Below are 141,579 nucleotides of genomic sequence, written 5' to 3'. Positions count from 1 at the left end.
AACCTCTTGTATATAAAAAAAAAAAGACGCGCCAGGCAGATTGTGCTTGTGCGATCCTTGATGTAGAGCAGTGGGCAGAGGTGGCTAATGTGCAAGCGTTTCTGTGCGCATGGGAACAGATAATGACTGGACGCTGTCTTCCCAATCCACCGGCTGTTCTGACGCCTGTAAGCCGGTCGATGGATGTCTTTTTTAGAGTTATGACAGCAGATAAAAAAAATTACACCATCTTCCCGAGGGGACCCATGGGGTGATGCGGAGCATCGCGGATCGTTATTAACGGTGTTATTAACGGTTCTCTGGGTCTGTTCCTTCTACTGAAAGTTCTTCCGATTTCTTCCGCCGCAGTCTCAGGTGTAATACCACATGATTAGCTACCACCAGCTCGCCTGCACACTCACCGTCTTTTCGTTATTAACGGTGTTGGTAACGCCGTTGAACTTCACGGTCTCGAACCTCAGCTTCTGCTGCTCGACGTTCACGAACCAACGCGGCTTCCCGTTCTCGAAGGTCGGGTTCCGCCGCTCGCTTCGTACGTTTCCGTTGAACTTCACGGTCCCGAACCTCAGGTTCCGCTGCTCGACGTTCTCGAACCGCCGCTGCTTCACGTTGTCGTAGTTCAGCATCCGCCGCTCGTCGTTGACGAATGGACGCCGCTTCTCGTTGTCGTAGTTTAGGGTCTGCCGCTCGCTTCAAGCGTTTGCGCTCAGCGTCGCGTGCCCTTCGCTGCGCAGCTTTGTCTTCAGTGGACGTAGCGTCGCTGTTAGTTTGTGGGGTGGTGCTGACGCTTGCTTCGCCAACCCACTAACTGACGGGACTGTTGCTTCCATCACACTTCATCGAAAGAATGGAGTGAAGTGGAGTCAACAGCGGGTAAACTGAACGAGCGCAGCTCCCCCCCCCCCCCCCCCCCCCCCGCGCGCGCGCGCGTGGCTTAACGGTTAACGTACTTGGCTCCCACGCGAAAACGCGCGCAGCGCGCTAACGCTGCTTATATTCACACTTGAAGGAAAGGAGACTAGAGGAGGAGAGTTGCGCATGCGCGTGCAGTGTGAGGAGAAGCGAACGCACGCGAAGTGCACGCAGCTGGTAGAGAGAGAGAGCGGAGAGAGTAACGCGCAGCTGTTGGAGAGAGGGAAGGAGGAGAGTTGCGCATGCATAGCGTGAGTGTGGACTACGACGCCGCGGGACAAAGACCCGAGCAAGAGATGCTCTGGATCTAAAACAAAACCTTTTGTATCTAAAGTCTGCACCCGGACTGGATGAATTCACGGCAATGCAACTCAAGGCCTTGCCGATAATACAGTTGATGGTTCTTCTGAAACTGTTGATGTACCTGAGGAAAGCCCCAAAAATTGGGCGAGGACAGTGTTCACCCCCCAAAAAGACGGGAACTACAGTTCCACCTGACTTTCGTCTTATCACAGTAGCCCCCGTTCTATTGAGACTATTTAATAAAATCCTGGCGCAATGTGCTCCGAGGTGGTCACTCTGGATTTCCGCCAAAGAGCTTTCCAGCTTGTTGATATGGCTGCGCAGAATATGTGCTCCTGTTATCAGCAACAGTTCAGGAGGCACGCAAGAGTCAGTGTCCGCTATATATGGCGAGCGTCGACCTAAGTAAGGTGTTTGACAACGCCAATTTTGGGAAGAGCTCGATGCGCCGGGCTGGGCGACTCGTTCGTTCAGTACATTAAAAATCTTTATGAAAATGCGAATACAAATTTGTCCCTTGAAAACCAGTCAAGGGTAGTTAAGCACACGGGAGGAGTGTCTCCTTTTCTTGTTAATTTATTTATGAGCGGTTTCTTTAAGTCCATGCAGCCTGGACTGGAGTTTTCGGGTGGCAACTTCAACGTGGATGCCATGGCCTTCGCCGATGATTTGGTGATTTTTACATCAACCGTTATGGCGTTACAAGAAAGGCTTTCCGAGCTCGAAGGTGATTTTAGCCCGAGAGGCCTGGAAGTGAATGAAGCCAAGTCGTCCACAGTGGCGTTGTTGCCCTCTGGAAGGGACAAAAAAATGAAGGTGGATACCACCTGCATCTTCCGTGTGGCTGGCAGGGATCTGCCAAAACAGGACGTGATATCCACATGGAAGTACCTGGGGATAATGTTCGACCCCAAGGGGCGAGGAGGATTGCCAATCCAGCAGGATGTGGTCGAACTATTGGCTAGGATTAAGAAGGCCCCATTAAAACCACAACAGCGATGGTAGCATTGAGATTCTATCTCCTAACAAGGCTTTACCATCGGCTGGTTTTCGGACCTTGGACGCTGGGTACCCCCGTGAAAATCAATATCCTGATTAGAGCTTCCTTTAAAAAATGGCTGGCGTTGCCACATAATACGCCACTGGGATAATTCTACGGTCCTGTGGTTGAGGTGAGGGGGGGGGGGGGGGTTGGAAGTGACATGTTTGAGGACGGCCATACCAGGCATGGCGCTCAGAAGGCTGGAGGGTCCTAAGTGCCTCTTCGCACCCCAACTGCCTGGCTGCCTTAGGTTTGCCACATTTAATTGATCTGAAGGACCGGTTGAACAGGTCCTGGAATTTCAAAGGCGAGTTTTTGGTGTCCAGACGGGCCGTTCAAAAGTTTTGGACACGGTCTCTTCACGGAAGTGTTGACGGTGCAGCACTGAAAGAATGTGAAAGGGTTCCAGCTGTCACTAGTTGGGTTGGTGAGGGAACCACTCTGGTGTCTGGCAGACAGTTTATTGGCATGATAAAATTCTGCGTTAACGGGTTTCCGAAACTAACGCGAGCCAAACGTGGGAGGAATGTTCCTACCCAGAGTCAGGCCGGTTGTCACTCATCGGAGTCACTTTGGCATATCTCGCAAAACTGTTTTAGAACATACAGTGCAAGGATTAAAAGACAGAATCATATTGTGTCCTATGTAGCCAAACAACCCAGAGAAAGAGCTGGGAGGTGCTTTGGAGCCTGAATACCGCTCGCCTCAGATCAAGTACGTGCCGGATTTGGTAATAAGGCGAGGCTCGCACTGTGTGGTTGAGGATGCCTAGGGTCGTGGGAACCTACTCCACGCCCGATGACGCGCACGAGAGAAAAGTGGCCAAGAATTCCGTGCCCGGTTTCCTAACAATGTTACAAGGCGAAGGCACATCGCCTCGGTGGTTACTAGTATTACGATGAAATATCGGGGCGTGTGGTCCCTGAAAAGTGCCAGGGCGCCTGTGGATCTGGGTTTAGGAAGAGCCGACATCAAGATCTTAACGGTTAGGTGTTTTACAGGGGGCATTCAGTGTTTCAGACACCACCAGCAGATGACCACCGCGATTGGCGGGCGATGAGGCGCGTTGTTGGGGCCGCCGATGCGTGCGTTAACCCGAAAGAGATTCATTTGGTCCCTCTCCCATAAGATCCGAGAGGATAAGGATTTCCGAGCCATTTGGTGCCAAAGGTCAGCCCAGGGCCTCTGCAAAAGGGTGGGCTTCGAACAACTTTTGTGTACCAAATCCCAGATAAAAAAAAATGTCATAGTTACTCTAACTATGACACTATGACATAGTTACTTGGAAGGGGAAAATCCAACCGCAGACCACCTAGTGGTCCATTCTGGGCGTCGGAGTTGCGTCTTCGATGGCAGACGTGCGTCAATGGTGTACACGACCTCCGGTCGTGTGCGTGCGATCACGTAATGTGATCGTGCACAATTGCGGTAGATCGCAACCTGAGCAGTCCTCAGCAATTCAGAGTCGTTCGGGTTGCCAGCCCGTTAGACTTAACTGACTTGGCCAGGATAATAAAATAAATACACGTGCCTGTCAATCGGCAGGTGCACCAAGTGTACCTCAGGCGGGCGTCTCCGATGAGGGCGGCGCTGGGCCAAGTGTGCCCATTTCGCATCTGTCGTACAGATGCACAGTATGTGATAGGACCTTCTCGACCCTCAAGGGTCTCAGGATACACGCTTCCCTGAAGAAGCATGGGAAACAGGATGATATGCGTGTTCGCAGTGACATTTACGGTGCGGACTCTGTGATGGCTGGTGTTGGAGGTGACTCTGAAGATGCTGTGTGTGTGGTTGTTGACAAAGACACTTAAAATGCAGTGCGAGCAATGCTGTCAGTGTTGGACAATGAGACTCTTTAAAGGGACCATGGAATGACCTTTTTACTTTGCCAGATAACTTTTACATTAAACCGTCGATGTTCACTGAATGCCGAACAGGCATCCGTTTTCGTCTCGGTTTATTAACTTCTACACACAAAATTAATGAAATGTAGACTTTTTCTTTCTCTCCAACTGACCGCAAAACAAGCTGCGGTGTAATTTTGACGGTCGTGACGTACCCTCTTTCCGGAACCGGAAGTTCCCTCGGCAGTAGGAGATTGGGAGCGTTAGCGGCAGTTAGCGGCGGCGAGTTGGCGGTGTGCCGGTAGGTTTTACTGCGCTGATGTCACCGATGTATTTTCTGAATCGGCGCCTCTCATAGCCGCGATAGCCAAGGACACATCGCAGTTGAGCTGGTTCAGCGAGATTCAATGAGATATGTTGCGCTACAGCGACAGCATGGAACTAGTCCCATACGCCGGTATGCCTGTTGGGAAGTGGGGCGAGTCTTCCGGTGAAGACTCCAGAAGTCAACCCAACTGTCATTGTTGGCGAAAGGCGGCCCGTGTCAGTCGTTTGCAAAGCGATGTAGATAGAGACAAACGGCCGCGGCGTTTTTCGCGGCCTCGGAAATGCAGGAGCGAGCCGACGTTAAAAAGAGATACGTTTGAACTACGAGAGTGTCAGCAAGAGCCACGTAAATACCTGTTCATACTCGGAGCGGACGCGCGCGTTTGATGGAAGTGCTGTATTCGCGCAGTTGGTAAGCGCTTCGGGACCAATCTTTTACGATTGCAACTCGATACTGACGCGACACTCGGCAAAGGAAGGTTGGACCGGCATTGCACGTAGCTCCCACGAACTGTTATAGCTCGACGGTGACGTGCAGTCTGTCAGAATGAAAATGGCATACTAGTAACAAAGTGTACATACCGTGTTACGAAGGTAATCCATACGGCGTTTATTTGAGCTCTATATCACACAAAACAAGAAGATAGAATCGATGAGAGTCCCTTTTCGACAACAGTGTTCGTTAACACTGCCTCGGAAAACAAGGGGAATAGATTGACCTCACCCCTTAATCTTAAATTGAGATCAGCGATCAAAATACGGGAAGGGTCCAGAAGGGTCGCGCGGGCGTATTCCATTCAGCACGCCAGCTTGGCCAAGTACCGTCGAAGCAACGCTGCGCCGGATTCGAAGTACCTGCTTCGGAGTGCCTGCTAGGCCTATCTGCCGAGCTCGCTTGGTCGCGGGTCGGTGAATTCGTGGCCGTTCTGGCTTTTCTCGGGTGTTTGTGGATCCAGCGCTCTTGTTCGTCGTGGTCTGTTTCAAGCACTTTTTTCTTGCCGTTTGAAGTCGGGACGCGCGAGAAGAACACGTAGAAAAATAAGCGTTCCCTGATCATCGCGGCCAAGTAACTGATCCCAACGCCACTAACGCTGTCGGCCCGTCCGCCCTACCGCCTCTGCTTCGTTTACCACGCGATAGATGGCGCTTGGCTCTCAGCATTATCAAATTTGGCAATTCTCGTCACATCTCTAATTATGCTACAAAATATGGATCTAAATATTATTTAACAACACTTTTAGGAAACATTCGCCGGCTATTTATTAGTTACGATCGCGGTGCTGGTGAGTTAGGCTCTTACCCAATAGGCGACGTGGATTCGGCTGACGTGCAGCGATTCAGAGGATGCTTCGCAGTGAAAAGGCAGAGAGCTTTCGAAGGAAAGAAGGCGCCAAAGAGTCCAGTTTTCTTTTAAAAGTTCTATCGCAAATAATTTTTTTTGGCTCCCTATTTTTGTGTTTCTTTTCACACCTTTTACTACGTACGGTGTATGAAATTCGATTTCAGAATCGTTTTATGGTCCCTTGAACTGCTTTCCCGCATGTAGATAGATAGCTCACTGTCCTCGTTAAGTGCGACCGGTTTACAGGAGCCGGTCGCCTCTTTTGCAGCTCCCTTGGGGGAAAGTGCGGTTCACCCTGGGGCACTTAGCAAGATCTTGGGGGAATTTGAAATTGCCCTTCCGGCACTTCGGGATTCCAGTGACTATGGATCTATATTGACGCGAGCGCAGCTGACCAAGAAGGCAGCGCGTCGTGGTCTAACGGTTATCGCGCGTGCTTTCCACGCTGAAAGCCAGGGTTGGATTCCTGGCCGCGGAGGCGCATTTTTGTTTACTCTGTATAGTAATGTTCTGGTAAATTCGAGAACCATGTTGGGGGGCCTGTTCGAGGTCAGAATGTTCTACGCGCCGAACGATCCAGAAACCCACAAGGCTACATAAGGGATTCCGCAAGGCGAGCGGAGTCAGTCTTTCGCCCCAGCGTTCGACTGTGCTACTACGCCGACTTCGACGCCCGCGACGTTCTGTTATTATCTTTGTACTCTTTTATTTTTGGCACAAGTTCGCCACATTAAACGTTTATTTCTTCCTCTTTATTTCTTCTTTATTTTGGTCACCACCCGTGACATTTTTGGTGGAGGTGCGGGGTACCGCATGCCCGTGCAGCGTTCCCCTCCCAGGGCCCGCAGTGCTAGCCCGATTCCAAGCCCTGTGAGAAGACCACTCAACGCGGAACCTGAAACACGGACCAGTCGCCGCACCCACGGTCTACACCCGGAGTACGGACTCCTGCCACCCAGGACCAGGCAGCCAACGAGGCCGACGATGGACGACCAGCAATCGCAGTCCCCGACCGCCCTCGCCGTCATCTACCTGCCAGTTGCCCAGCGAACCCCGACGACTTTCCATGGCGGGACCCACGAAGACGTAGAAAACTGGCTTCTGCACTGCGAACGTGTAGCACGCCATAATGGATGGATCACTGAGCAGCGCCGCCAAAACCTCTACTTCTCCTTGGAGGGTACCGCGAGGCAGTGGTTCGAGAAGCACGAGGCGTCGCTTACGTCGTGGGACACCTGTATCGCTGGCCTGAAGGAGACATTCACAAACCAGACACGACGACAGCGAGCGGAAGACCTCCTTCAAGTACGAACTCAAGGGCCCAACGAAACGGTCACCAGCTTCGTTGAAGACGTCCTCCGTCTGAGCAGCCGCGCCGACCCTCAGTTCACCGAGGAAAAGAAGCTGCGTATCCTGATGCGCGGCGTGAAGGACGACATTTTCGGTGGGCTCGTACGCAACCCACCGACGACGATTCAAGGATTTGTAACCGAGGCGACGAACATCGAGCGTGCACTGCAAGCCCGAGCCAGTCACTACCAGAGGCTACCCGGCGTCAGCGCAGTTCCGCCGTCCGCTTGCGACCTTGGCTCCAGCATCCCAAGCATTCGCGAGATCATTCGCGACGTCGTCCGGGAGGAATGGCGAAAGCCACTACCCGCCGCTGACCGACCAGCTTCGCTCTCCATCGCTGAGGTCGTGCAGGAAGAGGTGCAGAGAGCCATTCAACCAGAGGCTCCCATCAGCGCAGCAGTGCCCGAAGAACCCGCGCTAACTTACGCCGCAGTGGCCCGACGGCCACCGCCTCCTCCTCGCGCCTATGTCGCGCCGCCCCGACGCCAGTCTCCTGCGCCGCAGCACAACCGACGCCGCGACGACCAGCCCCAGTACGCCAGCCAGGAGCCCCATGCACCCCGGAAGACCGATGTGTGGCGAACGGCCGACCGACGCCCTCTGTGCTTCCACTCCGGGGAAGCAGATCACACCTACCGCCGATGCCCATACCGTCGACTCGGGCTGCGCGGGTTCCACCCGAACGACCCGCGACCCCGTTATGGTGAACGCCCTCGGGAAATCGACGAGTACCTGCGACGACCTCAGTCCCCCGAGCCTGCGTCCCGCCGAGAGTTCCGGTCGCCTTCGCCAGGACGTCCAGCTTCGCCGATGCACCGACCCCGACGTGAAAGCCTGTCGCCCCTCGCTCCACGCCGGGGAAACTATGCGCGGCAACCCCTGGAGGTGGAGTAGCCGAAGACGACCGACGCCAAGATCCTCCACGAACGTCGGAGGGCCCCCACTCGAACGCTACCACAGACCGAAACGACGCCCCTGCAGCAATGTCCAACAACCTAAACGTTGTTATCGACGGCCTCGACGCATCGGCACTCGTGGACACCGGAGCGGACTACCCAGTCTTGAGTGGGAGGCTCTCCCGCCGCCTTTGAAAAGTCACCACGCCATGGGACGGACCACAAATACGAACCGCCGGAGGGCACTTCATCACACCAGTCGGGAGATGCACTGCTCGCGTCGAGATACACGGTGAGACGTGCACTGTGAAGTTCGTCGTTCTGCAAGACTGTTTGAGGGACGTTATCCTCGGAATGGACTTTCTCTGCGAGTATGGCGCCGTCATCGACCTCAGGGCAAACCAGTTGACGCTGCGAAAGCCTGTTCTGCCGCCGGTGGAGACCAACACGACGTCATGCGCGATCCGAGTTATAGCCGACCATATGAATCTGCCGCCGCGGTCGAGTGTTTTCGTCACCGTCATAACCGACGCAGCCATGCATGGTGAAGCTCTTCTGGAAGGCAGCGTCCAACTACTCCTTGAAAAAGGAATCGGCGTCGCACGAAGCGTAACGGATCTTCAAGAAGGACGAACAACTGCTCTCGTGACAAATTTTCGAGAGGAACCGCAGCACCTACCGAAGGGTACCACCATAGGCTACGTCGAGGAGCTTCAGGCGCCAGCCGTGGTCACCGCAATCTCCGAGGAAACCTCGTCGCCACAGCAGAAGAGCACGACGCCGCCGCCGCTCCACATCGACCCCGAGCTCCCAGCTTCGAAGCGCCGGCAACTGGTTGATCTCCTCGCCGAATACCGTGACTGTTTTGCCACGACATCGAGAGTTCGCCAAACACCAATGGCGAAACATCGCATTATTACCGACGACGACGCACTCCCTGTCCACCAGTCGCCGTATCGAGTCTCCTTAAAGGAAAGAGTAGTAGTAAAAGTGCACCAGCTCACACAGCTGTCACTCAAAGCCCAGGTGGGCGGAGCCAAACCCGATCTGACCAATCACATCGCAGCAGGGCGGGGCCAAACCGAATCCGTCCAATCACAGAGCAGTAGGGCGGGGCCCCTTCCCCCTCTCCCGTCCGAGTGACCAATGACAGGTCGTGGGCATAGATGGCCCCGCCCACAGGGCAATAGCCAGTGACCAATGGGGGCTCATCGAGGTCCCGCCCTCGAGTAGCGTACGTGGTACAGGTGTGAGGTCACGTAGCCAATGTTAACACATGCTTAGCAAGGTGTTAAGGCTGCGGTACCACGGCGGCCATCTTGAACAAAACATTAGTTGAACCACCAGGGCGGCGTTGGCTGTCCGTATGAGCAAATGCTGCAAAACCTGCGCGCCAATTTCGAAACCCTTTTTCCCGTCGCTTGCGACCTTGAGTTTCCTTCTCCACTTTTACGCCCCTCCTTTCACGTGTTCACCCTCTGGCGCGTCGCGCCCACGTTCATTGTTGGGAGGACAATGTACCGGATAATCCCCAACTTGAGGCCCCCTGCCAAAATTGTCCGGCTGCCAGTGATTTGAGCGAGATGGGGTTTTGAACCGTCAATTTTGAACTATGCCTTTTCGATACTGCATAAGTTGTGTACGGGGCTGGCCAAGGCACGGGCGCGAGGACGTAACTGTATACAATGCTTGGGTTGCAGGAGCCATAGCCTCCTCTATACGGAGAAAGCCTGGCACGTCGACGACGGAGCCATAGAGCGCGCGGCCGCAGGAAAAAGGAGAGGAGGAGCGCGCCGAACGGTGACCAATATGGTAGCGCAGAGCAGAAAGGGCAGACCTAGACAGCGAGCGCTTGGGTCCTGAGCGGCCGCTCCCCGAACCACGCTTGTTTTCGTGTTTTCGTCACCGTCGTTTTTGTACTGCGGGAGAAACGGGCGCGGCGATTCGAAAGGGCGCAGGGAGAAACGGGAAAGGGTGGACGTTGAGTTTCTCCTCTCCACGATAGCAACAAGAAAAGGGAGAAAAAAAAAAGATTGTTTCTGCGTTTGGCCGCTCGCTCTTTTGTGGCGCTAGCCGTGAAGGTTCTCTCCGCTCCCGTTTCTCCGCCCCTCCTTTCCCATTTACGGCGGCCGTCTTTTCACGCGACGCGCCAGGCTTTCTCCGTATAGAGGAGGCTATGCAGGAGCACTCGCGCGTAGAAATGGTAGGACGCGCTTTCTGAAATCACACGCCTACATTCCGCAGCGTTGCAATCCTACGAGTAAAACAGAGTACATCTTCGGACAGTGCGTGAGCTGATGCCGGCCGTACGAAAGACACACCTCGCGCTTCCTGTCACTACTGCCTCTGCTTGCACGCGCTGCCGATTGGCGGTCCTTTCTTTATTTTGTTTCGTCGCTCTTTTGAAAATACTGAAACTAATATTTTCTCAGACCCTGCTCATCGTACCTCTGCACTACAGTTGTGTAAACACGTTGTGATGTAATTTGAGATATGGGACGGAGTGTCTACATTCTTATTTCGTGTGTAATGCCGGCATAATATTCCTTTGCTGCCAGAGGGTCAAAATAATGGTAGGGTAGGCAGCAAAAACTATTTCAATGACCGAATTATGATCAAACACCAGTAAGAACATAAAAAAGAAATCACACGGGGACAATAAAAATATTGCTACAAGAGGATGGTGCGTGGGGCACAAACAATATTCGGAGTGACGTTGAGGGAACGCGACAAGCCAGATCTTTCCTGATGGCAGCCGTAAAAGTTTATCTGGTGCCTCGTTTTGATCGGCTTTGCACGGAAACTCGTAAACTACCGACTATCTTGTCAGTGGTGAACATAGTGAGCATGAACTGGATGATTTTTTTGTTGTTGTTTTTGTTTCTGTAGGTAAATGAGAGTATGGAAATATGAGACGTCCGCTGACGCTTGCGTCGGCTAACGGAACCTCAATCGCCGATCGCGGCCGATGTCATGGGCGTATACAAATACATCAAGTCGTCTGGGCGGGAGCAGTTGAAGCGCCGCACTTTTTTGGCCGGTCAGTAGAGACATCGCGAATTCTGACTCGAGGCTACTCTGTGCGGAGCTACTGAGCGCGACCAATCGGAAACCAAGGATGGCTGAAATTTCCTAATTGCCATGAGATTTGCAAATTCGTTCTTCCCGCCGTAGTAAATTCGTCCGAATCGCTATTCGATTTACTAATCGATTATTTGTATGAAAAGATATATTTCAAAATTCGTACGTGGCTCACCAAATGGCAATAAAATTGGTATAGGATTTCAAACCTATATAGTGTCGCCCTAATTTACAAACTTGTTTCACTTGAAATTAGAGTTCACGCGCAAGCGAGCTGGTGGAAGCCTATACTAAAAAGGCCAGAAACAAGAGAAAAATAAATAAATAAGAGCGGGATAAGCGCAACACAGTCTCAAATCACAGCTGAAAATGGTTACTTGGTAAGTGTAAATGTCCAGACATTGTATTAGTAAAATGTATATATATATATATATATATATAAAGTCAAAAATGCGTACTGTCGGAGTTATTAATTCGAAGTTTATTCCGACGTTTCGAGCGGGGACCGTTCTTCATTAGGTGATAAAGAGTGGTCCCCGCTCGAAACGTCGTAGTAAACTTCGAATTAGTAACTCTGACAGTACGCATTTTTGCCTTTGTATATATATATATATATATATATATATATAGGGTAGCGGACATTTCATCGAACGCCGTTTCATTGAACGCCATTTCATCGAATGAATGGACATTTCATCGAACGCCATTTCATCGAACGCCGTTTCATCGAATCGCTAAGGGCCGTTTCATCGAATTTCTCTGTATCGAGTTTTGGGGCATAACAGTGCTTTATAGATGTTTTACCTTACATTTGTTAGACTAAGGTAGTCACTTGTGAAACTGTCTTTAGGGTGGAGCCAAATTACAATTGGTATAAAAACAAATGGGTATGCGAATTACTGAAAAGGTTTACTCATGTACCTGAGAAAAAACATGACACTGGTGGTAAAGGACCGACACTTAAAACACTTTTGAATGTCTGTGTCGTGTTTTTTTTTTGTTTTTTTTTTTTACCGGCTGTCCGGGGGTTTCGGTAATGTGCCATTCACACCAGCTCGTTTGCACACTTACGCTTAGTTGAAGGTTTATTCACGAAAAGCATTTAACTGCCAGGGCAGCACGCTTATAATAAAACGATACTCTGCCAGGAGAGCACACGAAATGAAATATAATGATACTCTGATTATCAGCTTTATGCTCAAATTAAACGTTTCTGCTTTTTTTTTTAATTTTCAAACTTTACAGAGTCAAAAGCTGCACAAAGTGTCAGCCAACATGGTTTCGGGCTACACCTGGACTGGAACCACCTCCCCTTAACTGTCAACTTTATTACCGACCCTTTTGCCTATGAATCATCTTCAGGACGCTTTCTTAGGAAGGCCAACCCGCACCAGACAATATTAAAGCGCTGGGTGTACTCTGTCACCCAAGAAGACAAAACCCTTTCGGATCCTCACATAACCCAAGGTTACAGGTACACGCTGTCAAACAATAAAACACTACCCGCTTCCCAGAAAGCACATCGTGCTTTCTGTTTTTATTTGTCTTATTTTTAATTGTTTCATGTGACATGGAGAGGGGTCATTGTTTCATGAAGGCTTCTCGAAGCAGGACATGTTCACAATGGAACTTATCTCGTCACTGCATACTGTGATTTAAAAAAAGGGAGAATTAGATGGCGTTGTGTATAAAAATCAAAATAAATTGCAAAAATATTGCAGGCTGTAACAGCGTTCGATGAAAAGGCGTTCGATGAAACGGCTTCGATGAAACGGCGTTCGATGAAACGGCGTTCGATGAAACGGTGTTCGATGAAACGGCTTCGATGAAACGGCGTTCGATGAAACGGCGTTCGACGAAATGTCCGGACCCAATATATATATATATATATATATATATAGAGAGAGAGAGAGAGAGAGAGAGAGAGAGAAATAGGTAGATAGATATTTTTCACTATTTGCTGACGGCCGAAACTAACTATGCAACACAACAAGTAAAACCACAGAGCTGCCCCGCCGCATATCACCCTCAGTTGGAGCTCGACTGACACATTGCGCCGATCAAGCGTCACCAACAGCTCAACACCTAAACGCCACGGCGTTCACTATCTTTGTTTGGGTGATTCCACCCACTAATATAACAACTCATACAATGCGCCGTGATAAAGTGCTTTTTGTCTTTGTGTATGTGTTTTCGTGACATCTAACCTCTGTTTGCGCTCTGACTAAGAATGAAACCATGTATACTAAAACATCGATAGTGGTCTCTATTTTTAGCGACGCTCGCACACGTCTTGCCTCTGACGCAGTGGCATTCTCATCTTCCATACACGGACATTTGGACAAAATAGGTTGGTCGGCCTTCACTCATTAGCTGCGGAACGTTTTGACCGTGACGTATGTATAATTCAAAGAAGCACCGACAGGGGGGTGCCCCTTTGAAAACAAATCATGTTCGCGTAGAGATATTTAGCGGCTTTAGTATAGTCCGTGGGTATTTATTTCTAGGCCAACTCGTCGGCGTCAGTCGGTACAGGCGCTGGAGGCGTGATGAAAATGCTGGCAGATGTCGGCTTGACGAGCCCCACACTCTCCCCTTACAGCAGATGGCAAATAAACCAACAACAATATTTGTCGACGGGCAATTGATTGAAGAGGCCAATCGGTAGTAGGATGACTCGACAAAGGGTAATTCATCAAAAATTCCAACTCGTTGACAATTGTTTGTGAGGCCATTCAGTTTCCACATTGCACTCATCTTCTGTATTAGAACACATACACATGTTAGACATTTTAATATAAGCAAGTTTCGGGCACCGGATATTTTTTTGAAAAGCTGTTTCACCGAATTTCGCATCTCCCGGTTCGTCGAATTTTGATATGAAATCATAATATAATTATTATACTTGTCACTTCTTCAATTAGAAATGGTTACAGATAATTATAAAATAAAAGTAGGCTTTCGCAAAAATTATGTCGATTATAGGCTATGCCAACGTAGCCGAACAGTAAAAAAAAATGTTATGAGGGTGTTTTTGTTAGGGTTCAGGAAAGACAAAGGCGATTCTTCAAATGAGCACTGGTCACACAGGCCGACTGGTAACATAATTAAAATAAAAGCACCAACTTCACAGAACAGGAAAAAACAATTTCACTAGACGTTTCGCCTCCATGAATAAACGCCTCCATGAATCATGAATAACCAACTCGCCCAAGCTGAAGTTCTGACCAGTTTCGCCTTCCTTGCGGGAGGCATCTTCAGTAGTCACACAACAATGCCTGTGTAAGCTTCGTGGAGAGGGCCGCGTTTTTTGTTACACACGGATGTGTGTGTCCCTGCGAACAAACCACGATTCTAGGATTTTCGGGACCCCCATCTGTCCTCCCTCGCCAAGGTCGTCGCGGCCGGGAAGTCAAAATAATGCCCTATTGTCCACACATAGTACACCAGTTCAGACTTCAGTCGGGTCGCGTGGGATGCGCACGTGACGTCACGCTTGTGTTTACAAAGCAAATGAAAAGTTCAACCTCAAGTCAACGCTATTTATCAAATATGTCCGTACTTCGTGGAGAGGGCCGCGGTTTTTCTTACACACGGATGTGTCTCTGAGAACAAACACGATTTTAGGAGATTTTCGGGGCCCCCATCTTTGTCATAGGGTGACTCGTTTATCGGATTGTTCGTCGCAGCGAGAGTACAGGGAAGGATAATAATTCCAACCCTATATCGTGCAGAAGAGAAGAATATAAAAAAAAAAAGAAAACGAAGCGAAAATTTCGATTTCCTTTCTTGTGGACAGGGCATTGTAGGTGAACGTGGTTTCCTTGTTTGATTCGCCAAAGTAGCAACAAAGCGACATTTTACGATCGAGCGAGCACCGTCGGAAACACTGCCCAAAATAATTTTATAGGGAGTTTCACGGCAAATATTGACAACAATAATTGTCGAATATTTTTGGCACGTTCACACCTGGTTTTTCTTCATAATTTGATCACTCATATGTTGATTTTGTTTGCGGAACCGTACTTCTGACCGGCAATTTTATTGCGTACGCGAAGCTTTTGCGTGCGATCCACTACAGTTAATTATTTTGGGGTGTCCAAGTTGAAGCGGTGCGTGTTATTTTTCGATCTCTGTCCGAATGATACAAAGTTTCACGTTTTCACCCTGTGAGTGAAGTGAGTTGGTCAGTGCTAGCATCGAAGGCTAACTTCGAACTCTAATTTGGAAATAATGTCTCTGTTGCCGCATCGCGGACAAAGATATATATGCTCTTATCACTGTAGCAAAATAACGTGGCAGGATTTGTGCTCTTGTTATGATCGTGTACCATTGTAGTCGACGTCATCCCAGCACGGCGTATCGTTTTTGTATTCGGTTCAGCCCTGCAAACCACACTTAGGAAAAAAATGAAAGTTTGCACCTTGTTTGTTCAATTTTCTGTTATACTGCAGAAACATATTGCGCCCCGTGTTTTTGAAGGCACGGTAGACGGTGGTGACGGTGAGGTGACCGACCCCCATGTCAGCCGGCGTCTCGCTCGACCTCCTCGGAGGACAGGTCGTTTTTACTGGTGACTGGTGCATACGTGGAGCAACTCCGCGCACATCGCGTTCTTCATCTCAGAGAACGCAATACATGACTCAGCTCTATCTCGTCATCGCTCCAAAATGACAAGTGGAATTCGCAACTGTAGTCGGTGACAGGTCAAGAACGAAGTGGGAGCTCCTCCCACCCTGTTCCACTTCAGCGGAGCGAACGGGGGAGAGGAGGTCGCCTCCTCTCCAGCGTTCGCAAATGGCAAATTTTAGTTTATTAGGCCACTAACTGTCAATTTACGCTCGTTCCTTTACGTCCGCCGCAGCCGATAATGTTATCCCCGGGAATACCAAAAGTATAATTTCTTTCAGCAAAAAAAAAACAAAACAAAACAGAATAATAAAACGCCCGGTATATCACAGCTTTGACAACGCTTCACGTGTGTGAGGTTCGATGACCGACAGAGAACCACCGCTGGCCGTGCTCCCGAAGCGGGGAAGTGCAATTTATGGAGACCGATCATATTATCAGAAAGGCGCAGACTAGGGAGCCTTCATGTGCGCGAAGCGCACATGGAGGCACTCTAATGCAGACAATCCAGGAAAAGTATTCTTGCAACTATGAGGTTCCAGTTGTACTTACACATGCATTATCGTCAAATTTGACGGAGTTCCTTCCAACACTAAAGAGTTGTCAAGAGTGAAGATTATAAAGGAGAATATCAGCAGGAATCTATTGTCTGTTTACTGAAAACAAAACAAGTATCAGAAAAACGCATTTGGGCGGCCGGGGAGGCCAGAAGCACGGACTGCGCGCACCCAGCGTGGAACCAGCGAATGAGAGGGCACTCCTAGCAATCTGTTTTCAGAGCCACGGTATGCCGGCTGCCGGCCAAATGTCCACTTTAATTCTATTATGGCTTTCGAAACGTAAATACACGCTCGAGAATTTTCAACAATATCACGCGAGCGCCGACCGGCCTGTAGATCAGCGCATCGTCACGGCGCGAAGTAGCGATATCAATGACAGTACGCGCGTGCGCAGAAGAAACGCGCCGAAGTCGGCGTCGGCTGCTAAGCTGTTTCCCCAATCACGACCCACCCCTGGCGCGACGCCCACCGCTTGCTCCACCCCATAAGCAGGGGACCTAGTAATCAAAGCGACACACACGGTACGCAAACACGAACAGCAGCCAGTAGGAAGGACACCGACACGAGCTTAGTCAGCGAACGAAAAGACAGACACAAACTTCACTCTAGGCAAACAGAGCAGGGGTAGTTACAAGGATGAGATGCGTGCGCAGACGGAGGTAAGCAGTGCACAATAAATACGCGAAAACTCGCAGCAACCGAAGAACTACGCAGCAAACACGTACGTGCACACGCACCAGAAGCACGTGCGTCACGCTGCGTATCTCCGCAGAACTGGCGATTTTGGCATTTCGGTAATTTGAAACTTCGATATCGATTCCGTGAACAATTTATTCAGCAAACTGAACCGGTGGAGCCTCGCATAAAAAAAAATCGTTTAACAATATGAAAGCGACTGAAATTCTTCCTAAAAGCTATATTAGCAGAAAGTACCGTGTTATAAAAGACCTCACGAGTTTCGACCAAGTTTTCCAGCACGTTATTTTGCAAGAAACGGAAGAAGCCAAGTGTACAACCAGTTTCCGAAGCTGGCAACCACAGCTGGAATCAGCGCCATCCTCGGCAGTTTCCTGAACCTCGCGTAGTCACATTTCAGCCACCGCCACATAGAGGGCGCAACCAGACATCCAATTTGTGTTTTCTGTGAGTTTTATGATTCTTTTTAATAAATAGGCTCGATTAGTGAGAATGTGGGCTAGTAATTAGGACCTGGAACAGTAATCTCCATTTAATACTAAAAATATCGGCCTAAATGTCTGCCAAAAGGGGTCAAAATACTCGTTTTTGACTATCAACAAATACGTGATTTCACCTACATTCAAACTTTTTTTATGGAAAATCAAAAGTGAAATTTAGAAAAAGGGCCTCGCTTTGCAAAGCAGAATATGTTTTTCTTTGCGGGCCTACAATTTTATTCATGTGTGCCAATCCCTAAGCGCTGTACCACTGTACTACCAAATGAAGTTTGCCAAAATTAACGGTTTTTGTCACTTTTCACGTGAGCATTCCGAAAAAAGTTTAAGCCATATTACAATGAAATTTAGCGTAACTCTTTCGACCATAATTACAAACTGATGTAAAAAGTTTCAAATAAAATGACCGAGTAGGCGCCCAAAACTTCGCGACTGAAGTGCTTCCGCAAAGTCAATTTTTCTAAAGTAAATATCTGTCAAAATAAAATAAAAAACGAAAAAAGGGCCTCCGTTGACAATGAACGCACTCTTCTTCTATAACATTCTAAAATTAGAAAGAAATTTCTCCAATAGTGCACCCTGTACCACTGTACTACGAAACCATGTTTTGCCGAAAAGGTCAATGTTCGCGGGTGCCCTCTGAATTAGCTTTTTGCACTAGGAAAACAAATCCTACATCAGATAAAAGATAATGCTGTACACTACAAAATGATATATAACACATAATTTTAGCAAGCTTGAACACGCCACGATCGCATTTCGAAAACGTGCTGAAAGCGTCATATGTCATGGCCGCCGTGGGACCGCAGCCTTAACAGCCGATGTTATCAGTCACGTACGCGGCGCGTGTCAAAAGCGCGGGAAAGACACATACAGAGATGTCGTCACCACCGCTCTCATGACAACCACATGATTTTCCCCGGGTTCGAGTTGCGTCCGACAGAGGGCGCTCACGTGATGTCACACAGGGTTCGAGTTGCGTCCGACAGAGGGCGCTCACGTAATGTCACACAGGGTTCGAGTTGCGTCCGACAGAGGGCGCTCACGTGATGTCACATGACGTGACATCACGTGAGATCACGTATATAATACTTTTCATGCATGAAAAATAGGTAAGGGCAACAGAAATGCAGCTGTAATGAAAAATAGAGCACTTTGGAATTACAACAGGTATGAGGTGGTGCGATGCAAATGTCGGCGATCCTTGCGGTCGCCTTCGGTGAGCATACCTGCCCTTGAGGGATGCTTCTATCGTATTTTTCACCCTCTGACCTTGTACAACAATTGACGGCCCTTTTCCGGACTCTACAGTTTTGGGCTGGGTTGGGTGGATCCCGAGGGGCGGTAGAGGCGGCCGAGTCGACGCAGCAGGTGCGAGAATTTGTGCGGGATAATCTAAAAGCGGCTGAGCACCTGCTGCCAGTGCGGACTGGTGAGTCACGTATGTGCAGCTTGATAGCTTCATCCCCGTGTCACTTTTTTTTTCCTTTTTTCAGATGACGATAGTGGTGTGGAAGATGACTATGTGGACAGTGAATAACAGCTGATGCTTCGTGTCATCTCATCGGTGAAAAATCGGCGTAGAACGTCATGCGGTTGTACCTAAAGGATGACTTGGCAGAAACGCGTTCGCCGACATTGGTTCGAAAAAGGACTAAATATGTCAACCCGTTCGGTGGGTAAAAAAACTAAAAACAAAAAAGCCGATCAACTTGCACGTCCTAAAGGATTTTCTTTACAGCTTTCGGTATACCATCTGTCGGTCCAAGCTGGAGACGACCCCCCCCCCCCCCACAAAGCTGCGCCTGCCAAAAGAGCGTTTCTGGAACCAAGCGATCTTCATAACCTCATCGCACGCCCTGACTTTCTAAATACTTTTTGGAAGTGCTTCCTCCGACGGGCGTCGGAGGAGTGAGACCTGTGTGCAAATCACTCCTCCGACGCCGGAAGTGACGTAGTCGCGTCGGAGGAGAGACGGCCGTGTGGAAATCACTCCTTCGACGCCGGAAGTAACGTATCATCCCCGGCCCCGGATGTTGCCTTTGTTATGACATGTGCCGGACCATGTGCGTCTGCCGCTTCTCTGGTCGGGTCCTGCCCCGTGCTGCACGTACCATTCCTTCCTGCCCGCGCTGCTGTCGGCTCCGGTCACGCAAGCTATTTGGGCTGATTTTTTGCACTCTTTGAAGCGTTTTGTTTAGCATTGTCTTGTTCTTTTTAGCAATACATTTTTCCGTATCTAGTGCTACTCTTTGTATTTTAGCTTTGATCGCACTCCCAACATGCCTCGAGTTTTGGTAGCCGGCGATTCGATGGTGAAGTACTTGCCCCAGTACTTCCCATTGAATAGTCGGTTGGCTGTTGAGGTTGCGGCGTTTAGTGGTATTAGAATCGAGCACTTGTTTTCACAGGTGTCTGAGAGGCTACCCGATTTTGATGTTGTCATCCTACACGTTGGCACTAATAATTCCCATATTAGTGCCAGCGTGTACATCGACATATATCGTCGTCTAGCTGCCCAGATCTGTGAACGCAATCCAATGATGCAGATCGCCTTTTCTGCCGTTCTTCCGAGACGGGAGAATAGGTTCTGTTCATTGGAATGGCAGCGTAGTCACGCTGCAGAGATCGAGGCTTTGAATGACCGTTACCGAGAGGTGAACTCGCTGCTGCGAGAGTTGTGTCGCAGGGAAGGGTTCACGTTCCTTGACGAGTGGCACCAGTGGATCGGCCGCGACGGCGTCCACCCAAGCCGGATCGGCAACAAGGTATGTACACGTGCGTTATGTCGCTGCACTAACGAGCGCGAATATAGGGCGGCAACGATTGCAAGGCTCGCCGTAAAGAGGGGAACTGAAAATTGACCCGCGCACGTGGCGAGCTAAATTACTAATTGGATTCAACTGTTTGACAGAACGGTGCCAACTCCAGCAACGAAACACGGCACAACTTGGAAGGTTGACCAGTCTTTATTGTCAAAAACAGAGAATGAAAATAAATAGGTTCGGTGACGTCCATGTTTCCGGGTTCAAGGAAGCACAGCGTAGCTCTAAGGACCGTTCAGTTGCCTCGTTAGCTAATTGCGACGATTGAATCGCCCAGAGCTAGTATTCGTGCGAGGTGAAAGATTAGCCGCTGGCGTCTGTCAGCATCCGTGACGACGTCCCTAGCTTCTCTCCATCGCGTGAAGAAAGGTGCTCACCCGTGTTTCCGCGTTGCGCAGGTGAAGTCCCGATAGGATGCGGTTGCAATCCCACCTTACAATCAAACATTTCCAATTGCTTGCGTCACAACAGCTGCCAGTTCGGGTAGAATTTCCGCCATTTTTACCATTGTGCCCTCCGCGGCCGTTTTCTCTTCCGTCTGGTTTTTCCCTGGGTGCCCTCCGGTCGCTGAACTGCATCTTTCTGCCCTCGAAGTTCACCGTGACCACCATGGCGTATTTAGTTGGATCGCAAGAAGCGCAGATATGGTTTTGACATTTTCATAACGACACGTTTATCAATACACCAACTTCGGCGATGGTTTCCCTTCTCTACCGACCACTGGATGGATGGATGGATGGATGAATGAATCCGGCTGAGCCCTTTGGATCGGGCGGTAGCTTACGCCACCTAGCCATTTTGTTTTACCATCTAAGCTTAGAATATTCAAATTTGAAAGCTATATTCACTCCGCACTGCACAGAAAGTGAGGCTATAAAACACCCCTGCCATCAGTTAATAAGAAAATACCTAGTTTTCTCTCGCTTTCTGCCACCATTCACTTAATCTTTGCTTGGTAATCTCTACAGTCTTGAAATCCACTGTTCCTTCGCTGTTTCTCAAACCCAATGACTTATTAAATCTATGTTGTCTTCGGTCGGCGTAGGGTGAAGCCCTTTACAGCAGAGTATCAAGTGCTCAGCCGTCTCGTCCTCCTCTCCACAAGCAGTGGGCACTGTATCCATTTCCTGGTACTTCGCTCTGTATGTTCTGGTTCGCAGAACGCCCTTACCTCAAACAACAATGAGCTTCCCCTAGAATTGTCATAAATGCTTTCTTTGGCAATAACTGTTTTGTTTAATCTATAGCTTTCCAGAGCCGTCTTTGTCTGCATTCTCTCTAGTCACCGATCTCTTTCTGTGGCCTTAACTTTCTTCTTAACTGAGACTTGCTCTTCCGTATCTCCACTAGAGCCTAAAAACTTTTCTCTTAATTTTCTAGTGTGCTGTCTCCACTTTGTGTCTATACTCCTCATGTATAAATAGCTGAAAACCTTTCGTGCCCATTGCTCCCCATCCATTTGCCTCAACCGATCCTCAATTTCTATCTTGCTCAGCGCTTCACTGCTCTCAAATGACGCCCACCCCATGTCTCCTTGTACTCCCGGGTTTGGCGTTTTGCGATGCGCCCCCAAAGCCAGCCTGACTACTCCGCACGGTTTTATTTCTAGTCTTGTATGCACTTCGGATTTCATGCATAGCACTGCGTTTCCAAAAGTCAAGCCAGGCACCATGACCCCGTTCCAAATCTCTCTCACCACCTCATACCTGTTGTAATTCCAAAGTGCTCTATTTTTCATTACAGCTGCATTTCTGTTGCCCTTACCTATTATATACTTTTCATGCTCACTGAGATATTCTGCACCATCACATATCCATACTCCTAGATACTTGTATTTACTAGCTCTCTCAACTGTAACATTCTTTACCTTCAGCCTCTTAACTTCATCATCGTTAAAAATCATGATTGGTGATTTTTCACTGCGTCACATGTGCCATCTGTCGACATTGCGTAAAACTAATCTGCGTGCGCGTCACTGCAACCTGCTGGGTGCGATTAAAAAAAAAGAGTAGGTCTTTGCTTCAATGTTTAATACATTTTTATACGTGTACATAAATGTTGATTTAAGTAAACATTTTTTATGCCACTAACTATATCGCAATTAATAAAAGAATATGTACATTGAAATTTGAAATATTCTTTAAATACATAAATGTATACCTAGTAATTAAAGGTTTATCTCTTTCTGTAAATCTATAAATTTAAATTTTTTTTCCTTCACTAGCAAAGATCAATACACCCCCATCTTGTCGAAATCGACACAGCATGTGAACCCCAACAGGGAATGGGAAAACAATTGAAACTCGCCCTTGGGAATCCCTCCAACCAGTTAACTCCTTAACTGGTCCCAGTTACCCCTACCCGTTCGCCATCTAGGCATAGTCAAGCCAGTTGACCCCTCAGCTAGTCCCAGTTGGACTGCTATTGGTAACAGCCAATTCCCACTTGGGACCAGTTAGTCCCAACTGTAACCAGTCGAGATGCCAACCGGTCCCAGTTAGACGTTTTGGCATAGGTGCCTTGTATATCAAGCTAAAGGCGCAGCACCTTTTCTGTGAAATCTTCAAGGCAACATCTTTAACAATTTGAACAAGTGAGGTGACTGCAGCTGACAATCAGCTTTGGTGCTAATGTCAAGTACCGTGTGCAGGTCCTCGCTGGGTTCATGGGCCAGCAAGTGCGGAGCATCCTGGAGAAGATGGCCAGGGCCAAGATGCAGCAGGACCACATGGAGGCAATGCCAGGGACCCGCTCGTGGGACGGCTGGACCATCGAGGGTGCCCCATTGACCGCGCCATGTGAGCTCGAGTTCCCAGCGCTTGGCTCTCCTGCAGCTCCTGCGGCTCCTTCGGCATGCGACGATGAGCCAACTCCGCTTTGCTCTGTGGAGCTTCCTTCTCTCACTTCTGCTGCGGCTTCGCTTTGCTCTGTGCAGCCTCCTCTTTCTTCTGCTGCTCCTTCTGCATGCGAGGATGAGCCACCACCGCTTTGCTCTGTGCAGCCTCCTCCTCTTGCTTCTGTGCAACCCCTTCCTGTTGCTTCTGCTGCTCCTTCCGTGAAGAGCCCGCCACTAACCATGGCATGTGAGGTCGACTTTCCGCTGCTTGGCTCTCCTGTGCAACCCCTCCTTGCTTCTCCTGCTCTTTCCCTTGAGACCACCCTTGCGCCTTGTGAGGCAGCTGCTGATCGGAGGGCCACCTGAGCAGAGATGTCAAAATCTGCAGGCCCTCCTGTCCCAACTGCCAGCATGGCAGCCGAACTCGGATCGGACACAAGCCAACCAGTTGCCACATGTGTAAATGCCGAACGGAGGCACAAACGAGGCAAGCACTCTGATGAGCCCAGGATGGGAAGCTGTGGTGCTGGATTCAGGCTGGTTGGTGGCGTTCGAGTCCGCAGCAAGGGCAGCCGGGTATGGCAGACCTGGGAGAGTGCATCCACGGCCACTTGTGCTCCCTCTAGTACATGCGTACCTGTTTGGGGAAAGGTTCAGCCGAGGCCGGAAGGACAGCAACCTTCTGAGAAGCCTACGAAGCTGGACCGAGGTGGAGTCACCGATGTTGCTATGAGTACAGAAGTTAGTGCAGAGGGGCGCCCCAGGGCTTCCTCGAGGAGCACAGCTTTTGTAGGGGCCGGTGAGCAGGCTGCCTTGGCAGCAGCTGAACCCAGGGTAGTCTACCCTATTCAAAGTATAGTGGGCGGAGAGCGCTGGCAGAGGGTGAAGTCCAAGCGCAAGGGACGAAAGTCTCCGGGACTGTGCAAGGTACCAAACCGTGCTGCCACTATTGCGTCCCCCACTATTACTTGGGATGGAGAAGACTTTGCAGTAGGGTGCCTCTCAACCCTTTCTCCTTTGCCTGTTTGTGACAATCCCTTCTCTGACTTAGGTGAGTGCAGCCCAGCATGTGTGACAGAGAGCAGGGTCGTTGGAGGGAAACGTCCTTCCAAGGCCCTGTTGCGGAGTCGAAGGGCACTCACGCATGCAAAGAATGTGTCTGCAGTGCATGACGGAGAGCAGGGCTTCAGCATGGGATTAGTGAATGCGGGCATAGAGCATGATGCAAGGGTCTCAGGGGAAGGCGAGCATGCAGTGCATGTTACAGGGGGGACTTCTGGCTGTGGGCATGGTGGGGAGGGTGGAGAAGGAAGGCATGCGTTGCATGCCACAGGGCGGATTTCTGGCTGTGTGGTAGCATGCTGTGGGTGTGATGGGGTGGGTGGAGAAGGCAGGAATGTGCTGCATGCCACAGGGCAGACTACTGGCAGTGGGGTTGCATGCTGTGGGCCTGATGGGGAGGGTGGAGAAGGCAGGAATGTGCTGCATGCCACAGGGCAGACTACTGGCTGTGGGGTTGCATGCTGTGGGCCTGATGGGGAGAGTGGGGCAGGCAAGCATGTGCTGCATGCCGCAGGGCAGACTTCTGGCTGTGGGGCTGCATGCTCTGTGCTTGATGGGGAGGGTGGACAAGGCAAGCATGCGCTGCATGATACAGGGGGTACTTCTGGCTGTGGGTTTATGCCCTGTGGTCATGATGGGGGTGGTGCTGACTATGTGACTGCATGCAAAAGGCATGACGCGGGGACAGAGTTTTTCTCAGAAATGGCATGTCTCAAGCATGATGGTTGTGGGGAGGGCTCTAGCTTAGAGATAGCTGTCGGAGGGCATCATGTAGGCGAAGGCATTGCTGCAGATGATAAGTGCGTTGCCCAGGGAGTCAAGTACCCTTCCGAGGTTCCAGAGAAAAGCCCTGGATCTGCCGTTAGTAACATGCAGAATGCCCCCAGTCTTTCAAAATCCTGTACTTTGTATGGAGGTGGCGGTGTCATTTTTGCGCAGGCCAAGTTTTCTAACTACTCTACCTTTCTAGCTGCATTTGAGGATTGGTGCAAACAAGGGTTGCATGTGTTTACAAAATGGAGGTCTAGAACATGTCCATTAGCTCAGTGTGAGGAATTTAAATACTCCTCAGTTGAATTCATCTGTGTCCATGGACGCCCTCTATCAGCCATGGGCAGCGGAAAGCGCCCACAACAGTCTTATTATTTTTCAGGTTGCCAGGCACGCCTCTTGTTAGTTTTGAAGACAAAGCCAGATATGTGCTATGTAATCTCAAAACTTGTTGTTGAGCATAACCATAGTCTGGAATTATGCAGCACATACCCCCAAAACAGGTTTCTGACTACATCTGAGAAGGAGACATTTGCAGATGTAGCAAAATGCAATATTAAACCTAAGAATTTCAAAAATTATGTCTATGAAAAAAACTGGCAAGACTCTAACAACACAGGACATTAACAATTACAAAAACCGTAGTGTGAATTCTGTGACTGCAGTTAAAACTAGTGAGGCTCATTAGGCCCTGTTGTTAGAGCAATTGCACAGTCTTGCCTCCAAGAACCCTAATTGGATTATACATTATGAAAAAGATAAAAACAATGAGCTGTTATTTGTGTTGTTCCAGACGTCCGTTATGCGAGAAACTTTGGAAAAGTATCCCGAAATTCTGTTCATCGATGGGACATATAAGGTTCACGTAGAAGGTTACATTCTCTATTCAATTCTTTGTGAAGACGCTCGTGGTAGGGGTCGATGCATTTGCTATGCATTTTTGCAAAGGGAAACCTCCCTAATTGTTCGCTCTGTTTTTCAGAAGTTTATAGATTGCAATCCCTTTGTACTTTCAGCATGCAAAGTTGTTATGGTAGATAAGGATTTTGAAAGAGCTTCTGCCAAAAAGCACCATTCTCCTATGCACTTGGCACGTTCTCCATTACTTGCACTTACAGATTATGAAATACCCAGTTCATCAGAGGGAATTATTGCGTCGCCTAATTAAAGAAGTTGTCTATGCCAATCGCCTGTCTGTTTACGACAAAAAAGTTGCGCTGTTGAGGTAACACTCTCCTGACGATTTTTTGCTCTACTTCATGAACAATTGGGATTCCTGCAAAGAAATGTGGGCGCATGCGTACCGCCGAGACTTGCTAACAATGGGGAATAATACCAACAACCGAATTGAGAGCCATAATCAAAAACTAAAAAGCTTCCTGCGTCCAGGAATGCACCTGGCTGCTGCGATGACTGCTTTGCTAGAGTATATTGACCATGATATTATATCACTAAGGTTTGCAAAACTTAGAGAGCTTAAGCTCAATTTAAATACAAGTAGCTTTGACATGTTCCAGCTAACATTAGCTCAAACGTGCACTCTGGTAGCTAGGAATATAGTATTACATGAATATGAGAAGTTTAAGAGTATTCGCCACATTGTTAGCTTTCAAAATGACGCATACACTGTTAAGTTGGAAGGGACAGAGTATGTGATAGCAAAAAGCCTAGATAACAGAAGCACATGCTTCTGTTATTCCCAATATGGAATTCCATGTGCCCACACTTTGACAGCACGGTCTTTTGCAAATCTAGAACTATTTGACCACTCTGTTATTCTGCATCGATGGCGTAGGAGCCACTTCCTAGCATCTGAAGCTACCGACCCTCTAAGCATGCCTGGTCCATGCACAGCTGGTTTGAGCCCACTAAGCTTGCATAGCCCAACTCCGCTTAGCTCAAACCCACCTAGCCCGAGCCCACGTAGCCCAACTCCCCTTAGCTCAAACCCACCTAGCCCGAGCCCGCGTAGCCCAACTCCCCTTAGCTCAAACCCGCCTAGCCCAAGTCCTCATAGCCCGACCCCCCTTAGCTCAAACCCACCTAGCCCAAGTCAGCCTAGCACAAGCCAGCCTACCCAAACCACAGTTACATCAGCCATACTGAAGCCCCCACCTGTAAAATTGGATACCATTGAGGCCAGATATAATTATGCTTACAAGTTTTTAACAGATATAGTGAAACCAACAGCTAACATCTTGGCCCCGTGTGGCGGACGGGAGCTAAATGAAAAGTTGACAGATATTCAGACATTCCTTAGCCATCTTACAACGTTTTCTAGCAACCAGGTGCAGCTTTTGTCACAGTCTGTAGCACCCCGTGCAGCTCACAAGGATGTGCCTGATCAACAGCCAACAGACACAGCAAGTGACAGGAAACCTTCCGAAGAGCTGCGTATTAGTTTAATTAAAAGTAAACGAGGGAGACCGCGAACTGTAAAAGTCACAAAAAAGCGTAAATTGTCAGAAATCTGCAACAAAAAACTTTGTCTTAGCATGATTCGTGCAGAGTTGATTCCTCTTTATAGCGCTTATTCACTAACAGATGAACACTTGGACGATGTATTATGCAACCATTCGCTGCCAGACAGTGTCATGAATATTGCAATGCAGTTAACACGTCAAAAAGTTCCGCATCGGGAAGGTTTCCAAGACGCTTTGCTGAGCCAGGCACTACTATTCAAGCAGATAAAGGGTCCATTCATTCAAATCTTACACACAACAAACCCGGATCATTGGGTCACAGTAACAACTATTGATGCACCCCCTGATTCTGTCTTTGTTTATGATTCTCTTGATCAAACTGTTCCCCCTGATGCTGTAAAACGATGTGCAGCATACTTAAGTTACCATCTGCAAATATAACTATTTTTGTAAGACCTGCACAGGGCCAAGGTTGCACAGTAGATTGTGGCTTATTTGCTATTGCTAACATGTACTGCATAGCATCTGGCAAAGACCCTACCACTGTAAACTTTAGACAGTAATTAATGAGGGGCCATCTACTAAAGTGCATTCGTAATGGGATGATGGAAGACTTCCCTGTAACTCTTTCCCTTGTTTCTCGTGTGAGACCAAAAGATTCTGTTTTCACCGTGCATTGTTTGTGCAGGCAGCCTCTGCTTGCTGATGCTCCTGGGGTAATTCAATGCAAAGGATGCCAATCTCTCTTTCACGAAGCCTGTCTAGAAAAAAAACCCAACCATGGCATGACATTTGTTTGCAGCCGAAGTTGTATTGCAGCTAAAATGCCGAATAAGCTGAGGTTATTTTAATTAACAACGGTTTCTTCCAGAACCTTCCGCTTTATGTGTTATCTTTGCGCTTATCCCTGCTATTGCCTACCTTGTTTTGTCAAGTAACCTTGTACAGTGTTTTTCTTTTAGCTGCACCAAATTTTCAGAGAGAGAGAACGTGATAGGGTAATTTTAGCCTTGGGGCAGTGTTAATAGTCATGACGTCCACTAGGGACAGGGTGAAATTAGGTAATTAGTTAGCTAATGAACTAAAATGTATGGTCTAGCAGTGCAGTCAAATTTTGATTGAAAAATCTGTGGTAGGTGCTACGGGGGTCGAGAAGTGTCACCCTGGTACATGGCATCACACTAAACCTATAACTGAAATGGCGGACAAGAGTGCCAGTGACATCATCTTTGTGTTACGGCGCGGAAACGTGGGTCGGAGCTACCGCAGCTGGCTCCACTCGCTCAAGCGGAGCCGGCTGCGATGATGCCAATCCACGTGCCGGGCCGCAGGTATGCAAATGACTTCACCGGCACTCTTGCACAACGTTTCAGATTCAGTTTGATGCTATGTATCGGGGTGCGGTTTCTCGACCCCGTAGTGCCTACTAGGAATTTTTTAAATCAAAATTTGACTGCACTGTTAGATCATATTGAGGTTGAGCTTCAGTTCTCTAAAAGCAATATGTGCCCTGAAGGGCACATATTGCTTTTGGCCTCGTGATGTTGGCTCCACATGTCTGGGAATTTCTGCTCCTTAGCTATCCGCAACATGTTTTAATTTTTTTTTAATTGAGATGACCTTCCTACTGATACTGTAATTAAAATAAGTACACCGACTTCACATAACAGAAAAAACAACTTCATTAGACGTTTCGCCTCCCATGCGGGAGGCATCATCAGTAGTTACACAGCAAATGCAGGGTTCAACCTAAACACAACGCTATTTATCACGAATGTCCGTGTAAGCTTCGTGGAGAGGGCCGCGGTTTTTGTTGCACACGGATGTGTCCCTGCGAAGAAACCACGATTCTAGAAGCTTTCGGGGCCCCCATCTGTCCTCTCTCGCCAAGGTCGTCGCGGCCGGAAAGTCGAAAGAATGCCCCATTGTCCACGCATGGTCCACCAGTTCAGTCTTCAGTCGCGTCGCGTGGGATGCGTACGTGACGTCACGCTTGTGTTCTTTGAGTCTGGTATCTCTCCTCCGTCCGGTTTCACCAATGTAGGACGCTGGGCAGTCACTGCAGGGGATCTTGTAGATAACGCCTCTTTGGACGTTCGCCGGGGTTGGGTCCTTTGGTTTGGAAACGGAATTTCCAATAGTTCTGTATGGCTTGAAAACAGTTCGGATGCCAAGGGGCCTCAAAGCGCGACTAAGAGGTTCGGAGACTCCTTTGACATAGGGGATGCACACTACATTCTTATCTCTTTCCCTCTCGCACGGTTCCACATTTTGTTTCATTTTGTTTTTGACCTCGTCAACAAAACGCCTCGGGTAGTGACGTTTCACCAAAGCTTCCTGTAAATGAGTCATCTCATTTGCGCCATGGAGCTCATTAGATGACACGGTATTTGATCTCTGTACAAACGATCGCACTACTGATTTCTTGTGTTGCACTGGGTGATGGGACAAAAAATCCAAAAAATTATCTGTTCCACATGGTTTGCGGTACACCCCCGTTTCAATCCTGTGGTTCGGCTCGCCTGTCCTTATTACAGATACATCTAGGAAGGGCAATTTGCCCTGCTGTTCTGCCTCGCAAGAAAACTGTATCGCGGGGTGAACACTGTTTAGCTCCCGGTGGAAATCATTAGCATGACTTTTGTCTAAAATGACGAAAGTGTCATCCACATATCGGCGGTAAAATTTGACCGGGAACAGAACTTTTTTCAGCACTTTCTCCTCAATATGCTCCATAACGAGATTGGCAACACTGACGGATACCGGGCTCCCCATCGGGCACCCGTTCACCTGATGGTACGTCTCCCCACGGAAGGCGAAAAAACATTGGTTTAAGCAAAAACGCAAAAGTAAAATTATATCATCAACGTGAAGTGACGTGCGTGCTTTTAGGCTTTGATCATCAAGTAGACGCTCGCGTGCGACATCAATGGCAACATCGTTAGGAACATTAGTGAAAAGGGAAACTACATCAAAAGAAAACATGCCTTCATTCGGAAGGAGGGTCTGGGCGCGGACTAACTGAACGAATTCTTGGGAATTCTGCACACAAAGACCATTTTTCCCTGTCACCGGCGCCAGTAGCTCTACCAAATATTTTGACAGGTCGTACGTGGGGCTACCGATAAAGGATACAATCGGGCGGAGAGGACATTCTGGTTTGTGCACTTTAGGTAGGCCGTACATTTTAGGTGTGCATCCGTCGGAGGAAAAAAGGCGGCGGTACAGAGAATCATTTATCCTACCCTTCTTTCGAAGTTCCCGGAGATGATCAACTAACGAACGTTCGGTTTTCCCAGTTGGGTCGCGAGCTAGTTTGACAAAGTGTGCGGGATTACTGAGAACGTTATACATTTTCTGGTCGTAGTCGGTCTTGTCGAGAATCACCGTTCCCCCACCCTTATCAGCACGTACAATGACGATCGACTCATCAGCTCTCAACTCCTGCAACGCCTTGCGTTCATGCTGGTCCCCAGAACCAACTTCCCAGAACGAGAAAAGGACTGTGTTCAACTACTCTTCCAAGGAATTGACGGACCACCACGTGAGTCTTCTTTAAAAAGGTCTCAACTTCGCAATGGCACCTCGATACGTCCCCAAGCGTGACTTCATTGTCGAAATCGAGGAGAAACTCCGCCACATATCTAGCGAGACTGGCGTCAACCTTGCCCGAAGTCGAGTGTTGTCCATTTTGAACAATGCCAAGCCGCCGCAGTCAAACCTGGACCAGCATGAACGCAAGGCGTTGCAGGAGTTGAGAGCTGATGAGTCGATCGTCATTGTACGTGCTGATAAGGGTGGGGGAACGGTGATTCTCGACAAGACCGACTACGACCAGAAAATGTATAACGTTCTCAGTAATCCCGCACACTTTGTCAAACTAGCTCGCGACCCAACTGGGAAAACCGAACGTTCGTTAGTTGATCATCTCCGGGAACTTCGAAAGAAGGGTAGGATAAATGATTCTCTGTACCGCCGCCTTTTTTCCTCCGACGGATGCACACCTAAAATGTACGGCCTACCTAAAGTGCACAAACCAGAATGTCCTCTCCGCCCGATTGTATCCTTTATCGGTAGCCCCACGTACGACCTGTCAAAATATTTGGTAGAGCTACTGGCGCCGGTGACAGGGAAAAATGGTCTTTGTGTGCAGAATTCCCAAGAATTCGTTCAGTTAGTCCGCGCCCAGACCCTCCTTCCGAATGAAGGCATGTTTTCTTTTGATGTAGTTTCCCTTTTCACTAATGTTCCTAACGATGTTGCCATTGATGTCGCACGCGAGCGTCTACTTGATGATCAAAGCCTAAAAGCACGCACGTCACTTCACGTTGATGATATAATTTTACTTTTGCGTTTTTGCTTAAACCAATGTTTTTTCGCCTTCCGTGGGGAGACGTACCATCAGGTGAACGGGTGCTCGATGGGGAGCCCGGTATCCGTCAGTGTTGCCAATCTCGTTATGGAGCATATTGAGGAGAAAGTGCTGAAAAAAGTTCTGTTCCCGGTCAAATTTTACCGCCGATATGTGGGTGACACTTTCGTCATTTTAGACAAAAGTCATGCTAATGATTTCCACCGGGAGCTAAACAGTGTTCACCCCGCGATACAGTTTTCTTGCGAGGTAGAACAGCAGGGCAAATTGCCCTTCCTAGATGTATCTGTAATAAGGACAGGCGAGCCGAACCACAGGATTGAAACGGGGGTGTACCGCAAACCATGTGAAACAGATAATTTTTTGGATTTTTTGTCCCATCACCCAGTGCAACACAAGAAATCAGTAGTGCGATCGTTTGTACAGAGATCAAATACCGTGTCATCTAATGAGCTCCATGGCGCAAATGAGATGACTCATTTACAGGAAGCTTTGGTGAAACGTCACTACCCGAGGCGTTTTGTTGACGAGGTCAAAAACAAAATGAAACAAAATGTGGAACCGTGCGAGAAGGAAAGAGATAAGAATGTAGTGTGCATCCCCTATGTCAAAGGAGTCTCCGAACCTCTTAGTCGCGCTTTGAGGCCCCTTGGCATCCGAACTGTTTTCAAGCCATACAGAACTATTGGAAATTCCGTTTCCAAACCAAAGGACCCAACCCCGGCGAACGTCCAAAGAGGCGTTATCTACAAGATCCCCTGCAGTGACTGCCCAGCGTCCTACATTGGTGAAACCGGACGGAGGAGAGATACCAGACTCAAAGAACACAAGCGTGACGTCACGTACGCATCCCACGCGACGCGACTGAAGACTGAACTGGTGGACCATGCGTGGACAATGGGGCATTCTTTCGACTTTCCGGCCGCGACGACCTTGGCGAGAGAGGACAGATGGGGGCCCCGAAAGCTTCTAGAATCGTGGTTTCTTCGCAGGGACACATCCGTGTGCAACAAAAACCGCGGCCCTCTCCACGAAGCTTACACGGACATTCGTGATAAATAGCGTTGTGTTTAGGTTGAACCCTGCATTTGCTGTGTAACTACTGATGATGCCTCCCGCATGGGAGGCGAAACGTCTAATGAAGTTGTTTTTTCTGTTATGTCAAGTCGGTGTACTTATTTTAATTATGACGTCTCCCGGCTTTTGGAGTATTTTTGTACTGATACTGTGTTAATTCATTCATTTATTGAGCTTGGCAGAAATTGGATGGTGAAATATAATCCCAATCAGTTGGCTAATTAGCTAAAATTTGTCAATTAATTTTTAATTAGTAGCATTACAGCTTCTCAATTATTTGGACATGATGTGACCCTTTGCTTTAAAAGTTTTAACCTTCACTGTTGATGTATGATGCTTTTAATCTTTCTTTTTTTTTAAATTAAATTTAGGTCTCTCGGCGGAGCCTGACCGGTAGAGAGCGCGTTCTCGGGTAGCGGATAGAGAAATGTTCTGTGCTAGGAAGTTGTGTGTAATGATAATTGGGGTTTAATAGTGCAACAAAAGCTTGGGCTATGTTGTGCCACTGAAGTTGTGTAAGCAACTTCCTAACACAGGATAGGCATTCGCGCCCGCGGACCAACAGGCTTTTTCGTGTTAGGATGAACTTATTGAAGAGTGTTGTTTGAAGCAGCAAAACCAGGCCTACACAGAGGCTTATGATTTTGTCGGGCTTGAAGTCTCGAGCAGGTGATTGCCTTTTAAGCTTACAATAATGACTATGATTTTCGCTACAGTGTTTGCCTGTGGGCAATTTCTTCATTTTGTTTGCATATTGTTAACCGTCATTTTTGCCGATAGATTCAGCATCCATTATGGTGAAATAAAAGAAGAGTGCTCATTTGGTTCCCAATTGTGACATTCTTGATCCAGACCATTATAGCAACATATTTTCTGTGCCGAACAGATTATGGTGCTGCATTATCTCGGGGTGTCTGCCAAGTTGCCTCTTCAGAATTCTCCGACTTTTCCAGCAAAGTTTTGTTAATCTGACCACATAGTCTTTCTAAGAGGCTGGGGAAATTATAGCAAAAAGTTCGTGGGCCTCACATCTGGTAACAAGAAGGCTCCAAAAACAAGGCCCCTTGAAAACTGATCAAGTTGCTACTTGTGTAAATTGGCTCTGAAGAAACCAACAATTAGGCGCTGCACAGTCCGATGATTCCTTCCGAGTCTGAAGTGGTACGGGGAAATCGGAATTTTGTGTTATAATGTGAATAAACTGTTCTGCATTACAAATCGATTTTGATGTCGTTTACTTACATTTGGTGGGGTGTCAATTTGTCTTATACCTTAGTAGTTACATCAACACACTGCATTGGATATCAATCCTGCCCCAACAATAGCTTGCGCACATGGGCCCCTTTTTTCCTTTCTGATCACTCCACAAATAATGCCCGGTTCTTCTCTGCGTGCACCAATGCAACGTAAGAAAGCTAACTGCGAGAGCACTGGCATTTCTATGCATGCACCGGCGCAGCGTGGAGAAGGTTACCAAAAAAGAGCTTGTGCTTTTCACATGCACCGGTGCGATATGGGAAAACTTACAGCGAGAGCACGAGCGCTTCTCCGCGTGTACTGGTGCAACAAGGAAAAGCTTAACACGAGAGCATTGTCGTAAAGTATTAAGCTTGATACTAGCATTGTATTGAAAACACCACAGTTTGGAGAGACGTGGTTCATTACTCCGACAAGCTGGAAGTGCGCTGTGGAGGCATTTGTTTACAGCATTTTCAAAAAAATTTGCTTTACTGTCGAAGGGTGTATGGCCATATCAGTAGATTATACAAAAACTTTCCATCACAAAGAATGGAAAGAAACTACAGTGGACTGCTTCCTTCAACCAGCAATGTCAGTAATGAATTTTGTTGCTGGCTGAAGTTATTACTTGTCCGGAGTTAGTATTCTATTCCTTTTGTGTCCAAAAGTTTGAAACCAACACTTTATTCTTATTTTCACGCTAATCCTTAAATGAATGCTTTTCAGAGGCTGCTGGCCCAGATAGCTAACAATTTCTTTGTTTGCATTGTTCGGCCAAGAATCACAGCTACCAGACAACTGGGTTCCAGTTGCCTGGTAGAAAAGCTGCTTTTCTACCAGGCAACTGCATGTGCCGTCTCGATTTTCTTTCTTGAATGGCATGGGATTGGGCCTGGGTGCCATACTGCAGGAAACAAGTGATCCGGAGCCCATGTAGCACTTCCACAAGATGCAGGGAAATTCCTTTTATTGGATTGACAATAACAGACATTATTATTTGGCTCACAAATTCATCGCCTTGGTCGACACGGGAGCCACAAATTCCTGCACATCACATGTAGAGTAATTACTACAGGCAACAAACACCTATTGCACATGGGTAATAGCAAATAGTTACAGCCTATGTGATGTGCAATGATGTTACTGCTTCTTGCAGGCATGTCCACCCTATTTAAAGTATGAGTCTGTGAAGATATCCACCGATGCTTTTGTAAACAACTACAGGCAAACTAGAGCTGAACTGTTTCATGTTCCTTCATGTGTAACCAGACATTTCGTATGTTTTTATGTGTGCTCACTGTGCAATACCTCACGTCTCTCGGATTCAGTCATATGATGCCATCGCTCCACCTCACCTTTATATATCTGCATCTGTTGCGGTGTACCATCGCCATTTGGATAATCTTACATTTACTTGTTTGCTAACTTTAAGTGTGTTTAGGATTTTTTTTGTTTGCTGGTTTTATTGTTTGTTTTGGTGCACCACGGGGCATCCAAGATAAAAACTGATGGCACCCAAAATAAAGATGATTATTATTATAAACCTGTTGCTGACCCTCCTAATTCGAGGGACACAAATGACAGCCCTTTTTTGCCAGCACTATCTACTATCGCTGTAGCGCTGACCACTCGTTTGCAGATATCTCTGGACTAGTCAAGCCTGCCAAATTGTTATTTGCAAAGAAAAGTGGTGTAACCATTCCTCGTGTCTCTGCGGTACAGGGCAGCGTTTGCCTTTGCCTGATTGACACCTACACAGAGTCGCAAATACTTTTCCAGAAGCTCTTGTCTCCACTATAATGAAGAATATAAAGAACATGACATTGCCACTCTTTCTGAGCATTTGTGCTACCCACTTATCTACACTTTGAAGCATAAGCCGCAAGGCGTGATGGGGGTAAAATGGTGGAAATCTCGTCCTTTCCTCACGCTTTCATAGAGGCTGGGATATATACTGATGCAAATATTTACATCAGTATACATTGCAGAGCTGTCCCGTCTGTGTTCCTTTCGAGCCTTCTTGCCCACGTGCCACCTCTTCTTTCTCCCCTGCACCCAGTTGGCTTGTCCGCTACGGAGTCATTAGTACCACTGCCACCATTAAATCACTGGCTTTGTGACATGGCGTTTGGATTGCAGCTTGGAAGTCTTAGTGACAGCGATTATACTGAGACTACTTGATTGGTTTGATTCTGGACGAATATGCACAGTATGAATGCGGAAATTCATAATGTGCAACAGTTAATATTCGTTCAGAACAGGTAGAGTGGGTATGATTGAGGCATAATTCAGAGAAATTAGACATATATTCTAAGAATCTTCAATGGTTCAAATTTTAGAGCTGATCAGGTTTGAAAGTCCGGAAATTGTTACAGTTCGAAAAGTATAAAATTTCTCAACATAAGAAGTTCAAAATGTTCGGAAAATTCCCAAATGTTTTGAAACCCGGGTTTGATCTTTGAACCTCTGGTTCAGAAAAAAGTTTCAGCATATACTTCTATATGCAACTGAAAAGATGGTTCAGCATTACTAAATGCAGAAATGTAAAGTGGGGCAGCACGTTAGGGTGTTGGGGCAGGAGAGAGTGTTGTGTTTTTAATACAAACGCCTATGTCGGACAGTACGGAAAAACCAGCTGCTCCATCTCGTGCTCCATTCGTATCCCCCTTCCTCTTCGTCCTCGTTTACCAGCAGCCAGGATCAGCTTGTGCACACAACACAATTCCCTTTCGAAGCAGAGTTCAACAGGGGAAGAACCTGTCTGGACGTTTCTTATTCCTTGAGTATTTTCACGGAGCTGGAAGCGGCGGCTGTGCATCTGCTCCAGCTCCTGGGTTTGTGTACTCCACCTGTGCTTCGTGTCTTGCTGGAAGGCGTGCTCGAGACAACCTCAATGAATTCCAGCATCCTCCTCCTGACGTGACGAAGGTGCTTGGCCCCTCCACTTCATGAATTCTTTCAGAGGGGTCAAATGATGGTGTTCCCTTCGGTCATAATCTCAGACATAATCTCCTACACCCGCTGTAAATGGTTTGGCTCTTCGCCTATCATCTGTGTATTGCTTGCTGTGCTTTTGGTAATCAGCAATGCGTTGGCGGAGTTGCTGCATCTCGATGTGAACGGGCTTGTCAAAACTTGGGAAGCCCACGATGTCCATACAGGTACGCATTTTACTTCCGTGAATGAGCTCAGCGGGGCAGAGCTTCGTCGCTGCATGTGGTGTGCTTCGGTAGACACCCAGAAACTTTTCAAGGCCTGTACGAACGTTGGTTTGTTCCTGCAGGATAGTTTGGACGTACTGCTTAAGCACTCGATTGAAGCGCTCAACCCGACCATTGGCTTGCGGATGGTATGTCACAGACCGATGGTGGTACATCCCTATGGACTTCAGGAACTCCTGGAATATGCGGGATTCAAACTATGGGCCATGATCAGAAACAATCACCTTCGGATACCGTTCCCGGCTGAAGATTCTAATGAGTAATTCACATACAGCTTCAGCCGTAACTTGGTTACAAAGAGCTACCTCTGGCCACTTACTGAAGTAGTCGACTAGGGCGACTGCAAATCTGAATTGCAATGGAAGTTTGTAAAAAGGTCCGACAATGTCTATTCCTAGTTGTTTCCATGCACCCGATTGGAATGGAACTGGTTGTAGGGGTGCCGCTGCCGTTACAGCTGTCTTGTCGTTCGTCTGACAGGTTTTGCAGTCTCTAATGTAGGTGCCGGCCTCGATGTCCCCTCTGGGCCAACAGAAGCGCTGGAGTAGACGCTGCTTCGTCCGCACAATTCCAGGGTGTGACTCATGAGCTAGATCAATGAGTCGATGCCGTAGCGAAATAGGTGGGACCAACACTTCACCACGTAGTAGTAAGTCATCCACGGAGGAAAGCTCTTCTCGCAACTTGTAGTATGCAGATAGTAATTTATCACGTTGTTCCTCGTGACCCCATCCGATGCAGATACACTGGATTACTCGAGGCAAATTAGGGTCTTGCCTGGTTTCTTTCTTGATTTCTTCTTGGTTGATTGTGCATAGATTGCGTACCAGGCAAGTGAATTCTTCCTCGTCACTAAACTCGCTGCAATTCGAAGGATTCGGAGTAGGCAGGCGTGACAGTGCGTCTGCTACGACACTCTTGTTTCCTTTCTGGTAATGTACCTCGTAGTCGTACCTGAGGAGTCTTATAGCCCACCTGGTTATCCTCATTGGTTGTCGACCGCATCCTCGTGTAGAAAGCAAAGTAACGAGAGCCTGATGATCTGTCTTGAGCGTGAAATGGCGCCCGAAGAGAAAAACGCTCCATTTCTCGCAGGCCCAAAGGCACGCCAATGCCTCTTTCTCCCCTGCAGAGTAGTTGCGTTCGGCGCTTGAAAGTTTTCACAATGCGACTGACACCGTTAGAATTCCTTCTGGATGTACTTGCTGCAGGACCGCGCTTAATCCGTAATTAGATGCATCCGTTGTGACGACGGTGGGCAGCACCACGTCAAAAAGTCAGTGGATTGCTGTTTCGTATCAGATCCTTCACAGCAGTGAATGCCTCTTTTTGTGCCTTTTTCCATTAAAAGGGAACATCCTTCCGCAGGAGCACGTGCAGAGGCTCCACGATGGTCGCGAAGTTTGGTACAAACTCGAGGTAATATGTGAGCAGGCCGAGTAATGATCGTAGTGATGTTATGTTTGTGGGGGGTGAAGCCTGCATGATAGCCTCAATATTATCTTTGCATTGCTTGATTCCCTGCGGTGTCAGCTCGTGTCCTAGGAATTGAAGCTGCCGGACTGCAAAAAAAAAAAAAACATTTGTGCTGGTCTAGTTTCAAGCCTGCATCTTGAAGGCATGAAAGAACTTGCCTCAGGCGGGCATCATGCTCTTCTCTTGTGCGCCCGAAAATAAGTACATCATCCAGGTAGACGATGGTACCTGAAGTACCTCAGAGTATGTAGTCCGTCAATTTTTGAAAGGCAGGGGCGGCGGATGCCAGCCCGAAACATACTGTGGTGAACCTGAAGAGACATTCATGCGTCACAAATGCCGTTAGGTCTCTGCTTTCCTCTGCCAGGTCCAACTGGTGATATGCCGATGAGAGGTCTAGCTTGCTGAAGACGCGGGCACCGGAAAGCTGATGAAAAAGTTTGTCGGGGCACGGTAGAGGGTGGGAATCCAAAACTCTTGCAGTGTTCGGCTTGCGTAGGCCTACACCGAGCCGGATCTCCCCATTCTTCTTGCGGGCCACTACGATGGGAGACACCCACTCCAAAGCATCGATGCGCTCGATAACCCCGGAGTGTTCCAGCTTCGCCAGTTCCTCAGAAACCTTCTCGCGCACTGCGAAGGGTAGTATTGGTAGCTTTTGCTGGAAAGGAGCGACGGAGTCTTTTGTCTTTACCTTATGTACAAATCCTTTCGCGTGACCTAATCCCTCGGAGAAAAGATGGGGGAAGTCTTGTGCGATCTCTGGAAGGTTCCTTGCGGAGACCGTTGCCACCTGTCCCCCGGTGGAAGGAGCAAAGTTTAGTTGGATGTCCAATGCACGTAAGGCGTTTAGGCCCATGACAGCCGCGCCTGTTCGTACGACGTGAAATGTGCAGGTGCCGCGTCTTTGAGCGAACTGCACCGGTGCGTCGAATTTCCCCAGAACGGGAATGTCTTTTCCGGAGTAGTCCAGAAGTGTTGTACTCGAACATACCAACTTGTAAGAGGGGAAGTGTCTTCGGTAGACGTCTTTTGGCAGGATTGAAACGGATGAACTCGTGTCGACTAAACGTTTGGTGGGAACATGTGCCAGATGTATCTCGCACGTAACCGATTGTTTGGTAAAGCTGGTAGTTAGCACCTGGACTTGGTCGTGCGCTTGTTCCACTCTTCGTACATGGGATTTTGCTTGTGAAACTCCCTGCTTGCAAACGGAGGCGAAGTGTCCCTTCTTGTTGCATTCTCTGCAAGCTTCATTCTTTGCCAAGCACTTAGGTTGGTCCGCCATGTGGTGTGTTGACCCACTTCTGTAACAAGTGCCGGACGACTTGCTGGGACTTGCCCTCGAATTCTTGGCTTTTATTTTTGCCACTTGTGAACTGGATCCCTCTTCCGTCAAGAGCTTGGCCTCCTTCATCGCTTGCTGAACTTGAGAGGCGATGGCAAGAGCAGATTCCAGGGAAAGTTCCAACTCTAGGAGGAGTCCTAGAGTCCTGTCGACTGCACCAATTGTGTTTTTAATACGAACGCCTATGTTAGACAGTACAGAAAAACCAGCTGCTCCATCTGTATCCCCCTTCCTCTTCGTCCTCGTCTACGAAGTGACGTCTGTAAGAGAGTCCTTGTGACATCACGTGAGCGCCCTCTGTCGGACGCAACTCGAACCCTGTATGACATTACGTGAGCGCCCTCTTTCGGACGCAACTCGAACCCTGTGTGACATCACGTGAGCGCCCTCTGTCGGACGCAACTCGAACCTGGGGAAAATCACGTGGTTGTCATGAGAGCGGTGGTGACGACATCTCTGTACGTCTTTCCCGCGCTTCTGACACGCGCCGCGTACGTGACTAATAACATCGGCTGTTAACACCTTGTTAAGCATGTGTTAACATTGGCTACGTGACCTCACACCTATACCACGTACGTGACTCGAGGGCGGGACCTCGATGAGCTCCCATTGGTCACTGGCTATTGCCCTGTGGGCGGGGCCATCTATGCCCACGACCTGTCATTGGTCACTCGGACGGGAGAGGGGGAAGGGGCCCCGCCCTACTGCTCTGTGACTGGACGGATTCGGTTTGGCCCCGCCCTGCTGCTATGTGATTGGTCGGATCGGGTTTGGCTCCGCCCTCCTGGGCTTTCAGTGAAAGCTGTGTAAGCTGGTGCACTTTTACTACTACTGGAAAGGAAAGTGATTCAAGATCAAGTTCAGGAGATGCTCGACGACGACATCATCCAACCCTCAAGAAGTCCATGGGCGTCCCCAGTCGTGCTTGTAAAGAAGAAGGACGGAACCCTGCGATTCTGCGTGGACTATCGTCGACTGAACGCTGTGACGAAGAAGGACGTCTATCCGCTCCCCCGCATCGACGATACGTTAGACCGACTGCGCCACTCCTGATATTTTTGGCGATGGACCTGAAGAGAGGTTACTGGCAGATTGAAGTCGACGAACGTGACCGGGAAAAAACTGCCTTCGTCACTCCTGACGGACTGCACGAATTCAAAGTGATGCCGTTCGGACTTTGTACAGCGCCAGCCACCTTCCAGCGCGTCATGGACACCGTGCTGGCAGGTCTAAAATGGCAGAGTTGCCTCGTCTACCTGGACGATGTCGTGGTATTCTCACAAGATTTCGACGAACACCTCAGAAGACTTCGAGCCGTGCTTCAAGCCATCAAAACCGCCGGCCTGTCACTCAAGCCAACAAAGTGTCGGTTCGCCTATGGGGAACTAAAGTTCCTTGGCCACGTCGTGAACAACAAGGGTGTTTTACCTGACCCCGAGAAGACCCGCGCCGTAGCTGCATTTACGCCGCCGTCTGACAAGAAGGCCGTGAGAAGATTTCTCGGACTCTGTGCCTACTACAGGCGCTTTGTTCGAGACTTCGCCAAGCTATCCGCACCGCTGACACACCTCACGAAGGACGCCGTAAAGTTCGAGTGGACAGAAGAATACCAGAGGTCATTCGACGAGTTAAAACGAAGACTCCAGACGCCCCCGATTCTTGGCCATTTCGACCAGTTTGCTGAAACCGAGATCCACACCGACGCCAATAACACCGGACTGGGTGTGGTACTAGTCCAAGTGCAGGACAGAGCAGAGCGAGTTATCGCATACGCAAGTCGGACGCTGTCTAACGCGGAGAGGAACTATTTAACGACTGAAAAGGAGTGCCTCGCTGTCGTCTGGGCAATAACAAAGTTTCGCCCATATTTGTATGGAAGTCCTTTTCGCGTGGTCACAGACCACCACTCGCTCTGCTGGCTGGCTAATCTGAAGGACCTCTCCGGACGCCTCGCTCGGTGGAGCCTACGACTGCAGGAGTTCGACATGACCGTGGTCTACAAGTCCGGCCGGAAGCACAATGACGCCGACTGCCTGTCAAGGGCCCCAGTCGAGGCCGGTCCTGCCTGCACCACAGAGGACGACGATGAGTGTTTCCTCTGCGCTTTGGATGCCAGCGACATGGCAGCACTCCAACGAGACGACCCTGAGCTGCGAGCACTCATCTAGCACGTAGAGGGACAAGAAAGCGCCGTTCCGCGCGGTTTTGTACGATCACTGCCAACCTTCTCCATCCGATAAGGCGTACTGTACAAGGAGAACTTCAGCAACAACAACACGGCGTGGCTGTTGGTGATTCCTTCCAGTCTTCGAGAAGAAATTTTTCAAGCCTGCCACGATGACCCGACGGCGGGACACCTTGGTTACAGCAGGAATCTTGCAAGGATACGCGAAAAGTACTACTGGCCCAAGCTTGCGAAGACAGTACACCACTACACCCGATCATGCCACGAGTGTCAACGACGGAAGAAGCCATCGACGAGACCGGCAGGACTTCTTCAGCCTATTGCGCCACCATCTGCCCCATTCCAGCAAATCGCTATGGATTTACTCGGACCTTTCCCACCGTCGACGCAAGGAAACCGATGGATAATCGTCGCAACCGATAATCTCACGAGGTACGCCGAAACGAAAGCCCTTCCTTCCGGAAGTGCTGTGGAAGTTGCCGAGTTTTTCATTGAGTCCATCGTCCTCCGGCAGGCGCTCCCGAAGTCCTGATCTCAGACCGTGGATCATCATTCATGGCCCAGCTGACGCAAGAAGTCCTTCGTCTCAGCCACACCAGCCATCGTCACACCACGGCGTACCACCCGCAGACCAACGGGATGACGGAGAGACTCAACAAAACCATCGCCGACATGATCTCCATGTACGTCGACGTGGAGCACAGACATGGGACGAGGTGTTGCCGTACCTCACATTTGCCTACAACACGGCAGTACAAGAGACCACCGGAGTGACACCCTTTCAACTGGTGCATGGGCGCAAGGTAACGACAATGCTGGACGCTATGTTGCCCCACGAACCGGCTGTCGACGTAAGCGACGACGCCCAGGTGGTTGCCCAAAGGGCAGAAGAAGTCCGTCAGCTCGCCAGACTCCGGATTAAAGCCCAACAACGCGTCGACACTGGCCGCTACAACCTTCGTCGTGGGGACGTCCACTTCCAACCCGGAGACAGGGTTTGGGTCTGGACCCTCATTCGTCGCCGTGGTCTCAGCGAGAAGCTTCTCAAACGCTACTTCGGACCCTACAAAATCATCCGACGCCTCGGCGATCTGAACTACGAAGTTCCACCCGACGGAACGCGCCCATCTGCAAGACGCTAGTCACGACCCGAGGTGGTGCATGTCGTGACTTGTTTTCGTGTTTTCGTTTTTGTGTTTTCGTTTTGTGCTGCATCGGGACGATGGGCTTTTTTAAAGGGGGGATAATGACGCGAGCGCAGCTGACCAAGAAGGCAGCGCGCTCGTGGTCTAACGGTTATCGCGCGTGCTTTCCACGCTGAAAGCCAGGGTTCGATTCCTGGCCGCGGAGGTGCATTGTAAAGTAATGTTCTGGTAAATTCGAGAACCATGTTGGAGGGCCTGTTCGAGGTCAGAATGCTCTACGCGCCGAACGATCCAGAAACCCACGAGGCTACATAAGGGATTCCGCAAGGCGAGCGGAGTCAGTTTTTCGCCCCAGCGTTCGACTGTGCAACTACGGCGACTTCGACGCCCGCGACGTTCTGTTATTATCTTTGTACTCTTTTATTTTTGGCACAAGTTCGCCACATTAAACGTTTATTTCTTCCTGTTTATTTCCTCTTTATTTTGGTCACCACCCGTGACAATATCTCTGGAGGTTGGAGAGCTGTTCTCGTTTTGGTGTCATGGGGTGCCTCGGGGGGCAGTGGTCTCCGAGGGGATAGGCGGGACACGGGGCAGGGGGAGGATGGAGGGATTATGGGCCCGCCAAAGTTCCACACATGTGTAGAGTGTTCGAGGGCCTTCGTTTCTGCTAGGGGTTTAACCCAGCACACTAGGCATAGATGTTTACAATGAACGGATAGACGGTCAGAGGATCAAAGATAGGTGGGACAGAGAGGAGGAATACCTGTTAGCCAGGAAGGAGGTTGAGTTGGGCCCTTCTCCTAAAAACATAAATCAGGTTCTCCACTCTCACTTTGACTCGCGTTCCTTTGATACGATTAAGAGCCAACGCAAGGACATGACCTATAAAGAATTAGTTCAAAGGTCAGCCGCAGAAAAAGATGCTACAAACCTGGAGAGCTCTAGTGTAGCAACTAGTCGTGTGTGTTCGCGTGTGCCACGCCTACGCCATCCAAATGAAGAGGCTGCAACACGTGACGAGGGTGACGGAGGGGCGCCCATGACTACCAGTCCCTCGGTTCCCGTGCGCGCACGTCATCGGGCTCTGCAACCATCGCCGGGGACTCCGAAGGAGCCGGATTTCGAGGCGCAGGTGGCCCGTCCAAAGCGTCAACTTCGTGCCTGTCGGCGCAATCGTCGGTCGTCGCTACCGGAGTCACCGGAATCCCACACATCCTCATCACCTGGAGAGTCTTGGCTGCCAAGTCCATCGCCGGTCAGGGGGATGACCTGGAAGATGTGATGACACCTGGTGGTGCTGTGGCTCATGTGGTGCAGCAGCCCCAGCGATCCTGCTCTCATAGGGAGTCCCCTCCTACCCAGCCTGTGCGGGAGGATGTCCTGCCGGCGAGGGAGGCTCCTGGGGAGTCGTCGTCGGAGGCGATACGGGAGGAGCTGCGGAAGTTGCTGTCCCAGGTACCCCTTCGAGCCTTCCAGGGTTCACGTCTGTGGGACCTGGCTCAACGGGCACTGCTTGGCATCGATATGTTCAGGCACCTGGACGACTATCTACTGGACGTGTTCGTGGTCCCTCCTCATCCACGACGGGGACAACGGAGCCGCCCCGACACCCTGCACATGCGAGTCGTCGGAAAAGGAAGAAAGAGTACGCAGCAACGCAGGAGCGGTTCGCGAAGAGGAAGGCAGACTGCGCTCGGGCCATCTTGGACGATCCGTGCACGTCGGCCACCACGGACAGCCGGAGCCTATTGCTCGAGTGGAGGACGTCCCTGACTGGGGCTCCTCCCACCCAGCCTACGGACCCAGTGGCCGTCCCCGCTCGGAGGATTGACGTCTTCCAGCCAGCGACGGCCAAGGACATCAAGAGAGCTTTGCCGCCTAAGAACTCAGCGGCGGGGCCAGACGGGTTCACGGCACGCCTACTTCGCTCTGTGCCGCTGCTCCTCCTGTGGGTGCTAATTAACCTTATGCTCCTGCTGCGCCGTCTACCTACGGCTTAGCGTGCGGCACGCACGTCGTTCATCCCTAAAAAGAACCCTGCGAGCTTACCGTCGGATTTCCGTCTTATCAGCGTGTTTCCTGTCATCCAAAGGCTCTTCCAGAAGGTCTTGGCGAAGCGGGTCATGGCCGCCGCAGCGCTGGACTTCCGACAGTGTGCCTTCCAGCCAATGGATGGATGTGCAGAGAACATCCTGCTGCTCTCCACCGCACTGGAGGAGGCCCGCCGTAAGCTGCGCCCTCTACATCTAGCCAGCGCGGACCTCGCCAAGGCCTTTGATCGGGTGACGATGGAGTCCATCCTGCGAGGCGCACTGCGAGCTGGATTCGACGAGTCCTTCCTGGCGTACATCCGTGAGCTGTATGTCACGTCGTACACCACGTTACAGTACAAGGGAGAGGAGCTCGTGGTGCAGCCGACGACGGGAGTTCGGCAGGGTGACCCTGCCCGTGCTCTTGAACCTGGTTGTTGACGAGTACCTGGGCAGCCTGGACCCAAATGTCGCCTTCAGGAGCGGTGAACTATCGCTGGAAGCGATGGCATTCGCCGACGATTTCGTGGTGTGCGCCTCTACACCACAAAGACTACAGCAGCGCATCAACGACCTGGCTGCCTTCCGGACTCCCAGGGGCCTTACCATGAACACAGGGAACAGCTTTACGCTCTCCCTGCAGCCATCGGGAAGGGAGAAGTGCAAGATCGTCACAACTTCTCGGTTCTACATCAACGGTTTAGCCGCTACCGGTCAGTGACGTCACCCCTGTTTGGCGGTATCTCCGTGCGTCCTTTAGACCGGACGGGACAGTGTCCGGGGGTGAGGAGGTGGAGCCCCAGCTAAAAATTATCATTAGATTCAATTGGAATTCTAACTGGTTTTAATTGGAATCAAGTGGTTTTAGTGGGTTCCAGTTGGAAGCACACTGGCCAATGAGTTCACCAATTGGAACAAAAAAATTTTCAATTTGAAACTTAATGGGTTCCAAATGGTTCCGATTGGATCCCATTGGTTCCCATATTGCAGTAACCAATTGGTTGTCCGAAAACCTAACTGGTACCAATTGGAAATTCTAATTGGAATCCAATGGGAATTTTCAACCGGGGCTGGCTGGCCCCCTTAAGCGAGTGAGGCGTGCACCTCTTAAGCCGCAGCAGCGCCTCTTGGTGCTGCGGACGTACCTTCCGCCTCGCCTGTTCCACCGTGTAGTCCTCGGTCCCTTGTGTGTGGTGCTGCTCAAGAAACTGGACTCCCAGCTTCGGTCACCCCTGCAAACCTGGCTTGCCCCCCCCCCCCCTCCCCGATGCTCTACCCGGCTTCTACCACGCCCCTGTGGGGGAGGGAGGACTAGGAGGGGCGTAACTACGAGCGTCGATTCTGTTCATGCGCGTTCGCCGCCTGGACAACCCCCGCTTCAGCGACTATCCTGGCTGTACGGTGGCATTGGAATGCCCTCTTCTCGTCGCGTTCCGGCAGAGGGTGCCGGATGCCTGCCACTACCAGGGTGTCGAGCTGCGCGACAAGAAAGCGGTACAGAGGATGTGGGCAGAACGGCTGCATCGAAGTTGCGACGGAACGGCCCTCCGTGACTCCAGGAGTTTGCCAGCGGCCCACCGGTGTATCTCGGAGGGGAGCCGGCTGCCGCGAGGCCGCCAGTTTATTGACCTCGTAAAGCTACGGATACACGCCCAGCCAATTCTGAAAAGGACAAGCCGGGGTCGCCGGCAAGACGTAACTGCCGAGCTGGCTGCCACGTCCCGGAGAGTTTGGGGAATGTCCTGCAATGCTGCCACCGGGGACATCGTAGTCGAACAAAGAGGCACGACAACCTGGTTTGCTACGTGTCCGGACGGCTGAGGCAGCTGGAATGGTCCGTGCTGTGGGAGCCCGACTATACTCTGCCAGAAGGAAAGGTGTCCTAAAACCTGACCAAGTGGCATACAAGGAGGAAGACACCCTGATAGTCGACGCCCACATCGTCGGCACGAAGATAGGCCTGGGGTTCCCCCAACACCAGAAAAAGGAAAAGTACTCTGGGGCGGACCAGCGGCGGCTGGTCCAGGAATCGAGAATGGATTCTGTTGCTGTTACCACCGTGACCCTCAACTTGAGGGAGGTCTGGTCATCCGAAAGTGCCCGAGACCTCCTGAGCCTCGGGCTGACAGAAAATGACTTAAAAATACTTCCCGTGCGCTGTCTGCGGGGCGGAATGGGGTGCTTCTGGGCGCATCGCAATAAGACCACCGCGCTGTAAAGGCCGTGGGCGATGCGCCTTAGTTGGGGCGCTAAGCCTGAGCTGGCTCCCACCCTAGCCTGGTGGGGGCAACGCTGGGTTCCTCTGCCCTCCTAATACCGAGTGGAATACACAGGGCTGTCTTGTTGGCGTCAAGTATGAACCCGCCCTCTTAAGTTCCGGGGCCGGACGTTGAAAGGAACCTGGGGGCCCGCAATACCCTGTTAAAAAAAAAAAGTTATAGTTACTCCCGCATCGATGGTAAAGGGAGCGGAGTCGGCTCAGTGCTCAGACGGGGAAGGAAGACAATTGTGGAACATGCTTCCACAAGGGCGCCCGTTCAAGGACACTTGGGCACCGCTGAGGACAGGGCAGCGATTGCGGGGCGTGGGGCAGCCTCAAGGTCGGTCCGGTCTAGCAAAGGCTCGCGTGTGACTGTGGGAGTGGTTGCTGGTAAAGCTGGGCCCGGTGGAGCAGGCATCAAGCACCCACAGGTGGGACACTTGGAGTCCGGAGCGATTCCTAAGACACGAGAAGTTGGAATCAAACGTCCTGGGCCAGCTGTGCAAGCTGGGACTGGAGGAGTACCGGCGATTGGGCCCGATCAGTCTGGCTCCTGCCCTGTCCCTTCATTCTTGCCCAGTCGGGGCTCAGGCAATCTGATCTCCAAAGAGATAATGGCCAGAGGACGCAGGATGACTTCCAGTATGGCAAAGGCTCAGAGGGCGGAGGGCTCGGCTGTGGGTTCCACCAGTCGTGTCTCTACTGCCGGAAACGCCGATGAGAGCCTGAAACGAGTCGGGACTTGCGACCCCTCCGGTGATGGCGACCCCTCCGGTAATGCGACCCCTCCGACTGGCCCGCGCCCATCTCCAATCGTGGAACCGCTGGCCAAGCCGGATGGGGAGATAGATATCTTCTTCCCCGTCATCACCAAGGAGTTGCCAGAGGCGAGGCTTCTGGTCCTGATGGTTTAACAGCTCGACCGCTCAGGGAAGTACCCCAACCTTCTTGAGGGTGCTGCTCAACCTGCTGATGCTGCTGGGCCTGTTCCCTGCGGCACTTCAAGTGGGGCGTACGGTTTATAGTTTTGCAGTGGCACCGGTGATTCAGCGCCTGCTCCACAAGGTTCTCGCCCGGCGTCTTACCGCTGCTGTCGGACTCAACCTTCGGCAGCGGGCATTCCAACCTGTGGACGGGTGCGCGGAGAACGTGCTCCTGCTTTCCACCGCCATTTCTGAGGCGATGTAGCGGCTGCGGCCTCTGTACATGGCCTTCGTCGACCTGGCGAAGGCCTTCGACAGAGTTAGCACCGAGGCCATGGTACGAGAGACTGTGCGGGCGGGTCTGGCTGACAACTTTGTGAGCTACGCCCGTGACCTGTACCGGACCTCCCAATCGAAAGTGAGCTATAAGGGGGAGAGTCTGCTGGCGGAGCCAACTACCGGGGTGCGCCAAGGGGACCCATTGTCCACTACCATTTTCAACCTGGTGCTCGACGAGTACCTGGCCACCACAGACACCAACGTTGGCTTCACGAGCGGCGAGTTTCGCCTGGACGCCATGGCATTCGCCGACGACCTCCTCGTCTTCGCTTCCACCAGGAGGGGTCTGCAGGAAAGGCTTGATGAGTTGGTGGAATTCCTGGAACCGCGGGGACTGCGCGTCAATGTCGCTAAGTCCTTCATCCTGATCCTGAAACCCTCTGGAAGAGAGAAGAAATCAAAGGTGGAGACCGAACTGGCATTCTGCATCCGGGACCAGCCGCTGCCCGTGGCGACTACCACCACGATTTGGCGTTACCTGGGGGTGCAGTTCTCCACCCAGGGGAGGAGGCGCGGAGAAGTGGACAAAGACAAAAGTTACCCGGACGCCCCTCAAGCCGCAGCAAAGGCTTTTCATCCTTCGAGGATTTCTACTACCTCGGCTCCAATGCAGCCTTGTCCTGGGCCTCTGGGGGATAGGAACCCTTTCAAAGCTTGACAGGATGACTGGGCTGCAATATTAAATGGCTGCCCTACCCTACGACTCTCCCGTGGGATACTTCCACGCCCCGGTCCGCGAAGGAGGACTGGGGGTGATCACTCCGGACGGCGATCCCGAGGATGACGCTGGCAAGGATCAAGGGTTTTCGATTCAGCGATCATCCCGGGTGCGAAGCAGCCCTCCGATGCCGGATGCTGCTGGACGAGGTTCGCCACACTCAGCAAGCGGCGAGCCTCAGGGGCATACCCCTGACCACAAAGGCCGAGGTCCATAAGTACTGGGCCAGAAGACTTCATGGCAGCTATGATTGTGCTGTCCTGCGGGACACCTGACATGCTCCAGCCGCGCAGTCCTGGATCTCGGACGGCACACCACTTCTACCAGGGCGGCACTATGTCATCAAGCTGCGGGTCAAAGCACTACCAACCCTCTCGAAGACCAAGAGAGGGAGGCTGGATGACGTGTCCAGCAGGGCCAGATGCACTGCTGCAAGAAAGTCTCTCGGGAAGGTGCTTCAAGTCTGCCACAGGGATCACCGAGGTTGTGTCAAGCGACACGACAATATAGCCCGGTACGTCGCCATGCATCTCCACCCACTCAAGTAGAGCGTCCCCAGGGAGCCACACTATAGCGTCCAGAAGGAAAGAGGTTTCCTCCTCTCGTCTCCATCGTTCCGTCTGCTTCCTGCTCCTCAGCCCGTCTTACCCTCGCCCTACCTTCTTGAGTTGCAAGGGACTATAGGAAGCGAGGAAGCCGGCCGTGTCGCGGCGGTTGCCTATTGTTCGCCGCGACCTGGCGGTAGCCGCCGCAGGAGCATCGGGCAGCAATGGCAACGAACAGCACGGCGGACAGTGTCCCCGTCGTGATCACGACGGAATTTAAGGCAGTTACGAGTTCGCAAAGTTCCTTCGGAAGCCGGTGCCGCCGGCTCAGAATCATCGCGAAGTAATAGCGACGAACAGCACAGAGGATAGGGGGCGACTAAAAATCCGGAAAGCTTCTTCGGTAGCCGGTGAAGAATCATCGGGGGGAAGGAGTGGCGATTAGCAGCACAGCGGACAGTGTTCCCGGGGTGATTACGACGGGGTTTAAGGCAGTTACGAATCCAGAAAGCTTCTTCCGTGGTGCCAATATGACGAAGAGAAAACTGTTTCATGAATCTGGCCGCGTGCGCGACGTGAAGGAGGTACGTTTCGACGGTCAAGTGGATGTCACGGCGCGCCGTACTCTGCAAACAAAATTAAGCGCGCCCGCAAAAAAAAATTTGTTGGCGTTGAGTGGACTGCGGTAATTATGTACGTTTATTTCTAAATCAGCTTGACAATAACTGGGCGATTTTTTTTTCGCGCCGTTCCACAATTCTCTTTACTATCTTCCTGTAGGCTGATGGAAACATCCAACGGTAGGCTTAAGAGGGCGACCGCATTCCGCTTCTCGATTCCGGTGAAGTATTTGCTGCATACTTTAGAGTTTGCCGTCGGTGTCGATGCTGTTCCATCGTCGCTAGAAGAGAAAAAAAGTTAATTGTATTATTCGTCAGCAGGTTAAACAAAGCGCGAACTGGAAGGTAAGAAACACCACTAACCTGTATGGACGCACAAGTCGTACCCAGGTCGCGCAGTACTCCGCCTCGTACGGCTTCGAAGGGACGATGTAGTACTTCGTGCCGTGCGCGATCTTACCGACCACGCAGCAATTGTTGCGGCTTTCTTGGTGCGGAATAACCATCTCAGGAATTACAGCACAAACCCACTACAACACACAACCAACGCAGCGACTGGCAGAAGACGCCCGATGCAACGAACCCGTTTGCCGCTAGGGGCGCCCTGGTCGGGGCTTGAATTACTTAGATCCGTACGGTTCCCATAGTTGAATCCCACTTATGCCAACTGGGACAAAAGTGTCCACTTGATTATCTCAACTGAAACTGTACTTTTCAGTTGGCACCTAATACACAATTGTATCTTCAGTTGTCTTTCATTGGTTATATGAACCCAAATTAAAATTTAAAGTGGTTTTACAAGTGGTCCCATATTATTCTAAGTGGGACCACCTTACTTCTAACTGGTCCAGTTTAAATGGTCCCAGTTTAATTCAGAAGTCGCACTTGCAATTTCAAGTGGCTGCACCTTTTTTTTGTCTTTTGACTGAACAGGCGTAATCTGCAGTACTTATTAAATTTGGCTTGTAAAACGTGTAATTAATTTAAATTTGGTAATGTTTTGATTAAAGTAGCCTAGAGAAAACATTGTACATATTTTGCTTTTGCACACCAGTTAAAATACCCATTGGGAAAAATTGGAATATCAATTGGTACCAACCGTAATCTTATTTTCATGCAGTATTTGATAATCCCAACAGCAATTGAAAGAAATAAGTTGCAAGTGATAATTTTATTGGAATTCAACCCAATCCTACGGCGTCCCAATCAATAGCACTTGCACATGATTTTTCTAAATCTAGAAATGAGAAAAATGTGTGTATGTAAATTAAATATGGCAGGACTTTTTTTGCTAAATATTCCGTGTAATTTTTTTTATAGTTTTGCTAAAATTGGCGGGAATTATAGGAAGCGTCTGTACACACTGGGCAAAGATGGCGGTCGCGAAGGAGCGAGCACGCACATGGCACTAATCGCACTGATGGCACGCACGGCATGTGTGGCATGGTTACAGCAGAGATTCAAGAAAGTTATGTTGTTTCATTCCTGCGAGTGCTGAATAGTGCGGTGATCATTACTTCAATGGGCCTACCACTTCGTTGGAGCGCGAAGGATGGATAGCAAACGGTTATGGGGTCAAGGTAAAGACACTTCTTTGCTTCTTTGCTTGGTGCTTGCTGCATTGCAAATCGGCGATTTTGGATTAATAAATATGCCGAGACACCTTTAGCTTTATGGTCAATACAGGGTAGGAGACTGAACGAATGAAACTTCACAGAAGAGAATTTTCTGAGCTGTCAGTGCGAAAGCCTACACAATTTATTCGGGTGCCAGTGAAAAAAAAAAAAAAAAAGTTTTAAGCATCTCCAAAATATACTATAGATTCCTGAAAGCACGAACTTGCCACAGATTTAGAGTTCTTCGATTAAACAGTTATGAAGCGATTGTTCGGAAATTTTCGAATGAGGAAATGAGGTTCAGTGTCTCCCGAATTCGCTGAAATAAAACTAGTAGGTCCTGAAACTTAAGGGTCTATATCACAGAACGATTGGCGTTTTAGCGAAGAGACGCTACCGAGATGCAACACGTTGGTCATTGAAATTAAAAAAAAAAAAAAAAATAGCTTCTACGTTTTGAATCAAATCACTCTATGTTCCAAAACTTATGCATGTTGCACCAAAAGCTAGGGTTACGCATCTGGCGACGTTTGAGCGCGCCACGATCTGTAGTTTATTTTTGCGGTGAGAAAAACACTATTCTATTTTCTCCAAAAGACGCAGTATATTGGAAACTGATTTTTGTAAAACTAAATGTCATTTAGAGCTGGAGCTAAAGCCTTCGCTGGAGAACTTTATTAAAATAGAGGACACACCAGAAATGTGTTTCTCAAACTGCTGTAACTATGCAGTATGTGTAACTATGTTGTAAATACTGCAACAATGCAGTATGTGTAAAGTTACAGCATAATAACTGCCCTAACCCCTTGCAGCAGAGAATGCCTCAGCGGCTCATAGGAAACAGCTAGTCGTTGAATGTCCGAAGTATGAAATCGGACTTAGTTCACAGGAGTCACAGTTCTTTTGCTTTGCAACATAAAAATACATGCTCCTACTTATCTTCTACCAAAATTTGCCCATCGGTTATAGATGTACTGAACATATTTCGGAATGCTGTCCTTCAAGGACACATGCAAAGGAAAAAAAAACATTTTTTTTAAACAGCTTAGATGGAAAAGGGATATCATAAAACAATTTTACAACCAAGAAAAAAAATTAGAGCTATATTTACGGCGCTATACGAATTTGTTGTTGGCGCCGGCGGGCGCCGCGGAAAAGTGGCCCTTGTTTATCACGTGACGGGCCCATATTTGTCACGAGGAGCTTGCGCTCTTTCGGATGCTTCCTATGGCCTCTAAAAGTAACTTATTCATCTTCGTTTGAAGTGTAACAAAGAACTAAGATGAATAAGTAACTTTTAGAGTCCGAAGAAAACTCCTGAAAAGGCGCAAGCTGATAGACCTGTGCGCCGGTCAGACGACGGAGGGGGCGCCCCGAAGCAGACGAACTTGTGCGGCGGCGGCGACGGCGGCGTGGAGAAACGCGTTGAGGCGGCGTTCACACAACGCTCAGCGTGCGGCGGCGACGCAGCGCGGCGGCGCGCGGGCCTACCACATGATCAGAGGCGACTCCCGCGAGCGCCAACTACGCATTCGTATAGCGCCGTAAATATAGCTCTAAAAATGTGTTCCTTCGTAGTAAAATCGTTTTATGACATACATTTTCCATCTAAGCTGTCTAAAAAAAAATGTTTTTTTCCTTTGCATGTGTCCTTTCAAGAAAAATATCATTTTAGTGGAACCATATTTTTGACCAGTCCAAAATGCCGCCTGCAAAGCCTTGTCGGGCGGCTCTGGCCGCCTTCTGATACAGCATCGAAGACTTGACTTCTAAATAAATGAACAAACCCTTGTCCGGCGGCTCTGGGCCCCTGACATCGCGCCGGGAATGAACGATGCAGTTGAAGTCGCCGAGGAGCAGGCATTGGCGAGCGTCGAGCAGATGGACGTCCAGGTTCTTGAAAGCCGGGGATTGCGAGGGCTGGGCTGGAGCGTACACGCCCACAGCACGAAATTGTTCCTTATCGCAAGCTAAATATGAAGACTTATATCGACCATGTAGTAATTTAACCTATATGGGTGCTCTTATGAACGCTGAAGAGGAAAAACTGGACCAGGAGGAGACCACTGAACCAGAGGGCAACAACGCCTGAACAGGACGACGCCCGAGCTAGAGGCAAAAAAAGTGAACGTCTTAATTTCAGTAAAAATATCAAAAATCATCTTCTAGTGTTTCATTGTCCAGTTATTACAAACCATGAGCATTTTCCCACGTGGTAGTGCTCAGTTGGTTCCAATTAGCCCATTGGGATATTTTTTAATGAGGAGTCCGAAATCACAGACGGTTTTCCCAATAGACTACTTCCAAAAATCCCTGCATGCAATATGGCGCGCGTTGCACTCTGGGAACTAGTTGGCCAGGGAGGAGAGTGGCATGGTTTCGATTTCGATCGAAACGTCGACAAGAGATTATACACAGAGCCTGGACTATAAGCGGCCGTTATCTGATGTTTTCTGGCCCCGAGGGCATCATTTGTGGTCTCTAAACTAACCTAAATGGCCAGACCTCGAAGCTTTACCACAAGCCCGAGACGTATAGCTTGTCTTAACGCATACTTGTTGTAATTTTGTACTTGTGCCTTTCTGTTGGCGTTTCGAGGTATGCGGACGAGCCAGTGCTGGGAATCTCGACGCTCCGAAGCTCGGGGATCTTGCTTTTGTACAAATCAACAAGCTGTAGCATGCAATAAGTATGCATACATCGAGCTCCCGCCTTTGCATTAGTGTTGTTGATCAGGAAGTTTGTTTGATTTGTGCGTCCATAGACGAAATAAAACTTTCTGCAATTACTTTTTTTAATACGCCTGAGTACGCGAGGTGAAACTCGGAGTCGCCATTTAAAAGCTGCATTTTAACACACTTCTCATCTCTTATCTGTACTGCCCTGCAGCACTGCGCGAAGTGAAGTCCCCATCTGCTTGCATTCCACTAATATTCAACACCGCGTATGCGCATAAAGTTATCCTGCAGTCACATAGGCACATTTGCACATACAAACCGTTTTAAGAAAGCAAAAGTCGAACACTTGTGTGAAGAATGCCGCACCGTTCGGCGGAAGTGCGCCGGACGGGCATGAACCCCTATGCGGTGCGCCAAACGAACGAAATAATTCAAAGCGCATTTGACGGTCGCTTGTGGCCATAATATTTATTATGTGTTTGCTTTCTGCCTGACTGAGTATGCCGAGATAATTTCAGACACACTGTTCAGGCACAGATCTTGGGCGTCAGTAAAAGCTCGTCCAAAAAGGCTTCGCGAGGAGTAGGGGTCGCTTGTTAGGGCCTCCGTCGTGGCCAGCTTATCTCAGCGTTTGCGAAAACTTAATCTTCTATCAGCATAGAATTTGAGTGGGAGATATATGATGACACGAGGAAGACATCACAGTAACTTTTGTGCAGTAGTGAAGTCGAATTTATTACGTTTCCTTAAAAGTTCATGCGCCAACGCTGGGCTCAACTTTGAGACTCCTGTGAGGATGCGGCTTGCTTTTCTCCCAATGAAGTGACAAGTAGCGGACGTTTGGAAATCAAAATACATGTAGGCCTCAAGGTGACTAAATTTCAGTTGCAGTTGACTGGTACTAGACGGGATTACTGACATTCAGCTCAAAGATGCACTTGTGGGGTGAGGTGACTAAGCCACGGCTTACTACGTTTCCATATGCATGCACAATAGCCGGAGTTTCGGGAACCAAGGAAAGTGCCCCGGTCTTCGTTTTGTATTGCTCGAGAATGAGTGTAGTGTATATTCGCCAAAAGTCAGATAATCGAAAACGCAAGCAGCGCGTTCGGTCGCGGCGTGATAGCATGAGATGAAGCTGCTCAGTCGAAACCGAAACTGAGTGGCCAACTAGTTCCCAGAGTGCACTGCGTGGTATTTCGCCGCGATGGGGCGCGTCGGTTTTGGAAGAGGTCTAATAGAGATCATACATACTAACTCTAGAGGAAAAGGTCCGCCATTTTCCCATGCATTCTGGCTGCCGCAAGCGGCGAAGTATGCAGGCAGACCCTCGGGGTCCCACATGGTTACCAACTGCCTTCGATTTCACAAATATATCATCAGAGCAGTGTCATGAACTTCAACAATCCACGAACTTAGCGGTGGAAATATATTCGCGTTCCTTTCGAAGTTTTCTTTTTGCATAGCACGCAGATCTACGGCCTCCCGTCAACACTAAACTAAACCAGATAACCGGCTTCGGTTATCTAGTTTTTTTTCGTATTTCCGGGGGCGGGTGACCGCGCCCGGAAATACGAAACCGCGCAACTACCAGATTTTCGAGATTTCGACAGAAGGGAAGTTATGCAGCGTAATGAGTATGCTGCTTTTTATCAAACCCTAGAATAGCTCAGAATTTAGTTTGCAACGTTAAATTATCACTGTTTATATTGCTGAGAGTTTTCAGTCTTTTTGTTTTTTTTATTAAAGTGATGAGTGAAAGGCAGAGAGGTAAGCCTGGACTTCTGTCCTAGCTGGCTACTCTGCACAGGGGAAAGGATTACGGGATGAAAAGGTGGGATTAGGTGCTTAATGAATATGAGAAGAGAGGGCTGAAAGGATGATGGGTTGAATAGTTAAATATCAGTCTCTGCCTACAGGGATTGCATCAACCGGGTGTCCTCGAGAAATCGTACCACGGCTTTTGTGGCTTTCATTGAATGTTCCGTGGACTGCCACGAGCCCAGCACTTTGTCACAGGAAAAAGGTCGGTCGTCTAGCCTCTGAATTGTTCTGTGAAGGTCTTCTCTTTCCACGGCGTAGATGGCACATTCACAGATAAGGTGATTTGCAGTTTCCTGGACATCGCAGACAGGGCAGTTAGGGCTGTCTATTCTTTTTATTCGATGTAGAAAGTGTCGGGTAAACGCCACCCCCAGTCGGAGTCTGTGTAGTACTGCCTGGGACCTGCGTGGAAGTCCAGACGGATATCTAAATGTCATATCTGGATCGAGGGCGTATAATCGGGAGTGATGGTATTCGGGATCAGCCCATAGATGTGATGTCAGGAGTTTGGCTACGTTACGCACTGTTGAGTTAGCTTCTGACTTGAAGTAAGGAATTTTCAAGGTGCGCACATTTTTATGCGCAGATTTAGCCGCTGCATCTGCTGCCTCGTTGCCAGAAATCCCACTATGGCTTGGAATCCATTGGAGGCGCAGATCATGTCCTTTAACTCGGCAGCGGTTTAAAAGTAGCATGATGTTCAAACCAAGTTTTGGAATCCGCTAGGTACCATAGCCGATTGTAGAATTTTCAAGGACACTTTGGAGTCAGCGAAGATTGTCCATGTTTGAGGTTGTTGTTTCTCGATATACTTCACCGCTTCTTGAATGGCAATCAGTTCGGTTGTTGTTGAAGATGTTTTGTGACTTAGTTTGTGCTTAATAGATATATCTCTGGTAGGAAACACAGCAGCGGCTGTTGAGCTCATTATACTTGTAGAACCATCGGTGAAAACGTGTATACGAGATATATGAGATCCATAGAGTTCGGTCATTGTATGTTGGTACAGCACCGCCTGAGGAGTGTTGCGTTTCGTATGTATCCCAGGAATGTCGAGGGATATTAGCGGTGTAGGTATGGTCCAAGGTGGAGTAGCTGCAATTTCTGGTGTTAGAAACCTTGATGGAAATTCTTGTTTGTACAGTGCTAAAACACGAGCATAGTTGGACGATGCTCCAGACGACATAATGTCGGCTAGATAATGTCTTTTATGTCTGGTTAGATGCCGTAAATGTATTCTTAAGGTTTCTTGAGTTTGAAAAACACATGCTGGGAAGTGTCGGGATTCGGCTATAGTGCCTGGCGTGGAGGCTGACCGAGGGAGACCAAGACAGCAGCGCAGAGCTCGAGCCTGTAGGCTCTCTAGCATCTTCATATTTGTTTGGCACGTGCCGTTGAAAGCGGGGAGGCTGTAGCGCAAGATGCCCACAAAAATAGCTTGGTAAAGACGCAGCAGAGCAGGAACTGTCGCTCCCCATGTTCTGCCACTGATGAACCGGGCTAGTAGGACAAACGCTGAGAGCTTCTTCTTAAGATGTTGAATATGGAGCGACCATGTCAGACCGCGATCAGCGACGACGCCCAAGAAGAGATGCGTCTTTACGAAAGGTATTTTTTCTTTGCAGATAGTTAGTGGGTATTTGTCCATGCTTCGGCGTGTGAACGCGATTGCAGCAGACTGATGTTGATATATGTAGTCCCCGGTATGTTAAGCAATGATGCAGCATATCCAATGTTCTCTGAAGTCTTGCTTTTATATGCAATCGCGTAATTCCGGACGCCCAAATACAAATATAATCCGCATAAATCGAAGCATGAACTGTGTTAGGAAGTGTCTTAACAAGGCTGATGAGCGGTAGTTTGAAAAGTGTTGGGCTCAGCACTCCTCCTTGTGGTACTCCCTTGGTTACGCGAAAGAGTCGTGTATTTCCTGATTCTGTGGAGATGTAAATAAATCTGTTGTCGAGATAGCTGGATATCGAGCGGTATATATGACCACCCAGTCCAAGTTCTTCTAAGGATTTTAGAATGGCCCTATGAGTGATAGAATCGAATGTGCTCTTGATATCTAAGAATACAGCGGCACACATGCGCCCCTCCGACTTAGATTGTTCTACTGAAGTCACGAGATCAATTACGCTCTCAATAGAGCTTCGGCCTCTCCGAAATCCGGACATTATATTTGGGTAATACCCGTTTTGCTCTAGATACCATTCGATACGAAAGAGGATCATTTCCTCCATCAGTTTACCAATACAACTCGCAAGAGCTATAGGGCGGTAAGAGGATATCTCAAGCATTGACTTGCCTGGTTTAAGTAGGGGAACTATCCTGCTTTTTTTCCAGGTCAGAGGTACAACACCGGTTTCCCACGAGATGTTGAAAAACGCTAGAAGCCGCGCCTTCGCCTCTTATCCCAGGTGGATTAGGTCTGAGTACCTCACACCGTCAGGGCCGGGTGACGATTTCGCATTTGTAGAACCGAGTGCAGCTTCCATTTCTTGCATACTAAACGGGTCATTCATTTTCCCGTTCGTTGTGGAAGGAATGACAACATTATCCTTGGAACCCAGCTGTTGGCTATTTGATGAGCTGGTGAGCATAGTGCAGTATTCTTCGGCGATACATTTCTCAGAGCATTGCTTATGCAAAGCTAAAGCCTTAAATGGACGCAGTTGATGGGGGGGGGGGGGGGGTGTTTTTAGTCCACGTGCAGTTTTCCATACGTTGGTGTATGTCTTTTTGGGGTCCATTGAAGCGCATATCGATTTCCAGCGTCGCCAACCAAGTTTCTGTAGGTGCCTCCTCGTGTGCCTTTGGGCCTTCCGGGCATCTCGCAAATCATTCGGGTCTTTTGTTCGTCTTACTTTGCGCTCTGCTCGACGGCGAATTGCGCGCAAGCGTTCATATTCTGAATCAATGGTGGATTGTTTACTTGAAAGGTTGTAACTTTTGGTAGCAGCTTTCCTCGATTTCAGAATGTCGCTCTCGAACGTAGACAAGCTTGCAGTGTTCTTGCAAGCCTGCTCCATTGATGTTTTATAAGTATTCCAGTGTGTTTGTTGAACTGTATTTCTATTTGGTGTGCCTTGGAACGACTTGATTATTATGTAGGTAGGAATATGGTCGCTTCCGCGCGTCTCGATATCAGTGAACCAGTCCGCAGAAGAGAGAATGGTGTTTGTCATAAATGTCACGTCCAGACAGCTGCTGCAGGTTGTACCGCGTAGATAAGTTGGGCTCCCGTCGTTTAATACTGATAGGTGGTGTGCAGCAGCGAGGTCAGCCAGGCGTCTTCCTCGTGTATTCATGTGCAGACTTCCCCATACTGGATGATGTGCGTTAAAATCGCCGGTTAATATATGCGGAGGAGGACAGTTGTTCAGAATGTCTTCGAGTCTTTTTTCTTCAAATCTGACCCCGGGTGGAATGTATGCCATTCTGAAAGCTCACCTTGGAACTGCAGCAGTTGTAGTTTCGGGAGCTTGATTCCAGTCAAGTAGGAGCTGCTGCCTTTGTCGCCTCCGGAGCGTGGCGATTGTGGTGTCGTCTGGGCTCGAACCTCACTGATAATCCTTGCGACATCGTCCTCGAAGTCAGCCACGGTGTTGTAGTCCTCCTCCAAGTCGTTGTCGTCGATGAGGGGCTCTATCTCCTCATTGACCTTCCGAAGCTCTTCGTTGCTAGCGAGCAGTCTGTCACGCAAACTTTCAAGTCTCTTGGAGTCCATAGGGTCCGACTCTAGCGCAGCTCGTATCTCATTTACGAGCTTGGTGTTCCGGCTGCGTCGAACCGCTCGTTTCTTCTTTAGTCGATCCATATTCACCAATGCGGCGTCCAACTTTGTTCAACTCCCGGGTTTCGGCACCAAAATTGTCGACTACCGACAGAGTCCACGGAGCTCTCATTGCCGGCAGCGGAAATTCGAGACGCAGAGCACTTGTGGATCAAACATGCTCAGCATGAATGCTTTGATGCTGAGATTCGTGCCCTCTCCCGAAGTGAAAAAATCTCGGCGAGTTCAAAGATAAAAGGGTCTACAACCTTTCATTGACGAGACTGGCGTTATGCGGATCAGGGGTCGATTACAGCACGCCTTACTTCCAGAGGGTGCTAGGCATCCTATTATTCTACCCAGAGATCATCACCTGAGTAAGCTAGTAGCCGCCTCAGCCCATCAGCGCACCTTGCATGGAGGCGTTCAGGCGACGATGACGGAGTTACGTGAGAGGTTTTGGCTGCTCAGCGCCCGGAGAACGGTAAAGGCGGTGATCAGCCAGTGTCGAGTATGCCGACGCTTTTCTGCACAGCCAGCCAGTGCACCAGTTGCACCGCTACCGCGGGACAGAGTCCACGAGGGTCACCCATTCCAAGTCGTAGGAGTCGATTTTGCGGGACCTTTGTTCGTCAAGACCGACGGTGACGACGTAAAGGCGTACATTGCCCTTTTCACTTGCGCAACCACTCGAGCTGCACACCTAGAGCTCGTCTCTTCCGTAGCCACGACACCATCGCTTCTGGCCCTTCGACGCTTTGTGGCTCGTAGAAGAATACCGAGCACGATTTACAGTGATAATGCTCTTACGTTCAAAAGGGCTGCGAAAGACTTGAGGGCTGTGTGGGAAATGATGCGCAACCCAGTGTTGCAGGATTACTGCAGCTCGCAGCTAATCACGTGGAAGTTCATCGTGGGGAGAGCGGCATGGTGGGGCGGTTGGTGGGAACGACTGGTCCGTTCGGTAAAGGTCTGCCTCCGAAAGGTTCTTGGACGGCAGAGCCTATCGTTCGAGGAGCTGACGACTATTTTGGTTGACGTTGAGGCTACCGTCAACTCGCGGCCCTTGACATACCTCCACGCAGATCCTGGCGAGCCAGGAGCCTTGACGCCAGCACATTTGCTCATCGGGAGAAGACTGACCACACTGCCCGAGGTGGAACCGCGCCAGGCGTCATCTAAGGAAACCCTTTCCCGCCGCTGGAAGTATCGGCAGCGCCTCATGGACCAATTCTGGAAACGTTTGGAGCAAGAATATCTCCAAGAGCTTCGCTCATCACATCTCGCCTGACCCGCTGACAGCTGTACACCGAAAGTTGGGGACGTGGTTTTGCTGCACGATGACAACACCCCACGTCACCTGTGGAGAACCGTCCGCGTCATCGAGGTCTTTCACGGTAGAGACGGCCACGTGCGATCCTGCGCGATCAGGTTACCCTCGGGTACTTGCACACGAAGGCCCGTGCAGCTGCTCTACCCATTGGAGACCTGGTGATCAAATGAGCGGCTTGCTCATTTGGGGGGGAGTGTGTTGAAAATTAAGGTTTAACCGATCCTTCCTAGCGCGCGGGCATGGGAGCGGGAAGGAGAAAAGAGGAAGTTGAAGTAAATCGTTCACCAGAGCTGGGTCGTCCTGTTCCTTTCCCCTACGAGCGCCCTCAAGGCGCAACATTTTGGTGCCGCGATTACCATTGCGATTACCATTGCGATTACCATTGCGACTGTCGTCCTTCAGCTGGCAACATTGGTTTCTTTCTCTCGTGTTCTGTAGCTCTCTTTCGCGATCTTTCGCTCGGAACCCAGGATGTCGGCGCGCGGGATTTGCCCAACGAGGTAGAGGGGCTTAGAGCGATAAACCGGGATTCCGGTCTGCACTCGAAAGTGACCCCCATAAGGCGGCTGCCATTGTACGCAAATTTGACCACACGTCACATGACCAAACCAAATACGTGACGTCACAGGAAAGATGGCAGCGCCCATGCAGCGGCTGGCCCCAGCTGGGCCGGAGCTTGTCGGATGCTTTGTTGGTTGTCGTTCGTCTCGGCGAGTTGATTTCAGACGCGGAAGCCGTCATATGAGGCCGGTCGAAAGCGAGTTCAGAGTTCAGCGTGGTGTTTGACGTAGGTATAACGTGACAATACGGAGAAACGGTGTGCATTTCGCTGGTGACCGACCGGGATATTGCCACGGAAGAGACAATCTGACCTACGTTGCTCGGACCTGGGATTGATTCGGATACCGCTAGGATAAAATTTAAGGCGACGTTTCTGTGCTCTCGTTGAACATCGGAATCTTCGAGGTTTGCAGTGAAGCGTGTGCAATATATTTGGATACACAGTTTTGCGACGGAAATTGCGTGAGTCGTGCTTGGCGGTGTGCAATCGCGGTGCAGCTTCGATCAAATGACCGAGGGCTCACATCGGTTGTGCGGCGCACCGGAAGGCTGCCTTGAAGCTGGTAGTTCCCGTGCCGTGCTGAATGATGCTGTGCTGTTTACAAATTGTTCCGGCGTAGAAGTGCACTTTCACGGAGCACAGGTGTGCGGCGCACCGAAGAGCTGCCTTCAAGCTGGTAGTTCCTGTGCCATGCTTTAGGTGATGCTGTGCTGCTTCCGAAATTGTTCCGGCGTAGACGTGCACTTTCGCGGAGCACAGGTGTTGCAGTTGGTATTGATCCCGCTGGTCTGTCGCACGTTTCGTCAACACAAACGTTTCATCCACACACGTTACGCGAATTGCAAGCTGTCCGGACATTTCACCGAGCGTGTTATGTACCCAGCTCAAGCCGCTTTGTGGCAAGTTGCAACAGTCTGCAGTGGCTCATTACCAGAAAAGTGGTCCCACATCCATTTCAGTTCAGTTCGTCCACGGCAGTCGCCAAACCCCGAAGGAGAGGATTTATTCGGACAGAATGCCACTAAAGCAATGCAGCTTCTTCAGTGGTCAGGATAGATTCTCTTCTGCTAGTTTTGTTATACTGTCACGGATCCTTGTTCCAGTCCTATCTTCTATCAATATTCACTATTCTGAGACACTGCAGGTCATGCTCAGCTGTAATCGTATGTTCAGGTGGAGGTGCTGGGCACTTTACCCGTAGCCCTTCACTCTGTGTGAACCCGGCGGCTTTTCAGCCGAGTTACCCAATAATGGGACACGGCTGGCGGACTATTCTGCGTCTTATACCCCTGTCGAGCCGTAGGCAAAGTCGTGACCCGAGCCTGGCAGAACAACCGCAAGACGACCGAGTACCACAAGGAGTAACCTCGGAAATACACCACGAAGCACCTGAAATCCGAGCCAGTTGCTGCTACCTGGAAAAAACACCGGAATTCGGTCTCCTGTCAGAGAATCCAAAGCTGACTAAGCTAACAATGACAAACCTGTAGCAGCAAACCGTGTCCCCTCCCACCATTGTTTGCATGACCGTCGCAAATCACACTCCGACGCTTTTTCATGCAAGCTGTATGAAGACGTCAAGGACTGGATTGAACAATATGACAGTGTCGCCTGCCACATTGGGTGGACAGACAACCAGCTCCTGCAGAACCTATACTTCTCGTGGAAGCAACTGCCGGCACTGGTCTGAGAACCATGGATCCTCCTTAACGTCATGGGAAGTTTGCAAGATCGAGCTGAAGCGCGCATCCGTCAGCCAACAACAACGAAAGAAAGCCGCATTCTTGATTCTGTCCAGGACACTGCCCCAATGAGAGCGCCACCGCACTCGTGGAGGATGTTTTGCGCTTGATCGAGCGCCCACGCCCACGCCGACCTTGATGCTACAGAAGACAAGAACCTAAGAATCCCATGCGCCTCACGTGAGGGACAACACCTTCGGCAGCCTTGTCCGCAACCCCCCAACAACAGTCGAAGTGTTCATATCACTGAGGCTTCCAACATGGAATGTGCACTGCATGCCCGAGCCTGCCACTATGAACAACTTCCCGGTGTCTCGACACTCGAGTTGTCCAGCTACTACTTCGACGCCAGCCTCCCAGGCATCCACGACATCACCCACGACGTTGTCTGGGAGGAGATCAGGAAGCAACTTCCTGCCATCAGTTGCCCGGCTTTTATTTTGATTGCCGAGATTGTTTCGGAACAACTTTGACAGGTATTTCAACCGAGACTTCTGTGAGCGAAGCGGCATCTGACAAACCAAGGGCAACTTACGCCACAATGGCACGACGACCGCCACCGGCTGCCCCTTAGTATTCAATGCCAATTCAATGAGACACTCTAATGCCTAAGCATTCCCGACATCGTGTGTAGGACTGTGCTCAACAAAGTACACCGAGGAAAACGTAGGTGATGCAAATGTGCGACCGAAAACCACTTTGCTACCACTGCATGAAGCCGACCATGTCTACCAAAGCAGCCCGTACCAATGAATTGGTTGGCGAGGGTTCGTGCCAAACGACCCTCGACTACGTCTCGAGGAGCGACCACGGGAGATTAAGGATTACCTTCGGCGACCTTCGTCCCTGATGCCGAAGGTGCTGAATCGAAGATTCTGAATCCCTGATTACCCCAAAGCTCCTCATGTCCATCACCTCAACAAGAGGTAAGCACGACAAAGCAGGTGAGCGGCGATGCAGCGACAGTGGATTTGGTGTCGGTGTCGTCCAAGGACAATACCTAAAAATTTGCTGACACCAATTTTCAGTGTCCACTCCACGAAGCACACAATTTCCAACTTTGAGGGAGAATGCCCCTGAGTGACTTGAAGGAATAGAATGGCTGGTTGCTCTCAAAAGTGAACTGCAAGCATCACCAGACTTGGATAGCAAACAAAAATTCTTGCCAGCTTTCAAGTCAACGGTACAGCAAAAGGCACAGCCACGTAAGCAATACATGCCCGAGCTTGCTACATTGATGCCGAAAACTAGCAGGAAAATTTTCGGATTAGAAGCCAGCCCTGCAGCTTCAGTGCATCAGACGTCAGTGGCCGCACATGACGTATGATTACAAGACAGCATCAATCGGTCAAAGTTGCCACTCGACCAAACTGAACACCGACGTGCCAGGAGCATCATCCGACAACAAGGTCCACAGGTACTACGACTGAACGCCTGACACGAGACTGTCGCAGAAAGAACTCGTTATGGAACCATTTACTAAGAATCAATAATTATGTAATCAAGTGGAAATAAGCATATTTGAACACTAACCAGATAAACATATTTCCGCTTGCCTTCACGCCTTGAGAGTCTACACACCGAGAATTGTGTCCATTGCACGCTCTGGACCTTACGAGGACACTCGCTTCTCTGACCCTTCAATATTAATTAAGGGGTCATACCAGACTGGCAGACTTCTTGCAAGGGGCTGCACTCGTTCAACCTTTCCTGAACATGTGGTGCATCCAAAAACCAACTCCAGTGATGTGAAAATGTTATTTATTAATTTATTCCTTCCAGGGGCCTTCGTAGGCATTGCAGAGAGGATACTTAAAACTACACACATGATAATAGCATTAAAGCACACTGCTGTAACTTGTTAATTAGAAAAACAAACACACCTCTAAGCATATAGTTTAATAGTACGTAGTATGTGTTGATGCATTGGTATATAGAATGCCACTTACTATATGTATGACACAATAGACCCTTTGCAGAACCCCATCAAGCAACACAACTGTCACCGTTTTTTTCGGCGTAAAGCACACGAATGGGCCCCAGTTGACGTCGAACGCTAATGCAGCATTCGAGTCCAATAGGTGCTGAGCCGAATTCACAGGGATGGCGGACATAACATTCTTGTCGAACAAATGCCCAAAGTATGAAAGCCTGGGGTAATTAGAGTAGTAGCTACTGTAATTTGCTTCAGCAGAATTTGGCAGATGGCAAAGGCTACAGTCTCGGTGAGTCAATACACACGTTGGAGAGACAACATGACAACATATCACCAGAGTGCTTGTCTGCACAGATTTGTCACACACCTTCGCTCCGTCTCTCTGATTGGCTCGAGGGGGCTGTGGCGGTTGGCCTTTTCCAAGTTACGGTGATGCGAAGTATAGACAGCCCACACTTTTAAAAAGAGTCTATTGAAGAGACCGAAAGGAATGGTAGGCAACATTTTTCAACAAGACTGCTCTCTAGGCAAGGGATGAACACAAATATGAATCATCTTATCCAGGTAATTAGAACAATTAAATAATTGACCGACTAATACAATGCACTCTTGATGGAAAAGAGTATAGCTGCAATAAATCCTACAAAACAGAAAAAATGCGCAGTTAATCTATGCATGCACCAAAACAGTTGTTCTTATAGCAAGTCGAATAGCTTTGAAGCAGGTGCCTGCAACGATTTATTCTTCCCCATACTCAATGAAACGTCATCCTCGTAGCTGAAAATAAGGGTGCACTTCGCACTCACACACACACAAAAAAAAGGAAGAAAAGCGATTGAATGTAGAATCGTGGATTAGCACAAAAGGTTAAAATCGCAGGAGCTTCCTCGCTAAAAGTTGCTATGGTTGTTCGGTGACGGAGGGCTGAAACAACTTCCCTTAGGCCCTAACGCGACGTATACATTTCGCGTAGATTCTCAGATATTTCAACGTTCAAACAAAGCTAAGAGAATGCGACAATTTCATGTTAAAAGCACCCAAAGTTCTATCGATCCTCGGACACATCCCGGAATCCAAGCACCGGTACGGCGATGCAGAGCTGATGCTGTCTCACAGGCGCTAATATCCAGATGATCCAGAGCGATCTTGCTCAAAAACGGTATAAAGTCTCATTCCTTCATATTTTCACATTACACCTGCGTCAGCGAGCACGAAGAAGCCCGAAGTCGTCGGAAAGCAGCTGCACATCACGGCTACCGTGCACCGAACAAACTCGCATCCGCCAGCTCTGGGCGCTGCCATCTTACCTGTGACGTCACGGCTCTTGGGAGGTCACGTGACGAGTGGTCACATTTGCGTAAAATATGGCGGCAACCGGGGGGGTGCCACTTCCGAACTTCCGGTTTATCACTCTAAGCCCCTCTACCTCGTTGGATTTGCCACTCCTCCTCACCCACCTTTACCCCCCTGGTCGCGCCAAATTATTTCCAATTCGCAACGCTCAATTGAGTTTCGAAAAATGAAACCAAGTGTGAATTTTTCACTGAGCAGTCCGAAATCACAAACGGATTTCCCAATGGACTTCTTCCAAAACCGACGCGCCCCATTGCGGCGAAATACCGCGCAGTGCATACTGGGAACTAGTTGGCCACTCAGTTTCGGTTTCGACTGAGCAGATTCATCTCATGCTATCACGCCGCGACCGAACGCGCTGCTTGCGTTTTCGGTTATTTGACTTTTTTACGGATGTACAATACACTCATTCTCGAGCGATACAAAACGAAGGCCGGGGCACTTTCCTTGGTTCCCGAAACACCGGATATTATGAGTCCGTAAGCAAACGTAGTAGGACGTGGCGTATGGTGAATTCGCGTGGTCGCCTCTCTCCTCTGACCTCGATTCAGCAGAGCGCGCCCTCCTCGCCGCCGGAGCTACTCGGGATCCTTTTCAGCCGATCACAACTGCTGGCTTCAGAGCGCTCCGAGATTCTCAGACCAGTCACGGAATTAAAATTTCTGGACATTGGTAATGCATAAAAATAACACGATCTTACAGCGTACGGTGGACGATTGAGCAAATTTTACGCTCGCAACGTGGTGAAATAACTGTTGGGACGTAAATTGGTTTACGCATCGGCATGTAAAAAAATTAAAACAGCAGTATGCGAATTGATTTTCGCAGAACGGAACGAAAGCCAACGCTTGGAAACAGTTGTCAACTCATCGCGGTTTCGTCAGTGAACGCGCTGCGATAGCGGTCGTGCGTACGACAGAACAGGCAAATATAAAATGATTAATAAACCGCATTTTTCTCACGGCGAAATATCGTGCAAGCATCGCAATGTGGCCCAAATCACAGTGCATTATATTCTGCTCTCCTTTTATTTTACAACACAAACCTTTGAACGCACTTTTACCAAACCTGAAAATTTCTTGAAGCGACCACAAAACCCGGTAAAACAGCGGCGAGCTCTGCGAGCCGTCGGTTAGGCTTAGCGGATTCACCGCCGTGAGATGAACCATGTCGTGAAAGCACTCGGAATACTTCACACTTCGACTTTTTCTGTTACGGTCGCAAAGGAATGTCGTCTCGTCCGTTGTAATCCTTGCACCGTCGAATTCACGAGCACTTTGTAGAACCACACATCAACCGTCGTCATGCCGTACCCCGCACACCAACACAGAACACTGCCGGCCATCGTCAACAAAACCACGTGATCCCCGTCCAAGTACCACGTGACGCTTGCGCCACTCCGCACTCCGACGGCTACAGACGGAGTGCCAGAGAGCGCTCTGAGAGGGAGAGGCGCCCTCGGAATGAACCACCCGATCAGGCCGCACCACTCTCTTTCAACCAACCGATGTCGCGCGCTCCGGAAAGAGCGCTCGAGAGCGCGCAGAAAGAACCACGCGAATTCGCCATTAGTTACCTCATCTTTGAGTTCAATTTCAATAATCCCGTCTAGTGCCAGTGAACTACAAGTGAAATTCGGTCACCTAGAGCAGTGGTTCTCAGCCATTCGCGGACCCCTTGTGGATCGGCGAACATGATAGAGGATCCCGTTCGTGGTAAGGGAAAGGGAAAGAATAGGTTAATTATGATAGTGATTTAATAAACTGATATAAGTGGGGGCTAGTGTGAAGTAGACTTCTCTTACTGACATATACACGAGAAAACTCGCCCAAAAATTGGAACGTATCTTCAGAATCTGAGCAAACACAACTTTTATTTCCGCGCTTGACTGATGAAGTTGGGCTTCGCGGACCCCTAGAATACCTTCGCGGACCCCAAAGGGTCCGCGGACCCCCATTTGAGAACCACTGACCTAGAGCATTACACGTATTTTGTTTGCCAAACGTCCGCTTCTTGTTACTTCATTGGGCGAAAAGCAAGCCGCATCCTCACAGGAGTATCAAAGTTGAGCCCAGCGTTGACGCATGAACTTTTAAGGAAACGAAATAAATTCGACCTCACTACTCCACCAAAGTTACTATGATGTCTTCCTCATGTCATCATATATCTCCCATTCAAATTTTATGCTGATAGAAGATTAAGTTTTCGCAAATGCTGAGATCGGCTAGCTACGACGGAGGCCCTAACAAGCGTCCCCTACTCCTCGCTAAGCCTTTTTGGACGAGCTTTTACTGACGCCCAAGATCTGTGCCTCAACGGTGTGTCTGAAATTATCTCGGCATACTCAGGCAGGAAGAAAGCAAACACATGACAAGTATTATGGCCATTAGCAACCGTCAAATGCACTTTGAATAATTTCGTTCATTTGGCGCACCGCATAGGGGATCATGCCCGTCCAGCGTACTTCTGGCGAATGGTGCGACATTTTCCACACAAGTGCTCGACTTTCGCTTTCTTAAAACGGTTTGTATGTGTGAATGGTGCCTATACGATGGCAGGATAACTTTATGCGCACACGCGATGTTGAATATTAGTAAAATGCAAGTGGGTGGGGACTTCGCTTCGTGTAGTGCTGCGGGTCAGTACAGATAATAGATAAGAAGTGTGTTATAATTGGGCTTTTCAATGGCGCCTCCGAGTTTTACCTCGCGTACACAGGCGTATTAAGAAAACAGTAATTACAAAAACTAATATTTTGTCTATGGACGCACGAAACAAACAAACTTCCTGATCAACAACACTAATGTAAAGGCGCGAGCTCGATGTATGCATACTTATTGGTTGCTACAGCTTGTTGATTCGTACATAAGCCACATCCCCGAGCTTCGCAGCGTCGAGATTCCCAGCACTGGCTCGTCCACATACCTCGAAATGCTAACAGAAAGGCTCAAGTACAAATATACAACAAGCATACATTAAGACAAGCTATAGGTCTCGGGCTTGTACTAAAGCTTCGAGGTCTGGCCATTTAGGATAGTTTAGAGACCACAAATGACGCTCTCGGGACCAGAAAACATGAGATAACGACCGTTAATAGTCCACGCTCTGTGTGTAATCTCTGGTCGACGTGTCGATCGAAACCGAAACACATGCCACCCTCCTTCCTGGCCAACTAGTTCCCAGAGTGCAACGCGCGCCGTGTTGCATGCAGGGCTTTATGGAAGTAGTCTATTGGTCGTGCCCAATTGGTTTCAATTGGCAATGCTCAATTGGGTTTCGACAATTGGAACCAAGTGGGATTTTTCAAGAAGTTCGAAATCACAAATGGTTTTCCCAATTGGTCGTGCCCAATCGCTTCCAATTGGCAATGTTCAATTGGGTTTGACAATTGGAACCAATGGGGATTTTTTCAGTTAGGAATCCGAAATCACAAACAGTTTTCCCAATTTGTCGTGCCCAATTGGTTCCAATTGGCCATGCTCAATTGGGTTTCGACAATTGGAACCAATTGGGATTTTTTCAATGAGGAGTCCGAAATCACAAACGGTTTTCCCAATCGGTCGTGCCCAATTGGTTCCAATTGGCAATGCTCAATTGAGTTTCGACAATTGGAACAAAACTGGGATTTTTTCAATGAGGAGTCCGAAATCAAAAACGGTTTTCCCAATTGGTCGTGCCCGACTGGTTCCAACTGGCAATGCTCAATTTTGTTTCGACTACTGGAACCAAGTGGGTTTTTTCAATGAGGAGTCCCAAATCACAAACGAATTTCCCAATTGGTCGTGCCCAATTGGTTCCAATGGGCAATGCTCAATTGGGTTTCGACTACTGGAACCAAGTGGGATTTTTTCAATGAGGAGTCCGAAATCACAAACGGTTTTCGCAATTGGTAGTGCCCAATTGGTTCGAATTGGCAATGCTCAATTGGGTTTTAACAATTGGAACCAATAGGGATTTGTTCAATGAAGAGTCCGATATACCACACAGTTTTCCCCATTGGTTCCGATTGTCAGAAACCAACGGGTCCCAATGGACATTTTAAACTGGGACTGCATGGCAGCCTCGTCGTGTCGCTCCTGCCTCGATACCCGGGGGTGGCACGAGGCGCCGTTGGCCGCACCCGGGGCCTTGCAGGGGGCCTCACATCTGACAGGAAACAAAGAATGCTTATGCCCATGTCACAATCCTAGTTGTTCTCATAAGCGATCTCACCCCATGAGGTGGAGGGCACCGGCTCGGCTGCCTGCTGCCCCTGACCTGCCTGGGCACTTGCGGGTCTCCCTAGAAGGGAATTTATCAGTTCCAGTCAGCACACAGGACTTATTTTATTTATTTATTTATTTATACTACCGGCCGCCGTGGGGCGGCCAAGGTAGGAGGGATACATGGATAAAATTTTACGAAAAAAGCAAGCACAGAGTGTGGCAGCGCAGCAAAAAGGAAAAAAAAAATTACATATATGATCACGAACACACAAAAAGCAGAAAAATATTCGTTTGAGGGGTATCAAGGCCTGAAACCTCAAAACTCTGGTAATTCGTTTATCAATGCTAAAAACAACGTTAGACAATTTGAAGAGACGATTTGTTCGGGTAACGCATTCCAGGCATGGATAGTACGAGGAAAATAAGAGTATTTGTATATCTAGAAACTGCAGTACTTGACTGCAGTTTCTAGATATTGAGAGTGGGGTTGATGAGGCTGCATTCCACTCAGGCGAAATAAAACTAGACTGTTTTAGACGTATTGGCAGGTTGTCCAGGCAACCTTTTGCAGTGACTACACTGTTAGCAAAAATAACACGCCCAGATGTGTAAACCCTTGTCCCATAGCGGACACGCCAAAACGTGTTCTATGTTCTATGTTTTACACGCAGCCATGTGTGTTATTCGTCTACAGATGAGGTGCCGGGTAAACTTTAACACCGTACACCGTCTCTGCCTTCCGCGAAACACGGCTGAGCGTGTTTCTTATAAAACATGGCGGCCAGCAGCCGAGAACAGGCGAGAGACGAGCACAGCGAGCCGCGCGCCTACACAGGACGCGTTTGTAAAAAAAAATATTGGCTTGCTCTTTATGTTTATACAGCCTTGATGGAGATGCGCCTCAACGAGTAATCGGTCTCTTAGCTGTAGATGAGAAATTTAGCCAGTGCGGTACAACCGCTAACCTGGGATTTTTAACGCGCATCACGCAGTAGTGATCAGATGAACGCGTGCCGGTACGAAACTCATCCAGATCGAAACGGGCGGGGGCGGCTGGGATCGAACCCAGGAGGTTCCCAGCGCAAGCTTTCGCTCCAAGGACGCGTTTGTTCTCGTTCGATGTCTTTTATACACTATAAATAGCCTCCAAGCGGCGGACGTAGCTACGTGCAAAGGTACGTACAAGCGTCGTCGGCGGTCGGACGCGTCGGTAGCTACGACGGAACCGCTAGACAGAAATGCCGAACTTACATGGATAATTAACTCGAGCACACTATTTGGAATCGGGCGGTAACTTGCGCCACCTAGTGAAATTTGTAGCGGGCTATGCAAAAAAAAAAAAAAAAGTAAACGAGCCTGTTAATACGCTTCGAACGATCACGAGTAAACAGCAACCCTACATACACCGCAGACAACACGAGTACCACGAATTACACAGCACCGACATATACACAAACTCAAAAACGATACTGCGCCCGATACTTCCTACTCAACATGCTATTCTCTACGCGGCGTATATGCTGTATCGGGCTTATCATGTACAACGCCCGCATGACAAGGCCCTAGTCATGCGCAGTGCGCCCGGCGCTATCTGATAAATACCGCCGACGTCCATTAAACTATGTTCTTGTTGCTCTGCACACGATCCTGTCGACTGCCTCTTTATCGTCCATAATACATATGCTTGACATGTGCGGGAGAGCTCTTTGGTCGCTGACCGTTACAGATTTATAGTAGACACAAAACACGGCGCAATGGGCAGCAGTATGTAAGAACTGTTTGCATTCAAAAAGTATGGAGGCAAACTCTTTAATGTTAGTCCGGTGCAAAAAATAACGATGTATTAACAATAAATCTTAAACCGGTCATGAAAAAGTTCAAATATTTTGTTATTTTCATGCTAGACCAGTGTTATGAGCTGTCCGACTAGCTTGAATTACATAGAAAAACAAATTATTGAAATTTTATCATTATGTATTCAATAATAAATGGAAGTGACCCTTGCGCAAAGCATTTTTTTATATATTCTTGTGAAGGACATCCGCCAAACACTTCACTTCCGCTTGGTGCAGTTCTCGTACCGGGAGCAGACGCCTTCACCTTTGAGGCGTTTTGATGCAGTTTGTTGTCGTATGTCGCATCGGTGCCAAGTGGAGCGGTGGGGCTTGGGAGTTTGTGACCGGTGTTATTCGTGATCGCTGGTGTGGCGCTGATGAGTTTTTTTTTTTTATACCGCCACCACCCCGAACTTCGAAGATTCACGGGCCCGTCGCACTGCATTATGCTGAATCCCGAGCTCCTTTGTTGACATCGTTTTCCTGGTACCGCTCGTGGATACTGCAAGCGTTTAAACAGTGTGCACCGTCTCGCCTACATCCCCGGTGACGTACTCGATCTGTTGAAACTTATTGCTTCCGTCATTTTGGAGTACGCAAGGCAGTTATCTCGTTGGTCTGGTTTCGGTTATAAAAGCAAGGCAAGATGCTCGTAGTTCCCGCCCTCAGTACACGTTGGATATCGTCCACACTTTGACACCGGATAACTGAATGAACGAGGATTTATATTCACTTCCGAGGTTACTCTCGCCGCTTCCTCACCATTGAGCAGCAGGATCAGCTGCTCAATGGCTACAAGCTGCGAATGAAAGGCTCGAGCATCAACAACCCAAGCGAACTCGGTGCCGATGCGGGCGACGCGGGTTTCTGTCAACCGGGAGGCCAGCAGAAACCATGACCGTTCCAGCTCTTCGTCATGACACGGTGTTACAGAGAGCAGGGTAAAATACAGCTACACGGATCACCGAAACAAACGCACTGCTATCGTAAATCTTGGCTTGTGATTGCGCCTTTGTAGATCATCTTATTCGTTTTGCTGGAGAGACACAAACGACGGGCATAACAAAATCGCGTGCATATTCCGCATACCTCACAAAAGCATTTACCCCGTCACCTTACAAAAAGCGCGAAACACGAAGTCCGCACCGTCCTAATCTTCCTGTTTTTTACCTGCTTTAGAGCAGTTTGTACCTGCTAATAGATAAGCCTACTGAAACTGAAACAGGGCAGTACGAGAGAAAAAGAGACAAAGTTGGGAAAGCTTGCTCGCTCTTCAATTTCTCAACTCTCAAGTGATTGTACCATAATAAATGCACCAACGCCTCCTCCCAAAATAAAGAAAAAAGCACTATGTTCCCTAGGTAAAAAATGGTATCAATTCATGCATCTGTGGGCAGGTAGGAAATCTTGCCCTAATTTATTCACACCGCAAGATGAGCGCAACAAACTCATACAAAATTTACAGGAAAATATCGGTGGTGACTTAAGTTTCCCTGAAATTCTGTATAACCGGTCGTTTGCAGGACCGAACCATCTACTCGAGCGGTGTGCGTCGCTGTGCAAACACGTCCCTTTGCAAACGCAGTCCAACAACACGAAGCACAAAAACGGCAGATTTAGAACAACAATCCGGAGTCCATTGTTCCATTAAAACGATGTAATTTTGTTGAACACGCCCGCAGCTTTTTACTCACGGTATGCGTCGGGAATCTTCCACATTTTGAAACAGAACGAAGGAAGATTTACTTTTAAAAACGCTCGCTGCGTCCCCCCGGACCAGCTGGACCGGATCAGCTGACGACGACGAGACTCAAGCCGTTGAACTTCAACCCCACAACAACCGATTTGAGCTCCGGGTTAGTGTTGGCTTCTACCTCCAAGCACCACACCCCACACCACGAATGTTTCAGCTCTTTGTCGCATCTCCGTGTTGCACCAAACCAGAACGAGATCGCCGAAGTCAACGCAGCGCTATCGTGAACCTTGGCTAGTAGTTGCGCACTCGTGGACGCTGCGACACCCTTCGCTTTCAAAGCACACACGACGATTACAAATGACACTTTCCGTCTTCCGGGAACATCACAGGGGCACTTCTCCAATTATGTCTTCGCTACATCTGCTCGCAATCCGCAGAGTTTCTCGCATCCCGTCAAACCAAAACAATACCGGCGCCATGCTAAACGTGCGTTGCTGCCAGATTTTCTCCGACCAAACAAAAACAACGAAAGCAAACCGGCTCTAGCTTCCAGCGTACATCGGCGTTGCGCCGTGGCCAGATCTTTTTTGTCAGCTCTAACTTAGAGATGACCTACAGATGCAGCAACACTGGCATAAAGTTTTAATATGGCGGCCACCACGGAGCGCCGTGAATTCTGAGGAGGGTGCATGGAAAGCGGCGGCACCTTCCCCCCTTGCTGGGGTTACACGATCGTTTCGCTTGCAGTTGAAGCCAAAACAAAACCAACTGCAATGTCACGTGTTCAGATCGAGGACACGCTTTTTATATCCATTTTAACTGTTTAGAACGAGTAATTAGACCAACAACTTTATTTGTGGTGTGTAAGAAACTATTATCAAGACCCCTAGAATAAATTCAAACATGGGGGACATGAGGGAAGCCGCATTGCCATTGACCAGAGTGAATAGCAGCGCCTGAGGAGCGCAGGCCCGCAGGCTTCGCCAACGTCCTGCGACATGGCGCAATTGCTTTTGGTGCATATCTGTCTCCGAGACATGTTTCTTTCCGCGGCATTTGTCTCCACGGCCCTTTCTACTGTGTGTCCCCAAGCATTCCGGTACTTCAATAGCCGGCAATGCTGCGGTCGTCGCCGGGGGTGAGGCGTGTTTTTGAGGTTTTTTACAACCTCGCATGCTTTTTGAACAAATTATCTATTATTCAACGTGTAAATCCATGGTAATTTGTGTAAATTGCGTGTTTTTCACCCCAAATATTCACCAAATACACGGGACTCGCTAACAGTGTATGTTCATGTCAAGGATTGACTCCCCAAATGTGTTTAGTGGCAGCTCGAAAGGTTTCACTGCCCCTGTTCTGCAAAAATGTACCTCTATGGTACAGAAATGGCATTTCACTCTCTGATTCGCTGAAATATAAAAAGTGTTAGCACATTTAATGCATATATTCAAGTTGATATTTATTATATTTCATTATACATCGTAGCTCACTGATAATAAAACTCTGCACGGATATTCTCCACCCCTATTGGGATCGAACAGCTACATGTGCAATGTATGTCATGTTCAAGTGTGTCCTCACCTGGGCCTCGTCCTCAAACGCGGGGACAGAAAACCCGGGAGCGCCCAGGGCCAAGTCCTCGCCCACCAGCGTCAAAATACGTGCGTACGATGACGCCAGTGAGCGCACCCGGGCGCCTCCGCCCCCTGTTTGCCGGTGAGTAAAGGAAGTAATTCAATAGCTTGGTCCACACTATGAGTAGACTACGCAGATTACCTTGCCTGTTTCGCCAGCTCTGCAGCCCTTGCCCGCGCCTTCGACACCCGGACGGCCGAGTACCTTTTACAACCTTCCGGCTCCTTCTTCGGAGGCCCAAGGAAGTTGAGCCGGGAGGTGAGCTCGTTCCAAAGACGAACCTTGTCGTCTCTGGTCAGCGCTGGGCTCAGCTCAGTTGCGCCGCGTACCAGAGAGGGTTTATCGAACATAGATGTATCGAGCTTCTTTCCCTGGGCCGAGGTCACACGCTGCCTGTTCCCGTCCTCCATGTTGTTTAAATCATATTCAATGACAATTTAAGAAACGCCGGGTGCTGCAAGTCTGGAAGCTTTTATTATCGCTTCGCAGCGAATGAGACAGCCGCATTAGCCGGTGAGAACGCCGAGGAACGAGTCACGACGCAAGAAGAGTGAGCATGACAAGTCACATCCTCCCGTTTATTGAGCAGTCATCAGCGACAGTGATTTGAACTCGGCGGCTATCCGCGTCCGGCATGTTGTGTTAACCTTTTATACGACTTTCCTCCATCTAATAGTTTCTAGAACCGCTACAAAATCTGTTATTTATTTTAAATGAACAAGTGTATATTTTTTAGTTTGACAAGTTTCTTTGAACTATTCATATGTGAAGGTCGCCGCCTCGATGGATGCGCTGCCATCGCTCCACTAAAAGCAGAAAATACTCCTCCGGTTGCCAGAAAAACGGACGCTTGCGTAGGGACTAGGTTCCACGTAGGTACGGCCGGGAAAGCGTAGGTACGGCAGGGGGACAGCGTAGCTCCTTCCGCTCTCCGGGGGTTGGCTCTTGACGTCTCTCAAAAGGGTGACAGACGCCAATCTCGCCATGTCACCACGGTTTCAAAGAGGGCGGTTTCGCGGTGCGCGCCGTTGCTGGGTTACGTTCCTCCTACCGCTAGGTCACTTCTGTTTCTATAATGCCGCGCGCAGGGCTCAGAAAGCAACGCTCGATCACGAACCTCTAGAAAGTTCTCGTTTATTCTTGTTCCAGACGTAACTTCTATCGTTTGTCCCTGCTTTTGTTGTTCCAGAAAGTGCGTGTTCATTCTCGCCCCGAGCGCGCTACGCTCGAACCTTCTCCGCCGAATCTTCGAGATAGTGACTCACCTTAGATAAGAGGCCGCCCGCGACCTTGTCGAGTCAGTCTCGCCCCTGCGCTCGATCCTGCGGTTTCGCCGACATCGACGCCCGCGACGCTCTGCTGTTTTCTTTTCTACCCTTTTATTTTTGGCGCAAGTTTGCCACATTAAATGTTTATTTCTTTTTGTTTATTTATTGTTTATTTGGTCACCACCCGTGACAATAGAAACAGAAGTGACGTCACACGACTTGGTTTCACGTTACCTATGAAGAAATTCAGTTTCTCTGCTAGATTTAGTGGGAAAATCGACGTCACGTGAGGAGGGGAAGGTGCGAACAAGAAGGATGGGAGAGGAGGAGGGGAGAGGATGGAAGGAGGAGGAATAGGAGAGGAAGAGGAGAGAGAAGGAGGATGGAATACCCTCCGAACCCTTCTCTCTTTCTCGTCAAGAGCTGCACTCTAATTTCGCGCTACAGAGATTCGTAAACGTCTAAATTTTTTCAGCGAAGCTATACAAGCGACGCTTTGTTGCGAGTTTTAGAATGTGCGAAAAATATCGCACTATTTTTTTTAATATATGACGTAGAGGCGTTTATTGCGACTTCGGGATATATAATCAACGATTAATTCAAATTTCTCGGAATTAACCGCATATGCCCTTTCAGGAAGAATATATTTTGTTTCTTCTTTTTTAATCGAAATATGCCCCTGCGGAGCATAAACGCCGGGCGCGGATGCGGAATATACGCTTCTTTGACCCTGGCCCTACAGTTTCGACGGTAAAGATGTATTTTAGGAATGGTCTGTCGAAAAGCAGACACGTTAAGCGACATCACCTGGAGTGCTAAGTAAACGAAAAATGACAATCAGTTGAAAAAATTTAGGGCCACGAGTTATAAACCCGTTCTGACATTAAAGAAAAAGAGAAAGAAACAAAAAAGGAACCTGCCGGTAAAGTTGGAAGAGTGCGGGGATGAGGCAACTGGCTCTTTTGGCACGGCACCCGAAAAGAAAAAGGGGCCGCCTCGTCTCTCTGGTACGACGGGAGTGCGAAGAGAGAACAACCGAGGCACGAAAAGAATGCCGCTCATTTGTGTCACCACCGGGCAGAGATTAAGCAATGGGAACCCTCGCTCACGTGAGCGATCTCCAAACGGCCCCGGAGCCAGAGACGCTGCTCGCACCCCACTCTGCTACCTATATTCGTGGACCACTTGCGCCAGTCACGTTCACAGTCATTCCGTTCAACGAGGTCCTCGGCGAAACTTTCGAGCTCGCTGATCTTGCGGCGCGTTCTGTGAAACACGCGATTTTATGACAGTTCATTTAGCTTTTCCGCGGAAGAAAGTGCGCGTTTTGGGGAAGCTTGAATGTCGGGCGGCAGTGGCGCAGTGGATCCCGAAAAACGACGAGCGTCTCTGTTGGATGGTAACGCGGCAAGAGAGAAACCGGCTCCTTCCGACGGTGGCTGGGGGTGGCTCGTGTGCCTGGCGTCCTTCTGGGTGCACGGCGCAGTGTTCGGCCTCATCAACTGCTTCGGAGTGCTCTACCCGGAGATCTACAGGCTGACGGAGGATGACGAGCGAGCGTCCTTCCACACCTGTGAGCGACACCTGAGCAATCACTGCTGACCGCGGTGCTCTCGAAGCATGATGATGATGATGATTCTTTGAAAGGGAGCTCCGGTGGTCTTTGAAACTACACAATCCAAACGCATTTTCGGAATACACAGATTTTACTCTTCCCGGAATGCTATTTATTGTCTCTTAATTTAGGATACTCACAAAGGTTGTGCCGAAAACAACATTTAATTTCTCCAGCGCAGTGAAGTCACATGTTGTATTACATGCAAGTCCAGCGGAGTGTTAAAAACACAATATTTTGCGTATTCTTTTTTTTTAATTTTGCACGCGGGAGTTTTTTATATTATTAATTGTATACCATCAAACTTCTGTAACCTGTATGGAGCGAACTACATCTATATTACATTTGACCGCGTTTTCTGTGTTGACGGTAGAGCCTCTAAGCTTCTCAAAGCAGAATTTAAAAATGAATAACGTCGCGGAAAAAAAAATACTGTGATTTGTAATTTGAGTTTTTTGTTCAGATGTGTCTATTCGTAAATCAAAGTACCTTCGAGTCAAGCCGGTGTCTATCAAAATTTCTCTGGTCGTGTTTTTAATGAATATTACGGCCCATTTATTTTACGACCACTCTTTATGTAGTGCGTACTACTAATTAAAATTAACTGGCCGGTAATTTTTGCCCATATGGCAAGAGATTGAGGGAGAGGAAGATACGAGAGGGGACGTGAGAACGCCGAGCTCTGGCGGGAACGAGTAGTGGGTAGACCTGAAGCTGGCTGCGTTTGGCTGCACTGCACTTGTCGAACCCGTTAGAACGCCGAACGCCGGCGCCCCACGCTCGACTTTCGCATTCGAACACGCGAGGAGTGCAGTGAAGACAAAGGCAGCCTTTGGCTCCACTGCGCACGTCGAACACGTTAGAACCACTGATCTCCATTGTAGTAGGCTGCATCGCGGATCGAGAGCCCGGCGGTGGCATCACCGGTGGACATTACTTGACACCAGGCAATACAAGCAAGGCTATGGGAGAAACACAATAAAGTAGAAATATTTAAACTTGTGCGCTGCGCTCGAAGGCAAGTATTTTATGATGTGCTGCGATTATTAATTATATCGGGTGTTTGAAGATCGAATCGGTATTTGTCAAGCGTTCGAACACCCATTAAAAAATCAAACGTACCAGAGCACCCACGGCTGAGCTGGAAAGCTTGCTCTCGTAACACAGTAAACAAAGGAACTTGCCGTCAATGAGACCGTCTTCGGGGAAGCCCAGAAGTTGATGAATGTCGGAAAAATTCCATATTGACTGCGGCTTTCTCGAGTACAGGCCCCGGCCCGTACTCGAGAAATTATGGAAACGGTGGTCCTTCAGCTCCACAGTACTCGCTAATTTCGACAAATTCGGTGGTTACACATTTTTGAGTGTATTCCAGAGTCTCCCCGAGCAAGCTTCTTCTAGAGTCCAAGGTGGTGCCACTCGACACTACAGGGTGAAACAAGGAGACGCCAGGCTCTTTAAATCGACTGGAAAATTCGGTTTCTTAATCTATCGCGCTACGACTTTGTGCAGCGTTGCCCACAGATGGTGCTTTTTTTTTTTTTTTTTGTAAAATTTGCGAAGAGCGAACTTACCTGAGAAAAAAGTAAAGAAAGAAAAAGGCTTAGCTCCTATGGAAACGCAGCGACGCCACCGGTGTGCAAACAACACGGCGCCATTTCGCACGGGAGACAAGAGATGACGCAACAAACGCCGCCAACGAACGAGCATACGGCGCCGAGAGCAGGCCTTTTTAGAGACGATCTTTTCGACTCAAAAGCATCGCGCGTTCTGCAGGCGGTGACAGTCGCAGAAACAAAAAAGACAGGCGCGGTAACAGCAAGGAACTGCAGTTCCTTGTCTGCTAAATACGCCGGCTCTCGGCGTCGTCTGCTCGTTCGTTGGCGGCAGTTGGCGTCGCGACCGCTTGCGCCATCTCTTGTCTCCCGTGCGAAACGGCGCCGTGTTGTTTGAAGACCGGTGGCGTCGCTGCGTTTCCATAGGAGCTTAGCCTTTTTTTTTCTTTACTTTTTCCTCAGGTAACTTCGCTCTTCGCAAATTTTACAAAAAAAAAAAAAAAAAGCACCGTCTGTGGGCAACGCTGCACAAAGTCGTAGCGCGATAGGTTAAGAAACCGAATTTTCCGGTCGATTTAAAAAGCCTGGCGTCTCGTTGTTTCACCCTGTAGAAAGACAAACCTTGGTCCGCGCTCGAGCCTACTACGGTAGAGATCAGTATTTAGAAGGAGGGACGCCGGCTGGCAGTGGAGGCAAAGGTCTACCCCCTAATCCTTCCAACCAGAGCTCGGCGTTCTGACGCCCCCTCTAGTCTCCTCCTCTCTCAGTTTCTCGGCGCATTGCAAAGCAATGCGGCGTGCATTATTCCCCTTCCGTCGTTTTCACATATCGGTTCTCCACTCCTCTCCTTAACGTTTTGTTGTTTTTTTTTCACCCCGCTGGGTGGCGTCGCTTTTTCCGGTGTCCAGGGTAGCGCATACCCTTTTTTGATCCAGGCGAGCCAATCCAAGCGTCGGTGTGAGACGCGTAACAACGTACCGTCGGAGAGCGCACTTTTTGCGAAGGTCTGTCACGTGCTTCTTTCCATTGTCCTGACTGATCCTTGGAGGCCGTTGCGTTCGCTTTTTGCACAAGCGGAGTAGAAGAGCGACTTCATATGGGCAGTCAAGAAAGAGTATAAATCATTTTATTATCTCGTGGATTTATTTACCGAGTACTATATCGCTGTAGTGTCGTAAATGTTCGAACAGGTAAAAAAGTGCGAGGTGGGCCCATGTTAGCACGATCCTCTTAGTCTCCCAGCATGAGAGATTAGAATAGTGAGAGTTAGAAATGATCGAGTAGTGCGACTGTGGAGTTAACTCTTTGGAAGCAATGGTAACGGAAAGAATCCAGCTAAGGCAATTAACGTTCGCCCACTGTCAAGGTTTAGTAACTCATACACATAGAACGCTGAACCAAAATCTGGATTCCACAAAACAGAATGCCAAAGCGTGCAACGGGATGCAACAAACAACAAAACATCACTCATACAACGGTATCTCAAACAGATGACCGTATTTTTCAGAAAAAAAAGGGGGCACATTTTACCGATATGTTTACGTCATGCTTCTCCGAGAAGGAGAAGGAACGGCCTCGCGTCTTCTCCGCTTCGCCGCCTTGAGGGGGCGAAGCGAAGAGAGGAGGAAACGAGATATCTTCACGACACGCGCCTCGTCGGCCTGGTTCAATCTCGACTTCTTTTTCCGAAAATGCGGCCGTCCATTCGAGATATCGCCTTACGAGTAGTGTTGTAGGGATTGTTATAGCTAGGATTCCGTGTTTTCGGAGTTTCTTCTTTGTTGAAAATGCAGGGTTTATCAAAGTTTATTTTAGTTGAATTACCAATTTTCTGAAATTCAAAAGTTAATTTTCTGTAAACACAATTTAAAAAAAATTAAAAACAATATAAATAACATCCGGGTACCATGACCCGTTGCACTGAAGGAACTTTGACGAGCTGAAAGGCAAACCCCTTTTGTCAGTAGTTTGAGATTTCAAAGAAAACTGAGGTGGCATTTCCTTGGGACCACTGACTTGCGATGTTATTAAAATTATTTGTAAAAAATAGTCTTTTTTTTTCTCGTCGTTGTGACCTCGAAAATTTTAAGTTTTTCGGATAAATCCGAATTAATGTAGAATGAACCGGCGAGTGTTCTTCGGAATTTTTCGGATTTATCCGAAAACACGAAACCTTTCTAATAGCCAATTTCCGTGGTTTTCTTTTTCTTCGATTTCGGGGGTGTTTTCTCGGGGATCATTTTTTACAACAGACTCGGTGCTCGCTGTCAACTGTCCGTGCCGAGCAAAAGATAGGTGTTTATCGCGGCCTATGTTCCAAAAATAGGACATGCGATTCCCCATCCTCCAGGGCTGGTCTTCTGGTGAATGCGGGTATCTCTCCCGACCGTTGAAATAGTCGCAAGAGAAAGTTTAAGGTCAGGCAACTGCCTTCAACAGGACACCTAGCGATACAGGCCAAAGCTGCCGTAAGTCCGTACTCGCTTGGATTATTCAGGTTCGATTCCTGCGCGGAGAAAGAGTGTTAACAGGTTTGATATGTAAGTAAAATTAATCGCACTGGTCCACTTTAGGAGCGGCATGCAAAGCTATTTCTCGGCAACGCTGAATCGGCTGGAACACTGGGAACTTTCTCCCCCAGGAGCCGTTCATGTGACCTGACAATCTTTCTTGAGGGTAATTTAACTAACAAGGGGAAATAGGTAGTCGTACTCATCAGCAAACGCACATCACTTGGATACCTAAAAAACGTCTTGGTACCAACAAAAAAAAAGAAAAAAAAAAGGGGGCAGCTTTACGGACGGTTTAGTGCGGGTTGTGTTCTCGGTCAAGGAAAACTTTAAGCTCGAACATTTTTTATTTGGGGACAGCTATAGTTCGTTTTTGTTTATTTTCCCCTATTTTGATAAAACCAGCTCGGCGGTTAATTCTCAGCGTTTATCGGTAGGAACCAAATTCTGCCTATCTTCACCTGCGTCGCTACAGCGGAGCACAAAATCTATAGATTTGTGTACACCGCTGTAGCGCCGCAGGTGAAGTTAGACACCATTGATTTTGTGCCCTACCTCCTATATCATGTTACAGCCAAGGTTGTAGGCTGATCTGTTTGCAAAGTGGCTCCAGGTGCTTCCTTTAAGTCGCGTAGACGGAGACGCTGGCTGTTGAAACAGGCACCACGAAGCATGTTACAGGGTGGCGCCCCTCGAACGCTCCAGCCCATGGGCATTTTCGGGTCGGTGGTACAAAAATGCATTAGGAATTTTCCCTTCAAAACTACCATCCACCTCTGTGCTCTCAGTTTGCATTTGACTGATGACCCCGTAGCATTTTTGCGCTTTTTAATAATAATGAAATTGTGAAGAATCGGTATTGGCACGCCCCATTTATGGCAAACGCGTTAGCGTGAATTTGTCCCATATTTCTCGCTTTATAACTTCAAAGACACACAAATATTGCATTATGTTTTTTTTTTTGAAGATTCTGTAGTACATATTATAAATGTTAATATCGGAGAATATAAAGAAAATTACAAATGGCCTTTTTTAAATGATTTTCAAAGTAATGCATTTTTAGTTAAATGCCCTTGTGTGAGCAAATCCTGTAAATTTCTGCCGCCAACAAGGACAACGACATTTCATGCACAGATGAACTATATATATATAGAGCAACGCACTGGGAAAGTTTGAAGACCTTAGCCTTTACAGATAAGGGGAAAAAATCTTTAATCCATGCGTTATTGCACAATATGACGTATTTGCTATTTTGTTTCTCAAAATAACGACTATAATACTCGGTGATTCATATTTTTTGTCAATCCTTCTTACACCTAATTTGTTAGTAAAGATTTCTAGACACGTAGCCAGAACAGTTTTATTGGGGGAAGCCACCCGAAAAGCCAACATCGCGCGATACGCGAAACGCGCACGTGACTGAGAAGGTGCTTATACCAATTTGTTTCGCAAAGACAAATTTCTTTTTCCCAAAACAAAGGCTGTTTTTATTCATCTTGGCATGGAGACAGCAAAATATTTTTTTTTCATCAAAATTAGAAATGGTCACCGGACATGGTTGTTCAAGTGACGGGCCAAGCCTCTGACCTGCTTCCTTTTTACTACGTTCGGGAAGAGCTTTCGGTTTTTGACAACCTCCTGCTGAGGAATCACGAAGTGGCCATACTTGAAGCCCTCACACCAGTCCTGGTACACAACGCCCATGAAGCCCACCCAGGTATTGTCCGGACAAAGCAAAGGCTGAGGGACCGGTTTTGGTGGTTTTCTATGGACTGTTAAGTGGAGTTAGAGGAGCGAAACTGTCACACATGCCATGCAGCAGAAAAGTCCGCCAAACCTGTGCCCGCACCACTACAGCCGGTTGCTTTGTTGGATCGGCTCTGGGACAAGTTGGCTATGAACATTGCGTGACCGTTGTCTAAAGGTCCACCAGATAAAAGATTTGTTATCACACTTTTCGACTACCATTCAAACTGGCCCGAGCTCTGCTCCACTTGGAATGCGGCATCTGAAGCCGCCTTGCAGTCCCTGAGATCGGCGTTCAGCAGAGAAGGCTACCCCGACGAAATTGTCACTGATAACGGCCCACCATTCAAGTCAAAGGAGTTCGTAGATCCTCTTCAGGAAAGAGGAATTCGACATTGCTTGTCATTCGTCTATTATCCTCAAGCAAGCGGGCTGACTGAAAAAATTGTGTTGTGAAAGACTTCATTAGGCTTGTCATTCTGGAGGCGCGTCCCCTACAGTTGCAGTCGTCGACTACTTAGGTGTATACAGATGCAGCCTAATGGCACCACCAGAGTCTCTCCTGCTCTTCTTCTTCATGGAAGACAGCCAAAAACTAGACTGGGCATTGCAGGGATGCCGTCAAAGACTTCACAAAAAAGCCCGAGGTCGGGATGAAGCTGCTTCGTAAGAGAGCGGAGCACTTTCAGTTCAAAAGCGATGCGTATACAGATTGAAGGCGAGGGGCGAAAGTTCCATAATTCAAGGTTGGCCATTTTGTCCGAATACAAAAGCCTCCTGGTGGCAAGAAGAAATTGCAACGGTACACGGCGCCGATGAAAATCCTGAACCAGAAAGGGCCAGGCATTTATTAGCTGGAAGATGGGCGTTCCTGGAACGTCTCGACATTAGTTCTTGCACCTCAAATAGCGAAAACGTTTTTTTTTTTTTTTTTTTTTTTTTTTTAGCCTATTGAAGACTTTTTGTCGTTCGAAACCACTACCTTCAAGGCAAAGTGCCAAGCCTACGGGAAAGTAATTTCGGGATCAAAAACTTCCATTCCAACATCATCTCATTTGGCGTCTCAAACAAATTTAAAAAAATGTATTGCAGCATCAGTATTTTTGTATTTGTATTTCTGCCCTCCCTAAAATATATTCCTGTATCCGTATTTCCAAAGACTTTTTGCCTCTATTTAAAGTGTATTTCCGATACATATCGCGATACACTTTTGCAGATATATCTCAGCATCAGTATTTTAGCTACTATTTTAATGTATCCCAGTATTTGTATTTCCAAATACAATTTTGAGTATTTCTGCCCAACCATGGGGGAAGTTAATATTGTTTTTTGGTTCAGGCTGCAGCGCGTGACTTGCCTATAATCATCACCACCGGTTTGCATTTTTTGTGTTGCAGAGAATAGAATGGGCGTCCTGCTTGAGTCGACGTGTCGTTCTTTCAGTTGTGTTCCTTGAGGAGACTACACTCTGCACCGGCAGTTAACTTCAACGAAATTTGTTTTAAGTTCTGGTTTTATTTTGCCGCGTCTAATGTGGGGCCCAACCTCCGCACATGGTGCAACTCGCTGAAGTGTTGACAAAATAGAGTACTTTTTTAGCGAAAAATATCTATCTTTGCAGTTACTTTTTCGAAAAAAGTATTTAGGTTGTCGTTACAGTTACTTAAAAATGTATCGACTTTAAGTTAAAAGTTACAAAAAAAAAGTAACAGATTAGAGTATCGCGATACAAGTATCGTAATACTAGCCAAGATTGAGGAAAGCAGAAAACTGGCGATGGCTTGTTCGCGTTCCCAGTTTCGTGGAGTGTGAATAAAGCCGGCGGCAGTGACTAAAAGGCGTGCTTCATGTGCAGCCCTGGTTGGCTCCCTGTGCGTGGGCGCCACCTTCTCGCTGTCCCCCGTGGCAAGCCTCCTGGCGGACCGGATTGGCTTCAAGAGTACAGTGGTCTTGGGAGGCCTCCTGGCCGCGTCAGGGCTCGTGCTAAGTTCCTGGCTGCTCCAGGTGGGACCGCAGTTAGCTGCTTTAAACCTCAGTACGTTGCCCTGCCTGCGGCCTGGTTTACACAATGAAGCAAATTGAATAGTTGGGCTGGTCGGCGCACCAAAAGAAGAATAAGCGCCTCAAAGACAGGGGCAGAAAAAGGGACGACACCGTGCGCTACTTACAGCTCGATTGTTTATTGAAAAGCACAATATTTGTACAAAACATCGGGCTCCCGGCACAGGAAGGAGAACCCCTTATCAGATAGTGCAGTGGCCGTGCACTTAGGCAGTCTGTCTCACCCCTCGCCGTTATGCTATACCATAGCCTCCTATATACTGACAAAGCTTGGCAGATCGCCATGAGAAGCAGCTGCCAAAATGGAAAAGGTGGAGCGGCAGACAACGGATGAGAGGAGAGCCACATGACTTGCACCCCGCTGCGGCGAGACGCAGAAACACACTTTTCCCGAGCGAACAAGTGTGTTTCGGGTCCTCGCCGCAACAAAAGCTGTGCGCTGACGTTAAGGCTTCCCGAGAAATGCTCTTTGATGCTCTGTGCTACCAGGCCCTCGCGCTCCAAATCGGCGACCAGGCACTTTATGACTCCGTTGTCGAACTGCCAGGCTTTATGAATATAGAAAAAGCTATGGCTATACGCTACACAAAATTTCCATCTCACTTTCATTCTGTCAGTAACAGAAACGAAAACAAAAAAAAGCAAACAACCAGGCATAAAGACGAGGGTGGCGGAGGGGGGGGGGGGGGGGGGGGGGATCAGTGCGTTGTTGATGCGCAGCCGTATAGAGACCTTTGACTCCCCACTTTGACGAAGCCAGTAAATTTTGAATCACAATTGGTGCAAGTGAGGATATGCTGGGCTATCACAGCCTATCGGTTGGTCGGATCGGTTAAAAGGCGCTGGTTTAACTTGGTGGGTATCTTATTTCTAGGGGCACCGAAGCGAAATCGAGTACTCACAGCGCTTTGTGCAGAGGACATATTTGGTGGCACGCTTTTTCGAGCACGCCTGTCGTCGAGTCGGGCTGTTGACCTTTTGCAAAGTGGAGAGTTTGAAGCGGCATGAAAAGAGGACTTAGTGTTATGTCGGAGGGCCAGCGATTTGAGCCTGTGAGAGGTTTTGTGGAAGTACTGAATGCGCAGATATAAGGAAGCACGAAGGCTGCTATTAGTTTCGTTGAGGGAGCATTGAGCTGCGATGACATGCGTAAAAGATATATGCAAAGGAAAAAAAAATAAACAACCTGGATAGAAAAAAAGGTAGTAATAGAACGAAAATACAACGAACAAAATTTTTACAGCATTTAGGTTGCAAGACGATTTATAACACCAGACGAGTTTTTGTCAAGCGAGGCATAACGGTCCCCTTTCCACTTTTCTCTCTCGCGCCTGCGTGTGTCGCGTGAAGGAGAGGTCAGCTGCTTGGATCGGCTTGGCTGCTGGGCTGAAAAATTTACGCAAGCCTAGTGCGACTTCCGCTAACTTCGGCGTGCGTTGTGTTAGTGGGTTTCTGTGCTGGTGGTGGTAACAGTGGTAATCTGCGTCTTTTGCGATGGACCCGGAGTTGATACGAAGAACTCTTGACCGCATCAAGTAACTTCGCTTTTACAAGGACACGCTTCGAAGACCAGCGAACGTCCCGCGGAAAGCTTTGAGGCCAGCGGTGCGTCTGCGGACAGCGGTGCCGGCGAATCGCAGCTCCCGCTCTATGCTTATGAGTCCAAACGGAAGAGAAAATTTTATTAGACTTGTTTCTCAAACATCAAAAAATTTGTTTTGATAATGTCAAACATCAAAAACTTTGTGGAACAAAAAAAACAAAAAAAACTAAAAGGTAGTTTTGCCTTTTTTGTTGCATTTCTTTTTTTTTTTTTTTTTTAAAGACTAATAAGTAGCTTTTAGAGCCCATAGGAAGCTCCCGAATGAGCGGAAGCAAACGTGACTTTAGTGGCCATTCACGTAACTGCTAGTTGGCACTTTTCCGCGAGCTACGGGCCAACTACAAATTCGTTTTGCGCCGTAAATATAGTTCTAAATTTTTCTTTTTACAAATTTATTTCATCACATCCATTTTTTGTTTCAGGTTGTTTAAAAACGGTATTTCCTTTGCATACGTCCAATATTGTTTCTAAAAAAAAATCACGGGTTGCCACGTCATGCTTTGACGCGACGGGCGAAATGTTCTGAGAAACTCTTGGATGCAAAGCGAGGACCGGATTTGGAGCGGGCCGAGGTCATTGGGTCTTTTAGACGAATAACTCTCGCAAAACTGGAGAGATCCTACCGGCGTAGTGCCGTCCAATGCATCTTATGTACGTTTTGGCCATTGTCTTGGTATAGATTTTCCTACCTAAATTCACGACATCCCGTCACACAATCAAATACAGCGCGCGCATGTTCGAACATGCGACTTTTCTTATGGCGTTGATACAGATATGATGCCAGCGCACGTTTTGGGGGGCTTCCGACGTACCAGAGTTTGTGCGCAGGCAAACAAAGGAAGAAGAAATTTTTCGTCGTCTCAACGTCCTAGGTTTCTTAAATGATCCGTGGCCCGGGAGGATCAAGCTGCACTCTGGAGTGGTATCCAGACATCCACAAGGGTATGGGACGTGGCGGGTCTTACCCCTACCCCTCGCTAAGTATAGGCTGGTCCTTACGGCGGCTGGTGGTCCGTGTTTGGACGGGGGCTGTCCTCACCAAGATGAATGGGTCCAATGGGAGTGAGCGCTGACGCAGTGCTGAGATGCACTACTTCGTAAATAGGGCAATTGAAATTGAAACTACGACACTCCTCTCCATGGCCTATAATGCAAACCGCTCAGTGTTGCTTGCAGGGATGTGTAAAAGTAGCCTATTCAGCTTTTTTTAGTTTTTTTCGTTTTTGTAGTCTTGTTTTTGTGACAACTGTTTAAAGAAAGAACCGGCTTGCATGATCTATACTGGAAAGACCAGCATATTTCTGATTGAGATGGTCGTAAACGAACGAAACTACGGCTCCTCCCGCGTGGAATTTCCCACACATCGATACCAATGGTTCGCGATCGAACGCTAACGCCGGACTCCGGCGCGCGTTTGATAAGTGAGTAGATCCGAAGGAAGCTAGTTTCACGCCTACCAACTCATCATTCCAGTCACAGCTCGGTGTTCTGACGTCCCCGCGTGCTCTTGTCTCTTCCTTTCTCCGAGTTTCGGCCCGCATATTCTATTTCATGCTTTATGTACAACGCTGTCACAGCTACGTGCGCCAGCTCGTGGCTTGGTCTTGCGGTTCATTTGCGCGACCTTCCGAGCATATGAGATGAAGCCACGCCCTCGCACCACAACGTTTGATAGTTGCGCATTAACTATGAACAATTCCTTGCCAGTAACAGTTATTGAAGATTTTCATGACGTGGTTTTGAGCCTGCTTTAACGGGTTTGTCTTTAGAATCCCGGACAAAAGCTCACCGGACAAGAGCTCACCCATTTTTCACAGACCCGTACAAAAGCTCACCAGGATAAAATTACATGTCGGTCTTAACACGAGTGCGGACAACATAGGCTCATGCGTGCGACGCAAAAATGCAACGATAAATTAACTCTGACAGGCGCATGGTTTGTTGCTTAGAGTAGAAACAAGTTTAGTTAGAAGGTTAGAAGCGAATGCTTCTAACCTTCTAACTAATAGAAGGTTAGGTTAGAAGCGAATGCAGTCCCCCACTAGCTCCAGCAGTCTTGGTAGATCTGGGTGTACTTGTAATCCCTCGCAAATATTTTTCAGACGATTCTGCATGCGCAGAGTGGTTTTTCGCACCCGCTTCTCTCGGGGTTCACCTCTCCGGGCTTGTGTCAATGCCGTGGCGAGAAGCGCTTGATTTTTCTGTCCGTGTTCAATCAGCCTCCAGAGTCCAGACGCTTGGATGGGCATGGCCGACAAGCTTATGGAACCTAGAATTCCATCCTTCGCTGGTGTTGTTGGTCCGGTCTTTATCTTGAAGAGTGGCGTCATACATACTCTACCATTCCGGGGGAAATTCCGGTCATCGTCGGCGCACAGTCAGGCCAAGGAAAGAATTCGCTTTGGGCGCCGCTGCAGAAGGAGTATGGTAGGGGCCGTTGACATACGTGCAATCAGGTAGTACAGCAGGTCGCCGATGTCACCGGTAGACTTTTCCCTGATGTAGGTTAGTCCTTCGAACACAAGCTGTGATGGAAGCAACGCCAGCCTATCCAAAATCCCGCACAGCTTCCTAAAGTGGTCATCTGACTTGTGCTTGTCCAAAAGGCCCAACTCTCGTTCCTTCAAAATATTTTTTAAAAACTCGCAACTTAATGATTTGTACTATACAGTTTTGCTACCGTTTCCCTTTCACATCACCCTGATATAAATAATCCTTGATCTCAAATACATTTACGACGCACAATGGCGGAAGGAATTTAATTTTTCTTATCATTCACTTCCAAGACATTGTGCCTAACCTTTATGTGCGCGTTTAGCGTGACATAAGCACAATGGAAAAGCGAGGACATCGAAGAGTGTCTTCGCTTCTGCGGTCACTCTTTGGGCTCAAAAAATTCGGTTCACGAATTTGCTTGCGTATGGCACAAGGGTGCTCCGGCATACGTTGAGTCAAGCAAGCTTAATATTATCAGCTCCACTAAATTTCGGTCCCAAATCGTTGCTTCTCTGCCTGTTATGGCTTATCTGTAGATACCTTTGTATGGGATGGGGTACCAGTTCTCCTAAAAAATTATGCAATGTCCATCGTGTCCGCACTTTATCCCAGCCCGTGTTTCGCCAAGTAGCAAAAATAAATGTTGAGCTTTTGCCCGGGTCTGGTAACAAACGGGTGAGCTTTTGTCCGATGAGCTTTTGTCCGGTTACCTTCTCTTTAGACTGCCAGGCGCAGTGAATATCTGATCCGCGCGAAAAAAGCTGATGATCGAACCTACCGCGACAGCTTTCTATTTTAGCCGCTAGGTGCCGTCGATTTCGAAGGGGTCGACGGCGGTCTTTTAGAACCTGGAAGCTTGGTGACGTATTTTATGCACCACCTTGCGAAATTTTGGAATAAAAAAGGGAAAGTCGGTAATGGGTGTGCTGTGGTATGCACGAAGCAGATAACATTGGCCCGAAATCCACAGCGTGCAATTACGGGCGAAAAACCCAAATGATACGCCAGAAAATATTAACTTTCTATATTATTGTGAGTGCATATCGAGAAATATAGGATATAGAGAGAGTGGTTCTTGCAGGTGCCGCTCCTCTGGATCACATACGGCGGTCTTGTCGGCGTGGGCGCATCCCTGTCGTACGCTCCTTCCCTGGCAGTGCTGGCGCTGCACTTCGACCGGCGCCTCGGCCTGGCCAACGGAATTGCGTCGGCCGGTAGCTCGGCCTTCACCATGCTGCTGCCGCTGCCGCTGTCGGCCCTGCTCAGGCAGCTGGGCCTCCAGAAGACGCTCTGGGTGAGAATACACCAGCTCTGAAACAACACCTTCTGCATAGCCGTAAGGCTGGAATCCTTACGTCACCCATCAGAGTACAACAGATTAGACACAGGAGTGACTTGCGTTGCAACAGCTACTCAATAAGAACTGCGATTTAACAAAAAAATTCCGTTCAGTTCAACATCTCTAACTTTAGAGGAGAAAGAAATCATCCGCTACAAACTTGTCACTAAAAAAGTAATTAAATTACTAGAATTGTTACTGCTCAAGAATGTAATTAAAGCGTTACGAAATTAAAATAAAGTGTGATTAATTACAAGTAATCAAATATGCTTGCAAGTTGCAAAGCGTTACTTGCAAGTCTACTGCGGAAGAAATCTAGCGACTCGGAAACACCATGAAACATTGAGATTAGCATTTTCACTCTGTCCATAGGGTTAATTGCCATTTTAACACGCCATGCTTTTGTTTGCCTGTTTTTTTTTTGTTTTTTAATTTCAGTCCTTCAATTTCCGGGTGCGGCTTGAGGAAGCTGAAACCTGGGCGTTTTTTAAAGTGTGGTCGTTACAGGTCCTGGCCGTTCTTCTCTCGACAGTGGCGGTTGCAGGCCTGACTTTCAAAAGCCCCCGGAACATAGCACACGAAAGAGGATTTCGGGACGAGGTAGGCATTAAAATGCTGAACATGACCGACCTGAATTCTTCTCCGAGTACGTCTGAAAACTCACGCACCTTGGGAAAATCGGACGAATATGAAACTCAGCTTTATCATTTGTAGTTAAGTCTATAAAATGATTTGCACGGACCCGTCCTCTTATTCACATTTAAAATGGCGTGCTCTCGATAAGGTTAAATACAACAAATAAGGTCCTCAATGCAGGCCTATTTGTTTCAATTAAAGGCGAGACGTAAGTAAAAATGATACTAATCTGTGCGGTTCTATTGGCCAAATCATTGGCCCTTAATTTTTTAGGTATGTTAAACTTTTGGGAGTTAATTTCGCGGGTCTTATAGGGAGGCTTTCAAAAGTTTTCAGCTATGCTCAAGACAACTGTCCATTATTGGGTGGATATAAATATTCCTGGCCTCTTTGGGCGATTCGCTCACATGTTTGAGTATTCATTAGATAGTATAACAATTTCTTTTGCTGAAACCGAAGAGATAGATAACTGTTAGTAATGTGTTAGCTAACAATTAGCTCAAACGTTTATTTTATTCATTTGTTTGACTATGGCGTATTACACCATACCTCGCGCATTACAGAGGTGGAAGGGAATGTAACAAGTTACGATTCGCCAGGGGTACAGTTTTTGGAAAAATGGAGTTTCGCCATCTCTACGATATGCTGTATGAAAGTTAAAACTGCACTGAATGTCTTCTCTGGCGTTTATTTCATCCCTTCTTGTCCCTATCTCTAGGAGGAACATCTCAGCAAGTGCTGCGCCCTGGTCCACAGGTCACTGTGGACCAACCGGAAATACATTCTCTGGGTGACTGCCGTGCCCCTGGCGCTGTTCGGCTACTTCGTTCCTTACGTGCACCTGGTGAGCGGCGCAGATAACTAGTAACGACACTCCACTTGCCGAGAATGGCTTTCACAACGCTTTGCCACGGATTCGCAAAATGAGAACATCAAATGCATTTAGGTTAAATGTACGCCCGTTTTGTAACAAATTATTAAACCAGTACAAACTCAGAAAACGATAGGAGGACACAACAGAACATCTGTGTGGCCCTGCACTCTTTCTGAACATACGATTTGTCCAAGTTCACTTCACATAGTTTCAACTTTAGGCCTTTACTCAAAAACAAATTTGTCGTTAGCTATTCATACAGCAGGAGTTTAGCCTGCCAGAGTATGGCGACATTGTTACCCACTGTAGGTGAGAAATTTAGTTCGTGCAGTACGACTGCTAGCCTTTGGTTTTCAACGTGCATCACACAGTAGTGATGCTCGACAGCATGCCAAAACCATGCTCATCCAGATCGAAACGTGCAGGGGTGAGGATTGAACCCAAAAGCCCTGGATTCTGCAGCGCGAGCTTTCACTACACGTGCTCCGAGTTGGTGTGCGCTAAAGTCACTGGATCCTAGAAAAGTAGCGCCATTGCCTTCCCCGCCTGCTAGCCGAACGTAAACAAATACTAACATACAGACGACCAAAACCTCGCAAAGCGATTGGCTAATCGAACTCTGTTGCTATGGCAATCACCATTTCGGTCCCTTCAAATATTCGATGGGGTCGGTCAAATCGAGTCGCACTAAGATTACCGTGAAGCATCATCGTATTGAAGGCGTTCCTCGCCAATATAAGCGTCTTTGGCGGTGTGTATGCATTCAGCTGTGGTGGTAGTACGAAGATGCATGCCTGTTTCGCCGGTGTATGCATAGCGAAATGTCTGTATACAAGCCTCTCCACAAAGCTACACGTTACCAACGAATTCAAATTGGCTCACCAAGAATGGAGAAATCAGAGTAATTGCCGATTTCATCATCCAAAATGGCAATCATACGGGGAGCTTGGCGCTACTTTCCCACGATCCAGTTACTTTAGTGTGCGCCAGCCCGCTCGGCCCACGACCCCCTTCTTTGATCAGAGCCTCCTTCGTTCACCTTCAGCGCGAGCTTTCTGCCCTTGCTAACACAAGTGTGAACACGCAGGCACCCACAACCGAAGCACTGCGGAAGCGAGCGAGCTCGCGCTGAAGGTGAAGCTTCTAGTCTCAGCTTAAGGGTGAACGGAGTATATACAGACTATTTACTGGCGGCCGTAGCTGTGTGCGCGACTGCTGAGCGCGTACAGAAGGTAAGCTTCCAGTTATTTTGCAACGTGCATTAAGCACCAACAAAATTACCGGTCATAACAACCTAGTAATGTGAACTCGTTATGAGCATGCGCTCTACACATCGCCCTCAAATATGGCGTCCGGTGGAAAAGTGCGCATAGCTCCCCGCTGGTGGCACGCAACAGCGCCAATGTCTGCGGTGAAGACAACTATTCGCTTCGCAGGGATCATGCACGCCAGGGAATGGGTTATCGTGCCTGTAAGGCGAGTAGTCCTTGGTTTGGTTACCTGAGATGGGGAAGGAAGAGGAAGACACGAAAAAGGAAAACACACAACGTCTCCGAACATAGCTTTGAGTTTATATAACAAGGAACCCTTTCAGGCAACGCCGGAAAACCCCCGCAAGGTCAACCCTTGGACTCTCTAACAGGGAAACGATAGAGACAACCTGCCCCAATAACCCCCACAAGGTGAGGCCCGATCCAAACCAATCAAGGGATCTTGATTTGAATGTGGTTTTGGCATAACCTTTATTTGCCGTTGTTTCAATAACTACTTTGAATTATCTAGATCATAAATAGCTTGTCGGAAAGATTAAGGCCTGGGTGTTCCGAAAATGTCTTTAGTTTGTGTAGCTGAAAATCCAGCGGAGCTTTATGTTAAGAAGAGATTGTACTCGATCTGCTGCGTGTTGATGAACATTCTCCAACCCCAGGTGCAGCACGTGTCTCAAATACTGCCAGGAGCAAACGGCGAGTCCCTGCTGACGTGCATGGGAGCCACTTCCGGGATCGGTCGGATCGTGTTCGGCAGGATAGCTGACCTTCCAGGCGTCAATGCCCTGGTGCTGCAGCAGGTACGTTGCTTTCAATGGTAAGTGCCCGTAGGCTCAAGGTAGCGGGTCGTGTTCCTGAGAAGACACCCTGGGCCTCGACTGTTTCAAGCGCTCCCGGTGTTTTTCTATTTTTCTTTAACAAAGACCATGTTTGTTTTGACTTGATCGGGGGTTATTTTTGAAAATAAATGTAACGCCATGGACGAAAGTTAGTAAAACGAACAGATGTAACCTCACGGACAAATGTGACGTCGCGCACGCAGCGTAAAGTCATTTCTTGCTAAACTAAGCAGGGAAGTTGCTCGCTAGATTTGGTGGGAGTGTGCTAGGAGCGTATACATGCCTTACAAGTGACGTCACGCTAGGTAAGGACGGGGCCCCGTACCATACTGGTGGTTGACTTCAGACCGCGCAAATGCGCTTACCAAGGCGTAGGATGCCGCTAACGGCCCGGACCTCCGCTAACATGCACCATATTTTCAACAAAGGTATCTAGTTGAGTTACACGTGAACTTGGAAAAACGTGCTGAGCTTACGATGATGACGTTTATCCAGTACGTGCGGAATTTTTTGGCATTGGTGCGATTGCGCTACGAGCAGAAAGTTTCGAAACGCCACCGACGAAGTTTTGAAGAAAAAATTGCCGCGTCGTCAAAAAAAAAAAAGATTTGCCCGCCCCATAATTTGACGAGCGGCTCTAGGTGTCGCTTGTAGAAAAATTACGATTTTGCGAAATACTGGTAAACAACGCAATGTTACCATGACAATCTAAACACTGAGACAAGGATAATTCACATAACGGACAAGAGAACTCTCATTACCTCAGGGTTTATATTAGGATGTTTCCTAACCGGCTCGCCCGCATACTTTCGCTCCTTGCAAAGGTTACCGTCTCGCGGACGGCACAGACCGATGACCCAGCGGCGGCGTCTCGGCGAGCTTGCACGCGGGGGCCGCCGCCGACCGATCCGTCTGGCCGGGCTCGCGGCGCGACACTCGCCCGGACTCTGCGGGGAGCCCCAAAGGTGCGCTCGAAGCGTGGAAATAGCGTTATGTAACGAAGGCCAAAGGCCATATACACCACAAACGAGCAAAAGCCGATGCAAAGGCGCGCGCGAACGTAAACAACGGTAGAAAAGTGCCGTCGCTCGCCACTATGAAATTGTCCCGCAAACTCAATAATCCGAGGCCGCATCCCTTTTCTGCCGCCTCTGCTTTGTCTAACTTGACGGCTACTCTGTTTCGCGGGTCATGCAGACGAAACGATCGGACGATCGTCGGGATACATAGTAACTGCTACAGCCGAGCGCGCCGCAGTTTACCATTGCTGTCGCTGCGAAGGGCCGTCGAGTCAACCACCAACATGGTAGATACCGGTGTTCGACGTCATGATGTGACGTAGGTGCAAGGCATGTATTCGCGACTCCAGCAAAACGGACGCCGCCAAGCGGGAAAACCGGGAACCAGCCGGTCCAGGTCGCTCCGCGCCCCTCCGCGTCTCTGGTGGCTTTCGCGGAGACGTGTTGTCGGCGCGGTGGCGAACAATGTAATTTGACGAAGGTCAAAATATTTCTTAAGTTTGCCTGAGTGATCGTTAGTGTGGTGAAGCCTCAGTAGATTGTTTTCTTCTATATACTTGTTTGAAAGCCCGTTTACTCCACAGCACACGGTCGCGTGCTTTCGATTTCTTGGATGGGGAGGAATCACGGAAAATCTTTTTGATTTCTTGTCTGTTTCGAATCACATTCAAAGGGACGACTGCTTGGTAACTGATACTGGATGGAACATTAATGTTGCAGTCAAGTGAATGGGAAGGTTCGATAGCTGATTTTCTTGAGTTTGGTTGTGTTCGGTTAGCTTGAAGTTTGAGCCACCCACGCCGGTCGGTGCGTTGGCTATTCATCTTAGCTGCTTTTCGCCGAAAAAGCCTCTGGACCACACTGAAGGAGTTGGGCTGATTTCGCAATTACTTGATTCAGGAAAACTTGCTCGCTGCAAATGATGAATGAGGGAAATTATCTTTTTTCACAAGGTGGGAGACAAGTCTCGCAACGTTAGATGCTGTCACGGCATTTTGACCTATCGCGCATCCAATATTTATATTACGAGGACGTCGAAGCCAGCTGCAATATACGTCTACATTGGTCAGGTTGACCGGCCACAAAAAAAAATACTAATTTTCTCCGTTCAGGATTCGAAGCAAAGTTCAATGCAGAGAGGTTCTGCGTGGATCTTCAATAAAGACTCTCTTCAGTTTGTCTCCGTGCTGCCGGCTATAGAACCATTTGGCTAAGTTTAAGTAGTATGTCTCCGTCTGTCAAATGTACTTTTATTCAGCAGCTCACCTAATAGCTAGTCAACTAAGCTCATATTTCAAGCCGAAGGATATACTAATATCGCTTTAGTGGGACCATAGTACGTAATATAATACATGACCCGCTCGTCAAAATGACTTCTCGATTGCTACTAAAACCTGAATTGAAATACGAGTATCAGCTGCTTAGTGGGGCGCCGGCAGGTTAACATGGTCCTTGGCTCAAGAAGCGGTTGCTTAATTTTCGTAATTTTCCTGCAGCCTGTGTCGTTGGCCGAGCAGACGACTGGAGCTGTTTCGTAAACGCGGATACGCACAAAAGCTCGATTTCGCGGACAGATAAGTCGCATGGTCGAGGCATGCGACTTAGCTGAAAAGTTACTCTCTGTGGAACAATTCTATAGTCATCGCCGCTTTCCTTAGATGATCCAAACTGTTTAGTATATTACCGTCTCTCCGGAGCCCGTAGTTTCGGTTTTGAACGAAATCTCCGAAACAAAAGTTTGGCCAGAAAAGGACAAAAAAACACCGGCAAAACAAAACTATGCTTTGCAAGTTTATCTGCACCCGCTACACTTAACCGTCTCAGTTCAAATGCCTATAAAATTGGGCATTAAACAAAAGAAAATCTGTTAAATTGAACGCGCCAACTGTTCAGGCGGCCCGGCCGAGCCGCCGCGACCTGGACTCAGCCGCCATGTTTGTTTGGTGGTGGCGCCCCCTATAGGTCGCTGGAGTCGCGAATATGGTCATCGCGAGGTGGGAGGCGGAAAAGACGACAATGACAGTGATGGAAGTGCTATTTGACCTTTTGGAGCAGGCCTTGTTGTTTTGGAGGAGGTAGTGGCCCTTTTAGAGCAGGGTCGGCATATGTTGGCATATTACTTGAAAATGTAATAATGCTGCATTGCTATAAAAAGCCCATCTCTATTATTGGAGCACAGCGCCTGTCGCCTTTTTAAGACAGGATATATAAAATTCAACAAAGTAAACACACAAAAAAAACATTTTTTAAATAAAGTTTATCTACTCGTAAGATAAGAAAAAAATACAATTAAATATGTCACACTGAGTTCTGATGGTACAGGATATTTAGTTTTATCAGCCTGCACTTCTTTTAAGGTATCTGCAGCAGCATCTAACGACCCTCACTGTTGTGGAATGTTTTAGTTCAGAGCAGAGTTGTCTTTCGGGCAGCAGCTTCAAATATTGCGGTATTTGATATTCGCTTCAAAAATTCCGATTCATTTTCGATGTGCTGGCGAAGTCACGATCGGATCACGGCGAGTTAACCCGTTGAGTGCCCTCCTTGGCACCACAGTCGCGCGAGTCGCGCAGTGCGTTGTGCTCAGAAAAGTGACGGTGAGGCGTTACCAGCACTACATCCAGAATTTGGTGCAACTCAACTATACTTCGTTTCAGCTTCGGTGCGAGCGCAGCCGAAGCTACAAGCGCGCGCATGGAGCCCGTAACGGTGCCCACACTGCACGGGCCCACGCGCGAGTCAGGAATGCACAGAGCATTGGGCTCGCTCTAGCTTTGACTTCGCTGGTAGCTAGCGCACGGGAACAGGGCGGGCCTAGGGGGCCTTCATGTGCGCTCTGCTTAGGGTGGTGGCATCTCGCCATTTTGTCACACACGTTTATTTTTATTTTTTGTTCAGAAGCGCGTGAAAGGGCGTGTCCCTGCACGCGCTTGTGGCGCTTACTGTGCTATGGCGACATTTTGTTTTCGTCGATTTCTTTGTATTTTTTCGGTGAGCGCGTGCCGTTGGCATGGGGCACTACAAAGGGTGGCATCACCCTAAACAGAAGGACATTGAGGCACCCTAGGCGGGCCAACATTAAAAACATCCACAAGCTCGACCTTTTTTTTTTTTTTTTTTTTTAATAGGATGGTTTTAGTGGGATGGTTCTTCGTTTAGCCTCTGCGGCTTTGCTCTCATATGTTGCTAACGTTGTTCCTTTCATCAATGATGATGATGATAATGCGCCCTCGCAGTTTTGGTTTGCATAACAGTTGCGGCGCGAAAAATACCGCGATACCGCCACGCGCTCTAATAATACTTCAGTTTTTTTTTTTTTTTTTATTGCTACATCTCATCTCGGCGCAGGCATGGCGCAATTCTTCGGTGAAATGACAATTTGGCGATACCTGTAGCAGGATTGCGTCCTTGGCGCAATTGGCGCAGCACTTCCATCACTGCGATGAAGAAAACGGGGGGAGGGGGGGTGGGGGCTGATTCGCGACGGACGCTGGCTTGAGTCCTGAGTTCCTGAGGCCCTGACAACACAGGGTGCCAACCCCTCGAGCCGCACACCTTTGTAAACCCAGGAGAATGGACCTCGTGGAAGCGCCGCTTCGAGCGATTTTGAGTCGTCAGTGGTCTCAAGGCGAAGCTAGGAACTGAACAGGTGAATGCTCTCTTTTATTTCATGGGGGTGAAAAAACGGATGGTATCCGACTACATCGCCGTGCTCCAAGCCTTTGAGAACCACTTTGTCGTGAGACAGAACTTGTTTATGAGCGAGCCACTTTTCATCGGAGATGTCAAAGAGAAGGAGGGAGGGTCGAAGAGTTTATATCACATCTGAACAACTTCAGCACACTCCACGACAAAATGATCTGAGACGGGATAGTGGTGGGACTTAAAGATCACAAGCTTTCTGAAAGACTGCAGTTTGATCCAGACTTGAAGCTTGAAAACACAACAAACATGGCGCAACAGTCTGAGTTTGTGAGAGTCCAGCAGACCAGACTTCACACGTTCAGTGACACCAACGTGGATAGCCCTTACATATCAAATCAAATAAAATCAAGTTTTATTTGTTGTCACATCTCCTTAGATGACAACAGGGGACTTGGGACAAAAAGCTGCTGGGTAGCAGCTTGGCGAAGGTCCCAGCCCCCGTGCAGTTCGGAACAGCAAAAAGGTAAATAAAAACAAAAACATAAACAAATATATTACATAAATGTAGACACATCTTATACAAATATCTGGTGTAATGAGCAATTTAGGCAAAAAAAAAAACAAAATGCACGGCAATAAATTACGAGAGCGGTCAGCAGATACACAAGGAAAGCAAACAGTATAAAAACGACGCCAGTATTCAAAAAGTCATAGAGAAAAAAACCAAATTTACTAACCCTTTATCTGAAAGTGCCTCTAAATTTATACTCCTTTTGTACAGAGTGTTTAGTATGGTAAACAAATTAAAATGAAGCGTCTGATCAAGGTAATTTGTGCGGGATGGACGGATTACCCAGGGCTGATTTTGCCTAAGGTCGCGCAGGATGATGAGATGTTTTAGGTTAGCTAAGTGAATGTAATGAATAGTTGTTTTGCTGAACAGCCTTACGATGCATTGTTAAAAGTTTAAACGTATATATTTGCTGAATTGTTTTTACTTTTAGGGCCTTAAATAATGATGCAGTAGGATGGAGAGAGGGAACAGAAGATATTGCACGTACAGCCCTTTTTTGTAAAAGGTGAAACTTTGTCAGGTTTGTTTTGGTTGTGGTGCCTAAAATAAGGTTGCAGTAATTTAAATGGAAACAAACTAACGATTTATAAATATTTAATTTAATATGAGTAGGAAGTATTGTTTTAAACCAACGCTCTTGGATAGTTTTGCTTGGACATAATCTATGTGAGCATTCCAGCTCATGTCTTGTGAAAACAACACACCCAGCATTTTAATACAGTTTACAAATTCAATTTGCTTATTATTGATTTTAAGACAAAGTGGATCGTTCATCTTTTTATTTCTAGGTTTAAACAAAATAGCCTTAGTCTTACTACAATTTAACTTTAATTTGTTGTTGAGTGTCTTGGTAGTAATTTGCTCTAACACCTCTTGCATTGCGAAAATGGAAGTGCAGATATAATCATGGGAAAACAATCCTGGTATCGTCCGCGTAAATTACCACCTTTACATCAGTGTTTTGAGCAACGTTTGTGATGTCGTTGATGTACAAAATGAATAACAATGGGCCTAAGATGCTGCCCTAGGGAACTCCCGATGTTATGGCTAGCCTATCTGAATGAAAATTTGGAAAAGACACGTACCGATTTCTATTTAATAAGTAGTATTTCAAAATATCATGCGCTATGCCTCTTCTTCCATAAAATGGTAATTTTGCAATTAAAATGCCATGATTAATTGAATCAAATGCTTTTGAGCAATCGAGGAAAACGCCCAATGTTATCTTTTTTGCGTCGAATGCTTTTAAAATTAGTTATTTTTTATTCAGCAATGCTGTTTCAGTAGATCGATGCTTACGAAATCCAAATTGTGATTCAGAAATTAAAGCACGTTTATCGAGATGCGTTAAGAGTCTTTGATGTAGAAGTTTCTCGAGTGGTTTAGAAAAGAAAGGAAGAATTGAAATGGGCCTATAGTTGCATATGTCGAACATATCACCGCCTTTATGTAGGACACCAACTTTTGATACCAGCATTTTAAGTGGGAAAACCCCGGTTTCAAGAGCAAGGTTATATATATATATATGTCCGATATGGTGCAATTTTATCAATAACATATTTTATAGATTTTATCTGCATGTTATCGGCGTCAATACTTTTACTATTTTTAAGATCCATGATGGTTGAGCAGACTTTTGCCTCATCAGTGGGGAACAAAAACATTGTATTCGTCTGCGACGATTTCATGAACTCTAGGGCTTTTTTTATACAGGAGGGTGACATACACGTTGACGTACCAACATTTACAAAGAAATCATTAAACGCGTTTGCCATGGTGACGTCTGTTGTTTGAGCGCCACTTACTGTTACTTCATGAGGTACGTTTCTCTTCCACATATTATCAGGTTTCAATGTTTCTAATGGATCAAAAAGTCTCTTGTTATAGTCACGCTTAGCAGTCCTTAGCTGACTCGTTAGTTTATTTCGATAAGATTTAAAGATTACAAGTCGACTATTTTCTCTAGTTTTTAAAAAATTATTATATAAAAATTCTTTTTTTCGTATCATTGATAGTAGGATAGGCGTGATCTAAGGTCTACGCGACTTTTTAGTGGCTTTGAGGTTGACAAAAGGGAAATGTTTTGTATATATTGCACTAAATATATCTATAAATAAATTATATGCGGAATTAACTGAATTTGTAGAAAAATTTGTTGCCAAGATGTACGTTCAATGTCTTCTCGAAAACGGCGCAACTGGTCAGGGGAGATCGACTGAACTCTAGCCACAGGAACGCAGTCACTACTGTTTTTATTGGAATGTTTATTTTGCAAGCAAAAATAAATGGGAAGATGATCACTTATATCAGTTGAAAGAACCCCCGATGTCACCACCGAGTCTTCGTAGTTGGTTATGAACATATCAAGCAAAAAGGATGACGTGTTAGTTATTCTTGTAGGGTGCTTTATAACATTTGATAATCCACATGACTCAATGAGGTTTGAAAAAGAATTTCTGGAGCTAAAGTCAGAACTTATATGGAATATTGAAATCACCACACAAAACTAACTTGTAATTTTTATCATTGACAAAATTAAACAAGGTCTCCAGAAAATTTAGAAACGGCATGACAGGCGAACTAGAGGGCCTATATACAACAGAGAGCAACGTATTTCCGAAACGCACAGTTAGCACTTCATAGAAGTCAGTGATTTTACAGAATGATTCTAAGAGCTCACAACTTACTTCGTTTTTTACCAACATAGCAGTACCACCGCCTTGCCCGTTTTCTCTATTTAAGTTGAAATGGGAATATCCCGGGAGCAGAAAGTGGTCAGTAGTACAACGGTACCATGTCTCCGTTGCATAATGGCGTCAACGTTTGGTCCTATGCAATCAAACAAAACAGCGAGGTCATCGTGTTTGTTTTTTGCAGACCTAACATTAAGGTGAAGAAGTGTTAATTTAAATGCAGACTTATTTTGAAGTAATTTGTTTAGTTTAGAAGGTGAAATAAAGGCATCTGACATATCTGTAGGAGCTTAACAATTCAAAAGAGATTAAAAAAAAGGGGCAAAACTAGCTCGCCGTTATTTTACGGACGTCATCGACACATCTTACTTTCGCAGGCGGCGTTTGCTCGGCCTTCCCAGCAAAAATGCTACCATTCCGCACCCAAACGAACTTCCAAAATCGAAGAAGGCTACTTCACGAAAGGGCAATCGTAGAGGAAGAGTGGGCAAGAAGACGGTACCTAACTCTACTCAGTTTCGAACACCGACTGGACACTGCTCACGCTGTGGCAAGAGTCAGCATTCCAAAGGACAGTGTCCGGCACTAAAGGCAATGTGCAAAAAATGTCGCATGATTGGACATTACGCTCGCCAATGCCGAAACTCCGCAGTGCTGAACCGAGTTTCCAGTAAAGAGACTGCATTCGTTGGAGACATCGAATGTGAAAACAGCAACGGTTTACGGCGACAGTGCAAGTTGGCAAAGTTTCAATCGTCTTTGAAGTCGACACTGACTCCGACGTGACAGTCATTTCAACAGAGGTGTACAAAGCGTTTCTTCCAGCGAGATCTCTGCAGAGGCCCACGAAAATCCTAAACGGTCCCGATCCGATCGCCATGAGCTAGACGTGCTTGGAATGATCACGAAGGACATGACCTACAAAACCAAGTCGACAAAAGCGGACCTGTACGTTGTTGACGACTTGGATGGGTGGGACCTCCCTGTGAAAGGTGCGCTTCGATAGAAAACCAAAAATCTAAAAACGCCTCCAAATTGAGCTTTTTGATGTTTTTCACAACGCCGCAAAATGCTTTATATTTTTCTAAAATGACTTGATTTAGCGACTTCTGATGAAGCCCAGCAACTTTCTAATCAAATCATACCTTTCAATTTACTTATAACAATATAAATTACTCGAAGTAACGAGTAAACTAAGACCCGCGTTCCGAGAGACACGCTGTATATAAAATAAAAAAAAAGATTGTCTTGAACCACTTAGAGTTGTAATGTCCGCTAAGACAAATGCTTATTTATTAGCGAAAAGACTGTGTGGGCGCAGGCGAGCTGGTGTAGATTTGTGCTGGTGAAGTATTGGTTTATATGGAAGTGTTAATAAATAAACTTTCAGCTGAGTTTGAGACGACGCCTTCTGTCCCCTCCACTTTTGGTTCTTCTAGTTCTCCACCCAACCTCAAGAGGTTCAAGAAAATGGTTAATGATTATATATTTTTCTTCTTTTTTTTTGCGGGTCTTTCGTGTGGTGTTATGGAAGATTGGTCATATAAGTGCGTAACATTTATATTTTCAGTGGGAATTGCAAACGAAGGCAGAGTCTAGCGACTCTCTCTACTTTAACGCAGGTCTCCTTTCTGGTGATGGGCCTGCTGACTATGTGCATGGCAGCGGCGAGCCACTTCGCCGTCCTGGTGGCGCTGTGCCTGGCGCTGGGCCTGTGCGACGGCTGCTTCATCTCGCTCATTGGGCCCGTGGCCAGGCTCATCGCGGGCTCCTCGGGCACCTCGCAGGGCATCGGCTTCCTCCTCGGCGCCTGCTCCCTGCCGCTCACCGCTGGACCCCCCATCGCAGGTCAGCATACGCTTCATTAGGCTTACCCGCCATCGTAAAATGTTAGACCAATATGCAGGGTGGCATAAACAGAGGGAATGGCCGTAAAACAAGCCGAGAATATTGGCAAAAAAAAAAAGCCCGCACTTTTATGAAAAAAGTATATTAATGCACGGAACGTTTTCTAACGGAACTCGCACATCACAAATGTGTCCCTCCATCCGGCTGTCCGTGTATTGCTGCGCTGAATAAAGCGGGCAAATTGACGTGTCACGTATGTGATATCGTGGCATCACGTGATGCCCTGACTTAACAACGTGGCGTCATGTGACCGCATTGCGTGACGTCAGGTCACGTGTGATAGTATCACGTGACGTCGATTCTTCCGCTAAATTTAGCGATGCAGTTTGCATGGCGGGACCTTACGTCACGTGGCGTGGTAACACAACGTGACGTCACGTAGATGTTTTCGCAAAATTTAGCGGGGAAATGAAGAAACACCCTATTCTTCACTCCCCGAAATGACTTTTTGAAGTCTTCTCAACCAATTTAAACGATCGTTCCTTAATTATTGCATTCCATTCATTTTAGGACTGCGGAGACAACGGTTTCTGGTAACTTTAATTGTTATTGGCCTACTATATCTCGAAAGCATTTCCAGGCATAGCGTGAAATTTCTTAAGAATGAGTAGGTTCACCAAAGAAAAGGCTCAGGGTGTCGTCTACCGCATACCGTGTTGCGGGGATTGTCCGGTCTTATACGTTGGGGAGAGTGAAAATTTCCAAGAGAGGCTCACGCAACACAAATACGAAGTCCAATAGAAGGATGAGGAAGCAAGTGCCTTAGCAGAATACGCAATTTTTTTTTTCTTTAACACTCTCTCCCATCCTTTCCTGTCTCTTGGATAGCTACCAGACCAGTTGCACGTGTTCCGCTTCTTTCGCCAATCGGCGGACCATCGTGCTTTGTTGCAGTCAAATTATGTAAATATTGAATATACGACCTCATTGCGGATGTCCTGTTGATTCTATACTTTCTAGAACGCTCTAGGAAAGATAATTAAAATATTGCTTTGAAAAGTGAACAAAGGATCTCCAATTGTTTTCAATGCCAGATATATTGATACGAGGCTGCGCTAAAAGCGCGCAGTCATTTTGGAAGAAAAACATGTAAAGGATCAAGAAGAAAGTCGAGTTACTGAATATTGAGCTTTCCTCTGTAATTATATAGTTTTCCGAAAAACGGAATAATAAATGCTATACATGCTAAAATATGGTTTCAATTGTTTGCTTGAGATCGATCTGTGTACCTTTGAAACCAAAGTAGAGAGTGCAAAGTGGATTGTTTGTATCCCGTCGTTTGAAGCGCCATCAAAGTTCTCGTTGCAAAACTGCATTTCATAGAGTACGCTGAAACGCCATCCAGATGATGTGCATCAAAATATATGCATTCCATAGAATACATTGCGGTTACCACAGTAGCCGTCCCCCAAAACGATGGTGCATCGAACGACGGGAGGCGGGCCGTGACATCATAAAGCCTGCTGACGTATGCACGGAGGGCAACGTTTCTGGGAGTAGGAGTTCCGTTGAAAAGGATGCAGATCATGCTTTAAAGCGGTAATAATTTTAGGGGTGTCGCAATATAATAAAACGAACTTACACCATTCACAGATCTCTGTTCCCTACAGTACCATACCCGTAATAGTGAAAGAAAGGCACACCATATGACGAATGTAAAACTCCGTGTACTGAATGCTCGATGTTGGTGCCATAGAGTTATTACAATGTACATTAGAGGTTCAACTAGCGCTTGTGTGCTGTCGCAAATTGAAGCAGACAGCAACTAGTGGAACATTGAATTCGCGTAATGCGCTTCTACAAAAAAAAAAAAAAAGAAGTGAGTGCATTTTCTCTCTCCACTAATATCACATTTAGGATATTGAACACAGTGTAAAAAGAGCTTCATACAAGCATTTATCTGCACTGTCGGACACGGTGAGCGCGAACATGGCGTCGGCGCCTTTCAGCATGGGAGATATGCGTGCCAAACGAACGAAGGACACCTAAAAAACCAGGAAAGAAGCAAGAACTACGCAGTAAAACTGGATAAGTAACTCCCTGAGCATGCAGACTATCAAAATAAATTTACAGCCAGGTAATATAGTCCAATTCGCAATAAATAAGTACTATTTTACTCTTTCTGCTCGTGAATACGTGCGAAGATGCTTGTTTTGCGTTTAAAACATCACTCGCACGCTCAAGAAATATTTGAAAATAGGTAGACGCCAGAAACCAAGTGCCAGATAAGAGGTGTCCGGCATAGGAAATAATAAAAGAAAAGTAAAAAAAAACTTTCATAACCCATACACTTTAGGCTTATGCGGAGCGCAAGTTCTCTGCCCCTTGCAAAGGGGTTGCGATGATGTCAGAATGCCGAGCTCTAATTGGCTGATAGAAAAAATGAAAGACGTTTACAATCCTCTATAACGCCGAATTAGCGCGCAGCTTTTGAGGACGAGGAGGGGAGGGTATGCCCTCCTTCCCCTCCCCTCTTCCTCTTCTGCTCCCCTCCCATGTAGCAGAAATGTTCCCTAAATTTCAAACTAAATTTAGTGAATCTTTTTCCGCTAAATTTAGCAGGAAAATTTCCCTGCTTAATTTGCCGGAAAACATTACCCGCTAAATTTAGCGGGAAAATTTCCCCACTAACTTTAGCGAAGAAACGTCCCATTATGCAGCGCGTGGTTACGCCGACGGCGACGCCACTCAACCCGAAAACATCCAGGCGAAAGCGTCGTCGGCTCCGAGCGGAAATCGGGACGGTGCGGGGACAGGGGAGTGTTCGAACCAGTGGCGACGGAGCTGCCGGCGGTGGCAACGTGAATAGATGAATGCTGGCGGCTGTGTCCCCTTGTACTGGGCGGTAGCTTGCGCCGCCTAGCTTAGAAACTTTTCTGTACCTTTCGAATTCCGCGTCGAACTTTTGTATCCCGTAAGACTGTATAACCGGTATAACCTATTAATTTCGTGCGCAATTTCACACTTCCCTCGATTTCTACTACCAATCTTGCAATCTCGTATGTGTGGTTGCTTTGTGGCGGCGTCGACCACCAAATGTAGCGGACGATCGGCGTCGATGGGCGCAACCAAAACAGCTTTGTACCTCGAAGCTTGCATTCGGGTCGCCGATAACGATCTTGCATGTTTGGAAACATTTTATTTGTCTCCACGTTTCGAAACAAAAATGACAGCTGTATACCCTCTCCTCCTCCTCCACATCCTCCTCCTACAGCTTCCCCGCTAAATTTAGCTGGAAAAGTGACGCCACGTGACCTCAACACCAATTCGATTTCCCCGCTTCTGGGAAAATGACATCACATGGCCATGTCACGTCACCTATGACGTCACTTCATGTCACGACACCTATGAACAAATTCACATGGCCGTGTCACGTCACCTATGTGTCACGTCATGTATGATTAAAGGATGGCCAGCGTAAAACCACTACGTAAAACCGGAAACAAAGAGCTGATCCTTAATTATAGATCTATCTCCTTAACTTGCTCTGTATGAAACTCCTTAAACACATTATTAATAAACACAATTTTGAAATTCTCGAAACACATAATGTGCTGTCGAGCAGCCAACATGGATTCAGACGAGGATTTTCCACAACTCTATTGCATGAGACAGTTCACGACCTTACCTCCGCCCTGAACAAGAAAAGTAAGGTAGATGTCATCTTTATCGATTTGGCGAAAGCGTTCGATAAAGTGTCACATGCAAAGCTCATAAAGAAATTTAATAACCACTTAAAAAATAATCAAGTTATTGGTTGGATACAAGCTTACCTAACACACCGCTGTCAATATGTAGAATTTATTGATGAAAGTTCTTCCCTACTCTCAGTGAACTCTGGCATCCCCCAAGGATCGGTACTTGCGCCTTTGTAGTTCTTGCTATTTATCAACGATATTCCCGACGAGATTTCTGTCAAAATACGTCTTTATGCCAACCATTGTGTGAAGTATAACGAAGTCAAGTGTGTTGATAACCAGATTAAGCTTAATGATGATTTGAACAAGATTTTGAAATGGTCTGACACATGGCAAATGTGTAGAAATTATAACAAAGTGTTTGTATGTCCGTCACTAATAAAAAAAAGTCACTTTCATTCTCCTATCACATGAACGAGCATATCCTAGGAGAAGTTACTGAATTCAAATATCTAAGTCTCTGGATCAGTTCCGGTCTTAGATGGGATAAACAGATTAATTTAATTTCCTATAACGCCCTCCGTCGATTATTTTTTTCTTAAACACTAAAGTCAGGAACTTTAGATACTAGACTCCTGGTGTACAAGACTCTTATCCGACCGATCCTAGAATATGCAAACATTATTTGGGACCCATTTACACAGGTAGGAATTAATCGCATAAAACAAATACGAAATGAAGCTGTTAGATTCATTTTTAACGCCTATAACAAGGCGTCCATTATCGAGCTGAGCACACAGCTTGGGTTTGTCCCGGTTCAAGAACAAAACCGTGAATGTAGACTTCGTTTTCCATTTCAATTAATTAAGGGGCAGTGTAAAATTAACGTTAACGAATATATCACTTTTTCTACTGGTTACGCCACCCGAGGAAGAACCCCACTTACCATTGCACCTTACCAACCGGGCGTCAACTGTTTCAAATTCTCCTTGTTTCCTCGAACGATTGTAGAATGGAATGGGCTTCCTTACGAATTTATTAACTGTAGTAAAGCACTACCGAATCGCCGGTGTGGCGATATGTTCTACTAAGAACTGAAGAGCCAGGACAGTAAACGTCTTTACTGCATGATGGCGGATCCCGAACCGCCGCTCGCGCACTCGGCTCCAGAAGAGCGTGCGTTGTCGTTGTCGTCTGGTCTCAGTTCCCATCATATCTTCCCCCTTAAAAAGAAGACTGGAAGGGCTGAACCTTTTTCCTATCTCGAGTCGAGCGCCGTGGAAATGGCACAGGAGTTGAGAGGGGCTGGTTCTGGTTTGTTGAGGAACTTTTAGATGAACGTGGGTCTGCGGGACTTGAATTATTGGAATTCTGGCCCGGCAATGGGTCCAGCCCTCGTTCAGCTAAAGCTCCGTCGCAGGGAACCTTGCCCTCTGATGTTGTAGGTGTGAGTGGCGCCTCTGGGTCAGTCCATTCGGGAAACCCAAGTGGGTCCTGTGTGCCGCTGGCGAACTTGGTCAAGATGGCGACGCACCAGGTCCGAATTGGCTTGTATCGTCACCATGCGTGAGCCTTCCGAGCTCTTGACGATTCCCGGCAGCCAATTTGGGCCCTTACCAAAGTTTCGGAAGAATATCTTTCTGCCCGGTTTAAAAATTGGCGGAGTGGGCTGACTCCCACCCTGTGCAGTCAGCTCTGACCTCTTGTCCGGAAAGCACGTGTCCAAACGTGACCGGATCTGGTATCCCAAAAGTAACTGGGATGGAGACTTGCCCGAAGCCACAGGCGTGCGCCGATGATTGAGAAGCAGTCGGCATAACTTAACGTCCAGTGTGGACCCGCTTGTCTTCTTCAAGGCATCCTTAACAGTACGTACGGCTCGTTCGACGAGGCCGTTCGATTGTGGATGATAGGGGGCCGTGCGGTAGTGTTCCACGTGGTTCCTTTTTAGGAACTGAGAGAACTCTTCAATTGTAAATGGTGTACCATTATCCGTGACGACAGTCCGAGGGATTCCAAAGCGGCTGAACAGCTCCCGAAGTTGTCGGATTGTGGAGTCCGACGTTGCATAATTGGTAGCTGTAGCTTCAATCCACTTCGAGTATGCGTCGATGACAATCAGGATCATCTTTCCGTCGACGGGCCCGGCATAATCCAAGTGTAACCTCAACCAGGGTTCACCGGTCACCGGCCAGTCGACAGGTTTCTGTGCTGCTGGCATAGAAGCCGCTTTAATACATGTGTCACATCTCTGGGTGAGGTCTACGATAGCCGAGTCCAATGAGGGCCACCAGAACTTTGAGCGAGAAACCGTCTTCATGGCCGACGCACCTTGGTGGGTCTCGTGGAGGAGCTTGAGGACAGCTTCGCGAGCCTTTTTTGGAATGACGACTCGGTTTCCCCAGTACAGCAAGCTGTGATGCACCGAAAGCTCGTCTTTCCTGCTCCAGAAAGGTCGAAGCCCCTCTTGCTCCATCAATAGCTTCCGCGGCCATCCGCGCTGGATATAACTGATGACGCTACGCAACGTCTTGTCTTCCGCGGTCATCTGTGCCATCTGTTTCGCTGACACCAAGCCGCTATCCAGCTCCTCCAAGGAAGCAATTATTTCAGGAAGATGTAGTTCCTGCGAATCCGCTTGAAGGGGAAGTCTACTCATGGCATCGGCATTGGCGTTACTTGTCCCTGGCCGGTACTCGATGCGATAGCTGCATCCACCCAGGATGATGGCAAACCGTTGAATTCTAGCCTTGTCACAATGAAAGAGACCTACCAAGGGCTTCTGATCCGTAACCAGAGTGAACTCCCTACCCAACAAGTAGTCCTTAAACTTCGTGACAGCGAACACCAATGCCAAGGCTTCCCGTTCCAGTTGGGAGTAGTTCTTCTCAGCGCTCTTCAGTGTCCGAGAACGAAAACCGACAGGCTTCACTTCGCTTCGGTGGGAAAGGAGGGCGCCAATTCCATGTGGTGAAGCGTCAGATTCAAGAAGCAAGGGCTTCGTAGGGTCATAGTGAGCTAACATGTTGGACTCACTCAGGATCGTTTTTGCTCGTTGAAACGCCCGGTCTCCATCGTTTCCCCAATGCCATTTTACTCCCTTCTGCAACAGTGCGTACAAGGGGGACAACAATGTTGCCATGTTTTGCACAAACCGGTTATAATAAGTTATGAGGCCCAGGAACGAGCTAAGCTCGCTGACGTTCGTTGGTGCTCGGGCATACTGGAGGGCCTCCAGGTTCTTGCCGGTTGGATGCAGCCCTTTTGTGTCAATCCTGTGTCCGAGGTAGATAACTTCTGCATTCCGGAAGCAACATTTCTCCTTGTTCAGATTGACTCCGTTATCACGAAGCACTTGCAGTACCTGACGTAGCCTTTCACCGTTGTCCCCGTTCTTTTCCGCTACCAGGACATCATCCAGGTACACTTGAACTCCAGAAATGCCTTGTAACAAGGTCTCCATTCTCCTCTGGAAGATTGAAGGGGCGATGCAACACCAAAAGGTAGCCGGTTGTAGCAATATAGGCCCTTGTGCGTGTTGATCACCGTCAACTTCTTGGATTCCTCGTCTAATGGAATTTGGTTATAGGCTTCCCGAAGGTCCAGCGTACTGAAAATGTCACCACCATTCAGTGATGCGAAAATGTCCTCAATCAGTGGTAACGGGTACTGCTCCGTCGGACAAGCCATGTTCAAGGTGAGTTTAAAATCCCCGCAAAGCCTGATACAGTAGTTTTTCTTTGCGACCGGCACGACTGGGGTTGCCCATTCAGAATGGGTAACAGGAGAGAGGATACCGTTCTCCACCAGGCGGTCGATCTCGTCGGTAACCTTCTGTCGTAGCCCGTACGCAGCAGGTCTGGCCTTCCAGAACTTTGGTGTTGCTCCTGGGCCCACGTGCAAATGTCCTTGTGGTCCTTTGATGAGACCCAAACCCCGTTGAAAAAGTTCATGGTATTCTGCCAATACCTGATCCACGTCTCCATGTTGCTCAGTCTTCAAGGACAACAGCTGAGTTGGAAGAAGGCTGAAGGCTCGAATCACGTCGCGGCCAACCAGACTTGGTCCGCTACATCCCAAAATCGTTAACTCGGCTTTTACTTGACGTCCTTCATAATTGACCGTCAAGCTCAATTTCCCGATGATTGGCACCCTACCGAGGTAGCATGACAGACTTAACGTGGTTTCTGGCAACCGAGGCCACCTTGCCTTGTTTTCTTCATTTTCGGAATGACGCAGACCGGGGAGCCGGTGTCCAGTTCCATGAGTAGGTCAACACCCCCCCACGTGAACAACCGTCGGACCGGCGCAATTAGGTTCAACGTGTTCTACGCTGCGGTCGTGAAAAAAGGCTGTCAATACCACAGTCGTCATCAGATTCTGTTCCAGCAAAGGCGTTGGCCCCTGCACGCGACGTAGTCTCGCGTGAAGTGCAGCGCTGGGCAACATGTCCAATCTTCCCACAGCGAAAACAAGTCTTCTTCCGAAGCCTGCAGTCCTTGGGGAGGTCTGAAGTTCTCCCGCAACGGTAGCAGGCCTCCGATGCTATCACCTTCTCTTGGATCCTGTCAGGACTTCGGGTTTGAGAGGTCTTGCTCCCTCTCGCGGTTATCTTCTGGATTTCTTCTTCTGGCTTCACCATTTGTGTGGCATCTTTTGTCGCTGCTTCTGCAGCAACTGCCATGTCCACCGCCGACTCCAGCGTCAGGTCCCGGCGTGCCAAGAGAGTCTGCTGTAGCTCCTCGTTACGCGGCCCGCAAACTAGTCGGTCCCGTAGCATGCGGTCGAGCATCGACCCAAAGTTGCACTTATCCGCGATGCGCCGCAGCTCCACCAGGAAATCGTGAACTGTCTCAATTTCTCCTTGTCGGCGGCTGAAGAAACGGAAGCTCTCCGCTATCTCATTAGGCTTCGGCGTGAAGTAGTTATCAAGGTGCTTGACAGTTTCGTCGTAGCTCAGCTCGGATACTTGTAATGGCGCGCAACTTGGCGACAACACGCGAATAGCTTTGGTTCCTAACGCAGAGACTAGAAGCGCACGCTTCTGAGGCGCCGACGTGATCTTATTCCCCTCGAAGTAGGCTTCGACTCTAATGAAATAAGAGTCCCACCTGTCTGTAGCCTCGTTGAAGGGCGGAACGTTGTACGCCATCCTTGCTGAGGTGACCGGTGGTGACCCGCCGATCAGGGGACCGTTTCCAGCGTGGGTGTCCGTGTTCCTCGTCGCCAATGTAGTAAAGTACTACCGAATCGCCGGTGTGGCGATATGTTCTACTAAGAACTGAAGAGCCAGGACAGTAAACGTCTTTACTTCATGATGGCGGATCCCGAACCGCCGCTCGCGCACTCGGCTCCAGAAGAGTGTGCGTTGTCGTCGTCGTCTGGTCTCAGTTCCCATCATTAACCAAGACTCTGTAAGTGCATTTGTTTCCGCTTTGTGTTTTCAATGAGTAACTGTTTGGTACTTTTTTGCTTCGTTTTCTAGCAATATCTAGAAAGGACGAGACGAGGCCATGTCCGCTGGGCCCTAGACATGAAGCGCGTATGTCGCCGGCGCTTCGTTCTTCTTTATTCCATGCCTCTTGCTACATCTCTCCTCCCCCTATAGAAGCTACAACCAACAAATTGCGGACACAAGGGGCATACACGCGAGGACACACATATATACATATATATACACGTAAGCACTAAAAAAAGTCACTCTGTGAACCTCTTTGGCTTTTTGATAATCCGACCGGACCTTGTTCGTACTTCGGCGCCCTTGGAAGCCGGGTCTGGCAGCGTAGTTCTTGACTCCGAGACCAGTGAGTGAGATGTCTGCTCACTTGTGTCTTTCGGCAACGGAGCGAGATGACATTTGTTTTTCACCAGAAGTCCTTTCGGGATCTCTACGACGTACGACCTTGGTTCGGTCCTCTCTCCGACGACTTTACCAGTTGTCGCCGCATTTCTCACCCAGACCGTGCTATCAAGAGGTTCGTTCAAGCGTTCACACACTGCATGTCGGCTATTATAGTTTCTCACTTGTTTCTGTTTTTCTTCCTTGTCTTTTTTTCTAAATTCCTCGTGATTGGGAAGTTTCGGAATTAACGTTGATGGAAGAGTTGGAAGCGTTCTCCTTAATTGGCGGCCTATTAGCAGCTCTGCAGGACTGTAGCCAGAGCTTCCCGGCGTTGTCCGGTAAGATAGAAGGCCAAGGTTGGGGTCATCAGACTTTTTGAGAATGCCTTTGACCACCTTTACCATCCTCTCAGCTTCTCCATTACCCTGCGGGTAATACGGGCTGCTTGTGACATGGGTTATCTGGTACTTCGCAACAAAGTCTTGGAATAATTTTCCCGAATATTGAGGACCGTTGTCCGATCGGAGTACTTCAGGTATACCATGACGGGAAAATATAGCTTTGAGGTGGCCAATTACCGCTTCTGATGTTGTCTGCCTCAACTTGCATACTTCTACATACCGCGAGTAGTAATCGACTACTAGGAGGTAGTGTTGTTTGTTCAGTTCAAAGAGATCTGTCGCAACGCGCTGCCACGGGCGGTCTGGAAGTTTCGATGGTATCATGGGCTCTACCCTTGGGACACGTTCCCGAATACATCTGGAACAGTTCGTGGCTAGATGTTCCAGGTGTGTGCTGAGTGCTGGCCACCAGACGGACATCTTCGAACGTTCGCGGCATTTGCTAATGCCCAAGTGTCCTTCATGAAGTTTGTCTAACATCTCCTTGCGAAGCGGCTGAGGGATGAAAAGGCGGTTCGTCCTCACTAAAAGCCCGTCTTGTATGGTGAGGTTGTTTCTTTCGGAATAAAACTGTGCCATTTCAGGAGCAACCTTGGCCTTTGTGGGCCATCCAGTGGTGGTATACTCCCTCAGTTTTCTTCCGACCGGGTCTTCCCGTTGCAGTGTCCGAATCTTGTCTAAGTACTCAGTTGAAGCTGGCAAGGAACCGCTGATGGCTTGTACGTACGCTTCCAGTTACTCTCCCATAGTTCTTCCCGGCAAGTCTACCGGCGATCTGGACAGAGCATCGGCCGTACACAGCTCTTTACCAGGAACATGACAGATCGTGAAGGAAAACCTCATGAGGCTAAGTTTAAACCGCTGTATTCGCGCCGGAATAAGGTTCAGCTCTTTTGATCCAAAGAGAGGTACCAGCGGACGGTGATCCGTCTGGACATGGAACGTAGTTCCCAAGAGAAACTTCTCAAAACGCTCGCACGCCCATGTTACGGCGTACACCTCCTTTTCAATTTGTGCGTACCTGACCTCTGTGTCATTCAATCCTTTGGACGCGAATGCTACAGGTCGCACATGTCCTTGTTTATCCCGTTGTAGCAGCACAGCTCCGAGGCCATACGACGAAGCGTCTGCCGAAACAATGAGGTGTTGTCCTGGATCATACAAAGCCAGGGTTGCCGCGTCTTGGATGTCTTTCTTTATTGCTTCCCAAGCACGCTGCTGCTGAACATCCCAGGCCCACTCTATGTCCCTTTTCAGCAGGTCTCGTAGGGGTTTTAGTTTTTCCGACATGTGTGGGATCAATCTACCGAATTGGTTGGCCATCCCGATGAATTGCCTTATCTCATGAACTGTGGCGGGTGGACGCATTTTAGTGATTGCATCAACCCGTTCTGGATCCGGCAGAGGTCCTTGGCTGCTGATTATGTGGCCAAGGAATTTGACAGAGGTCTTCTTAAATTCACAATTCTCATTTAATGTGACACCTGCTGTTTTCAGCCTTTAAAGAACTTCTTCAAGCATGGAGTCATGTTCCTTCTCGGTCGACCCCGTCACCAGGATGTCGTCCATATGACACAGCACCCCCGGAACGCCCTCCAAGATTTGGTTCATCTTCCTTTGGAAATGCTCAGGTGCAGATGAAATCCCAAATGGAAGCCTTTGAAAGCAAAACCGACCAAATGGGGTGATGAAAGTTGTCAAGAGCTGTGACTCCGCCGCCAGCTTGATTTGCCAGACGCCTGCCTTGGCGTCCAGTTTTGAATACAAAGATGTATTTGAAAGACGGCCCAAGGTTTATTCCACTGATAGCAAGACCAGTTTCTCGCGCTCAATGTTCTTGTTGAGCTGTGTCAGATCTACACAAATTCTGACATCTCCATTCGACTTAGGAACCACCATTATTCCAGAGCACCACGCGGTGGGTTCTTCTACTCGCTTTATGATCCCGGCCGTCCTTTAACATTTTTTTAAGTGCTCCTCAACTTTTGATATCAGAGCCAAGGGTACACGACGGGACGTGTTTACTGAAATTGGTGTGGCATTATCAATTAGCTTGATCTTGTATTCCTCCTTCATTATTCCAATACCACTGAAAAGTTCTGGATATTTCTGGTGATAACCGGCAGTAGTGTGGTCGGTGACTGAATGCATGAATTTGACAAGTCCAAGTTCTGTGCTAGCTTCACGTCCCAGAAGCGGTTCGTCAAGGTTCGTGATAACATAGATGTCCTCATGTATCAGCTGTTGACCATGTTGAATCGTGGCCCGGAACTTCCCAATGACTTAACATCTGCCTTCCGGGTCCGAAAAGTTTGGCCGCAATAGGCTGGAGGTTTTTGAAGCTCGATGCCGCATCCTCCGGTATGGCACTGACGTCGGCACCTGTATCAATCTTGAACTGGACGACCTTGTCATTGACCTTGAGCGGGACTCTCCAAGCATGGCCCGCAGAAGATTTAACACTTCCGAGCAGCCATTCTTCTTGATCTGTCTCCAGGTTTACTTCCTGTAAAGACTTTGTCCTGCATACCTTTGTCCAATGTCCTCGTTTGCCCCAGTTTAGTCACTTGGAACTGATTGCAGGACACTCGGAGTTTGTGTGCGCCAACTTGCCACATTTTCCGCAGGTAGGAGCTTTCGTGTCATTTCTTGACTCTGAATTGCGCGGAGCCTTCCATTTTTCTTGTCTTTTACCAAAGACATCGACGACCATCTCCTTTTTTTCTGTTTGCCTGTGCCCTCGGACCACGGCTTGTTGCTTGTGCACGGCTTCTTTCTGTCGAGCTCGTGTGACTGCAGCTTCTAGTGTGAGGTTGGGGTCTCTCTGCAGGCTTTCAGAAAGGGAGTCATCTGACAGTCCGATTACGAAGCGATCTCAACCAGTTCGTCCTTCAGAACGCCGTAGTCACAATGTTTTACCAGGTGATGTAGGCTGGTTATAAACGATTCCACCGACTCTCCAGTCTCTTGCTTTCTTTGATGAAATTTCGCTCGTTCGTAGATGACGTTTCGCTATCCCACGAAGTGATTATGAAACAAGTCCGACACTTTCTCAAAGTTTTGTTTTTCGTCGTCCGAGAGGGACGATGCCTCGAGAACGTCTTCGGCGTCATCTCCAAGGAAATATACAAGAGCATCTACCTGTTCGCCCTCATCTGCGTTGACGAGCTTGGAGACCTTTCGATAGCGGTTGAATCTGTTGTACCACCTTGGCCAGTCGCCTGGGTTGTGGAAATCGAACGTTGACGGTGGGGTGATGGTGTGAGCGTACATCGTTGACCGAGATGCCGCTGCCGCCTCTTCTCCCTGGCTCGTCCCAGCGGAAGACTCTCGTGAACTGCTTGGCGTGTTCATGGTGAAACTCTGTTCTACCACCCAGCCACTTCTGACACCATGTAGCAATATCTAGAAAGGACGAGACGAGGCCATGTCCGCTGGGCTCTAGACATGAAGCGCGTGTGTCGCCGGCGCTTCGTTCTTCATTCCATGCCTCTTGCTACACGTTTTATGTTACTTTTCACCCTGCTACGATCCCTGATAGAGATCTGCAGTATTTGTAAATAAATTAATAAAAATAAAATTAACACCTGTAACGTCACTTCGTGTCACGTCACCTGTGAACAAATTCAGTTCCTCCGCCAGATTTAGCGGGAAAATTGACGTAACGTAACCTCAACATCAATTCAAATCCCCGCTAAATTTAGCGGGGAATTGAATCATGTTCCTGGAGAGCTGTGACACCTGGTCTTAGGCGATGGTCCGATGTATGTTTGTCTGTGTTTTTACGCCGGCAGGTAGTTTCCATTAATAAACTAGTCAGTCAGCGCTCGGTCAGAGTGTTCCTCGTTCTTTGTTCTCCGTACTTTCGGCGCTGTTTCCCTTTCCGTAACTCGCAGTAGCAATATGAATGCTTTCATGTTTTGACTAGTCGCTAAAAGGTGGCTCTGTTATCGTATTTAGTTTAAGGTCCATCAATTTAGTTTGGTCTGGGTGGACGCGAGTTTCAAGAGTGAGTTTTCCCAACTGAGTGTTTCAGTAACGTTGGTTGCCACTCTCGAAAATAAGCCATTTTGTTTAACACTTATGAATGGGTCATCTCAATTCGGCGCACAAGAAACGGGTACTTGTAATATTACCAAAACGAGTCATATAATAAGGTATATAAAGGAAATAATAAAATTAATTTGTAAGGATCTTTTTGTATTTGGGATAAATAAGGCAAGTACTTCCCCGACTCTTTTTGGTTTGTAACTCATTGTTGTTGTTTTTCTCATTGTTTTTTTTTTTTTTTTTTCAATTGGTAAAACAAAAAACAATTCCCGGTTCCGGTCTGAAAGCCCAGATGCTATGGTGCCTGGAACGCGTCTCCTCCGATTGGTGTGTTTACCACGTCCAAAAAAGTGGTCCCTCGATTTCCGCCTGATGACATCATAGAAGTCCCACGCTGTTGCTGGCCGCGATCCTGGAGGCGCCACAGAAGCAGTTGTGCATGTGGCAAACACCTGTTCTGCTGCAGGTCGCTCTCGAGCTTGACAATCCACGAAAGGTACGGCAGCCAGCGGTTGAGAAGCCGCAACGGCAGCGGCACTCACGTTCGATCGTGCTTTTCGCCAGCATTTCGAAATCGCCACGATCGCGACATCCGACAGAATGACACTCCGGCTTTTGTGACGTCATTTGTTGCACTTCGGGACCACTTTTATTGTATAGCCAACATGGTAGCACACTGTTACATTGCCATTATTAGGGAGTTTTCGTAGACGGTTTCCGCCATGCCGCAACGCTCTCCGCAACCCGCTACGATACCCGGAACTCTACTGTCAGGGCCATCGGCGCGCAGGCACAGTAGCAACTTCGTTGCGGAGGACTTAGCGGAGGGGGAAACGCGGTCTACGAAACCTCTTATTTAGCAGACCTGCGTACCGTTTATTTTAGCGGACGGCGTTCATGAGACATTAGGGAGTTTTCGTAGATCGTTTTCGTCGTCCCGCAAGGCCCTCGGCAACACGCTACGATAGCGGACACTCCACAGTCAAGGCTATCGGCGCGCAGGCGCAGTAGCAACTTCTTCATTGCGGAACGCTTAGCGGAGGGGGCAGCACGGTCTACGAAAACTCCCTATTAGAGAGGTTTAGTATTACGTATAGGAGCAAACGCAAGCCCCCTACGTTAGCGTTATCGCTTCGTCCTCCACACTGCGCATGAGCCATACGTACGCACTGCAGCTAGCTATCCGTACGTACGCTCGCTATCGATTTTTGCGAACGTACGTAGCGGTCCCCTGCGTGCCATTCTCGTTGCTTTCGTCGCGCACGGGAGAGCGTGAGACTACTCCACTTTGAAAAATGGCGGCGGTGAGGCAAACCACAGGAAGTGCTACGCGCGTTGTACGGGTTCGCTTAACCGTTGAAGATGACCTCAACCTTGCGGAAGAAAGAGAAAGAAGAAGGAGGGAAAAAGTGCGAGGCTCGTGGCGGGCGAGGACACGCGGAGTTCGGAGCTGGAGACAGACAAAAGAGCCGGTGCCGAGTGGCCAAGTGGAACTCGGCCTGATCGGGCGGTATTGACAGGCGACCCACAACCGCCTCAAAGAAATCAACGCGCCGAACCTTTTCAAGCGCCCACAAAGATGGGTGTCGATAGCCAAAAACGTTGGTGACGCCGTTGAAACCAAAAAGGTGCTTACCGTGCGGTCGGTACGCGAGCGGTGCGACCTACTGCTTGCATACTTCCAAGCAAATGATGAGGCCAACATAAGATAGAAGGGATTCCACAACACACTAGAGCGGACCATAGATCGGACTGCTGGTCACAAAGTCGTAAAAAAAAAGACAAGATTCGTTCACAACAAGCAACTGGAAAGGGTTTCACGCACTTCGTAGCAAAGCGAGGAGATTCGCGGTGTTAAATTGGTTTGACCGAATACCCCCATTGAATGGTTTGAGGCAGTTCGCCGGAACATATCCAGATGGCACTGCAAGTCTTTACGTGAGCTGGTGGGACAAAGAAGTGAAGCAAGCGATACAAAAACTTCAGGAAGCCTTTAGAGAACACAGGCATTCCAAGCATAGAGGGGAGTCAGAAACGGAAGTAAAAAGAAAATGGGACTCTTTCATAACATGTCGCCGAGAGGCATCCAGTTTGATCAATGCGAAAATTCTGAGAAAGGGGGAGGAATGGAATAGTAATGTAAGCAAGAAAGATAGAAACGCAACCAAGAAGTTTTGGGTGCACTTGAACTCATTCGGTGAAACGACGCAAGCTAGACAGAGGTTCATACTCTCGCATCAGGGAGATCAATGAGAGAGATGATGCGATACGACATGTAGGAGCAGTGATGGAGGAGAAAGTTCGGGTACGGGTACATGTGGAAGATAGGAGAACCGAAGGAAATAGCAGTACAGCTTGTGACATCGTGGATTTTGGACAAAGAGAACTTGAAAAGGCGGAACGAAGAGTCCCTAGTGGCTCCTCGACAGACACAGATGGTATCCCAATCAAGCTGGTGAAGAATTTGGGTCCTAAATCTAAGGCAAAACTAAGAGAGGTAGTGAGCACTATGATAACAAAAGGAAATATTCCAGATGAGTGGAGGCTTAGTAAGATGAGCATGATATATAAGGGAAAGGAAGATAAGTCTGATATTAGGAGTTATCGTCCCATAACCGTGACACCAGTTATTTACAGGTTGGTAATGCAGATTGTAAAGAACAGACTGGAGGAATGGGTAGACTGCGAGGGCATACCGGGTGAGTTACAGAACGGGTTTTGGAAACAAAGAAGGTTGGAGGACAATTTATTTTCTCTAACACAGTGTATAGAAATAGCGCAAAAAAAAAACAGACAGCTCTGGCTGGCATTTCTGGATATCAAGGGTGCCTATGACAATGTGAACCAAAGGAACCTGTGGGACATAATGGAGAGCTTAAAACTAGATGAAGGACTAACAGCACTATTAAGGAACATTTACAAGGATAACAAGGTGATTATAACATGGGAAGGAAAGGCGACAGGGAAAATAGAGATAAGACGAGGCCTTAGGCAGGGGTGCCCGTTATCGCCTTTGCTGTTTATGTTGTATCTGAGAGGATTGGAGGATAGACTGGAGAAGAGGATTCGACCTTTCTTACAGTAAGCTAGGCCAAAACATTCAACAATCCTTACCGGGATTGATGTATGCGGATATCGTAGTAATGTCTAACAACAGGACAGAGTTGCAGGAATTAATGAGCATCTGTGGTAGGGAAGGAGAGGAATTAGGTTTAGAATTCAGTAGCGAAAAATCAGCAGTCATGATTTTTAACGAGGATGAAGTTGAGAGGCTGAAGCTACAGAATATTACAGTTGAGAGAGCTAGTAAATACAAGTATCTAGGAGTATGGATATGTGATGGTGCAGAATAGCTTAGTGAGCATGAAAAGTATATAATAGGTAAGGGAAACAGAAATGCAGCTGTAATGAAAAAAGGGCACTTTGGAATTACAACAGGTATGAAGTGGTGAGAGAGATTTGGAAAGGGGTCATGGAGCCTGGCTTGACTTTTGGAAACGCGGTGCCATGCATGAAATCCGATGTGCATGCAAGACTAGAAACAAAACAGCACGGAGTAGGTAGGCTGGCTTTGGCGGCACATTTCAAAACGCCAAACCAGGGAGTACAAAGAGACATGGGATGGGCGTCATTTGGGGGCAGGGAAGCTGTGAGCAAGATAGAATTTGAGGATCGGTTGAGGCAAATGGATGCGGAGCAATGGGCACGAAAAATTTTTAGCTATTTATACATGAGAAGTATAGACATAAAGTGGAGACAGTGCACTAGGAAATTAAGAGGAAAGTTTTCAGGCTATAGTGGAGCTACGGAAGAACAGGTTTAGTTAAGAAGAAAGTTAAGGCCACAGAAAGAGATCGGTGGCTAGAGGGAATGCAGACAAAGACGGCTCTGGAAAGCTACGGATTAAACAAAACAGTTATTTCCAAAGAAAGCATTTATGACAATTCTAGGGCAAGGACAGGGGTTTTGTTTTGTTTGAGGCAAGGACAGGGGTTTTGCGAACCAGAACATACAAAGCGAAGTACCAGGAAATGGATACAGTGTGCGCTGCTTGTGGAGAGGAGGACGAGACGGCTGAGCACTTCATACTCTACTACTGTAAAGGGCTTCACCCTATGCCTACCGAAGACAACATAGATTTAATAAAGTCAGTGGGTTTAGAGGGAAAAGTGGATTTCAAGAGAGTAGAGATTACCAAGCAAAGATTAAGTGAATGGTGGCAGAAAGCGAGAAAAAACTAGGTATTTTCTTGTTAACTAATGGCAGGGGAGTTTTATAGCCTCACCTTCTTTTTAGTGCGGAGTGAATATAGTTTTCACATTTAAATATTCTGATCTCAAATGGTAAAACAAAATGGCTTGGCGGCGTGAGCTACCGCCCGGTCCAAAGGGCTCAGCTGGATTCATCCATCCATTCATCCATCCTATGCTTTTGCCTTCCGCTATACTAAAAGTATGTGTCCAACGCGCTCCGTAACATTACATCGACAGCTTGCGTGCGTTGTACGCAGTGCGACGCAAGGGTCTTTATGCTATCCTAGAACTCTCTATTGTGAGGTTGCGTGACGACGTGACACTGCGATGTCACGTGACATTAAATTTACGCTAAATTTAGCGGAAAAATATCCAGACTAATTTTAGAGGAGAAATGTTCCCGCTAAATCTGCCGATAGACATTTCTTACTAAATTTAAGAGAAATGTCTCCACTAAATATAGCGAATGAATTTTCCCGCCGAATGTGGCGATAAACTTCTCTATTTAATTTTAACAGATAAATTTCTCCATTAAATGTAATATGAACATTGTTACGTCATGTGACATGGTCAGGTGACAGTGATGTCACATTGTCCGCAAAATGTAGCGAAGAAACACGGGATCTGCTACGGAACCTAGCCAGTACAGGCGATTGTTGTAAAATAGTGTTTCTATTCGCGCTGTGTGTGTGTTTGTGCGCGTTGCTCCAAATTTTTTTTCAATGAGTTTGTCATAACAGGATTATTTCATTTGTGCTATACCAGCCAGACAGGCCACAGTTTGCGATTACGAGAGCGACTAATTTCACGATCTCATTAAAGGACCGACTATATGCTCATATCTTATAATAATATTAATTGGGGTTGTGTGGATATTTATACAGCGTGTAGTTGGTCAGCCATTTCAAAGTTGCGACGAGTCACTCGCTGTAGATGAAAAATTTATTCAGTGCAGTACAACCGCTAGCCTGCACTACGCAGTAGTGGTACACGACCGCACGCCGGGACGATGCTCACCTCATATCCTATCAGTACCCAAGTATGCCGTTTTGCCTCACGGGGATTTTCAGGGATGCTGTACGACAGCATTGGCAACTATTCCCTGGCATTCCTGCTGGCCGGGGTGCCCCCTGTTCTGGCATCGCTCCTGATGTGCTGCATACACTTCGTCGGAGATGTGAGTTTCCATCTGTGCGTCTTTCGGCAACCGCGCATGAAGAAAGGCATTAGTGACCGTCTTTTTTTAAACGCATAGCATGTCTACAGCCAGCTCTTATTTAGCCCTCTAGCGTCCGAGTCTAGGATGAAGCCTGGATAGAGCGTCGAGCGCGGACCGAGCAAATGCCGATTGCACGCTCCACATTTATTATTCCTTTTTCAAAAGTCCATCGAGGAACATTGGCGGTCGCCATTTCTTCTGTACGAGGTGCGTGATTGGATCCGAGTTCCTCGCCGAACGCTGACACACTCAATTTCAAAGCGGGGAAGCGCAAGTTCGTCTCCATCTTGCACAGGAGGAGTTGGGATGATGTCACAACACGTAGTAACAAAAAACAAAAAAATACTGGGTAGACTATGAGACATTCAGCATTGGAGGCTACCAGCTATCCTTCCATTAAAACCAATCAGAACTCGGCGTCGTCCTCACGTCACCGCGACGACTTGCTTTACGCATAGCCTTTATGCTTTGCATACCTGAACTCTTAAGCTTTTACAGAAGTATTCAAAGTGCAATAAAACAAAAACGAAGATAAACAATAAGGACTGTGTAAAAAATTGTGTGTAACAGGTACGTTAATTACTTTTCGAGAATTGAAGGGGCACTGACACCCCAAAGGTCTTATTTCTTTTTTTTTCTTTTTTTGTCTAAAACGATGCAAATTGCAATCATAGACACGCAAAAAAAAAAAAAAAAAAAAAAAAAAACATTTCCCACGCGCGCGCGCGCCTTTTTATTTTTAGCGTTTTTCTCTCCCGAATCTCTCCCCATGTGGCGGGTTCGAATCCCGGCCCGCAATCTGACGGAGGCTTATTGCGGAAAAGACGCCCTGTAACCGAGCTTGCGGTTGCACGTCAAAAGATCCCCAGGTGGTCCAAATTAATCCTCAGTCCTCCGCTGGGGCGTGCAGATGCCCGTCGTTGGTTTGGCACGTAAAAACTCCCAAATTTGACTTTAAATTTGACTCTCCCACACCTCACCTCCTCGCTTCTTTCGATTTGTGACGTCAAAAGTCATGAAAATTAGAAGCTTTGTAGGCGACATTTTTATAAGATTTAATAACGGCAATCGTAAAACAAGTTTTTAATGCGATTGCGAACGCACTAATGCCCTTCCTTTTGAAATACCAAAAATCGGAGTCCGGAGTGGTGTAACCTTATGGATTTTTATCCTCCCTCGGAAAACATGGCGCCGCTCGTCGCATGTAGCACTGTGAATGATCGGAGAGAGGGCAAATCGGACGAAGTTCTCTTTTCTAGATGCCCTACGACCTGTTAGACTTTGGAAAAGGAAATCGTCAAACGGTCAAAAGAACTTGGTTTTGTGTGTTAATTCCCATATAGCAGGATTATCGACATTCGCTTAACGAATGTCGACGAAACGTTAATGTCGACGAAACGTGTGTCCATGAGAAGGTGGCCGCGCAACGCGTTATCACGAAACGCAGAGAGAATAATAAAATCAGTATTCTACCTGCAGTTGTGACATGCTTTTAGAATTTCGGTGAAATTATTCTCCCGGCTGCCAGGAGATAGACACGGCCTAATTCTAGAGGTAATCTGGAAGGTACCTTTAAAAAAACGATTAATTGTGGCGAAGCAGGTTGCAGCGCACTTACGTTGACGAGACGGGACTTGAAAGGTGTAATCCGAGATTAATGTCAACACGGCCACGGCAGAAGCAGCACTCAAACACAAAAACGAGAAGGAAGGTGACCGTGAAGATTCAACAAGATGTAGCACAAGCTGTCATTTGTAGAACCTAACACTAAACGCATCAGAAAAAATTCTGGGCTTCTTTGAAGAAATCGCTTGTTGCCGATATACATATACAGGTAGGACTCTTCGCATTTACTGCAGAAACAGAAATCCGCAGCAGCCACGCAGGGCGCAACACACGCCAAACTAGGTCTGGCAGAACGCATTCCGAGATTGGCAACGACTAATGCGTCGTCCGTGACACCACGCGACCACGCTTCTGACATCCCCCGCAGGGGGCACCATGTGAAAGCAGGTGTTTGGAGAGTGGCGTCTTCACGGACCCCGAGCCATGCGGGTTCGCCCGCCCACGTCTGGCTATGAGTGGCTTTCCCGTGTCCGGGGAAAAGGGCATCCTGGTGGTTGAGCCGAACCCGGGGTAGGTTTGGACCCTTCGGGGCCCCCCGGGTGAGGCAAAACACCACTTCGGCCTCCGCTACCTGTAGACGGGTGTCCTGGCTTGGCCCGACCAGGATGATTCAGTCAGTCCTATCCCCATTGATCTTTCGCTTTTATTTTTCCTTTTTTCTCTCACTTCTCATACTCCTATTTCACCTCCTTTGGCGGCATGGGCTAACCTTGGGTGGTAACAGATTTCCTTATCCAGACCCACTCTTGGTAATAGTTACTAAGTAGCACTGGTAGTGTAGCATACCCAGCAAAGCCATATTTGTTATGGGGTGCTACCTACCCCCTTGTTGGGCTCGGTGGTGGGCGCTGCACCACAGTTTCTGAACACCTTTCCCCTATTATGGGTTCCAAGCTAAAACAACCTGATCGGCCTCCTAAAAGAGTCCGCACCGAAGCCCTTCCGACGTTCCTGAACAAAGACAACTGCAATTCTAACGACTATTTTACCAAATTTTTCGTACTGCACTCCGAGGACACCGCAAAACCACTGTCCAAGGTGTCTCCCTTCATTGTTGCTAAGGTTCTCCAAAGCACACAAGAAACGAAATATGAAGCTAAGAAGCTATTTTCAGGTGACCTTGTGGAGGTACTACAAAAACTCCAGGCCACAGCTCTGTTGTATATTCAAGCTATCCATGACCTCAAGGTGACCGTTTCCCCTCACCACACACTCAACACCATACGCGGTGTGATATCGGAAGATAATCTGGCGGACAGCTCCGAAGAAGAAATCGTGGAGGGCCTGCAGGCTCAAGGTGTCGTCGCCGCCAAACGAATTAAAATCCGACGGGATGCTGAGGAACGACCCATTAGACACATAATGCTAACCTTCAAAAGAAGTATGCTGCCACCTTCAGTGAAAGCAGGCTACATCAATTGCAGAGTGCAAACATACATCCCAAATCTTCTCCGCTGCTTCCGTTGCTAGCGATAGCTTGCGCGCTTGCCATGGTCGTGATACCTGTGCCAGACGCATTGGCAAAGACCACCCTGCTGATGCTTGCAGAGCAGACTACAAGTGTCACAACTGTTATGGTGACCACCCTGGATATTCAAGGGCTTGTGCCCAATTCAAGAAAGAACAAAAAAATTCTTGCACCCAAAGTGAAGGAGAACATTAGTTATCAGGATGCGAAGCGTCGTCTCTCTGCTTTTCAGAGAGGCTCTTTTGCCGAGACGGTGTGCAGCAGGGGACCTGCACCGTCCAAGGCGTCAGTGGCGACTCAGGTGTCTTTTCCAGAAAATAGGAAACCGCTGCAGTCCCCTACACCCAGGCTGAAGATTTATCTGCCTGGGCATTCACTTTCAGCTGCAAAAGCAGCTGACACACCCTGTGGTACAAAAGACCCAGGTGCCACTGAGGTGATGGAGGCGACTCCATCGTTCCTTCCTCCTGCACCGTCCCCTCAGGCAGGAGAGCGAGCCCCTCGCTCCGCATCTGTGGGGAGGACTTCGCCAAGGAAGCAGCACGTTTCAAGTGCAGTGGACGAAACAAACAAGGCAGGGGGTCGGCCTAGTACGTCGACCGCCCCCTTAGCAGGGCAAGGCAGAGGCCGGGATTTCCCCCCACGGTCGTCTGATTGCTCTCAGGCTCCTTGCAAGCTTGCCAAGAAGGCTCAGGATGCAGAGGTGACAGCTGATGCTATCACCCTTTCTGCTCCAGAAACTGACCTAGATGAAATGGATTGGCAGACAGCAAATCAAAAACAGAAATGGAAAAAAAACAGTAGTTCCTCCAAAATGATTACGCCAACCCTTTCCCCTTTTTTTCTCCCTTAGTCCTTTCTTTAATAGGGGTGTAGAGGTCGCAAGTGGCGCCCCCTCACTCTGTCGCTCCTCCGTTGCGAGGCTATATAATCGGCGGCTCGAATAAAGCACTTCACTTGCCGACTGGAATCCGTTGCGTCTGCGTGTCACTCAACTCCGCGACATGGTGTCAGAAGCGGTCACGACAGCAGCGGCGTAACGCTCGCTCGCCCGCCCGCTCGCTCGCCTCGCCTCGGCTCGCTCGCTCGACACGGCCGGCATGGCTACGCCAGCTACGCAGCAGGAGACAAGGCTTAGCGGACAGCCGCTCGACAGTCCCCACACGTCCCTCCCGTCGCCGCCTCCGTTCGACTTCGCGAACCCCAGCACTTGGGAACAATGGATTACAGTCTTCGAAGACTTCCGCTTCGCTTCGGGACTACACCACGCCGCCGACGAGGTCCAGGTACGGACTCTTCTCTACCTCATGGGCTCCCACGAGGCTCGGCGCGTACTTGAGACATTCGGCCTGTCTTCGGAAGCGCTACTGTCCTTCGACGCCGTCAAAGAAGCCTTCACACGCCACTTCGTGCATCCTACCAACGAGGTATACGCAAGCGTCGTGTTTCATCGTCGCATCCAAGAACCCGGCGAAAGCGTGGACGCATTTTTCACGGGGCTCCGGTCGCTCGTCAAGAAATGTGGTTATGCGTCGACCGCAGTTGAAGACCGACTCGTAAGGGACCGCTTCGTCGTGGGGCTTCGCGACAAGGCGCTCGTCGACAAACTCTGCCGAAGTCCCAAGCTATCGCTGGACGAAGCCCGCCTCCAGGCTCGTGTCCACGAGGACGCCGGACGTGCACGTGACACGCTCTTCGCAGAGTCTGTTCCCGGCCACGTGGTCGCCGAGACACGCAAGCACGACTCCGAGGGTCGACAACGCTCCGGGAAAAACCTACAGCGCAAGAACACACGCACTGGCAAGCACGCGGCCCGCGACAAGCACGACGGCGACAGCCCCTGCCGTTACTGCGGCCGCACCGCTCACCCCCGTGCGAACTGCCCGGCACGGGACGCCATATGCAGCCGCTGCAAGCGGAAAGGTCATTACGCAGCCGTTTGCGAACAGCGGGACCGACTTGGCTCTCTTCAGCTGCACGCGGTGACGCCGCGCCCCTTAGCCAAGTTCACGCAAGTCTCCGTCGACGGTCACTCCGTGAACTTCAAGATCGACACCGGCGCCGAAGTCACAGCCGTACCCGAGACTTTTCCAGGCCTCCCTCCACAACTTCAACCGGTAGAAGGCCAGCTCACGGGACCAGGAAACCACGTGTTGACCGTTTTGGGCACTTTCGACGCCACTCTCACGTGGAAGGGAACGACCACGGTCCAGCGTATATACGTGCTGCCAGCATCGACCACGCCATTACTTGGGTTCCCCGCAATCCAGGCCCTGGGCGTCGTCCGGTTCGCAGATGCTGTCACAAGCTCTGAAGGGCCACAGCAGCGCACGCCTCTTTCCCGAGACATCTTCGACGGGTTGGGCGAACTGCGAGAGGAGTACGTCATCCGTCTCCAACCCGGGACACGACCCTTTTCGTTGAGCACGCCGAGAAGGGTTCCCCTTCCACTCCATGACGCTGTCCGGCGCGAACTTGCGAAGCTTGAAGCCGACGGGGTCATTCGCCGCGTTGACGGCCCCACAGAGTGGTGCTCCGGCATCGTCGTCGTTCCGAAGCAGTCTGGCGACTACCGAATTTGCGTCGACCTGACCCGCCTCAACCAGGTCGTCCTACGAGAGCGACACATCCTCCCCTCCGTCGAGCACACCCTGGGACAACTTGGACAAGCCCAGGTCTTCTCCAAACTCGACGCAACGGCGAGCTTTCATCAGGTGAAGCTTGCAGAAAGCTGCCAAGAACTGACTACGTTCATCACCCCTTTCGGGCGGTTCTGCTTCCGACGCCTCCCCTTCGGCATCTGCTCGGCGCCGGAATACTTCCAGCGACAGATGAGCCGTGTCCTGGAAGGCCTCGAGGGTGTGGTAAACATGATCGACGACATATTGGTCTTCGGCAGCACTCAGGCTGAGCACGACCGTCGCCTGAACAACGTCTTGCAGCGTCTCCAGGCAGCCGGGGTCAAGCTCAACCGCTCCAAGTGCGTCTTTTCGGCGCGTGAAGTCAAGTTCCTGGGCGTCATGGTCAGCGACAGAGGCATCAGTCCTGATCCGGAGAAGATCAAAGCGCTCGCAGATCTCGAGGCTCCCTCGGACGTCAGTGGAGTGCGACGACTGCTGGGGATGGCCAATCACTTGGGACGTTTTCTTCCCCACTTGTCGGACACGACAGCACCCCTTCGGGCTCTTCTTCAGAAGTCCAGTACATGGGTTTGGGGTCCTGCACAGCAGCAAGCGTTCCAGAAACTGAAAGGGCTGCTCAGCTCAACCGCCTGCATGGCCCGGTACGACCCTACCTACCCCACGACTGTGTCCGCCGACGCCAGCTCCTACGGCCTCGGAGCAGTTCTCCTGCAGCAGCAACCTTCCGGAGAGCATCGTGCAGTGGCATTTGCAAGTCGTTCACTAACTCCGACGGAGTCCAGATACAGCCAAACCGAAAAGGAGGCACTCGCCGTGGCATGGGCAGTTGAACGATTCGAACAGTTCGTGCGGGGTATCCAGTTCGACGTCCAGACTGATCACAGGCCTCTCGTCACACTTCTGGGCAACGTCGAGTTAGACCTCGTCCCTCCAAGAATTCAACGGCTGCGGATGAGGCTCCTTCGCTTCCAGTTCCGGGTGCTCTACGTCCCTGGGAAGCTTATCGCCACCGCCGATACCCTCTCCCGGGCTCCAGCTACTACGCAGGTTGCCAGTCTGGAAGTCGACTCCCTCGATGTAGAGCGCTTCGTAAACAACATCGTGAAGGGGTGGCAAGACCTTACTGCTCCGGGTCTTGAGCAACTGCGCAAACACCAGGAGGAAGACGGAACCTGCATGGATCTGGCTCGTCTCTGCGAACGTGGGTGGCCGCGGCGAGCGTCGCAAGTTCCTGCCCATCTACGTTGCTTCTGGAGCACGAGGAGCAACATCACAGTCTGTGAGGGGCTGCTGCTCTACAACAACCGGATCCTGGTTCCTGCGGTGCTCCGACGTGACATGCTGACCAGACTGCACGAGGGCCACCAGGGGATTGGCCGTTGCAAGGCACGGGCGCGCGAGTCCGTGTGGTGGCCGACACTGAACTCTGAACTGGAACAGCTGGTGGCCGGCTGTGAGACCTGCGCTCAGACTCGGGTACAGCGCCACGAGCCACTCATGGGTTCCCAGACTCCGAGCAGGCCCTGGTTTCGGGTGGGGGCTGATTTGTTTGAAGTAGGTGGACGTCACTACCTCCTCACGGTAGATTACTATTCGCGCTACCCGGAGGTGATTACCCTATCATCGACATCTTCCTCGGCTGTTATTGCAGCAATGAAGAGCATTTTTGCCCGCTTTGGCATTCCCACAGTGGTCGTCTCCGACAATGGGCCACAGTTCTCCTCAAGGGACTTCGCCTCCTTCGCTGCTTGTTACGGCTTCCATCACGTAACCAGCAGCCCCCGGTACCCGCAGGCCAACGGAGAGGCTGAACGCATGGTGCGGACAGTGAAGGACCTGCTGGCCAAGACGAAGGATCCCTACCTGGCCCTGCTCGTCTATCGCGACACCCCGGGAGTAAGTGGATGGAGCCCAGCGCAACTCTTGATGGGGAGAAGATTGCAGACCACGGTGCCGAAGCTTGAGGAGGCCCTGATCCCTCGAATGCCTCCAAGGACTCTCTTCCACCAGCGAGACTCGTGTGCACGACGCCGACAGGCACAGGACTACAACAGGCGCCACGCCGCTCGTCCACTTCGTCCGCTGTCTCCGGGCGAAGATGTTTGGCTTGCAGATGTACCTGGAGCTGCGCGTGTCTTGGGGCCAGCAAGACGACCTCGCTCGTACGTTGTGCAGACGCCCACAGGCATACTTGAGCGGAACCGTCGTCATCTGGTTCCATTTACACCATCTCAGCCTGCAGTGGAGTCTGCTGGTTCGCCGGTCTCCGACACTCCAGCTGCATCGACTCTACCTCCAGTGCCTCATGCTGCTTCGCCGCCTCCGCAACCCCTACAACGCTCCACTGCGTCTCCGCGGTCTCTGGCGGAATCCCCAGTGCTGGGCACAGCGTCGGTGCCCACGCCGCAGTCACCAGTGTGCCCTCAGCAACCGGGCAGAGTTTCTCGCTTCGGGCGACGCATCAAGACGCCCGAGAGACTTAATTTATAAAGACGACAAGTTTGTGTCTTTTTCCCTGAAGGGGAGATGTAGAGGTCGCAAGTGGCGCCCCCTCACTCTGTCGCTCCTCCGTTGCGAGGCTATATAATCGGCGGCTCGAATAAAGCACTTCACTTGCCGACTGGAATCCGTTGCGTCTGCGTGTCACTCAACTCCGCGACAGGGGCACTTCCATAAAGAATGACTGCAATCATTCAGTGGAACTGTCGTGGTCTTTTGATGAACTTTGAGGATGCGGAGTTCCTCTTGGAGGAACATCAGCCACAAGCTCTATGTCTGCAGGAAACTCATCTCAATGCAAGTCAAACATATTTTCTTAAGCGGTATTCCATTTTTAGAAAAGGTAGAGATGATGCATCTGTTTCAGCAGAAGGGGTTGCAGTGATTGCTTCCAAGCACATTCCCTGCTGTGCGATCGACTTAGCTACTGGACTAAAGGCAGTGGCGGTACGCCTCCTCCTCAACAAAGTGGTCACTGTGTGTTCCTTGTACATACCTCCTTTTGCTCTTACCTTAAGTGATTTTAATAATCTTATACTCCAACTCCCGGAGCCCTCTCTTTACTTGGAGATTTTAATGCCCACAATTGTCTATGGGGGAGTGTCCACGTTAACGTCGGATTCACTTTGCCTTTTTAACACGGGAGTACAAACCTATTTTAGCCCATCCTCATTATCATCCTCGTGTACTGATCTTTCCATCGGTAGCGCTTCCATTTTTACTTCTTTTACATGGGTCGCAGATACTAACCCACATGGAAGCGATCACTTTCCGATTTTCTTGAAAAACAACCTTCCCCTAAGTCTGTGCCGATGCAGACTGCCCGTTGGAAGTGCGAGAAAGCAGATTGGTCTGTTTTTACCGAGGCGACGCAGCTTGCATGTACATCCTCTGATGAACTTTCGGTGGATCAAGTTACACACCTGTTAAGTATACATATTCTTTATGCAGCATCTCTTGCTATTCCTATCACTTCAATGAATCTCCCTCGGGGACCCAAGCCGTGGTGGAGTGAAGAGTGTACTGAGTCGAGGAAAAAACAAAACAGAGCGTGGGGTAGATTTCGGCGTTACCCCACGCAGAGCAATCACCTCGCGTTTAAACAAATGAAAACTCCGGCAAGATACATTCCCCGCCAGCCTAAGCGAGAAAATTTCCAGGGGTACGCCTCTTCAATTAATAGTACTGCAACACTAAAAGAAGTCTGGGATAAAGTTCATCGGATTGAGAGGCGATACCATGCTTTCTCAGTCCCGCTTCTTTCCCACAATGGGGTCTGTCCAGAGAGCCTAGAGGGTCAAGCCAATCTTCTTGGTCAGCATTTTGCTCGTGCATCAAGTTACGAAAACGCTTCCTCAGCATTTCTTCGATACAAAAAGCGAGCGAAAGCGCATGCCGTGAAGGCCTCATGGAATTGTTCGTGAGGCTTGCAACCAAACCCTCACGCAGCACGACCTCGAAATGGTCTTTCGTTCAACTAAGGCTTCAGCTCCTGGACCTGATGGTATGACCTACCGGATGCTTACTCACCTTCATCCTTCTACACTATTCCTTATTCTGCGCCTCTTCAATCGCGTCTGGCAAAAGGGTAGATTCCCGCTGGCATTGAAGGTAGCCGCAGTCATACCACTTCTGAAACCCGGGAAGGACGCTTTCTCTGCATATACCTACCGCCCAATTGCCCTCACCAGTTGCCTAAGAAAGACATTTGAACGCATCATTAATAAAAGGCTGATGTACTTTTTTAGCAAAACAATACATTTTAGATAAAAATCAATGTGGGTTCCGTTCTTGCCATTCCTCAGTTGATTGCTTGGTGCGTCTTGAAACTACAATTCGTGAGGCTTTTGCTAATAAACAACACTGCGTATCCGTGTTTTTCGACTTAGAGAAGGCATACGACACAGTACGGCGCTATGGAATCCTTCGTGACTTGTATGAAGTAGGGGTACGTGGAAGGTTGCTTGGTATCATAAAAAGCTATCTTTCTGAAAGAACTTCTTTTTTGTGAAATTCGGTACCGCTCTCTCCAGAAAATTTATTCAGGAGACTGGAGTTCCGCAAGGCGGTGTCTTGAGTGTCACTCTCTTTATAGTCAGGATGAACTCAATAGCCCGGTCTATACCTCCATCTGTGACATATTCTCTCTAATAGACGATCTCCAGATATACGTCTCATCGTGCAATCGTTCCATTTGTGAACGTAGACTCCAAGCTGCAATCAACAACCTCTTGAAGTGGGCAGACGAAAATGGTTTTAGGTTTTCTCCTGATAAGACAGTGTGTGTCCGCTACTTTCGGAGAAGGGGAATCTCCATAGAGCCTAATTTACGAATGCACCAGACTCCCATCCCGGTAAAGAAAGAGCATAAGTTTCTAGGCTTTATTTTTGACCGCTAACTGTCCTTCATATCGCACATAAAGAATCTGAAGATAAAATGTCAGAAATCTCTGAACCTCCTTAAAGTTCTGTCCCACAAGACATGGGGCTCTGATCGTCTATGTCTTTTACAAATTTATCGCTCTGTGATTCGCTCACGTCTGGGCTACGGTAGCTTCGTATATGGATCTGCTAGGCAATCAGCTCTGAAGGCACTGACCCCATCCATCATCAGGGACTTCGCTTAGCAATTGTAGCCTTCAGAACGTCGCCTGTGCTCAGTCTCTATGCTGAGGGAAATTAGATGTCCCCTGACAAACGGCGATTCTCCCTGGAATTTATTTATTCTTTAAGGATACGATCAGTCACTCAGAATCCAGCCCGGGAGGCTGTGGAGGGCACTAAATATCAGAAGACATTCGAAAACAAACCTAGCATTATCTTTCCATTTGGTCACGGGTGGTGACCAAAAGAACAATAAATAAACAGAAAGAAGTAAACGTTTAATGCGGCGAATTTGTGCCAAAACTAAAAGGGTACAAAGATAATAACAGAGCGTTGCGGGCGTCGAAGTCGGCGTAGCAGCACAGTCGAACGCTGGGGCGAAACTGACTCCGGCTTGCCACGCGGAGCCGCTTTTGTACACGCGTTGGCTTCTGGAGCATTCGACGTAGAAGGTTCGACGCGTAGAACATTCTAAACTCGAATCAGCTAGACGGTTCTCGAATTCACCAGAACAACACATTACAGTGTCAACAAAAATGCGCAGCCGCGGCCAGGAATCGAACCCTGGCCCTTCGCGTGGGAGGCAAGCGCGATAACCGTTAGGCTACGGCCGCGCTGTCTACTTGGCGCGCGGCATTACTCCCCCCTTAAAAAGTGCATCGCCCCGATGCAACACAAAACAAAACAAAGCACATAAAAAGAACGGCAAACTAAAGAGTTATTTGAAACACATAAGATCCACAGTCCTATCGAGCGTAGTACGGCTTCAGGCGCACGACGTGGACGACTTCAGGTCGTGGTGAGCGGCGTGATGATGTTCTTGTTCCGTCGGGCATCACCTTGTAGTTCAGCTCGCCGAGGCGACGAAGTACCTTGTATGGTCCAAAGTACCGTTTCAGCAGCTTCTCACTGAGGCCGCGGCGACGGATGGGCGTCCACACCCACACCCTGTCTCCGGGCTGGAACTGAACGTCCCTGCGACGAAGGTTGTAGCGGCCCGCGTCGACGCGTTGCTGGTCTTGAATCATGAGTCGGGCGAGCTGGCGGACTTCTTCGGCGCGTTGAGCAACCACCTGGGCGTCGTCGCTCTGATTGTCAGATGGCTCATGGGGCAGCATTGCGTCCAGCATGGTCGTTACCTTCCAACCATGTACCAGCTGGAAAGGGGTGAATCCAGTGGTCTCCTGAACCGCCGTATTGTAGGCGAACGTGACGTAGGGCAGCACCTCGTCCCACGTCTTGTGCTCCACGTCGACGTACATAGAGATCATGTCGGCGATTGTCTTGTTCAGTCTCTCCGTCAGCCCGTTGGTCTGCGGGTGGTAGGCAGTTGTAGGACGGTGGCTGGTGAGACTGAGTCGGAGGATTTCTTGGGTCAGCTGGGCCATGAACGATGATCCGCGATCAGTAATCAAAACTTCTGGAGCGCCGTGCCGGAGGACGATGGACTCGATGAAAAACTTGGCGACTTCAACAGCCGTGCCTGCTGTAAGGGCTTTCGTCTCGGCGTACCGTGTGAGATAATCGGTGGCGACGATAATCCAGCGGTTTCCCGACGTTGACGGCGGGAAAGGGCCAAGTAAATCCATTCCGATCTGCTGGAACGGCATAGACGGGGGAGAAATCGGATGCAGAAGTCCTGACGGCTTCGTCGGCGGTTTTTGCGTCGCTGACACTAGTGGCATGATCGAATGTATAGGTGAACGGTCTTCGGTAGCCTCGGCCAGTAGTACTTTTCTCGAATCCTGGCGAGCGTCCTGCTGTAGCCAAGGTGTCCAGCCGTTGGGTCGTCATGGCATCCTTGGAATATTTCATCTCGAAGGCTGGCAGGAACAACCAACAGCCATGCTGTGTTGTTGTTGACGAAGTTCTCCTTGTACAGCACCCCTTGCCGCATGGAGAATGTATGCCCTACTGAAAAAAACCATTTGGCACCTATATGAAAATAAACGGGTTCATACCGGTAACAGTTTAACCATGCGGGTCACCAGTTTATCAAAGGGGTCGCCCGTATGGCTCAAAGGGGTCCCCGTATGAGCCATAACGGTCACCTATTTGGACAAACAGGTCACTCCTTTGGCAAACGTGTCGCTCGTCTGGGCAAATGGGTCGCTCGTTTGGGCAAATGGGTGACTCGTTTGGGCAAAGTTGTCGCACGTTTGCTCAAACCGGTGACCATGTTGCAAACTGCACCGGTTTAATCAAACGGCTCTCCGGAGCCCGTTTGATACTGAACGTACAGATCGGCGGCGTGCACTGGGCACGCCTATACTCCGTTTCACCTTCAGTCCGAGCGCAGTGGACGCCACGAGCCATCCCAGCCGATCCAGCGCCGGGAGAAAGTCGCGTGACCTGCCGGTGGGGCGGAGCGACACAGGGAGCTCAAGGTCGCATGACACTCCCTCAACGCCGCATTGGCTGGGATGGCTCCTAGCGTCCGCTGTGCTCGGACGGAAGGTGAAACGGAGTATAGCGTTTCAGCCGTGCCAGCCAATGTTTCCGGAAGGCTGGGAGCGCCGGTTCATCGATTTCAGATCGTCCGCGTAATGCGAATAATTATATTTATATTTATATTGCGCTGATGTTCGCTTATACTGCAACTAAAACTAACATCTTTTTTTTTTTTGTTTTACGTAAACGCGCGACGTTGGTAAGCCGATATTTTTGACAGAACTTTAAAACTTTATCCATCTTTGTTGCCTCAATTTACTTATTCAGCTCGAATCTCTCTCGCAGAAGACGCGACCGCGTGAAAGAATGTACGTCTAGACTCCGTTTCACTTTAATTCAAGACGCAGCGAAGGTAGCAAGCGTACACGCGGCTGCAAGAACATCGAGCATTGCGAGAGCACGCCCGCCGTTGCAGCAGTCAATCTATGAGCTCGCGCTGAGTACTTTCTTCGCTCGGGTACACTAGCTCGGGCGCAAGCCGAGCTTCTGGCCGCCCCGCCGCCATTTCCAAGATTCAAGCGTGCTAAAATGCGCGCGCGCGCGCGTTTTTTTTTTTTTTTTTTTTCGAGGTTACAAAAACAGATTTTTCTGGAATGCCTGGGGAGAGGGAGAGGGGCTGTCCCTGGTCTTCGCCCCCTCCCTCCTCTCTAGTCACCCGTCACGTGACCCGCACCCGCGCGCGAGCTACACGCTGATAAGCATCGAGATCCGGAAGGGTGCGCCTAGCAGCCGCTTTTTTCTTTGTCTGCTTGCTGTCAGTTCCAGCTCGAACTTAGCGCGTCCACCTGCTTCGATCTGTCGCCTAACCCTGCGGTCTTATTAGGATGTCTCTCGACAACGTATTGGATGTGCACCAAAGCTATCAGTGTTCGAAAAGTCCTACGTCTATATCGGCAACAAGCGATTCTCCAACGAGGTAGAGGGGCTTAGAGTGATAAACCGGAAGTTCGGAAGTGGCACCCCCCCGGTTGCCGCCATATTTTACGCAAATGTGACCACTCGTCACGTGACCTCCCAAGAGCCGTGACGTCACAGGTAAGATGGCAGCGCCCAGAGCTGGCGGATGCGAGTTTGTTCGTTGCGCGGTAGCCGTGATGTGCAGCTGCTTTCCGACGACTTCGGGCTTCTTCGTGCTCGCTGACGCAGGTATAATGTGAAAATATGAAGGAATGAGACTTTATACCGTTTTTGCGCAAGATCGCTCTGGATCAACTGGATATTAACGCCTGTGAGACAGCATCAGCTCTGCGTTGCCGTACCGGTGCTCGGATTCCGGGATGTGTCCGAGGACCGATAGAACTTTGAGTGGTTTTAGCATAAAATTTTCGCATTCTCTTAGCTTTGTGTGAACGTTGAAATGTCTGAGAATCGACGCGAAAGGCATATGTCGCGTTAGGGCCTAGGAGAAGTCGTTTCAGCCCTCCGTCACCGAACAACCATAGCAACTTTTAGCGAGGAGGCTCCTGCGATTTTAACCTTTTGTGCTAATCCACGATTCTACATTCGATCGCTTTTCTTCCTTTTTTGTGTGTGAGTGCGAAGTGAACCCTTATTTTCTGCTACGAGGATGGCGTTTTATTGAGTATGGGGAAGAATAAATCGTTGCAGGCACCTGCTTCAAAGCTATTCGACTTGCTATAAGAACAACTGTTTTGGTGCAAGCATAGATTAACTGCGCATTTTTTCTGTTTTGTAGGATTTATTGCAGCTATACTCTTTTCCATCAAGAGTGCATTGTATTAGTCGGTCAATTATTTAATTGTTCTAATTACCTGGATAAGATGATTCATATTTGTGTTCATCCCTTGCCTGGAGAGCAGTCTTGTTGAAAAATCTTGACTACCATTCCTTTCGGTCTCTTCAATAGACTCTTTTTAAAAGTGTGGGCTGTCTATACTTCGCATCACCGTAACTTGGAAAAGGCCAACCGCCACAGCCCCCTCGAGCCAATCAGAGACGGAGCGAAGGTGTGTGATAAATCTGTGCAGACGAGCACTCTGGTGATATGTTGTCATGTGCTTCTCTCCAATGTGTGTATTGACTCGCCGAGACCGTAGCCTTTGCCGTCTGCCAAATTCTGATGAAACAAATTACAGTAGCTACTACTGTAATTACCCCAGGCTTTCATACTTTGGGCATTTGT

General features: G+C 48.6%; 1 protein-coding gene and 1 pseudogene across 1 annotated transcript; both read left to right on the top strand.

The window, feature by feature from the left end:
• Window positions 1-25,559: 25,559 nt before the first annotated feature.
• Window positions 25,560-46,219, top strand: LOC120844077 (annotated as a pseudogene).
• A 32,837-nt stretch (window positions 46,220-79,056) lies between these two features.
• LOC120835986 (monocarboxylate transporter 10-like) lies at window positions 79,057-126,182 on the top strand. Its single transcript, XM_040215683.3, has 8 exons — window positions 79,057-79,934; window positions 87,644-87,792; window positions 93,030-93,242; window positions 93,795-93,887; window positions 94,642-94,767; window positions 96,725-96,865; window positions 106,458-106,683; window positions 125,998-126,182. Exons 1-8 carry the CDS (start codon window positions 79,703-79,705, stop codon window positions 126,180-126,182), a joined length of 1,365 nt encoding a protein of 454 aa, XP_040071617.3. The 5' UTR covers window positions 79,057-79,702.
• Window positions 126,183-141,579: the final 15,397 nt, after the last annotated feature.

The sequence above is a fragment of the Ixodes scapularis genome, unplaced genomic scaffold (assembly GCF_016920785.2).
Source record: "Ixodes scapularis isolate PalLabHiFi unplaced genomic scaffold, ASM1692078v2 PGA_scaffold2__306_contigs__length_199485367, whole genome shotgun sequence".
Taxonomy (NCBI): Eukaryota; Metazoa; Arthropoda; class Arachnida; order Ixodida; family Ixodidae; genus Ixodes; species Ixodes scapularis.
Note: the sequence above shows the minus strand (reverse complement) of the source record. Positions and strands in the feature narration are given on the sequence as shown.

What these genes read in the sequence shown, in the direction of transcription:
- LOC120835986 (XM_040215683.3), top strand. Translation starts at nt 79,703, where the DNA reads ATGTCGGGCGGCAGTGGCGCAGTGGATCCCGAAAAACGACGAGCGTCT. An exon ending in GCCTCCAGAAGACGCTCTGG is followed by an intron (nt 93,243 to 93,794) that starts GTGAGAATACAC and finishes TGGTCGTTACAG; the next exon opens with GTCCTGGCCGTTCTTCTCTC. An exon ending in CGCTGGACCCCCCATCGCAG is followed by an intron (nt 106,684 to 125,997) that starts GTCAGCATACGC and finishes GGGGATTTTCAG; the next exon opens with GGATGCTGTACGACAGCATT.